The following is a 144,179-nucleotide window of genomic DNA, read 5'->3' on the forward strand; positions in this document are numbered from 1 at the left end:
AGAAGGCTGGCAGGAAGCAGGAAGGCCTGGGCTCCAGGAAGCTGTTTACTATATGAGGTTTGGGAATTAAAATCAGTATTCATAGTTCCTTATGCAAAAATAGCATCATGCATATTTCTTAAAATGCTCCTGTTTTCTGGCTAAAACTAACAAGATGCAGGGAGCCTTCAAATGCTGCCGAACAGAACTAAACATTCAGAGCAACTCTCTAGAGAGAAGCAAAGCTGAAGCTTGTCCGTAGAGGTCATGTAGAAACCTTGATCGTTTATTTTAGGATATTCAGAACCAGAAAGAACTGCCAACCTAAAAGAAAACAAAAACCAAATACCACAACAGGCTTTGTGCCTGAAGCAGGTTGAGTAACAGGGAGAATACACATGGGAAGAAGACAACAGCACAGCTGCTCTGTCTTTGGCAGTCTGCAAGTTTCCCCATCTTCCTGAAGAGAAAGCAGCATGGCACTGGGACAACCACAGCTGCCTGTGGAAACCCAGGGCCACCATGAGCACAGATAAGGATGGTGGAGAATAAATCTCTCCCTTGTCAGCTGTGGCTGCTAGTTTCTGCTTTCTCAGGATCCTGTGGGGAACACTTCGGTCAAAGGTTGAAAAATGACTTCAGTCATTTTTCTTACTTGTGGTTACTTGTTTTATTTTGTGTCTATGCTGGTACTAGGACTTAAGGCCTGGGCATTCTCCTTTAGCTTATTTTGCTCAAGGCTGGTGCTCTAGCACTTGATCATCAGCTCCACTTCTGGCTTTTTGGTGGTTAAATGGAGCCTCACAAATTTTCCTGCCCAGACTGGCTTCAAATTGGGATCCTCTATAGATTTTAGTCTTTTGAGTAGCTAAAATTACAGGCGTGAGCCACTGGCATCCAGTTCAGTCACATAGTTTTGACTTCTGTTCAGCTCCTGGATTCAGACTGTTATGGATATCATAATCATTTTCTTCAACACTGGGGATCTAACATGGTGTGGGAAACAGTAGCAAGTACCCCTGACTCCAGGAAGGGCTCTAATCCTTCCTCTAGAACCTAGTAAAGCACGAGATGGCCTAGCAGGAACTTGGGGTGACAGTGAGAAACAGAATACTAAGATCACCTGAGCCAAAGCAGGCCAAAGAAACCACTAGGATCATGTCTAAATCTCACCCAATGTAGGAATTGTCTCAAGATTTCAAGATTAGCAGACCTCTGCTTGGAATAATCAAAGATATTTCTGGCTGACATATGTACAATACTTAGATCCTTCCCTAAGAATGGACTTAGCAACCCAGCTTCACAAGGAGGTTAACTGATCACCTGTCCTATAGCATGTCACCCAGGAGGGTCTGTCTCAGCTTTGTAGCTGAGATGAGTCTTCTCAGCAAGCCCTACCAAGGCTGAGCAAGGCAGGAGTATAAAGTCTTGGACATTTTTTGCCCAGCCTAAGATTCCTCCCTAGGGCTCCCTACAGGGCTAGCAGAGACTTTGTCAGACCTGTATTTTAACCTGAAAGTTTTCTTGCCCAATCTCTTTCTTTCCTGCTATAGTTTGAACGTAGAATGTTGCCCAAAGATCCATGGTGCTGTGGGAGGTGACAGAATCTTTAAGAAATGGAGCCCATAGTACTCTACCTGACTTAAGTAACTGTAATCCCTCTGTACATCCTCTTTATAATAACAATTAAAAGAGGGGGAGCCTAATTGAAGAAGGTTAGATGGGGGGGGGTCTGCTCTTGAATGACTATATTAAGAACTCAGTCCCTCTTGTTTTCTTTCCTTTCTCTTTATTCTTTTCTTTTTTTTCTGGTGCTGGTACTAGGGCTTGAACTCAGGGCCTGAGTACTGGCACTTAGCTTTTTCACTCAAGGCTGGCAATTTACAACTTGAGCCATACCTCCACTTCTAGTGTTTTGGTGACTAATTGGACATAATCTTCTCCTGCCCAGGCTAGCTTCAAACCTTGATTTTCAGATTTCAGCCTCCTGAGTAGCTAGGATTACAGGTGTGAGCCACTAGCACCTGACTGGAAGTCAAGTCATAGTGATAAAACCTTTCCCACCCTCCCAACCCCAGGACTAGAAAGTAAGGTTAGAATCCATGTTTAAAAACACAAAAGTTGCCTTAGGTCACTAACTGCAAAATTAAATGCGACCTCAAAAAAGTACTGAGTTTATATTCTTTTTTAAATTACCTTATTATTATTATAAAGATGATGTACTGAGGGATTACAATTACACGAGTCAGGTAATGAGTATATTTCCTTTTATATAATGTCTTCTGTTCCCTCTCTCCCAGTCCCTTTCTCCCATCTCCACCCATGAGTTGCATAGTTCATTTTCATTAGTGTCCAATAAGCTACATTGCTGTGCTTTTTCACCCTTTTTCCTTTGAGTAGAATTTATATTCTAAAAACATTTGTGGTAACTGAGTCCAAGATGTTTGAGTTATAGGCAGGTTCTGCCTCACCAATGCCTGAACACAATAGCCTGCATTTAAAAGGTCAATTATTATTATTATTATTATTTTGGTCCGGTCGTGGGGCCTGAACTCTGGGCCTGGGCGCTGTCCCTCAGCTCTTCAGCTCAAGGCTAGCACTCTACCCCTTGAGCCACAGCGCCACTTCCGGCTTTTTTCTTTTTTGCTTATGTGGTGCTGAGGAATCTAACCCAGGGCCTCATGCATGCAAGGCAAGTGCTCTACCACTGAGCCACCTTCCCAGCCCTGATTATTTTTTAAGTAATAAAAAGCACCCAGAGGGCCAGGCACTGATGGCTCACACCTATCATCCTAGCTACTCAGGAGGCTGAGATCTAAGCATCACAGTTTGAAGCCAGCCTGGATAGGAAAGTCTATGAGACTCTTATCTCCAATTAACCACGCAAAAACTGGAAGTGGCATTGTGGCTCAATTGTGGCACTAGCCTTGAGCAAAAGAGCTCAGGGACCCAACCGGCTTGGAGCCAACCAGAATTCTACGCCTGCCAACGTTCTCTCGGGAGCCACCAGGCCTCCAGTCAAGATGAGTGATAAACCAGACATGTCTAAAGTGGAGAAGTTTAACAGATCAAAACTGAAGAAAACTAATACAGAGGGGGGAAAAAAACTCTTCCTTCAAAGGAAACTATCCAGCAGGAGAAAGAATATGATCAAACATCCTAAAATGCAGATTGCCTCTCAAGAGGAAACTTCAACATCACCTGACATTCTTGCTTAATTTAGTCTTATTTCTGTAAAATTATGTGTTTATGGAGACTTGAGGCACCTATAGATGGTTTCTTTTCTATGTTCCCTGGCTAAGAGGTCAACTGTAGCCAATGTCCCCTTAAATTTGTTTTTAAAGTGAAATTTCAGATGGTAGATGGCATGCTGTCAGTAATCTCACGATTGATGACCTTTGTGGGTGTGGTCCTTGTGCCCCCTAGGGAGTGAGTCAGTTTAACTTACAATGAATGAGTGCCTTCTGCTTCATAATCCTTTGTAGTCTCTTAATTTTCATTTATAATAAAGCATTAAAAATATTTTTTAAAAAAAGAGCTCAGGGACAGTGCCCAGGCCCTGAGTTCAAGCCACATGACTGACCAACCCCACCTCTAAAAAAAGAGCACCCAAAGGGCTGAGTGTCAGTGACTTCTACCTGTAATGCTATCTTCTCAGGAGGCTGAGAACCTGGAGGATTGCAGTTCCAAGCCAGCCTCAGCAGAATAGTCTTTGAGACTCCATCTGCAATTAGCTAGAAAACTGCTAGACTGGAAACATGATTCAAATGGTAGAGTGCTATTTATAAGCAAGAAAGCTGAGCAAGAAGCCTCAGTTCAAGCCCTGGACACACACAAATAGACACACAGAGGCCACAGCATCCTTGAACTGTGATCAAAGAATAAAAGTGACAAGAAAATGAAATACAAAACAAAAATCTTTCTTGAGAATAAAGGTTGAACTTGTGTACTTGGGAGTAAGAGACCAGTGGTACAGTCTGCAGCACTAGCTTAATTTTAGCAACTTCTAAGAACTTATAGGTGACAGTTACATCACTTTGAAATGAGAGAACAAAGACTTTTTCTTTGTACCAGAATTTGGTTTTGAAAGCACAAAGTATTAGGGAACAGTTCTACAGAGAGTGGCTAATGGAAAGACAAGATTTCTGAGAATCTGCCTTGGCAAAATGGGCTGGCAAGTTACTCTGAAAACTTACCTTTCAAAGAAATGACTCACCTGACTTCATTCTCTTCCAGTCCCAGGGTGTCCAAAGCCCCCCTCACCACCCCCGTGCCCATGATCACTCTTTACAGTATAGTGAGAACAAATTCAAGGCAAACCACCAAAAGATAATTCCTCCTTGACACAATATAAATGAGTTTTATTGTTGTTGTTTTGGGCCAATACTACGTACGGCTTGAACTCAGGGCCTGGGTACTGCCCCTTAGCATTTTTATTCAATGCTGGTATGCTACCATTTAAGCCACAGCTGTACTTCTTTTGATTTTCCAGTAGTTCATTGGAGATAAGAATCTCATGGTCTTTCCTGCCTGGACTGTCTTAAGTTGTAATCCTCAGATCTCAGCCTTCTGAGTAGCTAGACTTATAGGTGTAAGCCTATAGTAATAGGTGCCTGGCTTTCTTAGCTTTGACTTTTCACTGTGTTTAGTCGGTACCAAAGCAATAAGCGAGACAGAGATAGGATGTGGTCTTTCAAATGTTTCCCAGAGGCTACTGGCAGGCCTCAGGTCTTGCCTCAACTAGCACTTTTATGAAGATGAATCCAGATACATTATGAAGGAACTGGAGGGCTTGCATCAGAAGCACTGATAAAGCCTGGATTTGCATGGCATTCATGGCTGGGATGGATTTATGGACAGTTTTAGCCGGAAAAAGTGGAGGGTTCTGGGGCTGGGAAGGTGGCTCAGTGGTAGAGCCCTTGCCTTGCATGCCGGAGGCCCTGGGTTCGATTCCTCAGCACCACATAAGCAAAAAAGAAAAAAGCCGGAAGTGTCGATGTGGCTCAAGTAGTAGAGGGCTAGACTTGAGCTGAAGATCTGAGGGACAGTGCCCAGGCCCAGAGTTCAGGCCCCATGACTGGACCCCCCCCACCCCACCACCCCCCCCCCCCAAAAAAAAGTGGAGGGTTCAAGCTGGTTTCCTACTGCCATCTAGTGGTACAGTAGGGTACAGTACATGTTGGCAGGGCTGCTGCATACAGTTCAGCATGTAATTCTTCCAGGCCTTGGGGGGTTTTACATCAAGATAACAGAATTTTTTTTTTTCTGCCCAGTTGAATGATGAGCCTATTGAATAGGATTTATTTTGGCTTAAGCTTATAGAAATCAGATAATTTCTTTTTTTTTTTTTTAGGTACCAAATTTCTTTATTTGAAGGAATGGTACAAATTAGAAGCACTTAGGATGTTCTGGTACAACTTATAGAAACATGCATGCACTGCCCTGGTGACCAGAAGTCACGTGTGGCTTTGGGGGAATCAGCCCAAGGCTTAGCTCTCATCACGTTCTCTCAGAGTATGCTTGTCAAAGAGATACTCTGCCATGCCAGATTCAGGGGCTCCCATCTTGTGCAAGTTGGTGACATGGTCACCCAATTCTTTGATGGATTTCACCTGCTCATTCAGGTAATGAGTCTCAATGAAGTCACACAAGTGGGGGTCATTTTTGTCAGTGGCCAGTCTGTGCAGTTCCAGTAGTGACTGATTCACACTTTTTTCCAAGTGCAGTGCACACTCCATCGCATTCAGCCCGCTTTCCCATCATCACGGTCTGGTTTCTTGACATCCTGCAGGAAGATGCGGCCACCTCGCTGGTGCTGCAGCTTCATCAGTTTCTCTGCATGCTCTCTCTCCTCATGAGATTGGCGAAGGAAATACTTAGCAAAGTTCTTCAAAGCCACATCATCTCGGTCAAAGTAGTAAGACATGGACAGGTAGACATAGGAGGCGTAGAGCTCCAGGTTGATCTGGTGGTTGATGGCGGCCTCCGAGTCCTGGTGGTAGTTCTGGCGCACCTGCGAAGGGGATGCAGGTGTCATGGCGGCTGCTAGGAGAGACGGAGTAGCGGAGACCCCGGTCGGTCCGAGGATGCGGTGAAGAGGTGGCGGGAGGTTGGTGGCTCAGAGCGGGCGGCTGGGATGGGAGAGGTGGAGGGGTGGAGCGCCGGGTTCTGTTCAAGCACTGTTTTTTTTTTTTTTTTTAAATTTTATTTTATTTTATTTGAGAACATACTGTACAGAGGGGTTACAACTACATGGGCAGGATAATGCATACATTTCTTACCAAGCATTGCAGCCTCCTCCTTTGTTTACCCTTCACCTCCCTCCCCAGCCTCCCCCCTCCCTCCCACCCAATCGTACCCCCCCCCCCACCGACATTGTAAAGCTGGTTTTGACATGACATTTTGTACTTCTCATTGTTGCAACAGGTCCACCTGAATCCTTAAACGACTTGTTTGTCCCCATCTCCTCCACATGTTATACTGACATCAAATATAGTGAAAGCGGGGGTTACACTGTGGGGGAGGGACATACAAAGCAACAAAGAAATAATCTTATAAATGCGTTAGAAACACATGCATGAAAGAAACAAAAACATTAAAATACATATTTGAGGTTTCGTTTTCCTAACATCACATTATCTGACTTTTTCCGCTTGACTCATACCTATACTAGATATTGCAAATAAGGGAAACCATGGGACCTATGTTTCTTTGGGCCTGGCTTACTTCACTTAATATAATTTTTTCCAAGCCTTTCCATTTCCTAACAAATGGGGAAATGTCATTCTTTCTGATGGAGGCATAGAATTCCATTGTGTATATATACCACATCTTCTTGATCCATTCATCTTCTGAGGGGCATCTGGGTTGGTTCCATGTCTTAGCTATGGTAAATAATGCTGCAATAAACATAGTTGTGCTGGTAGCTTTAGTGTGGCCTTGTTTGTGATCATTTGGGTAAATGGCAAAACCTCCCATGCTCCTGGATTGGAAAGATTAACATCGTGAAAATGGCAATACTTCCCAAGGCTATCTACAAATTCAACGCAATACCTATCAAAATTCCACCCTCATTCTTCAAGGAAATAGAAGAGGCAATCCAAAAATTCATATGGAACAATAAAAGACCCCGAATAGCAAAAACGCTCCTCAACGGAAAGAACACTGCTGGAGGAATATCAATACCAAATTTCAAACTCTACTATAAAGCCATAGTAATCAAAACAGCTTGGTATTGGCATAAGAACAGACCTCAGGACCAATGGAACAGAATTGAAAACCCAGAAATGAACCTACAGACCTATAGCCATCTAATCTTCGATAAGGGAGCTAAAACAATAGAATGGAAGACAGACAGCCTCTTCAGTAAATGGTGCTGGCAAAACTGGTTAACTACATGTAGAAAACTAAAGCTAGATCCTTATATATCACCCTGCACCAGAATCAACTCCAAATGGATCAAAGACCTTGAAGTCAAAGCAGACACTCTGAAAACATTACAGGATGGAATAGGAGAAACCCTGGGTCTCCTTGGCTCAGGCCGAAATTTTCTGAATAGAGACCCGGAAACACAACAAATCAAAGAAAGGCTGGACAAATGGGATTGTATAAGGTTGCAGAGCTTCTGCAGGGCAAATGACATAGCTAGCAAGATCAATAGAAAGCCCACGGACTGGGAGAAGATCTTTACTAGCCATACAACGGACAAGGGTCTCATATCTAAAATATACTTGGAACTCAAAAAATTAAACCACCCAACAACAAATCCTCAAAGAAACAACTGCCCAATAAGTAAGTGGGCGAAAGACTTAAAGAGAAGCTTCTCTGAAGAAGAAAGAAGGATGGCCAATAGACACATGAAGAAATGTTCAACATCCCTAGCCATAAAAGAAATGCAAATCAAAACAACATTGAGATATCACCTCACTCCAGTTAGAACAGCAAAAATCAAGAACTCTAACAACAACAGATGCTGGAGGGGATGTGGACAGAAAGGAACCTTACTTCATTGTTGGTGGGAATGTAAACTTGTTCAACCACTTTGGAAAGCAGTATGGAGGTTCCTCAAAAGACTCCACATAGAGCTCCCCAATGACCCAGCAATCCCACTTTTGGGCATGTTCAAGCACTGTTGAAGCAGGAAACGGCGGCGACTCTCGGCCAGGATCGTCTGAAGAAATCAGATAATTTCTATATACATATTTTCTACATAAATCTATAGTCTCAGAAAATTAAGGAAGTGGAAGATATTTTTTCTTTTTAAAAAATTATGTTTAAGGGCTGAAAAGGTGGCTCAATGGTAGAGCGCTTGCCTTGCATGCATAAGGCTCTGGGTTCTATTCCTCAGCACCACATAAGCAGAAAAAAAAAGCCAGAAGTGGTGCTATGGCTCAAGTGGTAGAGTGTTAGCCTTGAACTGAAGAGCTGAGGGACAGTGCCCAGGCCCAGAGTTCAGGCCCCTCGACCGGACCCCCCCGCAAAAAAGAAAATTATTGGAAATAATGATACCTGGCCAATGTAGGGTAGGTTTAGAGATTCATGGTATCAGGGATTCGGGCTTCTTATTCTTGATACATGGCTTCCACCACTATGAGATTAAACATGGCTCTTTGCATTCAGCTGTCACATCAGCATTCCAGCCAGCAGGGAAAAGTACCTACCCCCCCCCCAAAAAAAATTAAAGACTCACCTCTCCCTTCCTCATTAATGGTACATCCCAGAAACTGAACTTGACACTATAACATTAGCTAATACTTGGTAGCATGGCTACCTATCTGTAATGGAGACCAGAAAACGTACTATTCATAATAGCTATGTTTCTATTTGAAAATAAGGGTTTTGCTTTTTTTTTTTTTTTAACTAATAGAGTACAGTTGTCAGGAGATGTTAATGCCTATGACTGAAACTGGGTGTTTGGACCCCAAGGCTAAAGTCCAGGGGTCCAAACGTAGGTCCACTATATACCAAATATATATATACCACTATATACCAGTACATACACACACGCACACACACACACACACACACACACCACTATATACCAAATAAAAAGACACAATGAAGGGCATAGAGAGGAGATTTATTACATGGACGCCATGGAAGAGGGCACTTTTGTACACCTTCCAGCCATATTCTGGTTAGTATGCTGGCTTCAGGTTCAAGAGAGAATTGGGGGTTGGGGGGTGAGAAGGTATGGACGTTTAAACAGTTCCAAGTCACAGGTGTGGTCTGGTTGACCATTAGCTTAGACTTTGTCCTTGAAGGAGATCCAGAGAATTACTATCAGTCTATCACCTGGACACAAGAGAAACATTACCTGCTGATTGACTTCCTGAATTTTGGGCTCTTTCCTTTAAGATGATAAAAAGACATTGCAGTTTACTTTCTACACACTATGCTTATCAGTGAAGCTTTCCTTTCCTAGAACCCAAGTTGATTGCAAAGTTACAGAAGCAGTAGTAGTTCAGACCAAAGGGACTTTTAGTTAATTCTAAACTTGAGGGACTTTTAGTTAATTAACAAGGCTCCACCAAAGCATCTCTTAGGTTGTATCAAACATGACTGAGAGATTCCAGACTTATTCCAATTATTCAGCATTGCTTTCCATTGCTCAGTTCCTTCAGTTTTGTTGTTCTTTACTGAGAGATGGGCTCTGGAGTTTGAACTCAGGTCTTGTGAATTCTCGGCAAGTGCTATGTTACTGAGAGAGATACCCCCAGTCCTATGGTTTGGGGTTTTATCTCTTAAAATTCTCTTAAGGTTCCATAGCAAGTTATTTTTAGTAGTCTTGTATTTTTGAAAGATATTTCAAGTCATTCAGTTTATGTACGGAACCAGGATGATGGTACAGATATTATTTCATATGAACAGAATAGTTTGGGTTTTGCTTTCCATTTTCCAGACTGTTCTGCCATTCCTCAAGAAGTAACTCTAAGATGGACATAACAATGAATTGATTGCTTCAGACGTGAAGAGGGGCAGGGCTATGCAGTCTTAGCTATTGTTTGGTTCTGTGGTGGAAGTCAGGCAATGCTCCACTCTGTGCTCTCAGTCTATGGCTAAGTATAGACCATAGGATGTTGAGGGTCCTGGGGAATGGAATGATGAAGCCAGGAACCCCAAACATGGAGGAATCTGAAAAGAAATTGTCAAAGAAGAGATGCCCAGAACCAAATCTTAGAGATGGAGTTTCCAACTTCAACAAGAAAATTCTCTGTCTAAAACAATGGAAAAGCTGGGCACCAGTGGCTCACATCTGTACTCCCAGCTACTCAGGAGGCTGAGATCTGAGGATCGCAGTTTAAAGCTAGCCTGGGCAGGAAAGTTCATAAAACTCTTATCTCCAATGAACTACCAGAAAACTGGAAATGGCTCTGTGGCTTAAGTGGTAGAATGCTCGAATTGAGCTGAAGAGCTGAGGGACATCAACCCAGGCCCAGAGTTCAAGCCCTATGACTAACAAAAATAAAATAAAATAAAATAGCACGATGGAAAAGCAAGACTTATCAGCGCAAAATAACACTATTCTAAGTGCTTAGCCACTATCTCTTTCTGTTAGTTAGTATTTATGGTACATAAAACATGAAACAGGCACCAAAGTAGGATACACAGATAGGAAAATGTTTTTTCTGGGTCTGGGCGCTGTCCCTCAGCTCTTCAGCTCAAGGCTAGCACCCTACCACTTGAGCCACAGCGCCACTTTCGGCTTTTTCTGCTTATGTGGTGCTGAGGAATCGAACCCATGGCCTCCAAGCACTCTACCACTGAGCCAACTTCCCAGCCCATTGGTTTTTTTTTTTTTTTTTTTTAACTCATTTTTCTGAGTGCTGGTGGCTCACACCTGTAAATCATAGCTACCCAGAGAGCTGGGAGTGATGTTTTAAGCCAGTCTGGGCAGGAAAGTCTGTGAGCCTCTTATCTCCAATTAAACACCTAAAAGCCAGAAATGGAACTTTGTTTCAAATGGTAGAGCATTAAAAATTCAGGTACAGCCAGGCGCCGGTGGCTCACGCCTGTAATCCTAGCTATTCAGGAGGCTGAGATCTGAGGATCATGGTTTAAAGCCAGCCTGGGCAGGAAAGGCCGTGCGACTCTTATCTCCAATAAACCACTCAAAAACCAGAAGTGGCACTATGGCTCAAGTGGTAGCATGCTCGCTATGAGCTGAAGAGCGCGGGGACAGTGCCCAAGCCCAGAGTTCAAGCCCCATGACCCACCAAAAACAAAATTCAGGTTCAGTGCCTAATCCCTGAGTTCAAGCCCCAGGACCAACACACACACCACCACCACCACCCAAAACAAAATAAGTAACTCATATAATCTGGGTAAGGGTGGCTCACCCTTGTAATCTTAACTACTCAGGAAGTTGAGATCCCAAAGATCTCAGTTCAAAGTGAGCATGGACAGAAAGTCCTAGAGTCGTCTCCAAAAAAAGTTGGGGCTATAGGCATGGCTCCAGTGGTAAAGCACTAGCTGCGCACAAGAAGCCAAATTGCCCAAAGCCCTGAATTCAAGAGCCCATAACGTCAAAAGCAAAGTACCCTCGGTAGTGTTGGTATGTCTGTATTCACAGCTATTTGGGAGGCTGTGGCTTTAAGATCAGCAGTCACAAGTTCGATCGATACCAGCCTGGGAAAAGCTGGGAGACACTCTCTTCAAGGCAGGCAAACAATGACAAAGCAAATTCACTGACTTCATGAAAGAGGCCATCACAAAAGTGAAGAAGACAGGTTGAGAAAGCCGCAATCAGCAGTGTTGTAGACACGAGGTTTGCACGGGGTCTGGAAAGATGAACAGATGTTAGCAGAAAAGAACATTCCAGGCTGCTCCATAAAAAGCCGGGATGAGGACAGATGGCTGGAGTTGGAATGGCAGAGTGGGCACGAAATCCTCCCAGAAGAGCGTTGGTGTGGCTGGGCGGCAGTTGCAATAGGACAGGTTCAATTCTTTTCCTATGACAACTCCTTCCTTCCTAGTCAGAGCTGAAGTACAGATAAGTTGTCCGTCTGGTTGGAGGGTGTGCGTGTGCGTGTGTGTGCGCACGCGCGCGCGGGACAGAACTAGGAATAACCCCACTTTCTCTGTGGCTCAGGCCAGGCTGTGGTCCCTACGGAGCCCTGTGGGTGGGGAGGCCACGCCCCTTCGAGGAGCAGCTGGGGCTCTGACGCCGACTCGCAGCGCCCCCTACCGGCGTCTCCAGAATAACAACACCCCGCCCCCACGACGCCCCCAGCTTCTGAACCGGGGTCCGGAGCTAAGTCTCGGCCCTGGGACCCCGGGTGCGCGCAGCCCTCCCGCCCGCTACACCTGTTGCCCTCCGCTGTCGCGGGGTTCCCTGGTTGGGAGAGAAGGTCCGATCTCCGGAGCCCTGGGTCACCTCGCGCGTCCCCGGTGTGACCCCGGCACTCGGCATCTCGAGGGCGTCCCGCTGCGCGCCGGGGGCGGGGACGGGTGGCGGCAGGGGCGGGTGGCGGCAGGGGCAGCGCCCGGCCGGCCAGCCCGGATCTCGTTCTCCCGGGAAGTGAACTGCAGTCGCATTTGCCGTCTGCTCCACAGCCGAGGGCCAAGACCCTAAGGCCTGGCCCCCAGCCCCACCCGCCTCAGCCCCACCCTTCCTCCGCCACCTCCCGCCGAGGTCCGCCGAGCGGGGCGCACAGCGGAGGGCGTCGGGGCCGAGCGATGGGAGGCGTCCATTCCCAGAGTCCGCGGGGCCAGGCGCCCCCCGAGGACCGGCCCCTGAAAGCCAGGGAGGCCGCGTGAGTTCCCGAGCCCTCCCCGGGCTGCCCTTTGGGATCGCGGGTCAGCGGAATGGGAGCGCGCGCTGTGGGGACCCCGCGCGCGGCGGTGGCGGGGCCAGGAGGGAGCGGGGTTGGGGTCCCCGCGCGCGGCGGTGGCGGGGCCGGGAGGGGGATCCCCGCGCGCTGCGGTCGTGGGGGGGCGCAGGGTTTACCCAGCCGGGACATTGCGCCCCGCGGGACCCCGGGGACGCCCGAACGTCGCGCTGCAAGTGGCCAGATCGCACCCAGGCGGGACAACTGTCCCGCTCTTGTTCTCGGTACGCGGACAAAATAAGGAAACCCCCAGTTTTTCGGGGTCTAGCCAAGCAGGAAAACGCGCGCGTCTCAAAAGGGCGCGGAAACATTTGTTGGACAGCTGTTTGAAGGAAGGTGTGGCTAGTAGAAAGTGTGTGTGTGTGGGGGGGGGGGGACTCCAGACTCAGAGCCGAAACTGGGCTCGGGTTGCCTTCGGGGTTCAGGAATTGTGAGAACTCCCTCTCTTGTTTGCTCCTAGAGCTTTGAGATGATCTCAGAAAAAAGAACTGCATTGTAGCAGCAGCAATCGGGCTTTTGTTCCAGGACAGAAACAATTGGGGACACCAAGTACTGTAATGCAAGCTGTGAGGGAAGTTGGTAGAAAACTGCATTTAGAACAAGCCTCGCGGGTTCCTGCATCTTGACGAAGACACGTGTGTGGATAACTAGCTGAGTCTTCAAATGTTTGATTTTATTTTTTAGAGTGCATGTGTGTCTTGGAAGGGAGGCAGAGCTAAGGAATCCATACTCCTTATTTTAATCAGCAAATGTCAAAGCTTTGAGACAGATAAGCAGCCAAACCTGGGTGCCAGTGCTGGGGCTTGAACGTAGGGCCTGGGCTCTGTCGCTTTGCTTTTTCACTCAAGGCTAGTGTCCTTTTTGCTGCTTAACTGGAGCTAAGAGTCTCGGATTTGTCTGCCAGGGCTATCTTTGAACCACCATCCTCAGATCTCAGTCTCCTGAGTACTAGTTAGGATTACCAGTGCTGACTTAACTTTTAAAAGCGTAAGAGACAATTTTTTTTTTAACATTGAGATGAAATTGAGAGTTCTGGAAGCAAAGAGCTTTAAAACACACACACACACACTCACACACACACATTTGCAGGGAAGTCTTAACCTCTTTTTGTCTCAGTAGTAAAAATGGGAATGTTACAACTACCTATTTCTTGAGCTGTTCTGAGACGATGTAAGAGCGTGTATATTTGGATCACAACAAGTTAGGATTTTATATCTGAGCAGTAAAGTATATGCTTTTAGTCAAGGAGGAAAACGGACCAATTCTTGTAAATGTGTGGCCAGGTTTACTGTGTAATTCAAAAGTAAACAGTTGACTACTCCCTGTGTGCTGTGCTGAGCTAGGTTTGTTTGTTAAGGTGGCATTAATGTTAAGTAACCCAGTAATAGATAAAATAGATAAAACACCTGTCTCTCTCTTATTTGTTTGTCAAAACTTGCCTTGAAATTACATAAATTCCCACCCTAGGTCTTGCCTAGGGAGGAGGCCTTTCTCCCCTTGAATTAAGAAACAGGTCCAGTGGTGTTGTAACTTATTTGGTAGAGCACTTTCCTCATTGTGTGAGGCTCAGAGCTCCAGACCCAGCCTCAAATTTATAAATAAATAATTAGTAAATAAATAAACAAGGAGAGGTAGATTTGTTGATTTCAGCAGAGCCTAGACTGCTGCTTAGTAAGCCAGACATAGGTGACACAAGACATCCCTAGGTAAAAGACCCGTTAGAAAGATGAAGTTCCAGCCTGTAAAAGCAAAAAAAGTTTTTTTTTTTTCTCTCCAAATCCTGCCTTGCCCATGTGCACAAGTCACAAGTCTCTTGAGGACTGAGAAAGTGGGGATCTATTGTTAATATCCCTCTGGTCAGGTTTCCTGTCAGACATGTGGCTGTCCTGGATAACACTGACCTCAGGGAAGTACCCCTACTTACACTGTTTTTCTATTGCTCTTTTAAAAAAAAAAATAGACCAATCCATTCACAGAAACATTGGTATTGTAAGGGAGAAATTATGTTTCAGAATGCTCACGTTTATATTTCAAAGCAACTTAATCAGGTACTAAATAAAAAACTCTCTTAGAAGAGCTCCATTGTGAAATAGAAAAAAGCATAGATGTCCATGAAAAGAAATGCCTGATTTGAAGATAAAATTTATTGTCATCAACAACTGTAGCTGCCATCCAACCCTGCCATAACCTAAGGAAACAAATGGCTGGCTTTGGTGGAAGCTGAGTGGATTTCATTCATTCATTTGGAGGCTGGCCAGCTGGAGGATGTGCAGGCTATGGAATCAGGAAGACCTGGGGAGGAATTTCTGCTGGATCGCCTGCCAGCTTAGTTTAGGATGTATTAGAAATAGTTATTTAAACTTTTGGTGGTTAATTTTCTGCATCTTGAATGTGGCAATAGTAATTGTACCTGTTTCTGCAAGTAGAGCAGATAATGTTGATGTATTCCTGGTCCTTACCAAATTATTAATTCATTTACCCATCTCTACACCAGTGACTCAGTCTGGGACTTGTGTGTGTGTGTGTATGTATGCGCATGCATGCATGCATGCGCACGTGCACACACACGTGCACCTTTTGGTGATTAGTTGGACATAAGAATCTTACGGAATTTAGTGCCCAGACTGGTTTCAAACCTCAGTCCTCATATCTCAGCCTCCTGAGTGGCTAGGATTACAGTCATGAGATGCTGGCACCTGGGCTGGGTGGGCCTCTTTGGGAGATAATTCCACAAATCAGGTGTGGTCTCTTCTAAAGGGAAGATTGGTTTGTATGCTAATTAAGCAAGGCTGCATAGACAAGCTGGGAAGTAACAAAGTTCTTGGAGTTAATTTTTCCTTCAGTTGATTTCCATTTTCTAATTTTTGTAACATTGTACTACCAAGACAATGGAGGTATGTCTGGGGATATGGGAGTTTGGTAGTATTTGATGAAAACATTGATTGATCCCTTAGATGATTAGTTGAGGTAACATGGTCTAGAGTAGTGAATGATTTGTGAACAGATTTGAAGGATGAGAAATGCAGAGCCTGATACACTTGGGAAGTAAGGTATGTGATTCATTATGTAGTTCCTGTGTAGCTTTTCTGCCTGGGATGCAATGCAAGATATGCACCTGTTGTAAATTCTTAGTAGTTAAGTTTCTTGAAAAATCTTTACATTCAGAACTTGACAACATCAAGGGAAATTTGTAAAATCTTAGTGATTTTTGCCCTGTGTCTTTTCCTTCCCTCAACAGATTGAGCTCAGGGCCTTGCATTTGCTAGGCAAGTGCTCAGCCACTTGAGCCACACCTCCAGCCCCCCTCTTTCCCTTAGTTATTTAAAAGATAGGGTCTCAATTTATGCCCAGGCTAGCCTGGGCTATGATCCTCCAATCTATTCTTTCCTGAGTTGCTGGGGATGACAGGCATGAGCCAGTGTGTCCACTGTGCTTTTCATGAAGCTGGGATAATAATTATGTACCACCATGCCCACCCACTGAGTGAGATGAAGTCTTTCAAATTTACATGCCCAATCTAGTCTCAAAACCCAATCCCCAGATCTTTACCTCCCAAGTAGCTAGGATTACAGGCTTGAGCCCTGGTGCCCAGCTGCAGTGTGTTTTTCTGATTATGAAAGAGATGTAGTCAATTTGGTGTTCTAGTAACTGCCTTAACAACAAAGCTAAAGTGCATGGAAATCACGAAGAGGGAGATGATCTGGCTTTGAAATTTTAGACACCAGAAGACATGGCTAGAAAATATGCACACTTGAAAAGCAACTTTCTTAAACCCATTGTTTCCAAATTCAGAATATTCTTCTTTTGCTACCTTCTCACGGCACAATTTTTATTGGTACTAAAACTTGTCAACAACCAGGCCTTGGTGACTTACAGCTGTAATCCTAGCTACTCTGGAGTCTGAGATCTGAGGACGACAGTTCAAAGGCAGCCTGGGCAGACAAATCCCAGACACTTTTGTCTTCTATTATTTAAAAATATTGGTGTAAATTGTTTTCCTGTACAACTAGAGAGAGAGAGATTCAGAGCAAGTTGGTGGAAAAGACCCCGGCGGCGGCGGGGGAAGGGAGGGGGAGGGGGGGGGAAGGGGTGCACGGAGAAAACAGCTATCTGAAGCAAAGTTAAGAGAATTATAGTATTTAGTTTAAAGAAGTGGCCTAAGCTGTGTACAAATATATAATTTTGAAGGGATGTTGGCTGGCTCCTGTCTGGTGAAGCCAGCCTAAAAGGAAATGACTAAGTTTAGTTAATGGATCCATTTTGAGTTTGTTTTACAGAATCATCTCTTCAGTCTTTTATAGGTAGGTTCATTTTTTTTCTATCATATTTGTTGAAAAGGTAGTCCTTTCCCCATTGAATGGTATGGATATCCTTGAAAGTAAATTGAGGCTGAGAATGTGGCTTAGTGGTAGAGTGCTTGCCTAGTATGCATGAAGCCCTGAGTTCAATTCCTCAGTACATAAACAGAATAAGCTGGAAGTGGTGCTGGTGGGGCTCAAGTGGTAGAGCGCTCACTTTGAGCACAGGGATAGCGCCCAGGCCCTGAGTTCAAGCCCCAGGACCGGACCAAAAAAAAAAAAAAAATAGAAGAAAAAGAAAGTAAATTGACTATGCATGTGAATTTATTTCTGGGTTCCTTATTCCATTGTTTTATATGTTATCTTTATATCAGTACCAGAGTCTTTGGCATATTGTATTTTGTGTATGTTTGTGTGTTTGTGCGTGCACGCGTGTGCATGCGTGCCATTACTGGGTTTGGGCTCAGGGCCTCCTGCTCTCTCTCTACCTTTTTTCTCAAGGCTAGTGCTTTACCACTGGAGCTACACCTCCATTTTCAGCTTTTTGCTGGTTAATTAGAGATAAGAGGCTCACAGATTTTTCTATCTGAGTTGCATTGAACTGAGATCTTAAGATCTCAGTCTGCTGAGTAGCTAGGATTACACGAGTACCCCCACCCCCAGCAGCTATGGCTTACTGGAATTTTTCTAGTAGGGTTTGAAATCTGGAGATTGAGGTCCTTCAGTTTGGATTATTTGGCAGTTTGGGATTGTTGGATGATGTGTTTTCTAAATCAGTCTGTCTCTGCTCTTTCTCCCTCACTCTTGCTCACTTTCACTCTTGTTCTCTCTCCTTTTCTCCTTGGCCAGTGACAGCCACCTTTGCATAAGAAAATATTTCAGAGGCTGGGAAGGTGGTTCAGTGGTAGAGCACTTGCCTTGCATCCATGAAGCCCTGGGTTCAATTCCTCAGCACCACATAAGCAAAAAGAAAAAAGCTGGAAGTTGCACTGTAACTCAAGTGGTAGAGCGCTAGCCTTGAGCTGAAGAGCTGAGGGACAGCGCCCAGGCCCAGAGTCCAGGCCCCATGACCAGACCCCCGCCAAGAAAAAGAAAAAGAAAATATTTCACTGTCTTCTGATGATGGTATGCAGCTCCAGTAACATTGTAGCCCTTTCGCCACACCCCCCCCCCCCCCCCCCCCCCCACTTACTCCACCTCCAGCCAGGCTTATCATCCCAACCAACTTGCCAAGAACCTGCTGTGACCCAGACACTTAGACATTTGGTATCCAAAGAGGCTCCGCATGTGGGTAGGAGCTGGTGTGAAGCAGGCAGGAGACTGAAAGTAAGGGTCAGGACAATGGTTGTATGAGATGAGATCAGTAATGCAGTCCTCCAGGTTCATCTTCCCAGCTCTGACCTTTGACAGGTCTTAACTTCTGACGTTCACTCAGCATCACGATGTTTCTCTATATCATTTTACTGAATTTAGAAATGTCATTTTAATTTTTGCTCATGGTTTATTATCTGCATATACCAGTTTTTGCAAATTGTTGATATAAAATGCTGGTGACATTTTTTCTCTTAACTAACTGAATTGATAGACAGTCACAAGTCTGTGTGCATCTCTAGTTGATACCTTAGGATTTGTTCCTAAAAGTTTAATTAGAGAGAGGGTCAAGAATAAAATATTTTAAGGGTGCTGTGTGCTACTAAATATTGTCATAGTTTTTCCCCAAACTGGTACAAAATATCCCCTGCAATAGCATATGACAATGACCATTTGTGTGTGAGGTGTGGGTGTGTAGGTGGGTGTATATGCGTGCTGGTTCTGAGGCTTGGACTCAGGGCCTGAGTGCTTTTTTGCTAATGCTAATGCTCTTAACACTTGAGTCACAGCTCTACTTCAGGCTTTTGGTGGTTAATTGGAGATAGTCTCATAGGCTTTCCTGCCTGAGCTGAGTTTTAACTGTGATTCTCATACCTCAGCTTCTTGGGTAGCTAGAATTATAGGTATAAGCTACCTTCTACAATGACAGTTACAGCATCTCTTCTGATGAGTGGGGCACTAACATTTTAAATCAAGTTAAATCAACAAGAAAAACAACAAACCCAATCTGGTTTTAGTTTTGAATGTGTAAACTTTTTCTCCATATATTTATTAGACATTTTTAATTTAATTTCCTACTTTTCATTTACCCTTCTTGTCAATGTTTATGCTGAAATTATTTAATTTGTCAGTATATTTGGTGAGTGTTCTTTACATGATTAGTCTATTATTTATGAAGCACTTCAGTGTAGAAAACTTTCCCAGTATGGCCTCATAAGCTAGGTGCTCTTCTCGGCTTTATGTATGAGGAAACAGGCACAGGTCACACAGCCAATGAGAGACAAAATTGGGATATGATATTCAATCCAAAACCTGCCCCAAATCTAATAAATCTTGTGTTCTACCATTTTCTTTTGTTACGTTTTGAGAGGAAGGTATTTTTTTTTTGGGGGGGGGGTCCATTTGTGGGGCCTGAACTCTGGGCCTGGGCGCTGTCCCTCAGCTCTTCAGCTCAAGGCTAGTGCTCTACCACTTGAGCCACAGCGCCACTTCCAGCTTTTTTCTTTTTTGCTTATGTGGTGCTGAGGGCCTCAGGCATGCAAGGCAAGCGCTCTACCACTGAGCCACCTTCCCAGCCCGAGGAAGGTATTTTTTAAACTGTACTTTTTCTTATAGACAGATTGAACAGATACTGAGGTCCTCTATGTGCCACATCCAGATTTCACTATTACTGGTATTATATATTAATAAAGTAGGTTTTATTTTACAGTCATTGCATGATACTGATATATATTTTTTTGAGGGGGGGGGTCCAGTCATGGGGCCTGAACCCTGGGCCTGGGCGCTGTCCCTCAGCTCTTCAGCTCAAGGCTAGCGCTCTACCACTTGAGCCATAATGTCTCACTTCTGGCTTTTTTCTTTTTGCTTATGTGGTGCTGAGGAATCGAACCCAGGGCCTCATGCATGCAAGGTAAGCGCTCTACCACTGAGCCACCTTCCCAGCTCATGATACTGATATATTATTGTTAACTAAAGTGAATGCTTAATTCTGATTTCCTTAGTTTTCATCTCAAGTCTTCTTTCTGCTTTAGCATAAATTCAGGAGTCAATTATTTTTAGCATAAATAAACTTATCACGGTTTTCTTTGTTTTCCTTCCTTGGCTCTTAATGTGCTTTTTTATCAAAAGATGGAATGTTTTTCTTCTAGCTGTTTTATAGTTTCCTTTTCATTCTGGTGGTACTGAGGTTTAAACTTAGGGCCTTCTACTTACTAGCAGTTGCTCTACCACTTGAGCCATAACTCCAGCCCTTTTTGCTTTATTTTCAAATAGAGTCTAGGTTTTTGCCTAGACCAGCCTGAACTGCCACTTTCCTTTTTATACTTACCTTATAACTGGAAAGCACATGCCACAGCACCCAGCTTTTTATTGGTTGAGATGGTGTTTGATAAACTTTTTCCTGCACTGGTTTCAAACTTCATCTTTACAATTTTAACCTCCCATTTAGCTAGGATTATAGAAGTAAGCCATAGTGAGCCATTTATACATTAAAAAATTGCTGGTAAGAGCCAGGCATTGGTGGTTCATACCTGTAAATCCTAGCTACTCAGGAGGCTGAGGTCTAAAAATCACAGTTCAGAGCCATCCAGGGTAGGAAGTTCATGAGATTCTTATCTCCAACTAACCAGCACAAAACAGGAATTGGTGCAGTGGCTCAAAGTGGTAGAGCACTAGCCTTGAGTAAGAGCTCAGAGATAGTGCCCAAACCCCAAGTTCAAGCCCCATGACCAACAACAACAATAACAAAAGGTTATTATAACCTTTGGGATAAAAAATTAATCCAATCTTGGGGGGAGGGTGGAGTTGGGGAGGTGGGGAGGGAAAGCATAGTAAGAGAAAAGCAAGGTAGGGTGTAACAATGCTGGATAGGAAATGTACTCATCACCTTACTCGTGTAACTATAACCCCTCTGTACAGTATCTTTACAATAAAAGCATTTTTTAAAAAATTTGAAAAAGGGGGGCTGGGAAGGTGGCTCAGTGGTAGAGCGCTTGCCTTGCATGCATGAGGCCCTAGGTTCGATTCCTCAGCACCGCATAAGCAAAAAAAAAAAAAAAAAAAATTGAAAAAGGAAAATAATCCAATGTTAAATTGTTTTCATTCTCAATAAATATTCAGTTGCCTTATGTTCAAGAACTGTGAACATCCTGCAGCAATTTACATGAGCAGAAGAAAATATTTCTAAGCATTTCTAAAATCTGAAGATTCGCTTACAATATTGAGGATGGACATAGGCCAAAGGAGAGATGACCTTGACAATGAGTGCGGCTTGGAAGATAGGGACATTTGCAAGCAGACTTTTCTTATAGATTCTACACGGTCCAGTCAATTTTCAGTCATCTTGAGCTTGCATTTTAAGTGATTGAGCTCCCTCGGCTGAAGTGGTGACACCTGCAAAAGCTCTCTGCTCAGCTCTGTGCTTTGTCAGCCTTACATTTTTCACAGAGCATATTTTTACTGTTTGTAATACTCTATAAACTATGAGGAGATTTACAAGAGTATTGGAGAATCATAAACCACCATCCTCTAACTATACTCTCTTTTTATTTGTTTCCAGTATTGGGCTTGAACTCAGGGCCTTACAATCTCCCTTAGCTGAAAGCTGGAACCTATCACTTGAGCCACCAGTACCCAGATGATCTTCTGTATCTTCCAGGTCTTTTACTTACATGGAGAGTTTTTAACAAAGGGATTTTTTTTTTTCGGTTGTGGGGCTTGAACTCTAGGCCTAGTCACTGTCCCTCAGCTCTTCAGCTCAAGGCTAGTGTTTAACCACAGCACCACTTCCGGTTTTCTGAGTGGTTTATTGGAGACAAGAGTCCCATGGACTTTCCTGCCCTGGCTGGCTTCGAACCGTGATCCTCGGATCTCAGCCTCCTAAGTAGCTCTAGGATTACAGGCGTGAGCCACCAGTGCCCAGCTTAACAAAGGGAATCTTCTATCTAGACCCTTCTCCATTCTCAGAAGTCTTACTGTTAAGGACATATGAATGGATACTAGTTGCCAGGTGCCAGTGGCTCATGCCTGTAATCCTAGCTACTCAGGAAGCTGAGATCTGAGGATCCTGGTTCAAAGCCAGCCCGGGCAGGAAATTCCATGAGACTCTTATCTCCAATTAATTACCAGAAAACTGGAAGTGGCGCTGAGGCTCAAGTGGTAGAGCGCTAGCCTTGAGCTGAAGAGCACCCAGACCCAGAGTTCAAGACCCACGACCGACAAAAAAAAAAATAATAATTTAAAAACAGTTATTAGTGTACATTAATTGTACAGGGAGAATTTCATTGTGACATTTTCCTACATGTATACAATGTACCCTGACAACCTCACCCCCTCTATCACCCTCCCTTTCCATTTTCTTCTCTTCTTAAAGCAACATCAACAGATTTCATTGCTCTGTTTTCTTATATGCATATAAACTAGTTCACCCAGCCAGGTGCTGTTAGCTCATACCTGAAATCCTTGCTGCTCTGGAGGATGAGATCTGAGGTCCTGGTGTGAAGCCAGCTTGGTCAGAAAAGTCCATGAAACTCTTATCTCCAGTTAACCAACAAAAGGCCAGAAGTGGAGGTATAAGTCCCGTGGTAGAGCACCAGTCATGAGCGAAAAAGATGAGCTAGACCACAAAGCTCTGAGTTTAAGCCAATACTGGTGCACATGGGCATGCACTCACACATGCAAACACACACACATACACACAGCATCAATAAAGCACTTCACCCTTACTCACCCTCTCCATTCACCCTCCCATGTCCTGATGATATCTGACCCCAACAGATCCTGTGTCAGTTTCCTGTCATTCATTCTTTTTTAGTGTGTATTAATTGTACCAAGGGGTTTTATCTTGCTGTTTCACACTTGCATGTGTTCTATTTTAATCAGAATTTTGCTGCTTCTTTCCCCATTCTCACTCTTATTGTTAAACAGCCTTCAGTGAAATTTATTAGGTCATCTTCACATATAGATGTAATGTATTTCAATATTTTTTTAAAAAAACTTTTTAACTTTTTACTTATATGTACAATTTCCTCTTGATCAGTCTTATGGTGTGTTTGTTGCAAATGTTAGCATTCTGCCTCCATTTTTCCTCCCCCTCCTTTTTTTTTGCAGGTTAATTGAAGATACAAGTCTTAAGGGTTTTTTGTGTCCAGACCAGCTTCAAAGCCTCAGATCTCACATCTCAGCCTCCTTAGTGGCTAGAATTACAGACATGAACTATCAGCACCCAGCAGGACTGGGAATTTATAAGGAAAGGATTTGTGTAACTCAGGGTCAGTTGTAAGGGAGGGAAGTGTAGGATTAAGTAGCTGCATCTGGTGAGGTCTTTCTTGATGAGGACTCTGACCCAGCCAGGCATCAAATGGCAAAAGGGACACACAAGAAACAGAGTCAGGGGCTGGGAAGGTGGCTCAGTGGTAGAGTGCTTGCCTTGCATGCATGAAGCCTTTGGTTTGATTCCTCAGTACCACATAAGCAAAAAAAGCCGGAAGTGGGGCTGAGGCTCAAGTGGTAGAGTGCTAGTCTACAGTTGAAGAGCTGAGGACAGTGCACAGGCCCAGAGTTCAGGCCCCACGACCAACAAAAAAAAGAAAAGAAAAGAAAAAAAAGAAACCACAAGAAACAGAGCCAAACCAGCTTTGATAGCAAGGCCTACTCCCCAGAGGAGCTACAACTTATGAACCCATAAGTGGGTCTTCCCTCATTATCCAATCATCCCTTCAGGAAGGCATCTGGTACCACCTTTTAATAATTCCCAGTGGGGACCAAATTTCACTCTAAGTCCTGGAGAGAGTCTATATATGGCAGGAATATTGCATAAAAACTTAAGAGTCATGTCTGTTTTCTGAAGGTCAGCTAACTTTGTTTCTGAGAAACGCCACCTGTCTATCTCATAGTGAACATCTGTCTCCACAATGTCTTGACAGCATGTGTGTTACTGATCTAGATGAGGGCTTCAAGGAATCTTGCAAAGATGCTTTGCTTTACAGTCACTCAGAAAACATCTTTGGGAGCTGGGAATGTGGCTTAGTGGTAGAGTGCTTGCCTAGCATGCATGAAGCCCTGGGTTTGATTCCTCACTATCACATAAACAGAATAAGCCAGAAATGGCACTGTAGCTCAAGTGGTAGAGTGCTAGCCTTGAGCAAAAGAAGCTTAGAGACAGAGCCCAGGCCCTGAGTTCAAGTGCCAGGACTGACAAAAACAAAAAAATTCAAAAAACATCTTTGGGTTTTATATCTCTTGATGATATGATAAATTTTTCAGCCTTTCCCACATGAAAAGATACATACAGTACAATATATGTGACTTATCATAGACCCTGGAACTTATCTAGTACCCCATGAAGTAGATAACATATCCATTGTACAGATGAGGAAATTAAGGCCTAGAAAAGTTCAGAAACTAGGTCACAGAGTTAGTAAATGTGGAGCTAGTATACCAATCTTAAGAATGAAGCAAAGAAGATACAATGATTAGGCCCTTCTAGAGTCATTCTGCCTTTGTATCTCATTAATTGGCATTAGCTTCTGGAAAATGAGTTTTTATGGTTGCTTCCCTACTGATAATATAGTAAATGTTGGGGAAACACTGGTTCAACCCATTCTGTAGATAAATACCATCTACTTTACTGTATTGACACACAGCAGATCCTGTTGCTCATGGGTTTCTTTGCTGAGTTATTTTGGTCTGTGAGTCTTGCTTTCCTAACAACTACAAAATGTTATGTTTCTATGGCCACATCAGAATTGTTCTTAAGTAAGGGTTTGAGAAAACAAGGCACACTTGGACAAGAAAGGATAGTGGAAAGAGGGTGGGCATTTGTGTGTGTGTGTGTGTGTGTGTGCGCGTGCGCGCAAGCGTGCATGTGCGTGCACCATTCCTGGCACTCAGGGTCTGGTTGCTGTCCCTAAGCTTTTTCACTTAGTGCTCTACCACTTGAACCACACCTCCACTTCTGGCTTTTTTTGGTGCCTAATTGGAGATCAAAGTCTCATGGACTCTCCTGCTTGGGCTGGTTTTGAACCATGATCCTCAAATCTCAGCCTCCTGAGTAGCTAGGATTGCAAGCATGAGCCACCAGTGCTTGGCTTAGATTGATATTTCTTTTACCTTTCAAACCTGTAGATCCACTGACCCAAGAAAGCCTTGGAATCCCCTTGTTGATCAGATTTTATTCAAGAATGCTTGCCTAACCAAACACCAGTGGCTCACACCTGTTATCCTAGCTACTCAAGAGGCTGAGATATGAGAATCGTGGTTCAAAGCCAGCCTGGGCAGGAAAGTCCATGAGACTCTTCAACTAACCACCAGAAAACCAGAAGTGGCACTGTGACTCAAGTGGTATAGTGCTTAACCTGAGCTGAGGAGCTGAGGGACAGCACCCAGGCCCAGGAAAAAAAGAATGCTTGCTTAACATGTCCCTGGTTCAATCCCCAGCAAAGAAACAAAACAAAACAAAATTATATTAAGGCCTCCATCCATTTGGACAGCTGTTTGGAGCCATGTGCTAGTCATCCTTCTGTCTCTGTAACAAAATACCTGGGATAATCAACTTATAAGGTGGAAAGGCTTATTTTGGTTCAGTCTAAAGGTTCTAGTTTATGATCAATTGATCATTGGCTTGTAGTATGTCAGCATGTCATGGTGAAAGCATGAGGTGGAACAGAACCACTCATCTTGTTGGCCAGGAAGCAGAGACAGAAGAGAAAGGCCTTTCAGTGCTAGACTACAGTGGCCTAAGAACCTCTCATGATTCCCTACCTCAGAAAGGTTCAACCACCTCCCAATAATGCCACCCTGTGAGCCACGCTTGTAACACATCGGCTCCCTGCACATGGAGGACTTGCTGCCTCCACACTACAATACCATAGTTCCTAATATACAATCAGTGACTCATAGCGACATGGGAATTTCACAAGTTAAAACTTAAATAACACAAGCCACCTTTATAGCTGATACCAGAAATAGAGGTCGGCAGGTTCCCATGAGAAGACTAGACCTAAGAGATAGGTTATATTTTTAGAGTCTCTGGCAGTGATGGGGAGGGGGAGAGAGAGAGTGGGCTGGTCTGTGTATGGTTTATGAGACTGACCCAGAGCAGATACCTTTCAACCCATTTTCTACTGCTTTCTACTTCTTGCCACCAGAAGGCTGTTCTCCAGTCCTGCCACTAGGGGGCACCAGCCACTAGCCTCTTAGTTTTTTTCAACCTAAGTTGGCCTGAAGTGAGCAAAACCATTTTTTCCGCTGGCTTCTTTTCTGGGTGGGAAAGAATGAGGATGCCATCTTGATACTAACTTACAGTGATGTAAGAGAAAATAGGTAATAAATAAGGAAGATGGAATTAAATTTTTGATGCCTCCATTTCCTTCTGCTGGCTAGGATTCCATGTCTCAAGGATGTGTTTTGGGGTGGGTTTTGCTGTTTTGTTTGCCTCCAAATCTCATGGTTAAGAAAAGTTGTTTTTGGGGCTTTTGAGAAGTTAGAAATCTTCATGTAATTCACTGTTTGTCATTGGTGTTCACTGGTTGAACCGCAGGATAAATACATTGTTTTGAATGCAAAGGGTGTTCATTGTAACTTTTTACATTCAAATTTTACATACATTCAAATTTTACATACAAATTTTGAAAAAAATTCTCTTCAAAAAACCTTGTTGAGGGGCTGGGAAGGTGGCTCAGTGGTAGAGCACTTGCCTTGCATGCTCCAGGCCCTGGGTTCGATTCCTCAGCACCACATAAGAAAAAAGCTGGAAGTGGTGCTGTGGCTCAAGTGGTAGAGTGCTAGCCTTGAGCTGAAGAGCTGAGGGACAGCGCCCAGGCCCAGAGTTCAGGCCCCACGACCGGACCCCAAAAAAAAAAAATCCTTGTTGAGTATGACAGAACTTTCTAGTGCCCCTGGTAGCTGTTCTAGCTCCAGGCCAAGAAATGTGTACAGCAAATAAAAGTGGCATTTGCAGAAAGTAGGACGGCTGCTTCTCCAACCCAGCAGGTTGCCTGTACTTAGTAAGAAGTTATTTAGCTGGGCATGGTGGTTCAGGCCTATAGTCCCAGCTACTCAGGAAGCAGAAGCGAGATAACCACTAGAGACCAACATGGGGAGGTAGTAAAACCTGACTCCAAAAAAAGTTAATCCATATCGGGAGAAGTATAATTTGGAGATCAAAATCCAAACAATGCCAGTATTTACCTGTTTTTCGACTCCTTTTTTATTTTATTTTATTTTATTTTTATTTATTTATTGTCGGTCATGGGGTCTGAACTCTGGGCCTGGGTGCTGTCCCTCAGCTCTTCAGCTCAAGGCTAGCGCTCTACCACTTGAGCCTTAACACCACTTCTGGCTTTTTCTGCTTATGTGGTGCTGAGGAATTGAACCCAGGGCCTAATGCATGCAAGGCAAGCACTCTACCACTGAGCCACCTTCCCAGTCCTCCTTTTATATTTTATAACTCAAGTTTTACATTATTTCTCTGACCAATTTAGAGTCTTTTTTAAAACTAAAAGTTGACTTTATGTTCTTGAAACTTGCCTGTCTTGTCCATTCCCTGAGTGACTGGTCTTTGGGGTTGAGAAAGGAGATTTACACTGGAACTGGAGTGTGTGTGTGTGTGTGTGTGTGTGTGTGTGTGTGTGTGTGTGTGTGAGAGAGAGAGAGAGAGAGAGAGAGAGAGAGAGAGAGAGAAAGAGACCAGAGACAGAGACAGAGACAGGCAGGCAGACAGACTGACTCTAGATGTGGAGGGTATGGAATCCAGGTCAAAGAGACTGATTGGACAGGAAGGAAGGATATGTGTATATGGTATATTTGAAATTAAGTTTGTGACCATATGAGATTACATGTGTGACTGAGGAAATATGTATTGTGTGTGATTATGGAAGGCTATGTGAGAGGGAAGTTTAGTGTTATGAATGACTGTACTGTCGGTGACTGTGCATAGTGTGTGTATGTGTAAATAAGACCACATGTGAGTGTAGTCATGCAGTAAAGTTCTGTGTGCATGCATGACACTAGTCAGATTGTGTTTATGACTGTGAAGGGGAGGAGGTGTGTATGTGTGACTTTGTGTGTAAGACTGTAGAAGTAGTGTGGTATATGTGACTGCACTGGGTATGAATGGTGTGTAGGTAAACATGAGACTGAGGGTATGGTTGTAATTTGTGTGATTGAAACTGGGTGTGACTTTATGTTTGGTATAGTTGTATGTGTGGAAGCTGGGGAGTGGATGGTGTATGATGTAGGTACGTGTGTAGTGTGTGTATTATGTACATGAGATTGTGGGGGCTGGGTCGTTTGTAGTGAGTGTGACATGCTTGTGAGGCATGGCGAATATGAGGCAGAGTGTATATGTGGGGCTGTGTGAGACTCCAGGGCAGTTGTATGTCTATGTGACTTTGAGACTTGTAAGGTATAATGTGTATATGTGGCCATGTGGGACTGTGCAGAAGTATGGTGTGTGAGGGTATATGTGATATGTATGTGTGACTCTGTGAGTCTGTGAGAATGGGGAAGTATGTGTGTGTATGTGTGTGTGTGTGTGTGTGTGAGAGAGAGAGAGAGAGAGAGAGAGAGAGAGAGAGAGAGAGATCTCTGTGAGACTTGTGAGGGTGTGTGTGTAATAGTACAGGTGCCCTGTAATAGTACATGTACCCTGTACTCTCAGCCCTGAATGCCCACAAGTCCTTCCTTGGAAGCATGCTAATTTCTCACGTGTCAGGCTGTGGGCCTTCCCTGAGAGCAGAGGACTGAGCTTTGCTGCAGGAACTCTGGCTGACAATTGTCAGATCCTTACACATCCGAGGGATTCTGATGTTTCTGTCAGCATGGCCGAGGCTTACAGGGCACGCAGGCTTCTCAACAATGAGGCTGCCTCACCAGGTTTCCCTCCTCCCTCCCTCTTCCCCAGCTGTTCCCCTTCCCGCCAGCAGGCCCTCTAGGGAAACTGAAGCAGATGCTTCCTTTTTTGGTCATAGTTGAGCATTCTCCACCTTAGTCACCACCAGCCCTGACGTGTGCAGGAGCAGCTCCTAGCATCCTGCTATCTGTCACAAGCCTGCTGCAGCTCCAGAGAGAATGAGACTTGCCCCTGGAAAGCACCCACCCACCCGAAGCCTGAAAGCCACTCGATAGGAGTTTGTGAATAACAGACTGATTGAAGTGTAGGTGCTGAAGATAAAATGATTCTGAAAAGCTTACTAAGGAAATAAACAAATCAAGGAAGTGGGCACTGGTGGCTTACACCTGTGATCCTAGCTACTATAGAGGCTGAGATCTGAGGCTCTTGATTCAGATTGGAGCCAGCCAGGGTAGGAGCTGGAAGGAGAGCTCAAGTGGTAGGGTGTCAGCCTTTAGAGAAAAAGCTGTGAGTTCAAGCCCCAGGATACATTCTCTCTCTCCTCCCTCCCCTCTCTCTCTCTCTCTCACACACACACACACACAAATCAGGGTCTTGAAGAGAACAAAGAAAAACAACTGTTAGGAAAGATGAAGCAGGTGGAAGGAGAGAAAGAAGGCAGAAGAAACCTCAACAACCCAGAGCAGACTTTCATCATTGCTGCGGGGTCAGAGAAACAGGGAGTGGGGAGTGGGAGAGGGTTTAAGGTTTTAGATATTCAAGGGTGAGATCTTCTTTGGAATGTCTTTGTCCTGTCCTGTTTGAGATTTATGGTGCAAACTGTCCTGTTTGAGGTTTTATGGCAGGGGTATCCTTCTGACTCAGAGTCCTGCACTTTCAGATAAGGTCAGGGGTGAAGTTATACTGAGAGTTAGGAGGGGTCCGTGGGGAGGGTGGTAGTAGGCCATGGTAGCAACATGGAGATTCCCATCAACAACAGATGCCACATCCCCTTCAGTATTTCAGAGAATGAGAGAAGTTCTCTAAATTTGGTCCTTCATGGATCTGGCATGGAAGAGTGAATTCTGGCAGTCTCTGAGCCAGCTCCTGACCAAACAACTGTCCTTGGAGCTGTGGCGTGAGGGTGAGCAGTGTTATCACACAACTCTGCATCTGTTCTTGTGCCTGCCAGCCTGGGAAATGTCTGTCCCCAAGTTGTTACTTGAGTCTTAGTACAGTGTGTAAATTACAGGAATCGTGACTAAGAAAATGCCCCTCTCTTGGCTGGCTAGTTCAGGGCAGTCACACTTCTGCATAGTCTCCATTGATGGACTGAGGTAGACTCAGCCCCATTCCCTGTGTTCCTGGCTGGATGTGCTTTGGTCATCTAGTAAAGGCTGTTTGTCATGTGGTAGCTTGGGTCGGCAGCTTTGGGCATGTCCTCCACACTGAAAGAGCTAAGTTTTACTTCGCAATTCTACCTGAGGGCCCCCTGATTTAATCAAACAAATGGGAGAAAGCTTGGTAGAAAGTGCAAAGAGGATAGCAGGAGACAAGGATTGGCTAGGCTTGGATCCTTGTCTTTTTCTGGGCCAAGTACTCTAGGGAAGGGAAGAGATAAGGAAAGATAGGGGTAGAAATACTGCACAGACTGCCATGGAAACTGGGATAACTAAACTACATGCTATTGGTGTTTCAAAGAAAATATGAATTGGGGATGGAAGATGGAGGAGCTGATGGTAGGCAGAGAAAAACTGAAAGTGCCTCTTGCAGCCCTAACCTGGTGTTAAGTATTTGGTGCTGTTGAGTTTTTTTGAGGTGCTAGAATACTATGAATTAAATGAGGTAAGAAGTTTTGTTTAGTTCATCGATACCATGTACCGAAATAAATATTGAACTCATACTTATAATCCTAGCTATTCAGGAGGCTGAGATCTGAGATTGTGGTTTGAATCCAGCTCAGGAAATAAAATCCATGAGACTCTAATTCACCATCAAAAGCTGGAAGTGGAGCTATGCTCAAGTAGTACAGTACCAGTCTTGAGTGAACCCTGAGTTCAAGCTCCAGTACTGACATGTGCGCACGCGCGCGCGCGCACACACACACAGACACACACACACACACACACACACAGAAAGAGGGAGGGGGGAGGGAGGATGGAAAAAAGTGAAAAGTTTTTCTGTCTTTAGTTTGGGTATTGGAGATATGTTTCCTATTTAGAGAGTAAGAGAGAGCCACATGGTTGAAAAACCACTTCTGTTATGCAGTCCCTTCTACCTGGACATAACTTGGGAGGTTTGTTACAACAAATGACCGAGTTATCCTGGATTTGCCATTCAACAAGGGTGAGGCTTAAGCATTTCCATTTCTAATGAGTTCCCAGGACTGCTACCTAAGGACCACACATCAAACAGTACTCGTTGAAAACATATGACTTAACCCATTCCATTAAAACAACAAACCGAACAGAAGGAAGAGACTGGGAGGGGTGGAGTAAGTTGGGAGAGAAGAGGGAAGAGAATGGGAAAAGAAGGAAGGCAGTGGTTCAATAAATATAACAAAAAATGTTCAGACGTCATAAATAATTGACATATTGGAATAAAACTGTCATTATGGTATATCGTTTCATCCATTTGGCAAAGTTTTTAAAGATTGAGCTCAATATTGATTCAAGTTTAGGAGAAAAGACTGTCTCATGTCCTGTTGTTTAGAAATGTGAGAAGTATTGTCACAGGAGTCCTAGGCCATAGAGGCTTGACTTTAGAGAGGCCGGTCACTAGCCACATACATCAAATGGAAAAAGTAATGCTGAAAGGTAGAAAAGGTCTTTAATCACTAGGCTAGATTGGGAAGATAAAGGAATGAAATATTCCTGCAGCCTTGTCTTTAGGGGTACTGATATGAGTTTTTTTCTTCTTTCGTTTATTTTTTGTGCTAGTTTTCAGGCTTAACCTCATGGTTTGGGTACTGTCCATGAGCTTTTGTGCTCAAAGCTAGCACTCTACCACTTGCGCCACAGCTCCACCTCTGGCTCTTTGGTGTTATTGTGGGTAGGAGTCTTAACAACTTTCCTGCCCAAGCTGTCTTGGACATGATCCTCAGCTCTCAACCTCCTGAATAGCTAGGATTACAGATATAAGTCACCAATGCCCAGCACTGACGTGAGCTTTAAGTTTAAATGAAAGAAGAATTGGGACAGGGAATGAGAAGTATGTATAAAGGAGCAGTCCTGATTGGACTGTGATTTGGTTGATCATTATCTCAGTTGGGGAGATACCTAGCTCCTAACCTAGGGTAATTCATCCCACATGGAGGGTATGGTCTCAAGATGGAATGATCTGCCTTTCAGAGCTCTACTGTTCTTGAAGATTTAGAATTGACTGGGGAGAGTCTAGAACAGAATGTTATAAAAAGCTAGCAGTGTGTAGAAAATAGTTCAGGTCTATATCCCAGCTCCGTGGGAGGTATAAATAGGAGGCTCAAAGTCCAGATAAGTTTAGTCAAAAGACACAAGACTTTATCTAAAAAATAGCTACAACCAAAGGGCTGGGGCTCAAATAGTACAGCACATACCCATCAGCATGAGGCCTTGTACTAATCCTGCCCAAAATAAAAATAAAAATAAAAATAAATCTTAGTTACTCTTGTTGCTCTTATCTTGGTAAGCTTCAGCCTTGAAGAGGAATGAGCTAGGTTAGGTATGTGCATTCCTCAGTTGTCTATCTCAGGGCTGAGCAGGCATTTAATCCAAAGTTTAAGATACTAAAGGAAACAGACAAAATGAAACCATGATGGATGCCAGTGGCTGATGCTTATAATCCTAGCTGCTCAGGAGGCTGAGATCTGAAGTTTATGATTCAAAGCCAGCCTGGGCAGGAAAGCTGGTAAGACTCATGCACAGTAACACCAAAAAGCCAGAGATGGAGCTCTGGCTCAAGTGGTAGATCGCTAGCTTTGAGCACAAAAGCTGAGGAACAGCACCCCGGACCTGAGTTCAAGCCCTAGGACTGGCTCAAAACAAAAACAAAAAACTGAGACCTCCAGGTTTGATTCCCAGCACTGAAAAACAACATCAACAACTTTTGAAATGATGCAGAACAGGTTCTTTGATTTATAACTCAGGTTACTTTTTAAAATGAGGTGAATTGGGCTGGGAAGGTGGCTCAGTGGTAGAGTGCTTGCCTTGCATGCCTGAGGCCCTGGGTTCGATTCCCTAGCACCACATAAGCAAAAAGAAAAAAGCCGGAAGTGGCGCTATGGCTCAAGTGGTAGAGCGCTAGCCTTGAGCTGAAGAGCTGAGGGACAGCGCCCAGGCCCAGAGTTCAGGCCCCATGACCGGACCCAAAAAAAAAAAAAAATGAGGTGAATTGAATGCATGTGTGTTTGTATGTATAATTATATTACATATACCAAACCCTTTAGAGTTGAGGAAAAAGTTCAACATTCTTTTATATCTTTCCCAAGAGTATAAAGCTACTTCTGCAAACTTTGGTGACTGAGAAACCTGCAAATTTGTAATGTCTCAGCTTCCTTCACTTGTCTGTCTGTGGGCTATTGGCCACAGTGAGATTTGATGAATATCCTTTCTAAAAGTCCTAGATCCTGTGAGAGTTGAGGTACATGCTTTGGTCAGGGGTCAGTGATCCAGTCTCTTTGGGCTATTTGGACAATTTCATGTGATGCTTGCCATCAACAAAAGGGGTTTCTTGCAGAAGCTAGCAGTCCAAGTTCAAAGGGCTAGCAGATCGGGGTCTGAGGAGTACCCACATTCTACTACCCGATGGAAGGAGGTGTGGCACCCCTACACTGTCTTACATGGAGTAATACCATATAGAGCCTTCATGACCCAGTCTCACAAAGCCCACTCCTAATACCAACACTTCAGAGAGGAAGTTTCAAGGTAATAAGGTTTCAATATTTGAATTTGAGAAGAAATAAATATTCAGCATGTACTAGAGACTAATCATTTTTTAAAGTGACTTATTTTTTATATTTATATTTTTAATTTTTTAAAATATAATTTATTATTAAGGTGTTCTACAGAGGTGTTATCATTTTATAAGTCAGATAATGAATATGTTTCTCTTTTTTTGGACAATGTCACCCCTTCCTCTGCTTTCTTCCGGTTTCCCCCTCCCAGCCAGGTCCACAAGTTGCATAGTTCACATTTGTTTATCCTTCCTCCCTCCCTTTGTCTCCCCCCTCCCTTAAAAAAAAAAAAAGTAAACACAAATACCCTGACTACCTTTTTTTTTTGGTTGGTCATGGGGCCTTAACCCTGGGCCTGGGTCCTGTCTCTCAGCTCTTCAGCTCAAGGGTAGTGCTTTACCACTTGAGCCACAGTGCTACTTCTGGCTTTTTCTGTTTATGTGGTACTGAGGAACCCAGGGCCTCATGCATGCAAGGCAAGCGCTCTACCACTGAGTCACCTTCCTAGCCCTATGACCACCTTTTTTAAAGTAATTTAAAACAGATACATTCCTGACTAGGGAGGCACAGTGAGTGTTTAGCATATTAAAGACTTTGAGTCTAGTCCTCAACACCATAAATAAGTAACAGATAGGTAAGTAAATAAATAAATACATCATGTTGATTAAAGTCTACACTTTAACTGAAGGAAACAGAAAATGTACATGATAGTAATACATTATATAATGAGGAATAAACCGGGCCAGTTAGGATAATCTTGTTTATAGATGTTTTACAAGAAAATAACAACAAAATACTCAACTAATTGTGAATCCATAGGAAAATCATTTCTAAAAATGTATTTTGGAGTTTGGGATGTAGATCAGTGCTTGCTTGGCATGCTGTAAGTCCTGGGTTCTGGTCTCATCAATGCAAAAAATGCTGGAAGTTTTCACTACAACTAATTACTGCTAAGTCCAAACAATACAGCGATCATGGAATATGGGTAGGTTATTTTTACCTGTGGAACTGGGGTGAATGCTCAGTTATTTCATAGTACATCTAGACTTATAGATTCATCTAGTTTTAAGGAAATAAACATCTATTACCCAGTATCCAGTTCGGATCAATGTGGAAGACTTGGACTTTGTTGAGACCTAAATATTAATGTCTACCCCATCAGCTCTGTTTTGCACACTTGGCATCTTTTTTTTTTTTTTTTCCTAGTACTGAATGTAGGGCCTCACTTGCACCTTGCAGGTATTTTGAAGATGGAGTTTCACACACTTTTCTGTCCAGGCTAGTCTCTAACCATGATCTCCAGATCTCACCCTTTTGTGTAGCTAAGATTACAAGCCTGAGCACAGGCATTGGGCTCACACCCTCTCATCTTTAAAGATGTAACTCTTCAATATTCAGATAGGCATCCTTCTGGTAGAGAACTCTTCAATATCAGATAGGCATCCTTCTGGTAGAGGGAAAGGGGTGTCTGACATGCCTTCCCACCCCCTCCCCCCACATAATGCGGACCTCATCTCAATGGTAGGGACTTTTCTATCAGAGGAAAGACACTACAGATATATAGGATGCATTCTTGAAGGGATCTTAATGTGATCCTATTTACAACATTGCTAAATAAAACTTGAGGTAGATTCTTCCCATACCTTCATCTAAGGGAGCTTAGATGGTGAACTGCCCCAGAGGAGGTTGACTTTTTAGCAGGGAGGCAAGGCTGTGGAAACAGATGTAGTGATGCAATAATGAAAGAAAGAGAAAAGCTGGCGCTGATGGCTCACGCCTGTCATCCTAGCTCCTCTGGAGGCTGAGATCTGAGGATCTCAGTTCAAAGCCAGCCCAGGCCGGAAACCCTTATCTCCCCTTAACCACCAAAAAACTGGAAGTGGCACTGTGGCTCAAGTGATAGAATGCGTGCTTTGAGCTGAAGAGCTGAGGGACAGTGCCAAGGCCCATAGTTCAAGACCCACAACCGACAATACTACTACTACTACTACTGAAAAAAAACAGACTTAAACGAAGTGCCTACCTGGTGCCAATGGCTCACACCTGTAATCCTAGCTACTCAAGAGGCTAACAATTGAGAATTGTAGTTTGAGAGACTGCCCTGGCAGTCTGGGAGCCTCTTATCTCCAATTAACCACTAAAAAACTAGAAGTGGCAGGTGCTGGTGGCTCACACGTATAATCCTAGCTACTCAGGAGGCTGAGGTTCAGAGCAGCCCGGGAAGGAAAGTCCTTGAGACGCTTATCTCCAATTTACCACCAGAAGACCAGAAGTAGTGCTGTGGCTCAAGTGGTAGAGTGCTCACTATGAGCTGAAGAGCTGAGGGACAGCACCCAGGCCCAGAGTTCAAGCCCCATGACCGACCAAAAACAAGAACAAAAAGTCAGAAGTGAAGATGTGGCTCATGTGTTAGAATGCTGGCAGGGACATCACCCAGGCCCTGAGTTCAAGCACCAGAACCAGCACCAAAAATAAATAAAATAAACAGACTTCAGTTTCTCTTTTACAGAACAGTGCTCGGGTAGCTGCTGTCCAGGGCTGCCCACTGCTGTGCTTCATGGAGTCAGTCTGAGTAGGGTTCTGCTGGCCTTGATTCTAACCTTGACTCCCAAGTGTGCCTGAGTACCCTCTGAAAACTCAGGGAAGTTATCAATGCAGTTAGACTGTACCACCCTGCCGTAGAGACCTCCAAGTTCAAAGTGCATAAGATATGCAATGCTAAGAGAACATTATAGTTTTTCTTCATCATAATAGTTAAAATGTGTGTGTGTGTGTTCAACTGCTAAAAAGGAAGAGAGCCAGGAGTTCTGTTTCACAATCTGTATGGGAGATGTCTTTTGACAGTTTTATGAAGTATCCAACAGTTAAAATTTTTCATTTCTCCTGAGAAGGTTCAGGAGGGCAATGTGACCTCCTTCAATAAATCAGTATTTTCCTTTACTAAGTTAAAATCATCTGGACCACTCTGGAGCCATGAGAATCTCTTTTGCCCTGTGAGTGGAGTTGAAGCACTAAGTTAAAGCATTTTAAATCCCAGGCTCCATTTGTGCTTGTATGAACCCTTTTTAAGTCCCCAGTGGGGTCCCAGTGCTATGTGGATACAGTTCTTTACATTTCTCATTTATTTTCTTTATTTTTGTATATCTCCTTTCTTTTTTGGGGGGAGGGTTATTATTGGAGCTTGAACTCAGGGCCTTACACTCTTGCTTAGCTTTTTTGGCTCAAGGCTGGCATTTTACCACTTGAGCCACAGCGCCACTTCTGGCTTTTTTTTTTCCTGCTTGTGTGATGCTGAGGAATCGAATCCAGGGCCACATGTGTGCAAGGCAAGCACTCTACCACTGAGCCACCTTCCCAGCCCTTTTTTAATTGGAGATAAGAATCTCACTGACTGTTTTTTTTTTTTGGTGGCTGTGGGGTTTGAACTCTGGGCCTGGGCAATATCCCTAAGCTCTTCAGCTCAAGGCTAGTACTTTGAGCAACAGTGCCACTTCCAATTTTTTGGTGTTTAATTGGAGATTAGAGTCTCATGGTCTTTCCTTGCCCAGGCCGGCTTTGAACCTTGATCCTCAGATCTCGGCCTCCTGAGTAGCTAGGATTATAGGTGTAAGCCACTGGTACCCGGGCTCTCACTGACTTTTCTACCCAGGCTGGCTTCAAATCTCAATGCTGAGATCTCAGCCTCTGAAGTAGCTAGGATTTCAGGAGACAGCCACTAGTGCACTTGGAATTTGAAATTCTTCTGCCTTGGCTTCCTGAGTCCTAGGATTACTGGCATATGCAACCATATTTTTATATTTTTAATTTTGGGAGGAATCCAGGGTCTCATGCATGCTTGTCAAGTGTTCTGCCACTGAGTTACATCCTCAGCCCTGCATTTTCCTTAAAGAGAGTTCCCTACATTCTTAAACTTTCTTCTTTACCAAATTGCACCTTCTTCATCAACCTGATCCAGTCCTTCTTTCCCATGATGTTTTCCATAGTTCCTACTTTTCCTCATGGCAAGAGACCCTTGTAATTCAGTTTACCTAAACATAGTTTCTCAGAAGAAACCACCTCAAATGGAAGCATATGAATAGAAAGAAAGAGCACCCCATTAAGATGTTTTGTCTCCCATATAACATATATCTTTTTGCTCTGATCCAACTTTGTATTTGTAAGGATCCTCATTTGTGCCTAGAGAAGATCGTGTGTGTGTGTGTGTGTGTGTGTGTGTGTGTGTGTGTGTGTGTGTGTGTGTGTGTGTGTACGTACTGGGGCTTGAACTTCAGGCCTGGGTGCTGTTGCTGAACTCTTTTCCTCAAGGCTAGCACTCTACTACTTGAGTCACAGCTCTACTTCCGGCTTTTTGTGATTTATTGGAAATAAAAGTCTCATGGACTTTCCCGCCTGGGCTGGCTTTGAACCGCCATCCTCAGATCTCAGCCTTCTGGGTAGCTAGGATTACCAGAGTGAGCTACTGGTGCCCAGCTGAAGTTTTCCTTCTGTGTGGCATTTTAGCTCAATAGGTGAATGACTCCTTGAAATGAGGGTTTCATACTTTGGTCACCAGACCAGTGCTTGGTGAAACCCACAGTTGTTGGATATCAGCAGCCCCCACTAATCATTAGTGAAGAGGATATGGTGGCTGGCATTGTTAGCAAGCACCATCAGTTCCTATTCTCCTTTCCTGGTGCTCTGCATGTCATCAAACTCTTTTTCATGATCCTGGAGGTGGAGCTCAGGACCTCACCCAAACCAAGCAACTACTTTACCAGTGAGCCTCATCCCCCCATCCCTCACATCTTCTTACTTACTTAGGTCTGAGTTTTCTATGAAAGGGTTTCATTGACTTGAACTTCCTCATCACTAAGCTTCTGTTTATTTCAGTTTTGAAAACTATTCTAAATTATTCTTTAATCAGTGTAAAATATTCTTGGAATGCAGCTTGACTGCATTTGGAGAAGAGGAGGAGAGAGATTGAAGCAACTCCATACTTTCGTATATTGGTATGCTTGGGTTCTTCTGAACCGGGAAATCCTTCTCTGCTAAACCCAGGTGAAAAAGTGGCCAATCTAATATGTTTTCTTTCCCTTTTAAATCATAATAATGTTCAAGGCCCTGTATTCAATCTCTCCTGCCAAAAGGAAAAAATTTAAAAAGTCCACAAAGAAACAAAGAACTGACAAAACAAAAGCCATAAGATCCTGTTTGATCTACAGGAAGTAGTTCACTTCTCTGTTGGAATTTGAATGATCTTACTGGCTTTCACAAATTCATAAAATAATAAAAATAGTAAATTTTGTTTTCCCCAGCCTATTGTTGGCCTTTAATTTGAAAGCACATATTGAAGAGCTTTACTCTTTCAATGTAGCCAGATAAATCTGCACATCCTTATTTTGTGTCTGGTTTCATTAATTACTTTGAAATTGGACTGTCATCCTCCTACAGAGCTTTTGACAGATTCTGTTGCTTCTAGATTGTTTCCTCTCATGCCTTATTTTTATTATTTAGCCATCTAATCCATCTGGAATTTATCTTAGTATATACTCTGATAGGGTTTAACTTGATCTTTCCTGTTGTCATTCAATTATTCTGTCATTTAAAAGAGAATCTTCCTTTTGCTGTTGTAATATCTTTATCATATAATAAATATTTTTTATACTGATGCTGGTACATGAACTCAGGTCTTGGCAGCATCTCTTAGCTCTTTTTGCTCAAGGCTGGCACTCTACCACTTGAGCCACACATTTACTTCTGGCTTTTTGGTGATTAATTGGAGCTAAAAGTCTCATGGACTTTCCTCCCTTGGCTGCCTTTGGATCACAGTCTTTCTGATCTGTTTCCTGAGCAGCTAGGATTACAGGTGTGAGCCACTGGCTCCAGCTTAATGTACATCCAGTAGGGTTCGTTTCTGAGCATTCTGTTCTTTATAGATAGAATATGCCTATAGGGCTATTCCTTTCTTAACTCTAAGTTGTTTTAGGAATCCCCATTACCCCCCACCTCCATACACAAAAGGTAAAAGTGTTCTTAATCCAGGCCCTGGTAATTCATGTGTGTAATCTTAGCTACTCAAGAGGCTGAGATCTGAGGATGGAGTTTTCAAAGCCAACGTGTGTGTGGCAGACAAATTTGAGACTTACTTCCAGTTAACCAGCAGAATGCTGGAAGAGGAGCTATAGTAGAGCCCTAGGCTTGAGGGGCAGGGCTAAGCAAGAATTTAAAGCACCAGTCTGGCATGTGCATGAATGTACACACACAGGAATTGAAAATCTGCTTACTGGCTTATTTTCCAGATAAATTTTATTTTTTGTTATGGTACTCATATTTGAACTTAGACCTCATACTGTCTAAGTGTAGGTACTTTACCACTTGAGCCATGCCTCCAGCCATTTTGGCTTCTGTTGTTTTCTTCAATCGGTTTCATGAGTCTGTTGTTATTGCTGCTGCTGTTGTTGTCTACCAGGGCTGGGCTGGACTGCAGTGCTCCTATCTATACCTTCCAAGTAGCTGTGCATCACTATGTCGAGTTTATTGATGCAGATGGCTGTCTCACTAACTTTGTGCCTGGACCAGACTCAAACCATGACCATTCCATTCTCCATTCTCTACCACCTGAATAGCTGGGATTACAGGGTGAAACACTATGTTTGGCTGCAAGAAAACTTTCAAGAAATATCAATAAATTCTAGGAAAAATCCTGTAGGAATTTTGAATGAAATCAAACTAAGTTAATTGGATACTATTGCTGCCTTAATAATGTTTTGTTTGATCAACTTGAAACTTGTGTTTTTTCATTAATTCAGTTGGCCTTTTAGCTTATATTTATCAGAGAGGAAAATGAGTAACATATAAGTATTTGGATTTTAAAAGCAACACACAAAAAATGAAAGATTTCCAAGAAGTAAAATAACATATTTCTCTTTGAGTCATATGTATGTTGTTTTAAAACTAAAAGTTAGTTCTAGGGGCTGGGAAGGTGGCTCAGTGGTAGAGTGCTTGCTCTGCATGCCTGAGGCCCTGGATTTGATTCCTCAGCACCAAATAAGCAAAAAGAAAAAAGCTGGAAGTGGCGCTGTGGCTCAAGTGGTAGAGCGGCTAGCCTTGAGCTGAAGAGCTGAGGGACAGTGCCCAGGCCCAGAGTTCAGGCCCCACGACCGGACCCCCCCCCCAAAAAAAAACAAACCCTAAAAGTTCTAGTTGAAAGTTTGAAGAATAGCTGGGTGCTAGTGGCTCACACCTTAATCCTAGCTATTTAGGAAGCCAAAAGCTGAGGAACACAGTTCAAAGCTAGCTGAGGCAAGAAAGTCTATGAAACTCTCAATTATCAAAAACAGCTGTGGCTCAAGTGGTAGAGTGCCAGTTCAGGGACAATGCCTGAACCCTGAGTTAAAGCCCCAGGGCCAGCTCCCACCCTCACCCCACCCCCCAAAAAAATAAAAATTTAAAGAATAAAAGCTGGAATTCACAGGAAGCTGCAGATTATGTATTGTGTTTACTTCTTTTTAATCTCATGGAAAAGGAAGACATTCATGAGTTATGTAATCAAATCTATTACGTAATCAAATCTACCAGGGTAATGATTAAGAGGAATGGCTACCACCATGATTTTGGAATGCTTTTTTTGTGGGTTCTCTTTCTTTTCTTTTTTTTTTTTGGCTCTGGTCGTGGGGCCTGAACTCTGGGCTTGGTCGCTGTCCCTCAGCTCTTCAGCTCAAGGCTAGTGCTCTACCACTTGAGCCACGGCACCATTTCCGGCTTTTTTCTTTTTGGTTATGTGGTGCTGAGGAATCGAACCCAGGGCCTCATGCATGCAAGGCAAGCGCTCTACCACTGAGCCACCTTCCCAGCCCCGTGGGTTCTCTTTCATCGGGGTGTGCCCTTCTCCCTACACCCTCCTGCCAGGGACCCTACTGTCCTTTTCAGTCACCTGCTCCTTTATTCCAGTGACATCTCATAAATCAAAAAACGGGGACATATGGTCTCTTTAAGGCTCCCAAGTATATTTATGACAATGGTGAGTAGAATATGATATCAGGCTGATCTCAGGAAACCTGGGCCATATGACCAATGTCCTTCACGTTTTTGAGGCTACATTGTTTGGGAGATTTTTTTTCTTTGGGGGTAGTATAGAGTTCAGTTTCCTAATTTCCTTTATTAGACTTTTCAACTCAAGCCTTACACCCCACTCCTCTATCCAAACTAGGTCACTGAAGTAAAGTAGACATCTTGTATTTGAGTTAAACTAAAATTCATAAATGACTTAGAGGAGATTTACATGGTTTTCTTCTATGAGATATAGATCTTCAGATTTTAGAAATTCATTTTATTAATGTCTAATCTGCTCAAAAGGAATTGGAGTTCAGACTGGTGGTACAGTGCAGTGGTAGAGCACTTACCCGGTGTGCCCCAAGCCCTCGCCTCCATCCCCCAACATAAAAAAATAAAATAAAAAAAGGGAGTCACTAGTTCAATAGAAGGAAACAAAAGGTGGTACCTTCACCAAGAGTAATGTTAAAAGACAGTATTCCTGTTTAACAGGCTTTGAAAATGCAGTCATGTTGTTTAGCAGGAAAGACTAAACTTGTCTATTGGAATATAAGGTATGTCTAAACTTAGCTGTGGTTTACTGCTTTAAGTAGATCTTTGTTTTTGGTTTGCTTGTTTTCAACTTTGGATTTATGGTAGTTGGTAGGAAGACTTAGGGATAACATTGGAGTTATTTTCCTCACTTAGGATGAATAAGCTGACCTAATTTATGCCTTTGGCACTCCACATCCTCCCCTCCCCTTCCATCTCTTCTGTTCTTCCTCTTCTCTCTTCTCTCCTTTCCTGATACTGGGACTTGGACTCAGGGTATTGCACTCTCCCTTGGTTTTTTCTTACACTTTCTTACACACTCTTACACTTGAGCCACAACTCCACTTCTGTTTTGCTGGTTAATCAAGAGTCTCAGGGACTTTTCTGCCCAAGTAGGCTTTGAACCGAGAACCTTTTGAGTAGTTGAGATTATGGTCATGAGCCACCAAGCACATGGCTCAAGCAGGATTTTTTTTTTTTTTTTAAATAAAAGTGGATTCTTGGAAGACCGACCCTGAAGTTCAAGGTGAGGCAAACAGGGCTTAGTGGAGCCTAACTATAGCTAGGTCAAGATGAGTCGGCCCTAATTGTCTGTTTACCCATCATTTATTTTACCTTTACTAAAGAGAACCATTTTACAGACCTCTCTGCAGCTTAGATTAGCTGCAAGGTGTGTGCCTGGTTTGGCTATTATTTGTGAAGTCTTTCAAGGTAGCAAATTATATACATATATATACATATATTATGTATAAAATATGTATATGTGATTTTTTATTGATTTTTTATTTATATTTTTTACTTGGCCTGGGCCTTGAGCTCCCTCTGGGCCTGTGCGCTGTAAGCTCCTTTTGCTCTAGGCTATCTCTCAACCATTTGATCTATACTACTTCCTACTTTTTCTGTGATTAATTGGAGATAAGAGTCTCATGGACTTTCCTGTCCAAGCTGGCCTCAAACTGTGATCCTTGGATCTCAACCTCCTGAGTAGCTAGGATTACAGGTGTGAGCCACCAGCCCCCGGCAGTAGTAAATTATTTATTCATACTTACTTATCTTGGTGCTAGGACATGACCCAGAACTTAAGATCATGTGCTAAAGCTCTTGCTCTAGCACTGTGCTATATACTGCCAGCCCCAGGGAATTGGATTTTAGATTTTCATGGAATATTGATGCAGAAGCTACTGATAAGGGCAAGGAACAGAAGAAGGAAGAGAACAAATGGGACCCTTTTTGTGCTTGTGGAAATTTCCAGAACACATGCATATCATTTGGTTACTTGTATGCATTTGCAGACATTCTGCTCAGTGCAGCTGAGGTTACAGAAGCAAAATTATAGTTTATCTTAGTTAGGATAGCTGTTGTCAAACACTGTTTATTATAGGAATTACAGGAAAATTGATATATCAACCTTTTATTCTATTTCTGGAAAATAAAGTCAATTCAGGCTTTGGAGTAAGTTATTTGCTCCTTTGCTGTTCATAATGTCTAAGAACTTGTAGACTGATTTTTAAAACTTGGCCATTTGCTTCTTTTGGTTTCAAGATGTTGCTGCACGAGTCAGGCTTTATAATATTGGAACTATCACTGGACTTAGTTCTACTCTGTGCTAGTTTGTTCATTTTGCTGGTACTGGAGTTTAAACTCAGGGTTTTGTGCTTGCTTGACTGGTATTCTACCAATTGAGCTATACCTCCACACTGGCTTTTGGCTGGTTATTTTGGAGACAGAGTCTTTTTTTTTTTTTTTTTTGGGTCCGGTCATGGGGCCTGAACTCTGGGCCTGGGTTGCTGTCCCTCAGCTCTTCAGCTCAAGGCTAGCGCTCTACCACTTGAGCCACAGTGCCACTTCCGACTTTTTCTGCTTATGTGGTGCTGAGGAATAGAACCCAGGGCCTCATGCATGCAAGGCAAGCGCTCTACCACTAAGCCACCTTCCCAGCCCCTGGAGACAGAGTCTTGAGGAGGACTATCTGCCCTGACTAGCCTCACGCCTTGATCCTCTTGATTAGGAGTATAAGTGTGAGCCACTAGCACTCACTTCTTTGCTAGTTTAATACCTGTTTTTCCCAGAAGCCAGGCTTTAGGAACTGCTATCACCCAAACTCGAAAGGACTAGAGTAAATTAGAATACTCTTTTTTTTTTTTTGGTCGGTCATGGGGCCTGAACTCTGGGCCTGGGTGCTGGCCCCCAGCTCTTCAGCTTAAGGCTAGTGCTCTACCACTTGAACCACAGCACCACTTCCGACTTTTTCTGCTTATGTGGTGCTTAGGAATCGAACCCAGGGCCTCATGCATGTGAGGCAAGCACTCTTCCACTGAGCCACCTTCCCAGGCCCTAGAATACTCATTTTTTAAAGATATTTATTGCAGGCTTCTTAGAGTATATAATTTTGTTCTCACTGGAAAGGCAAAAAAAATTTATTATAAACATGAGATGTTCCTGAATTTTACAATTCTATGGTCCAGAAGTGGGACATATATATGAACAAAAGTTACATATGTTAAGCTAAGAGGAGTGTGACCTTGTATCCTACTTGGCCTGACAGTACTTCATTACTATTAAGAACACTCACCAGCTTCACTGGCTCACACTTGTAATCCTAGCTTCTCAGGAAGCTAAGATCTGAGGATTGCAGTTTGAAACCAGACCAGGCAGAAAAATCTGTGAGACTCTAGGCTCTAGTTAACTACCAAAAAACCTGGAAGTAGAGGTGTGGCTCTGTGGTAGAGCACCAGCCTTGAGTGGAAATGTTAAGGGAAAACTCCCTGGACCTGAGTTCAAGCTCCACTATCAGCACAAGAGAGAGAAGAGTGGGGGGGGGAGGGAGCAAATGTTGCCTTTCATTTTTGGAACTGTTTTAAAGTCATAGTAAGAGTCTCTCTGAATGAATGTTGGGGAGGTGGGAGTTGGAGTAATAGGATAGAAAGTAGGAGAAACCAGCATGCTTTCCCAGAGTCCACTTGAACTGGATGATGAAGGAAGTTTGAGCATCCAGGGCCTTAGAGCTTGGGGTAGCTGGACATGGGAAGTGGGAAAACAAAAGGAACCCTTCAGGAAAGTGTAAAGTTCTGCTGGCAAAGGAAGACTGCTCTGGAAGCAAGAGCAATTAGTTGGTTCCAGCCAGGCATTGTTTCCCAAATTTACCCTTTAATAACAATTCCTTACCGACTTTTAGGTTCTGCTGGACACCAAGGCCTTATTTGGGTGCTAGACAAGTAAGCACTGAGGCTCACTCCAGAGTGGATTTGTATGGGGTTTTAAAATTGTTATCGTAAAGGTGATGTACAGAAGGATTACAGTTGCATAATGCATTTCTTTTTGAACAGTGTCACCTCTGGATTTGTGTTTTTTTAACGTGTTCCCAAGGAACAGTTAGATAGTGTGGGCATATTTCTTGTGAGCCTAAAACAAAAATGCCTCCTGCCTACTCCACTTCTCTGTAATGCCTAGAATGCACCTGACAGTTGTGTTTATGATCTGTGGGAAGAAGATCAAATCAATACCACCATCTCCAGAACATCCCAACCCTTTTGTTTCTTCAGACAAACACCTGCTCTTCCATTACAGGAGGTTGCTGGCCAAGCCTTACCGTGTATGCTTACCCTGTCTTTGTTATCAAATGTGTTGGATAGTCCTGATACATCAGCTCTGTGCGTGCCAACCGCTTTTCAGTACAAGTGTCAGCCTGAGTTTGCCCCTGAATTTGGGAGCTGTTCTGGGAACTCACTGCAACCACCTCAAAGATCCTCTACATCTCTGGGAAATGATCCTGTACAAGGACCCCTTATCCAGGCTCGGAGATCCTTACGCCTGGTTCCTTCATGAGTGGGTACACCATAGTTTTGCGAGGAGCAGTCCCTACATGGAATAACCCAAGAGAAAAGGAAAAGCTGATGTTTCCTCGTGCCTCCCAACGTGAAGGTATGAACTTGAAGGCTCCTGTCACCAGGCCTGTTGGCTTCCCGGTGAAGCAGCAGACAACACCAGAAATCAATTCCTGGGAAGTTAAGAACAGAAAGAAAACGGCTGTCCTGTAACTGGGTAATCCTCTACCCGTCCTAGCTGCTGCAGAGCGTCCCCGAGGGCGGCCCGGAGCGGGGCGAGGCATCTTAATTCCCTGGCCACGAGCATTGCTGAGTGACTTCTAAGTTCTGGGAGCCGTAGGGACTGGAAGAGGCGGCGGGATCAGGAGGAGGGGGTGGGGACAGTCCACAACGGCCTCCAACATAACCAGGGCTTCCTTAACTTTTGTGCAGTCCAGTGCCAGCCACACCGGGGAGCCCCAGCAGCAAGATGAAATATAAAAGGAAAGGAGGAAAAGGCGCGGCAGGCACGGATTCAAAACACGCATCCTGTCAGTCGGGGCTCCGGGGTCCCAGGCGCCGAGGCGGGAGCCGCAGCCGAGAAGCCCCTTCCCGCGGCCTGGACGCATCCATCGAGGTGCCGCGGGGGGAACCCGGCGAGCGCGCGCAGACTTCAAAGGCCCGGCGCAGCGCGCGCCCCCACCCGCGTGGCGCCAGTGGTACGGCCTGAGGGGGCGGCTCCTGGGGCGCGGCTCCGCGGCAGCTGATGCGCGCCCCGCCACTGGAAGGCGGGAGCGAGACCCCGACACCCGGAGTCGCCGGGCACCGCGGGCGGCCCCGAGAGGCCGGCAGAGGCGTCTTCACCAGCGAGGGAGCCCCGCTCGGGGACAGAACGCCGCAGCGCTAGGAAGGAGGACGCGGAAGAGCGGCGCTGCTGCGGGCTGAGGAAGCCCTCCACCCGGCCCCCCGACGGCGCTCGCTCGTTGAGCCACATCCGCGCCGCGGCCGGCGACGCGTTCCGGACGCCTGTCACCGTCCCCTCCATCTTGAACGGGGGCGGGGGAAGAGGAGGCAGGCTCTTCTTCCCGCACATCCCTGCCCCGAGGAGAGGAGCGGGAGCTGCGGCAGCCGGGCTCATGGCGTTCAGCCCTTGGCAGATCCTGTCCCCCGTGCAGTGGGCGAAGTGGACGTGGTCTGCCGTGCGCGGCGGGGGCGGCGGCGAGGATGAGGCCCCGGGGCCCCTGGGCGACCCTGAGGAGGAGGACTCGCAAGCCGAGACTAAATCCCTGAGCTTCAGGCAAGTACACAGCATCCCTGCCCAGATGCAGACTTGCTGCCACCCACCTATCCGCGGCTCCTCCCGTGTGCTTGCGTGTGACCTCCCGCCTGTCCGTGCCATCGCCGTGCCACGTCCCTGCCCATAACCACCTCCGCGCTGTGTTGGTCCAGAGTTCGGGGTGGTCTGTCCTCCCGTGTGTTTTCGTCCCCCGGTTTCACTGTGAGCTCTCTGGAACCCAGCTTCCGCCTGGTCACGCGCGCGCACACACATAGGGACAGTGTCACTGATCACGCCAGGTAGAACCGAGAGCATCCTGGGGAGCGGGGCGAGGGGTGGGGGTCGCTGCCTGGCCCTCCTGGGCCTCACTGTTCCCCTAAGCTATAGCCCTTGTAAAGAGGATCGCATGATGACAGGCCCCTGGCAGCTGGTGAGAAATGGTGGTGTCTGCTGAGCTGTCATCCCTGTGATTGTGGAAGGCAGGTGACAGGATTCTTGACACTCCAGCAGAATGAGGTCCTGAAAGGTAGAGAGGCCTATCAAAGAAAAAAGACATGGCTGGAATTATGAGGGCAGCGCTAATTTTTAAGCCTCTAGAAAAGGGGTCCTGTGAGAAAAGGAGTCTTGCAAACCTCCTTCCACCCCTCCTCCCCCTGCACGAAAAGGGAAGATGACCTCAAATATAAATGTGCTGGAGAAAATCTCCAGAGAACGGAGATTGCAAGGAGACAGGATGGTACACTGAGAATTCCAAGAGGGCACCGCCAAAAGCCGCAGCAGCCTCCTCACAGGCCAGTTTATGCAGAGGATCAGCTGGTTGTAAATAGACAAAAAAAACACCTTTATTCATATGTATATTGTATCAGGTATAGGAAATACCGTTGAAAGTGGTAATTCCTCATTTTTCCCCCTTGGCAGCTCGGATTCTGAAGGTAATTTCGAGACTCCTGAAGCTGAAACTCCCATCAAATCACCTCTCAAGGAATCCTGTGATTCACAACTGGGACTGGCAGGTTCTGGGTCCATAACCCAAGGTAAAAAAAACTTCATTCTTCTGCCTGTTTTGTATAGTTAAAAAAAAATGTGTATGAAAGGAAGAAAAAAATGTTAATTCAGGACTGTTTCAATGGGTTTGGATTGTCTCCTTGTCCGGAAAGAGCCTTTTTAAAGCTCCTAGTTTAGTTGTAAGGTGTCCCCACCCCACCCCAACATTTTGCACATTTGATTATTAGAAGCCTTGTTTATTCTCTGGTTAGCATTTGGTGCAGTTGGACAGTTCTCAGCTTTTTAAAAAGTAAAAATGTGTAGAGTAATAGATTTGGCTTCACAAATTCCTCAGGCTAAATTGCTTTAGGGTGTGTCTAGACACAAAAATTATAGGTAAGAGTTAATTTTTTTTTTGAGTTAGGAATCCTTAAGAGGCAGTTACAAAATTACTTGACTACTACTATGCAGGCATAAATACCTTCTAGTCTTTCAGAGCCCAACCTTGACCTTGCCCTTCATCAGTAGAGGCTGTCCCACTTAATTAGTAGAAAGCTTTTTTGTTACCCAGACAATTCTGAGTAAAAATTAGAACTGTCCTATTAGAAACGATTTGCTCATTCAATAGATAGAGCAGGAAGTCCTGCTGCTCTCAGGGAGCTAACATTTTAGGGGAAGATGGAGGGGTTAAGGGTTAAGCTAAATGTACACATTAGCTTCTGTTAAATACTACAGGAGAAAGTAAGTGGGGAATGGGGAATATGAAGTGTGGCTAGTAAATGCTGAAAGGTAGTTAGGGGGAGTGTGACTGATAAAGTGACTGGGGCCAAAACCCCAAAAGAGAATTGAGGAAACAAGATTTGGAGAAAAGACTCCTCTCAGAAGGAGTGGCTTTTGCAACATTGTGAGACTTGACCTGGGTGAGGTCCCAGGGTGAAAATATTCATGATGTATGTGAGGACCAGTATGAAAGCCAATGGCTGACTTGGAAGTGACAGGTAGACAATCTTAGGACCTGAATCAAGGAGGTCGGAGAGTCCAAGCATCTAGGCCCGACATAAGAAAATACAAAAACAGAGTGGCACACATTTGTTCCCTCGCAGTTTTGGAGAACTGAAATTAAAACTTGAAGTCTGAAACCAGTAATTGGCAGAGTTGCGCTCCTTTCAAAGGCTGTGGGAAGAATCCTTTCTTACCTGTTCTGGCTCCTGGTGATGGTCAGTGGTTACTAGAGTTAATTGTCTTATCACACCATAGTCTTTCCACGTGTCTGTATGTTCCCAAGGTGCCAGTCATTGAATTTAATCCTTAACTTTATTACATTCTCAAAGATACTGTTTACTAAGGAACACATCAGGTGTGAAGAGATAGGACTTTTTTATTTGTTTTGTACTAGGATTTGGACTTTTTTTTTCAGTACTGGAATTTGGGGTTTGAACTTGGGCCTGGTGATTTTGGGGCAGGTGCTCTATTACTTGAGCCAGATCCTCCCTTTTTTTTTTTTTGCTTTAGTTATTTTTAGATAGCATCTTGAGTTTTCCATCAAGCTGGGGTGACAGTTAAGGGCCATCATGCCTATCTTATTTGTGGAGATGGTCTTTCTTTTTGGCCAGATTGGCCTCTAGCCATGCCAGTCTCTGCCTCCTCAGTAATTGGGGTTATAAGTGTGAGCCACTGTGCCCAGCCTAACATTTCTTTCCTTTTTTCTTTTTTTTTTGGTCATTTGTGGGGCTTGAATTCTGGGCCTTAGCTCTTCAGGTCAAGATGAAGGCTCTTATCAGTTGAGCCATAGTGCCACTTCTGGTTTTCTGGTGGTTAATTGAAGATAAGAGTCTCATGGACTTTCCTGCCTGGGCTGGCTTTGAACCACGATCCTTAGATCTCAGCCTCCTGTGTATAGGATTACAGGTGTGAGCTACCAGTGCTCGGCTAACATTATTTTTTGAGGGACACAATTCAACTCACAACAGGAATTTGAGCAGAGGAATTTTGTTTTGATCTTTGTTCTTGATTTTTTTAGACAGCATCCCACTCTGTAACTCAAATTGGCCTAGAACTCATGATCCTCTGTCTTGGTCTTTCTAGTGCAGGGATTGATTTCTTATTTCAAGGTTCTCTGGCTATTGTACTGGATGAGACTCTAGGGTGTATTGCTTACAATGGCAGATAGAACCAGCTTTCAGCTATATAGCCACCTAATTTTTTAAACTGATTTTGACTATGTCAGACCCACAGTTGAGATGTCTATTTTTAGTAATTTCTTCAGGTTACCTAGAGAAGTCAAGTCACTCTGATAATATATAATTGTTGGTAAAATGACATCAGATTTTTTTTTGTGTGTGTGAATTTTTTTTTTAAACTAGGACTAGGGGATTGAACTGAGGACCTAGCACACCTTCAGGCTCCTTTGCAATTTGTTTTTGTCTGAAATGAGAGCTCCATGCTCTGTCTGCCTGCTGAGCATAAGGCAGTACTGTCAACCTATTTTGTTCAATTCAAGACTGTTTGGGAACAGACAGGTTTATATACTGGAGAACTTGGTTTGTGGCACAAAGCTGTGTATCATTCTCACTTATGAAGATACCACTTGTTTCTCATAGTTCTCTTTTCTTCTTGCAAGATTGGCAGATCAGAAGGGAGATTTAGAAGCTTGAAAGAACTGTTTTGTGACTTTCCCATCAAATTTAAATAAAACCCATAAGACACATGTTAAGTAGCTGTCTGAAAGCCTCTTTGAATTGCCCTCAGCGTGGGCTGCCTGGCCCTTTCTCATCATTCCATCAGCTGCTAAACTGATTCATCCTGCCAATTTCTTGGCCAACTGAATAGAGATCTGGATGGGCCTAGGCCCCCAAAGCCACAGAGACCTAATTGTTTAATCTGTCCAGTACTGATGATGACTTTCACACGCTTTCATTCTATCTAAAAAATATTCTCTAGACTTTTTCCTGTTAGAGAGTATTGCATCAGGAAAGCTCTGTAGGGTTTGTGACTATAGGCTATAATTGTAGGGGCTGGAGATTGGTGGTGTACAATCTAGAAAACAATCCTACACATTATGGAATCTCTTACTTTAAGGTTTTTAAACAGTAGGATGCTTGCTCATCAGCTGGGTAGTGTGTGGAGGTAGTCCAGATTTTTGTGGCTTGATTGCCCTGCCACACATATGCAGTAAATGTGAAAATACCCCAAAGTACAGGTCTGATGAGAGATAATTTCAGAGGGCAAAAATTCCTTAAGGGTCATTTTATGTTGCAATTTAATTTCTGGGACTGAAAATGATATTTTCATTGTTTCTAACATCTTTCATATTTCTGTGGTTCCAAGATATGGTTGAACAGTAAGTATAGACTATTTAAGACTGTATCTTTTGGAGGGTCAGTTTAAGAGTTGTTAGCCCAGAGCTGTTGTTAACATTAAAAAAAAATTTATTGTTATTGTAAAAGTGAGGTACAAAGGGGGTACAGTATATAAGCCAGATAATGAGTTGTTCCTTTTTGGACAATCATCTCTTCCATCCTGTCCCCACTCACAACTTGTATAGTTCATTTTCATCATAATGTCTAGTGAGTATCACTGCTGCATTTGTTCACTCTCTTCCCCTCCATTTCTCAGTCCCCCTGCCCCCTTCCCCCCCCCCCCCCCCCCCCCCCCCCCCCGGTCTTCCCCCCTCCCCCCCCCTTCCTAAGGCAAATGAACAAGACAAAAAGAAAAGGAAAGAAAAACAACAGCAAACTAAAAAAAACCTCTCCATTTCCTGGACTTGGTGTTAACATCTGTAAATGGTCCCAGCTTTCTGGTATACAAAGGCACTCGAATGAAGTGGTTATGTCTCATAACCATACCTATGGTTCCTGTAATGACTTCCATAATTCTTTCAATTCAGGGAAACATATGACTTTCCTTTTATTGAGAGTCTCTTAGGAACTTTTTTTTTTTTTTTTTTTTTGCCGGTCATGGGCCCTGAACTCTGGATCTGGGCGCTGTCCCTCAGCTCTTCAGCTCAAGGCAAGCGCTCTACCACTGGAGCCACAGCGCCACTTCCGGCTTTTTCTGTTTATGTGGTGCTGAGGAATCGAACCCAGGGCCTCATGCTTGCAAGGCATGCATTCTACCGCTGAGCTACCTTCCCAGCCCCCTCTTAGGAACTTAAAATATCTAAATTTGGAAATGACTTTGCCTAAGACAAGTGCCAGGAATTACACAAAGGATAAAGTTCTGTTGTGGATTTTTTTTTTTTTTACACCACCAGTAGAAGCTAGTTCCTGATTTCTTTGTGAAATAAAATTCTAGCCAAAAAAATTTCGCAAAAATACCATATTGGTGGCTGTAAAGTTTGGGCTGTCCTGTATTTGCTGTCAGTCTTCTCCCACAAAGAGAATTTAAGCTGTTGCTATTGTATCGATCATCTCTTTGCCTGGAATTTTATCAGTGAGTAAACATCCCTTAGGAAAGGAGTTCAAGGTGGTTCACTTTCCTTCATCTGTCTCTGTTTCTGTCTCTGTCTCTCCTTCTCCCTCTCTCCCCCTCTGTTTCTCTTTGTCTCTCTCTATCCCTCTCTAAATGGTCATGAAATATTTAGGTGCTATGGTTTTGTTCAGCTATTGTAGCCTACAGTAGATTCACCTTGCCAGTTGAGCTTCTTCCACCCAGTGCTTTCACACCTTTTTTGTACAGATCGCTACCACCCCTTCCCCCCCCCCCCATACTTTTTTATTTTGAGAAAGAGAATCTTTTATCAGTTGTGGGGCTTGAACTCTGGGTCTGGGTGTAGGTTGCCCCTGAGCTATTCAGCTCAAAGCAAGCACTCTACAACTTGAGCCACAGTGCCAATTCTGGTTTTCTAGTGGTTAATTGGAGATGAGAGTTCCATGGAGTTTCTTGCCTGGGCTGGCTTTGAACCACAATCCTCAGATCTCAGCCTCCTGAGTAGGAGGATTACAGGCATTAGCCACCAGAACCCAGTAAGAAAGAGAATCTTAATGCAGAAACTTTTTTACTAACCTGGAAAAATTAGTTAAACCTATCTGGTTTGTATGTTACTAGATGTTTATGTTTTTTGTTTGTTTGCTTGTTTGTTTTTTGTTGGTTGTAGGGCCTGAGCCACCAGTACCCAGTAAGAAAGAGAACCTTAATGCAGAAACTTTTTTACTATCCTGGAAAAATTAGTTAAACCTATCTGGTTTGTATGTTATTAGATGTTTATGTTTTTTGTTTGTTTGCTTGTTTGTTTTTTGTTGGTTGTGGGGCCTGAACTCTGGGCCTGGGCACTGTCCCTCGGCTCTTCAGCTCAAGGTTAGTGCTCTGCCACTTGAGCCACAGCACCACTTCCAGCTTTTTCTGCTTATGTAGTTCTGAGGAATCAAACCCAGGGCCTGATGCATGGGAGGCAAGCACTCTACCACTGAGCCACCTTCCTAGCCCCGCCTATATTATTTTTAAGGCACAATACAACCCTCTAGTTGGTATGGAAGGTAAAGGAGATCAGTTCCCAGATACTTACTGCTGGAAGTCTTGTAGGAAATGCAGAATTGTTAACAGTTTTGGTTCATGAGAACAAGGAAACCATGCTCAGAGGCTAAATCTAGCCAGCCACCTATTTTTTATATGGTCCTCCAGAGGAGAATAGATATTATAATTTTGGTTGAAAAAGCTATTTTGTGAAATGAAAATTTTATAACATTCTTAGTTCAGGGCCCATAAATAAGCTTTATTGGATAGCTACACACATTTGTTTAGGCATTGCCTTTGGCAGTTTTGTGCTATGGTCATTGGGGTTGAATATTTGGAAGAGAGACCAAATGTCTAGCCAAAGCCTAGAATATTTGTTGTCTGCTCAGAATATGTTTGCCAACCTATATCCATACTGTCCCAATTTCTGTAAAACTATATAGTTAAGTAATTTGAGATGATGACTTAAATAAAAGAAAGTGGCAGGGCTATAACTGAGTAGCAAATGAACAGTTTGTGCTGGGTGATGTTATTGTAGGCCTGTGCAATTGTAATCAGAGGTCTAGGGGTGCTAAACAGGTCTACCCTGTTACTCCAAAAGAGCAAATAGAAGTAATCGTGAAATAACGAGAAAGGCTTTTAATCAACATAGCTATATTGGGAAGGCCAAGTAATTTCAGTCTACCTTCAGGGTCCTGACTTGAGCTTTAGGTTTAATTAGAGAAGAATCTTAGGGTAAGAGGTATGTATAACTAGACAATCTTGATCAAATCTGGTTGATAATTATCTTAGTTCTGGTTCTGCAAGGTAGTGGTTCAAAGAATTTCTTAACTGCTTTAGGGAACAAGCCAGTTCCTGTGAGATGATTGCTTCTGCTTGTGGGAAGAGAGTATCCTATCTGCCAGGTTCTGCTGTTCCTAAATCCAAAATGACTACAGATTTCAGACCAGACTGGAGACTTTCAGGCACCTTTTAGAGGTCTCAAACAGGACACTGTAAAATCTGACAGTAAGAAACTTCAGTTAGTCTTTTGTACTGTCAGCCTTGAAGGGAGGGGGGGGGGAATGAGATAAGTATGATCACTTCCATGGATGGGGAACTTTTTTCTGCAAGGGCCATTAGAATATTAATGATCTACAATGTCATTTGAAGGCCATACAAAATTATCAGTAAAGGCAAATGGTCACTGGCAGTCTAGAAGAAGCATACATGTCATATACCAAATGATTTCCAGACTTTATGTGGCCCAAGAGCCAGACATTTCCCTCCCTACAGTCACTCCTGAGTAATTATATTAGTATTTGTATAGTTATGTGGTGTCTTGAAGTTTTAATACAAAGAAGATGGATTTTAAGATGACTAGAGATATATCCAGATTTCATTCTGATTTTAGTTATTTAGTTGTGGGCCCAAGTGAAGTGTCATTTTTGTTTTTTTGAACGAAGTGCGGGTGGCTCATACCAGTAATACTAGCTACTCAGGAGGCTGAGATCTGAGGATTGCGGTTCAAAGCCAGCCAGGCAGGAAAGTCTGTGAGACTCTTATCTCCAATTTACCACCAGAAAACCAGAAGTGGTGCTGTGGCTCAAGCGATAGAGTGCTTGCCTTGAGCTGAAGAGCTGAGGGACAGCTCCCAGGCCCAGAGTTCAAGCCCCACTACTAACCAAAAAAAAAAAAAAGTACAAGGTAACTAATAACAATAAAAAACCTGGTATCTCTGCCTTCATTTTGCATCTGTCTCTTTTGTCTTAAAATTTTGGGTCAGGGGCTGGGAAGGTGGCTCAGTGGTAGAGCGCTTGCCTTGCATGCATGAGGCCCTGGGTTGGATTCCTCAGCATCACATAAGCAAAAAAAAAGAAGAAAAAAGCCGGAAGTGGTACTGTGGTTCAAGTGGTAGAGCGCTAGCCTTGAGCTGAGGGACAGCGCCCAGACCCAGAGTTCAGGCCCCACAACCGTACCCCAAAAAAAAAAATTGGGGGGGGGTCAGTCTCCTGATTATCTCTGTACATAGGCATGTTAATCACTCGGGGATATCAGTTTAGAAACTGGTCATATAGCTCTGTTTCCATCCATCTGTCCATCCATCCATCCATCCATCCATCTATCTATCATCGATCTAACCCATAAAATAAATGTCGTCTAAAGCCATTGAAAGTTTGAGTGGCCTCAGCACTGCAAAAAAGGAGGGAAAGTAGGTAAAGTTAAAAAAACAGTATCTTTTCCTCTGACCAGTTTTACTACCTATAAAGAAGTCTTGACTATTTTGTCATGGTCTCCTAAACTCAGAGTAGTAATGGGAAATCAAGGTTGATCTACCCCAAAGAACCATTTTAGTGGGTTTGATAAATTAGGTTGTTAAATTGTGGGGTGACTGTGAAATCTTCCTAGAAAGACTTTGCTAATTATGAGTTGAAGATTTCATCTTCACCTTTGCACACGTAAGAGCCTAATTTATGAGGTCCCACAATCATAATAGATTTTCAAGGTTTAAACTGATGTAGTAATATGTGGAATCTTCTGTTGATCCATAAATTAAAATATACCTTTGCAATTCTTTTAATCAAATACTCTCCTTGAAGAGTTACACCCCTGCCTTTTTATTTGGTGGTGTTGAGGATTCAAACCAGGGCCACCAAATTCTAGGAAAGCCTCTGCCAGTAAATTATACCCTCAATCCCCGAATAACCTCCTGTCTTCTCTTTCCTTTTTTCTTCTCTTTTCCTTTTCTTTTTTCCTCTCCCCTCCCCTGCATTCCCCTCTCATTCCTTCTTATCTCCTCCCCTGTTCCATTTCTGTCTTTCCTTCTCCCTCCCTCCCTCCCTCCCTCCCTCCCTTCCTTCCTTCCTGTACTAGGGCTTGAACTCAGGGCCTGGGTGTGGCCTTGAGTTCTTTTGCCTGTCTAATTAGTGCTCTTCCACTTGAGCCACAATTGATCTAGTGTGCGTGCGTGTGTGTGTGTGTGTGTGTGTGTGTGTGTGTGTGTGTGTGTGTGTGTGTGTGTGTGTGGTTAATTGGAGATAAGTCTCAGGAACTTTCCTGCCTGGGCTGGCTTTGAAACTCCATCTTCAGATCTCAACCTCTTGAGTAGCTAGTAGCTAAGATTAAAGGCATGAGCCACTGGCTCCTGGCCACAATTGATCTAGTGTGCGTGCGTGCGTGCGTGCGTGCGTGCGTGCGCGTGTGTGTGTGTGTGTGTGTGTGTGTGTGTGTGTGTGTGGTTAATTGGAGATAAGTCTCAGGAACTTTCCTGCCTGGGCTGGCTTTGAAACTCCATCTTCAGATCTCAACCTCTTGAGTAGCTAGTAGCTAAGATTAAAGGCATGAGCCACTGGCTCCTGGCTGTTGTTTCTGAGGCTGAATGTCACTGTGTAGCCTAGGCTGAACTCTTGTAAATCCTTCATCCTCAGCCTCCTTGGTGCTGGAATTAGGAGTATGTGTCACCACACTTGGGTCAAGTAGCCACTTTCTGTTATTGGAATTTTTTTTTTGATGGTCCTGGGGCTTGAACTCAGGGCTTGGGCACTGTCTCTAAGCTTTCTTGCTCAAGGCTACTGCTCTTCCACTTGAACCACAGCTTCCCTTCCAGCTTTTGGCGATTAAGAGAGAAGAATATCACCTACTTTCTTGTTCAGCTTGGCTTTGAACTGATATCACAGATCTCATCTCAGTCTCCTGAATAGCTAGGATTATAAGCTTGTACCACTGGTGCCTGGCTGTAAGTGATTTTTAGGTGAACTCTGACAAATGATTGACTATGAGTTTTCTTTTTCTACTAGGTGTTTTGGAAACAGGTAGTTTTGTTTACAGCATTTTATAAGTATGATGCTATGAGATAGCACATCCATGAGTTCCATTTTACAGGTTGTGAAATCAGAGTTAGAGCCATTATTGCTAGTAGTAGACGTGGGCCTTGAATTCATCTTTAAATGTTGCAGATGCAAGGCTCTTTGGAACATGTTATACATAATTTCTCTCCAGGGATTTAAAATTCTGTCCTCACTATCTGATGAGAAAACTTAGAAGATGTAGAAGTTCTTAAAATGTTACTGGAACAGGATATGTGATGGAGAAAGCTTTCTCCTAGGTGACAGTTTTAACTGTTTTTAAACTCAGCCGGAGATACATCTCCCACATGTGTTAACTTGGCTCATACAATGCCTGACAGATAAAATGCAGTTAGGAATTCTGAACATCAGAAGTTCCATTTCAATATAGGTAGTCAGAAACAAAACCATCACTGAATAAAAAGTTACCTTGCATTGAAAACATTTTGCTCCTTTAATGTTTACCTTCAGCTCATCCATGAAAAATAAAGAAGGAATGGAAATGGACACATGGGGTAGCGTTTGCTTTCCTTCTCTGCCTGAATCATGTTTGGGTGAGAGGAGGTGAGAATCTGCATCTATTTTCAGGTAGAAAGAGGAGGTTCTTTTTCATTTGTTTCAAAATCTGGGGATTATATACTAGGGCCTCGGCCCAGCTAGGCAGTTGCTCTACCACTGAACCATATCCCCAACCCTAAGAGGAGTTTTTAAGAGTTTTGTAAGCTAGGCACCGTTAACTCACACCTGTAATTCTAGCTACTTAGGAAGCTAAGATCTGAGGATTGTGGTTCCAAGCTAACCTGAGCAGGAAAGTCTGTGAGATTCTTGTGTCCAGTTAACCATCAAAAAGCAGGATGTGGAACTGTGTGGTTCAAGTCGTTGAGTACTACTAGCTTTGAGCAAAAACGCTCAGGAACAGCACCTAGTCCCCAAAGTTCAAGCCCCAGAACATGCACAACAACAGCAACAAAAGTCTTGTATTAGTGAACTCTTGGCACATCAAATTACCCCCCAAATTTGGATTAAAATAGTAAGCATCTTCCAGGAAGTGGGAAAAATTAATAAGCATCTATTTAACATGGTTTTTGTCAGTGGAGAATTTAGGAGCAACCTTTCACTTGTGAGAAATCAGTCGAGATTTTGGCTAGACTCCAGTAATTTGAAGACTTGGCTGATATTAGAGAATCTTCTAATATGGCTCATGCATTTGCCTGGCCAGGTGGGAGGAATCTCAGAGACCACTACTGTGTTGCTTACAGTGTAGTGTACCTTGCTTGCAAGAACAAGCAAATTACAAACTGCAATGTCTTTTATGATTTAACCTCTTTTATAATTCACACTGTTACTTATAACCACAGGGTGCTTTTGGTGACACAGGTCAGTCCAAAGGTATGAATACCAGGAAGTAGACTTGTTGGGAGCCATTCTGGACACTGGCTACCACAGATCCTTTCTACTTCTTCCCTTCCTTTCCTTCCCCTTCCCTTTCCTTCTCTCTTCCCCTTCCTTCTTTTGATAGTTGGCCTCAAATTGCATTCCTCCCAAACTCTGCCTCTGAATTAGCTAGGATTATATGCATTAGCCACTATACCCATCTTCCTTTACTACTTTTTAAAAAAACATTTGTACCAAAAGCTATAACTGCTTTCTTCCTTCCAGACCTCTTCATTGCCTTCCTGTGGCTCTTTTCCTGGAGTTCAGGAACAGAAGTGGCAGAAGAAATGATGGGGTCCTCCACCAGGCTTGTCTTAATTAGAGCCAGTATACTGGCTGCTATCTCTTTGTCTGGAGACTTGTCTCTTGCTAAACATTTGTTTCTCTTTTTACTTATCTAGAACTAACTTCCCAGCTGTGTGGGTGGTTGCTACTTTTTGAGAGAGGCAGTTGGTATTTTGAATCCTTCAGTAATTATTTCTGAAGAGATGGTGCGTTATGAGCATTATGGTTGTTTGGCAGCAACAGATTGAAGTTACACAATTTTAGATCTTTGCAAAGGAGTCTCCTCTGTTATGGCACGTGCTTTCTCTCCTTGCTCTTCCTGAGGGATGAGTTTGCCATAAGGAAGTTCTGTGGGGAGGAGCTTTTGATTCTGTGATAGGGAACCTCTCTACACATGAAATGTAGCCTTCAGCAAATCCAGAAGGTTCCAGAACCAATAGATACCTCATACATTAGAGAAGACATACTCATTATGGGACTTGGCTTCTCTGGAGAAGGTTTTGGTTTCCTGGTAGGCAGACAGTTGCTTAACTGATGGGCCCTACCTTCTTACCTTAGAATCTTAGCCTTCAGAGGATAGAGTTTCAGTCTATTTTTATTTTACTTTACTTTTCTTCCATTCTGTTGAATTTTATTTAATTTATTGTTATTTTTAAAAATTTTTATTTATGTAATTTTATGTCGGTCCTGGAACTTGAACTCAGGGCCTGGCCATTGTCTCTGAGCTTTTTTTGCTCAGGGCTAGTAGACTACCACTTTGAGCCACAGTGCCACTTCCAGTTTTCTGGTGGTTAATTGGAGGGCTTCATGGACTTTCCTGCCTGGGCTGGCTTCAAACTTAGTCCTCATATCTCAGCCTCCTAAGTATCTACGTGTGAGCTACTGGTGCCCAGTTTATTTTTTGAAACCAGGGCCTGATGCATGCTGATAAGCGCATTTCCTACACTGAAATACACACCCAACCTCTAGGTTTCTTTCTTTCTTTCTTTTTGTACGTTTTTTAATTGTAAAAATACTGTTCAGAGGGGTTACAGTTACATGAGCAAAGTAATGAGTACATTTCCTAATTTCCTATTGAGCATTGTTGCCTCCTCTGTTTTTCCCCTACCATCCCTTCCTTCCCACCTCCACAACTACTGCCTCTTCCCCCCCTCTGGGTTTCTTTAATGAAATAGAGCGTTGTTTTGGATATTTGAAGTGTTGTCTTCATCCTTAGCAAAAAGTTTTTCAGTTAAAATCAAGTAGATTTCTAAATTAGTTTTTATTTACATAGTCTTAGTTTGTTGTTTCTTTTCTTTTTAAGCTTTTGTTTTGATAGAAATGATGTACAGAGGAGTTTCAGTTACATAAGCCAGGTAGTCAGTATGTTTCTTTTTGGACAGTGTCACCCCTAGTTTGTTGGTATTTATAAGTGGGTAATGTTTTAGACAGGATCTGTATATTTAAGCCCAACTGGCCTTGAATTAAGGACTCTCTTGCTTCAGCCTTCAGTGAACTGGGATTACATGTGTGCCCTACTGTGTCTGGCTGAGTCTTGAATTTTAGAGTGAGCCTTCTCAATAGTTTAAGATTAACTCAGGAGACCAGCTTAGGAGCTGGTATTGTCTTTTGTTTGGTGTTTTTATGGAGGGGATTTGAAATACTTTGTTCTATTGGCTGTGTGTATGTGTGTGTATGTATGTATGTGTGTTGGTGTTTGGTAGACCTTAGAGGATATTCTGCCTTGTATCTGTCTCTCTCCCACCCCCATGTGTTTGGGTGGCCTGAGGCTCACTGATTGTCTGGAAAATGAGCTCTGCAATCTTCCCCAGCCTTCTAGGTTTTTTTTTTTGTTTGTTTTTTGTTTTCCCAGTCCTGGGGCTTGAACTCAGGGCCTGGGCACTTTCCCTGAGCTTCTTTTGCTCAATGCTAGTACTCTACCACTTGAGCGATAGCGCCACTTCTGGCTTTTTCTCTTTATGTGGTACTGAGGAATCAAACCCAGGGCTTCATGCATGCTAGGCAAGCACTCTACACTAAGCCACATTCACAGCCCCTTCCCCAGCTTGTGTTTTACTCAGCATGCCAAGAAAAAGCCTTCACCGATAGTTGGGTGTTCATCCCTGGCCAATATATTGTGTCTCCTTCATCTTAAGGCTTATTATTGTGAGCAGAAAGCTGAGAACATGCATATAAAAAATGTATTGCAACTTTAGGGAAGTCAAATGGACTGGGAACTTGGAGACATGAAACTTGAAAAAGTAATCTCACCCTTGAGTTTTGGACACTTGCCTAAATGCTAATGCATACCCTATTAACAGTCTCCTCAGATCTGACTACTTGAGCAAAAAGGGGTGGTGCCTGCCAGAATCACACTTATTTCCCTCCTAAGCCCTTGATTTAGCATGGGAGAGGAGGGCCGGAAGGGTAGGGCCAGGCTGAATGGGGACTGTGGACGGAGAGGGCCTTAAGATGGAGAACAAATGTTAGTTCTCTCAGCTGTTACTACAGAGGGAGCAGCTTCATCACTTACACTGTAGATATGGTAGGTATTTTCCTGTATAAAAAAGATAAGCAAGTGAGAAGGGAGTTGTTATTATGTCAGATATTGCTCTACAGGCACTGATTGATCATCAGTGCCTTAGGGCCACCCAGTTTCTGCCTGGGAGATACAAAAGGAAAAATGGAGTAGGTCCCCTTGGAGCCCAGAGTCTGGAGGGAGCAGCCTGGTTGTTTCCAGCCTGGTTGTTGTATCAGTAAAAGTCAGTATGAGAAAGGACTTGGAAGAAGACAGATATTAACAATCAGAATTACATGGGAAAAAAGAATCCTTATTCTAGTTGTATATATAGCTCAGTCAGGATAAAAGGGAAACTGTGTCAATACTCTGATACCTAGTTCTCACAATTCCACTTAGGAAAAAGTGTTTTCTCTTAAAAATTACAGTCTATATTGTAAAAAAAATTCTCTCAAGAAGTATAGTTTATCTTACTTAAGATATTACTTTATTTTTCAATTAAAAGTAATTTTCTCTTTAAAAAATTAGTATTAAAAGCGACACCTTCAAACTAGGTTTAGTGGTATATACCTGTAATCCTAGGAGGCTGAGGCAGGGGGATTGAGGCCATCCTAGACTACATAGTAAGACCCTGTCTCAAAAAATGAGACCTTTGGGCCGGGTACTGCTTGCTCATGACTATAATCCTAACTACTCAGAAGGCTGAGATTTGAGGATCATGGTTCAAAGCCAATCTGGACATGAAAGTCCGTGAGACTCTTATCTCCAATAAACTATCAGAAAACCGGAAGTGGCACTGTGGCTCAAGTGGTAGAGTGCTAAGCTTAGCTGAAGAGCTGAGGAACAGTGCCCAGGCCCAGAGATCAAGCCTACAACTAACAAAAAAAAAAAAAAGCCCTTACCCCCAAAATATAATAAAAATTGAAGGCTTTTGGGTGGAACAATGATCATATTTCCAAGGTGTTTTATATGCTTGGTTATAGAAGAGAGGGTGTCATTTTCCACCTCTTTTCTGTAAATAGAGTTTATTTATCTAGTACAATATGGGCTTCCTGAAGAGGAATTTAAAACCCCAAACTGATATGATGGTGAGATCTATCGCTCCTTTCAAGTGTGTCTTCCTACAAGTGGCACAAATGAGACTTCTTAAAGTGTTTTCTGAAATCTTAAGTCTGAGGTCCAATTGAATGTTGTGCTAGGAATCCCAGGGCACTGCTTCTGATCCTTTGTTGTAGGATCTGAGCTTGATTGACTGACTGATTGCTGGTACTAGGGCTTGAACTCAAAGACCTCATGCTTGGCTTTTCCACTCTGAGCCACCTTCCCAGCCCAAAAAGATAGTAGTTTCTAAATAAAAAGAATCATTTTATGTAATGATGTAATAGATATGATTCAAAAAAGAAGCGATTCATTTAAGAAAGGGAAGCTGGTGCTGAAGAAAATGGGTTATTTAGTATCAGAAGTCCACCTATGGTAGTTTTCTATGTAAGAAACGTAGAGTCTGAGGGGCAATCATATAAAAAGGTTATATATTCCCTCACAATTCAGCATTTGACTGTTTCCAAAGGAATTTTGAGTGGGGCCTTTGTCTCCTTAACTGTTTTGTAGCCCTGTGCACTACTTTGTGCATAGTGTATGCTGCAAGTTGTATGGGTCTCTGGTGGCCAGGTTGGATGATTGCTTTGGAAAACATTCTGTGATTTTTCTTTGGGGCTTGAGATTCTGATGAAGCTACCAGTTTAAACTAATTACATGCACTGATGTTGTAAAGTATCACTGTTAGTGACAGACTTTGCAAGTCTGTGGCATTCTCTGCATGTCTTTTATGTGGCTCTCAGTAGCAGAAATCTACACTTAGAGAGTCACCTCAGTAATCTAGGCAAATGCCTTGGTAACTAGGTCCTGTTCTATAGTGATATGATCTATATTATAATCTGAGGAATTGTATGAAGCTGTGGCATCATCTTTCCCAATGAGGGCAGAGCAGAACTATGAAGTAGTAGGAATAGTCACTTGGAGATCCCTGGCCTCCTTAGTCATACAAATTCCTTATCTTCTAAGGGGCCATAAGCATGGCACTTTGAATTTGTTTCTAGAACCTAGCCTTCTGCTTTCATCCTGACAGATACCTACCCTTCGGTGGGTGTGACAACAGAGAGCAATATAGTTAACTTGTCATACCATCTGCATTGAACTTCCATCCTGGGACCCTTCTTTCTTTGCTCTGATCCCGTTGAGTTTTCAGGTTCATCTCATGAATAAAGAGAAATCAGAGTAATGAAAATGACTTTGGGATGATTAGGGTTCTCTAGCATGGTTGACCTTTACCCTAGGCTCTACAAATTCTGCCCATTGACATTGCGTGGAGAAGAGATGTGGTTGATTGGGTTCAGAATGAGTGTCCTGGAAAGAAATGGAAGACAGAATATTAGTAGGAGATAGGTTTGGGGCATGAAAAGGTTTTTATACTTAAAAAGGAAGATTTTATGCCTCAGGATGGGAGAATTGGCTTAATATGAATAACTGTTTAGGTATCTATATGTCTACTATAGTTATGCCCTTACTCCTGGTAACAGCCATCAGGTGTTCACTGGGTAGCAAAATTAGCCCAAATTTCCTTTTCCTCAACAATTTCATGAATAGAAGATTCATTCTTATTGTAAATCTTAGCGATCTCAGCATATACTTTTCTTTCTTCCCTCATAAGTCTTAAGAACTTTCATCTTTTCATTTAAAGCCCTTTCAAGGCCTGTCTCTGGCATATCCAAATTATCAGCATCACTGCTTGTACTTTAGGGCCATTAAATAAGGTTTCTGTACCAGGTTTCTGTACAGATGAACCAGGACAGTACATCTGTAATTGAGATTCCTATGAAAGTATTTTGAGAGAGACAGAGACAGAGACAGAAACAGAGACAGGGAGAAGCAGAGTAATCACAATCTTTTATTAGAGAATAGTAAACCCTTAGTACCATAAGGGATTGATCACAGGACTATGATGCTCATGTCCTTTACATATATATATAGAGAGAGAATATTTGTATATAAACTATACACTTCTTCCTGGGTACCTTAAATTTGACTCTGAACTATAGGATACCTAAGATAATATAAATGCTTTGTCTGTTGTTACATTATACTGTTTAGGGAATGATGACAAGAAAAATTTGTATGTGGAGGTGGGAATGTGACTGTAGTGGTAGAGTTCTTGCTTAGCATGTACAAAGCCCTGGGTTTGATTCCTTGGCACCACATAAGCAGAAAAAGCCAGAAGTGACATTGCGGCTCAAGTGGTAGAGAGCTAGCCTTGAGCAAAAAGAAGCTCAGGAGCAGTGCTCAGGCCCTGAGTTCAAGCCCTAGGACTGGCCAAAAAAAAGAAAAGAAAAGAAAAATCTGTAAGTTTCAGTATAAATGTGTCTTTTTTGGTGAATATTTTTATTTTATCTTTTATTTTTGTGCCATTCCTGGGGCTTGAACTCTGGGCACTATACTTGAGCTTCTTTTGCTCAAGATTAGTGCGTTACCATGTGAGCCACAGCTCCGCTTCTGGCTTTTTTGGTGGTTTAGTAGAGATAAGAATCTCACAGACTTTCCTGCCCAGGCTGGTTTCAAACCATGATCTTCAGATCTCAGCCTCCTGAGTAGCTAGGGTTATAGGCATGAGCCATCAGTCCCTGACTGGTGAATTAAAAAAACAAATTATCTTTAAGTAGTTGCACGAAGGGTTTCAATTTGATATGTCAGTTTATACATACATTGTGTCTTGTTCAAGCCACCCCTTTCATCATTCTCCCCCAATTGCCCAACCCCACTCATCCCTTATTTACCACGTAGGTGAATATTTTGGCTTTGCAAAAAAATGTATAATCCACGGATATGAACATCCAGATGCATATTGTTAAAATTATACTATTTGGTTGCTAGTTATTGTTACTATTATTAACCTTTTAGTGTGTCTAGTTTACAAATTAAATACTATAGGTTTGTAGAGAGAGCATTATACATGCTTACATGCATACATATTTATATTTCATGTTTATGTAAGGTTTATTACATAAAAATCATTTCACAATAAAAGATGTATGAGTATCTTGTTCTAGAAGAAAGCACAAGGTTGTCGTCCCAGTGTCTTAGAGAAATCTTTTCTTCAAATGCATGGGTATCTCTTCATATCAACTACTTCAACATGATTTCTAATATTGTTATACCATAATATCTATATTTCTGTCTCTATTTTTTAGTCCAATAGGCCTGTTTCTTTTTGGTGCTGGTACTGAGGCTTGAACTCAGGGACTCACACTGTCATTCAGCCTTCTGCTCACAGTTGGTACTCTGTAACTTGAACCATATCTCTTATCCAGCGTTTTAAATTTTTGTTGGTCATGGGGCTTGAATTCTGGGCCTGAGCACTGTCTCAGCTCTTCAGCTCAAAGCTAGTACTCTACCACTTGAGCCACAGCACCACTTCCAGTTTTCTGGTGGTTTATTGGAGATGAGAGTCTCACAGAGCCAGGCACTGGTGGTTCATGCTGTAATCCCAGCTACTCCAGAAGCCGAGATCTGAGGATCGCAGTTCAAAGACAGCCTGGTCAAGAAAGTTCATGAGACTCTAATCTCCAATAAACACCAGAAAACTGGAGGTGTTGTAGCTCAAGTGCTAGAGTGCTAGCCTTGAGCTGAAGAGCTCAGGGACAGTGCCCAGGCCCAGAGTTCAAGCCCCATGACCCACCAAAAAAGAAAAAAAAGTCTCATAGACTCTTGCCTGGGCAAGGCTTTGAACCACGATCCTCAGATGTCAGCCTCCTCAGTAGCTAGGATTACAGTTGTGAGCCACTGGTGCTAGTTCAGCTTTTTTGCTGGTTAGTTGAGATAGAATTTTTGGACTTTTTTTTTTTTTTTTTGCCCAGACTGGCTTTGAATTGTGGTCATCAGATCTCAACCTCTTCCCCCCTCCCCCTTTTTTTATTGTGAAAATACTGTACAGAGGGGTACAATTAAATGGGCAAGATAGCGAGTACATTTCTTATCAAGCATTGTAGCCTCCTCCTTTGTTTCCCCTTCCCATCCCTTCCCAGCCTTCCCCCCCCATCTCCCCACCCAATCCTCCCCCCCTCCCCCACCAAAGTTGTAAGATCTCAACCTCTTGAGTAGCTAGGATTACAGGTATGAGACATCAGTACCTGGTTTGCTCTCAAACTTGTGATCCTCCCATCTCAGACTCCCTGGTGCTGGTATTTTACCCCCTTTACCCAGCCAACTCTGTATTGAACTGGATTCTGACCCCTAGTAATAAGGAAGTTAACAGTGGCTGTGGGAATTTCTTTTTTCCTGGAAGGTCTGTGGATACCACGGTTGGAAATTTTGTAGAGTCTGGTGGCATAGGAGTTTGCCTGGTGCCCCTTGTGAAGATCATTTAGTTGGTGATCATGCAGCAAGCTGCTTTTTTTTTTTTTTAATCATGAGGAGGCCAATTCTTGCAAATCAATACGTTTTTCAACTTATCTGGAGTCAATCTTTGGCTTGTAGGGTATGTGTTATCCTTTCTTTTTTTAATTCTTCCATATATATATATGTATATTTTATTGTAAAAATACTGTATAGAGGGGTTACTGTTACCTGAGTAAGGTAATTGAGTACATTTCCTGTCGAGCATTGTTACCTCCTCCTTTGTTTTTCCTCTACTATCCCTTCCCTCCCCACCTCCCCAACTTCTCCCTCCCCCACCCAGTTGTAAAGTTCATTTTCAGCATAGTGTCTTGTACATCTCATTGTTAAAATGGGTCAACCGGTATCCTTATTTCAGCATTTTGTTATTTCCTTTCCCCTCCCCAAATAAGAAAAATGTATATACAAGATGCAGGGCACCATAATCAAATACAATGTAAACAGGGGTTATACCATGGGGGATGAACATACAAAAGAAAACCAAAAAAATCACATGGCACATTATAAATACATTAAAAACAACAGCAAGAAAGATGAAATCACTTTTGTCCCTATCTTGGGGTTCATTTCATTTAGCATCATCTTATATGGTCATATATACATAGCTTTTGACCTTTTCTGCTTGTCCTAGATATATATTAGTTATTGCAAATAACGGAAACCATGGGGTCTGGCTTACTTCACTTAATATAATTTTTTCCAAGTCTTTCCATTTCCTAACAAATGGGATGGTATCATTCTTTCTGATGAAGGCATAGAATTCCATTGTATATACATACCACATTTTTTTATCCATTCATCTACTGAGGGGCATCTGGGTTGGTTCTATATCTTAAACATAGTTGTGCTGGTAGCTTTAGTATGACCTTGTTTGTGATCGTTTGGCTAAATGCTCAAAAGTGGGATTGCTGGGTCATAGGGGAACTCTATGTGGAGTCTTTTGGAAAACCTCCATACTGCTTTCCAAAGTGGTTGAACAAGTTTACACACTCCTACCAACAATGCAGTAGGATTCCTTTTTGGCCACATCCCCTCCAGCATCTGTTGTTACTAGATTTCTTGATTGTAGCCATTCTGTCTGGAGTGAGGTGGAATCTCAATGTTGTCTTGATTATGTGTTATCTTTTCTGCAGCACTTCTCTGATTTTGTAGCATCAGTGAACTGGGTGTCTTGAGAAATCAGTCCTATTCCTATCCCCACACCGTAAGTTAATGTCAGACCAGAGGCTTAAGGGCACAGTCTCATAAAACTATCCTCATTTCAATTGTCAGTCCTAAGACGCCGTCTTTAGGCTAATTATACTGCTATCATAAATTTGGGAGTTCCCATAACAACCTACTTAGACATGTTAACTCACTAGAATGACCTGTGTCATCCTATGGACTCCACTGTTGTCTGTTTCAGGGACGAGGTGAGATGCTGAAATTCCTACCTTCTACTCATGTTTGTGCATGATCTTTTTGGTGGCCAGCCCCTATCCTGAACCTATTTGGATGTGAGATATCATTTATGGATTTTAAGATCAGAAAGACATACATTGTGTATGATGTGAGATACAAGGGGTTGTTCAGTATTTGGCTGGTTTTTTTTTTGGGGGGGGTGGTAGGGAGGTCGGTCATAGGGCTTGAACTCTGGGTCTGGGTGCTGTCTCTGAGCTCTTCAGCTCAAGGCCAGTGCTCTACCATTTAGCCACAGTGCCACTTCTGGTTTCCTGGTAGTTAATTGGAGGTGAGAGTCTCATGGAGTTTCTTTCCCGGGCTGGCTGTAAACCATGATCCTCAGATCTCAGCCTCCTGAGTAGCTAGGATTATAGGCGTGAGCCACTGCTGCCTAGCTTGGCTGCTTTTTTGATTGTCATGCTAGGTATTTAGAAACCCTTAAAGAGGATTGTCTGCAACTAAGGAGTGATGGAATGGACTGATTTGAAGGGAACTGAAAGGTACTATGTTACTACAAAGCTAAAATCTGGGAGGAAAATCTCAAATTTATTCTGTTAGAATAAGTTTGCAAGTGATGGCTTTTTATCTATTCTTTTTTTGGGGGGGTCCGGTTGTGGGGCCTGAATTCTGGGCGCTGTCCCTCAGCTCTTCAGCCCAAGGCTAGCACTCTACTACCACTTGAGCCACAGCGCCACTTCCAGCTTTTTTCTTTTTGCTTATGTGGTGCTGAGGAATTGAACCCAGGGCCTCAGGCATGCAAGGCAAGCGCTCTACCACTGAGCCACCTTCCCAGCCCAGCTTTTTATCTATTCTTAAATGAAATTATACATACAAAAGTAGCCAACATAGATTTTTTTTAAACAAATTTTTAAAATTTTTATTTTTAGTAGAAAATCGTATTTATTATTGTAGCTATACAAAGAGGTGTGGTTCTAGAAGTCGTTATGAGTACATTGTATCCTGATCTTTATCGCCCTTTCTATCGTTCTCTCCCATTTCCCTCTTCTATTCATACCCTCAAGTTATGTAAATTTGTACATAATGTACATAGAGTATACAAAGTAGGTTTTCATGCTTAGCAATTGACTGTATTTTTCTGAATTTCAAAATTATTTTGTGATGACATTTTCTCTTAATGTTTCAAGAAGGCACTAATAGTCATGCCTGTAATCCTAGCTGCTCAGGAGACTGAAATCTGAGGATTTTGGATTGAAGCCAACCTAGGCAGACAAATTCAGGACAAATGAAAATTAATCTGCAATTAACCAGTAAAATGCTAGAAGTGGAGATGTGGCTTAAGTGGTATTGTTCCAACCTTGATCAGAAAGCCAGAAAGATCTTCCTACTACTCTCAATTATGCCATATATTATGGATGTATCAAGTGATCATCCATTGATTAGGTTAGAAACCTAAGGATCCTGTAAGTTCCCAAAAGCCCATCAACTGAAAACCAAGCCTGTAACACATAAGTCTTTGGAGGGAGCTTTTAGCTTCTAACCATACATTAGTATTTAAATGATGGTATCTGTGCTACCTTCTTGTGGAAGCAAACCACTCCCCTATAACAGGCTGAATAATCTTGGAATCCTATGCTTATGGCTGGCCAAGGTATGGGCGTCTGACACAAGGCTAATCAGAATCCTGTCTGTGATGTTCACACCGGAAAACAAGGAGAGCAATTTATTTTTCCATTATGTTTTTAGAGTTGTAGAGCATTTATCTGTAGAAGTAGTAGGAGGTCATATCTCTCACTTCATGAAAAAATTCTGTCATAAGAAAGAATATAGTTAAACTAGATTAAAAGAAACAAAAGCCAGAAAGATTAAATGAGTGACACTGATCAAGAGTGCATTGTACTCATAAACTGACATGTAGAATGGAAACCTCTTTGTACAACTACTTAAAAACAATAAAAAAAAAATTAAAAAGAGCATAGTCTTTGAACTCAAGCCCTAGTACTGAAGGGGGAAAAATCGCTTTTTATAAAGTTGTATTTTTTTTTTTTTTGCCAGTCCTGGGGCTTGAACCTGGGGCCTGGCACTGTCCCTGATCATCTCTATGCTCAAGGCTAGTACTCTTACCACTTGAGCCACAGTGCCACTTCTGGGTTTTTCTGTTTATGTAGTACTGAGGAATTGAACCCAGGGCTTCATGCATGCTAGGCAAGCTCTATCATTAAGCCACATTCCCAGCCGTAAACTTGTATTTTAACCTAGAATATTTTCAACATAGAATCTAGAATGTTAATATGTTTATCTCAATCCTTAAAATTTTTGCATCCATGCCCTTTCTTTTAAAAATATTTTAACATGGAGGGAAGAACTCTATATCACAGTGAGAATAGTTTTTATCTTGAGTAAGTGTCAAAAGCATCTGCTGAAGAGTAGTGGGCAATTCACACCATCTTTTAGATTTAGAGAAGACTGCTTATTGAAAGGAAGAGTTTTATTAATGTGGCAGAAGTGGAAACAGCATTCTATTTTTAGATCTCCTGTGTGAGCTTTAAATTCATCTCCTGCTCTAACTAGCTGTGTTCACTAAGCCCCCCAGCAATGCTGTGCTTGTCAGAATCCGATTCTAGGGAAAGAGACATTCAGTCTTCTGGAAGAAGGGTTTTTGTATAAATGAACTAGCATGTAAAGGTAGGCAAGTTACATAATAGTGCCTTTAGATTCAAAGCAAGAACAGGCAGCTTGGACCTAGATCTCTGAATTGGTGGAGGATGGGAACTGATGTTTTAATGCTTGCCTGAAAGTTACTTGTGGTGTGACAGTACAAGTTGCTGATGTAGACAGAGCTAGGTATGTGGGTCAGCTGGTTCTGGGACATTTGCTGATTGATGGTGCAAATGCAAATAAAATCTTATCCAAACATTCCTTTTTACATTATGTGGCTTATTTTTTTCTTGCTTTATATTCTCACAGTTTCCCAAACTGATTTAATTGAACAAGTAATAATCTTCTATACATTCTTCCACCTGTTAGGACCTTTTATTGGTGACAAGACACTAGACTGAAGTGAGGTCTACAGTAACTAGGCAAGTTTTATTTACCTGCTATTGCCCTGGGTTAGCCATAAAATGACTGGGGAAGGGTGCCTTTTTGGCAGGATTCCTTCAGCGCCTGCTTGAGCTGAGGATTGAAGCCAGAGGAAGGATGTTTGTTTTCCTTTGTCATTTCTCCATGGCAGGCCAACATATTTTATGATGTAGCCAATATGGCTTTGATGACACCCACTCAAACATTGGAGAAATCTCTGCATCCCCCGCCACTTGACTGCTGGATGAGGGAACATAGATAATGGGACTAGCAACATGTAGGAGTGAGACTCCTTTGGTCCACCAGGGTGCGGATTGAAGATGTTTGGCAGTGAGGGGATAGTCTTTCCTTAGTAATCCATTGAGTGTCTCAGGACAGATGCTGGGGCAGGCCTGGGACGAGAACTTCCATCTTACTGAGATAGGTACTTTTTTTAGGTCTTTCTTTACCAGTCTTCCTTCTTCAATCCCTGTCACTTAGAGGTACCCTTTCTTTCTGGAGTGTTAGGCTCTTGGCTTGGCAAAAGCATTTGATGGAGATAGGCAGAGAGAGAGGATCTCAAAGGACTGGGTAGGTGAGCAGGAATACTCTGCCCTGTTTCTCCTGGGGAAGATTAGGGCCGAAGTAAAAGGCTAGGAGAGAAGTAAAAGGTAGATTCCTTTCTTTCAAAGGTATAAGATTGATGGTAAAGGAGTCTGGGGAATAGGGGGAAAAAAAACTCTAGAAAGTAGATGAGAATTGTAGGAAGAAACTTCGCCCTAACAGTGAGTGGTTACACTCTACTACTCTCCCTGTCCTGCCTTGCCTTTACCCTGAAGTTTTCTCAAGCAGAAGACAGGGATAGAGGCCCAAGGGTCCTATGAGGGAGGGATGATGGTAAATATTTAAGAGTCAATGACAAGGAACAGAAAAATGGAAAAGAAATTAGTAACTTTGTTTATTTAGCCAGCCCTGGAGCTTGAACTCAGCACGCACTGTCCCTTAGCTGCTTTTGTTCAAGGCTAGCGCTGAACTACTTGAGCCACAGTGCCACTTCTGGCCTTTTCTGTTTATTTGGTACTGAGGAATAGAACTCAGGGCTCATGCATTCTAGGCAAGCACTCTACTATTAAGTCACATTCCCAGCACCAAAATTAATAACTTAAAAAAAAAAAACTTTTCTTTCTTCCTTCCCTCCCTTGGCAATGCTGGGGCTGTAGAACCCAGAGCCTTGTGCATGCTAAGCAATCAATCTCTTAGCTTATACCACACCCTCCAAACTATAGAAATCATGATCATTTTCCAATATTATGCAGAACTAGAAGTCTGCCAAATAAGGTGGTGATGGACACCTGTAATCCCAGCTACTTTAGAAGCTGAGTCAGAAGGATGACTTCATTTTAAAAAATTTGGATTTAAATTATGTTAAGGTTCAAAGATCAAGATATGGAATGGAGATCACTTGTCATTATGTAGTAGCCATTGTGCCCCCCTCCCCCCCTCTTTCTCTCTCTCTCTCCCTCTTTCCCGATCATGGAGTCTTGAACTCAGGGCCTGGGCACTATCCTTGAACTTTTCTGCTCAGGGCTAGCACTCTACTACTTTGAGCCACAGCTCCACTATTTTTACTGTGGCTTTTGTTGTTGTTGTTTCCTCCCTGCTCTCCCCCTTTGTCACATCTACTGCCCTAGCTTCAGTTAGGCCAAATATTATTCCCAGACCAAATTGCCTCTCAGCATATCCACTTCAGAATCCTCAAAGAACTGTCAGCATGTCCAGGGCCAAACTCATGGTCCTATTCTCTTAGAGCTCCCAAGAACTTTTGTTAATGTTTTGTGAGTGTCATTGAATGGTGCTACCCTGTTCTGATTTCAAAAACTAAAAACGTAACGGTTACCGTCAACACTCCTTCAAATTTAGTCTCATATCCAGCCATCATTAAGCCTTACCAATCTTATCTCTTTATTTACTCTCTCAAATATAAAACTTCCATTTATTAGAACCACCCTCCTTGAAAGCCTGAAGAATAATGCAGTTTTATTTATTCCATTTTGACTCCTTCCAACTCTTTGTCCATGACTTACTGCTTAAAACTCAGTGATTTTTTTTCTATTGCTATAAGGATAAAACCAGATTCTTGACAAGTCTTGCAGTACTCTGCGAGCCTGATGCCTTTCTATTTTCGTAGTTTCTTTCCTCTCACATTCATTAATTATTTAGTCAATGCCTCTCTTCCTCATTAGAAAGAGACCTTCTCTGTTTTGCTTGCTATTTTATCCCTAGGGCCTAGCATAGAGCCCAGTGTATAAACAATGTTCATGTATTTGTTGAATGACCTAGTGAATCTGAAATGAAGTAGGTGGATGCACCATACAGAAAGCATGCCTATAAGGTTAGAATGTAAAGCGACTCACTATTTAATTACTATCTATTTCTTAAATTGGATTCTTGAGGCTATAAAAGTAAAGAACCCTGAAGGACCTTTTTATTTCAGACTTTTTTATCAGTGAGAAAACTGAGGCCCAGAATGCTGAACTGTGACTTGTAAAAAAGTCCTCAGATTTTTAGTTAGTACTGTTGCTCATTTCCTTTGACCACCAGTGCACATATTCTCTGTTAACTGAGGCATGGCTCTTTATGCAAGTAGGAAGGAATTCATTCTAAAAGGCCTCAGGGGCATGAACTGCCCTTGGTATAGAAACCACTGTTTAATTCCTCCCAAGAAGTTGATAACTGGCTTTTCTACAGCTATTGCAGTGTGTGTGTGTGTGTGTGTGTGTGTGTGTGTGTGTGTGTGTGTGTGTGTGTGTGTGTGTGTGTTTTGGGGACTGCCCTTGGTATAGAAACCACTGTTTAATTCCTCCCAAGAAGTTGATAACTGGCTTTTCTACAGCTATTGCAGTGTGTGTGTGTGTGTGTGTGTGTGTGTGTGTGTGTGTGTGTGTGTGTTTTGGGGACTGCCCTTGGTATAGAAACCACTGTTTAATTCCTCCCAAGAAGTTGATAACTGGCTTTTCTACAGCTATTGCAGTGTGTGTGTGTGTGTGTGTGTGTGTGTGTGTGTGTGTGTGTGTGTGTGTGTGTGTGTGTGTGTGTGTGTGTGTGTGTGTTTTGGGGCCTGAACTCTGGGCCTGGGCTCTGTCCCTCAGCTCTTCAGCTCAAGGCTAGCACTCTATCACTTGAGCCACAGCACCATTTCCAGCTTTTTCTGCTTATGTGGTGTTAAGGAATTGATGCATGCAAGGCAAACACTCTACTACTGAGCCACCTTCCCAGCCTCAGCTACTGCAGTCTTTATTGGTTTTGTTAATTTTTTTCTTATAAGTAGGAATCTGCTTTTCCTTTTTATATTATACATATATGTATAGATATACTAATATACACTATTTATTATATATACTTATTATTTATTTATAATATATTTATAATGTATAATATGCGCTATATATTACTTATAACAGATATAGTATAACAGATCATAATTTAACATATAATAATACAATATATTGTATATTACATATAAATATATATATACATATGTACTATAAATGTGTGGATAGATAGATGTACATATATATACATATATATGTATCATATATATATATATATATATTATGTGTGTGTGTGTGTGTGTGTGTGTGTGTGTGTGTGTGTGTGTGTGTGTGCATGTGCTGAGACTGGGCCTTGAACTCTGGGTTTTCTTTCTTCACCTAGCTTTTTCCAGTCATAACTGGAACTTTACCACTTGAGCAATGCCTCCAGTTCTGGCTTTTTGCTGATTAATTGGAGATAAGAGTCTCTTGGATTTGTCTGTCCTGGCTGGCCTTGAGCCATGATCCACAGATCTTGAGTTGCAGTAATCTTTATTTTACCTCATAATGGCTCTAAGGCTTTACTTGAGTAGTTATGCTGGCAATTGAATGTGGCAAAGAGGGCTTAAATTCTTAAGTGATAGGGCAAATGATTTCAGCCTCCTGAGTAGCTAGGATTACAGACTTGAGTCACCAATATCCAGTTCTTCTCTTTTAATATTTGACCATACAATTCTATTTTTTTCTTTTTCTTTTTCCTTTTTTTTTTTTTTTGGTCGGCTGTGGGCTTGAACTCTGGGCCTGAGCACTGTCCCTCAGTCTTCAGCTCAAGGCGAGCGCTCTACCTCATGAGTTACAGCCCCACTTCTGGTTTTCTAGTCATTTATTGGCGATAAGAGTCTCACAGCTTTCCTGCCTGGGCTGGCTTTGAACTGTGATCCTCAGATCTCAGCCTCCTGAGTAGCTAGGATTACAGGTGTGAGCCACTGGTGCCCAGCTATAATTCTAATTTTATCCTTTGATGTGACAGTAATTTTAATCCCTTTATTCCAGTCAGTCCTAAAATATTCAGAGACTCTCTGTTGTTTACTAGTTTTCTAGGCTAAATATCTTTGATTAGTTGTTTACAGACAGAACTGTTTTGAAGTTCCCTTATTTTAGTGCATTCATTTTTTTGTGAAAAAATTTTTTAAGATAAGGAATTCAGTCTTTAGCTGAATTCAGAGCCCTACCCTTTAGTAGTGGTTTTGCTTTCCAGTTTTACTTATCTCTAGTCAATGGTTCAGAAATATTAAATAGAAAATGTTATAAATAAACAGGACTTTAAAGAATGCACCTTTCCCAGTAGTTTAAAGAAATCTCAAACCATCCCAGTCCAAGGTTGTGAATCATCTCTATTAGCTGTCCTAGAGTCACTGAATTATCATCTGGGTTATTAGATCTTCTCAGATGCATCACAGTTCTTGAGTTGCTATAATCTTTATTTTACTTTATAATGGCTCCAAGGCCTAAGAGTAGTGATGCTGGCATTGGATATGGCAAAGAGAGGCTTTAAGTGCTTAAGTGATAGGGCAAATGAGAGAAAAAATACTGACTGAAGTTGCAAACATAACAGTCGCATTAGGTGGTGAATGCTTAGGAAGGAAAAGTAATAGGGCTTGGTACTATCTCCATGGTTGCACTCGTCTACTGGGGTCTTGGGAATTAACCCCGCCATGGTAAAGGGATGACTACTGTATTCTAGCTGTCAGGAAGTGATCTAACATATACAGTTTAGGAACTAAGCTCTGGGGTTGCACAGACTTTGATTTGCTTAGTGGGTAAAGCTATCATCTAGATTAACAAATGATCTAGATGCATTCATAGTAAGTAGCACATTTACCAGCTCATAAAGCCCTTAGTGTATTTTCCTCAACTTTGCTGTCCTCAGTGTTGTTGATCTAAATTTTAAAAAATCAGAGAGATTCTCTAAAGAATAGTATTTACGTTGAGAATAATAGAACATTGCAATGGGAATAGCAAATGCCACTAGTAAGCTAGGAGATTGAAGCAATAGGAAGTTTTAAAGGACAAAATTTTGAGGAAGATTATATATTAGGTTTTTGTTTTTTTGTTTTTGTCAGTCATGGGGCTTGAACTCTGGGCCTCGGTGCTGTCCCTCAGCTCTTCAGCTCAAAGCTAGCGCCCTATCACTTGAGCCACAGCGCCGCCACTTCCGGTTTTCTGGTTTTCTGAGTGATTTATTGGAGATAAGAGTCTCACAGACTTTTGTGTCTGGGCTGACTTTGAACCTTGATCCTTAGATCTCAGCTAGGATTACAGGCATGAGCCACCAGCACCCGGCATATATTAGGTATTTTAAGATAGTAGTCTTTGATCATATAATTAATAATGAGAGTATAAGAATGTCTTCATGTCTAGGGGATGTAAGTCAGTAGAATAATATTTACTTTGTACGAGCAAGGTCCAAGGATTCAGTCCTCATCACTTAAAAAAAAAAAAAGGCAGAACAGGTGCATAGTAAAACCAATCACTAGGTGCTGTCCTTATAGAAGTGAGGGTTTTGTTCAGAGAAAGAGACAGAGACAGAGAATTTTGCCCATCCAGTGGCTTGAACTCAGAGCCTGAGCACTGTCTCTGAGCTGCTTCTTCTTTTTTTTTTTTGTCGGTCATGGGGCTTGAACTCTGGGCCTGGGCACTATCCCTCAGCTCTTAAGCTGTTTGTTTCCCTGAGCTCTTCAGCACTCTACCACTTGAGCCACAGCACCACTTCCAGTGTTCTGGTGATATTGGAGATAAGAGTTTCATGGACTTTCCTGCCAGGGCTGACTTTGAACTTCGATCCTCAGATCTCAGCCTCCTGAATAGCTACGATTACAGATGTGAGCCACAGGTGCCTGGCTGTCTCTGAGCTTCTTTTGCTTAGGGCTAGCTCTTTTCCTCTAGAGCCACAACACAATTTCCAGCTTTTTCTTTTTATGGGGTACTGAGGAATGGAACCCAGGGCTTCATGCATGCTAGGCAAGCACTCTTACCACTAAGCCACATTTGCAGCCCTGATTTTTTTTTTTTTTAAATTATCCTTAAGTAGTTGTACAAAGGAGTTGTCATTTAACAAAGCAGTTTATGAATATAATGCATCTTGATTCATTCACCCCTTTCAACATTTTCACCCATTCTTTTCCCACCCACTCCTTCCCTCAGTCTTTTTAATTTGGGAGGATGTACATTGAATTCTTCACTGCATTTTCCTCCTCTTCTCTTCTTTTTGTATACTCTTTCCCTATTGACTCCATCCCACCCTTTTTTGTTTATTTTTGTTTTATAATTAATGTGGTAGCCTCTGCAAGCTTGTGGTCTGATATTTTTTGTGTGTGATAGTTGCTGCTGCTGTCAGGCAATTATTCATAAAAACCAATCTTCATAGCTTTGCTTACTTATTTTTTTAAGGTTTACACAGAAAACTCTGTCTTGATTCTGATAACTTTTATAATTTTCTTCCCTTTTTAACGTTTGTTTTGTTTTTAAGACAGTGTCTTATTTGTGTTGCCCAAACTGACCTTACAGTCTCCTGGATAAGCTGGGACTACAGAATCATACTAACATGCCCACATTTCTTTCATGGTACTTTTATTTATCTCTAACTACTGTCTAAGACTGTATTTGCTTTGAGCTCAGTTACACCAGCGGGTTATGTTGAATTTATAGACATCTAAAAATCACCTATGTACCTATAATCCTAGCTAGGATTGAGGTTTGAGCCAGATTAGGCAGGAAAGTTGGTGAGACTTACATCCAGTTAACTATCAAAGAGCAGAAGTAGAGCTGTGGCTCAAAGTGGTAGAGCTCTAGCCTTGAGCAAAAGAGTTCAAGCCCCACGACCAAGAAAAAAAATGTACCAAAAATTTAAGTGGAAGCCAGGCACTGATGGCTCACACCTGTAATTCTAGCTACTCTGGAGACTGAGAGTGAGGATCATGATTCAAAGCCAGCCTGGGCAGTTCATGAGACTCTTATTTCCAATTAACCATCAGAAAACCAGAAGTGGTACTGTGGCTCAAAGTGGTAGAGTGCTAACCTTGAGCAAAGAATCTTAGGGATGGGGCTGGGAAGGTGGCTCAGTGGTAGAGCGCTTGCCTTGCATTCCTGAGGTCCTGGGTTCAATTCCTCAGCACCACATAAGCATAAAGAAAAAAGCCGAAGTAGTGCTGTGGCTCAAGCGGTAGAGTGCTAGCCTTGAGCTGAAGAGCTGAGGGACAGAGCCCAGGTCCAGAGTTCAGGCCCCACGACCGGACCCCCCAAAAAAAATAAAATCTTAGGGACAGCGCCTAGGCCCAGGAGGGTCATGGTAGTTCTTGGCATAACACTTAGTCTAGGCTAATAAATTTATGATAATTGCTTTATGATATTTTAATTTAAATATATTAAGTAAATCATATACATAAAAATTAAACTAGTCTTTTATTTTTTTATTGTGAAAATACTGTACAGAGAGGTTACAATTACATGGGCAAGATAATGAGTACATTTCTTATGAAGCATTGTAGCCTCCTCCTTTGTTTCCCCTTCCCATCCCTCCCCAGCCTCCCCCCGCCCCCCCCACCCAATCCTCCCCTCCCCCCCCCCCCCACCAAAGTTGTAAAGTTCCTTTTCGACATAACGACTTGTACATCTCATTGTTGCAATGGGTCCACCTGTATCCCTATTTAATCGATTTGTTTTTCCCCTTCCCCTCCACAAATTATACCGACATCAAATACAGTGAAAGCAGGGTTATACTGTGGGGGAGGGACATACAAAGCAACAAAGAAATCATCTTATAAATGTGTTAGAAACAATCGCATGAAAGAAAAAATACATTTGAATACATAGCTTATGGTTCATTTCCCTAACATCACCTTATCTGACCTTTTCTGCTTGACTCATACATATACTAGATATTGCAAATAAGGGAAACCGTGGTACCTATGTTTCTTTGGGCCTGGCTTACTTAATATAATTTTTTCCAAGTCTTTCCATTTCCTAACAAATGGGGCAATGTCATTCTTTCTAATGGAGGCATAGAATTCCATTTAAACTAGTCTTTTAAATTATTCTTATTTTACAAAATTCACCATTATTTAGGTAAATAGTTCTTTCTGTGTATGGTTTGATTTATAATATAATGATTCAAAAACTTTATTGAGTAGACTGTCAGGATAAGGAACACATGCCTTTATTGAATATGTTCCATAACTTATCTTGTTAACATAAAATCATTATATTTGATTCAAGACGTGGACTCGAACTCAGTAACTTAAGCTTTTGCTCATTGGCTACTAATGAACAAAATGCTCATTCTACCAACTGATCCATGCCTCCAACCCCAAAATAAATTTCTGATTGGGCAGGACCATTTCTTGCTTGTCAGAATATAGAAAGGGGGACTGCTGCTCTCCCATCATCCCATGCCTCTTGCTCTTAGTGGCACAAGGTTAAAAACTTAAAATAACAGCCTTTGGAATAGGTTTGTCAAGATCTGTTGTCTGCAGTGGGCTTGCATATGGTGTAAGAGTGGCTGGAGTTCTTTTTAAAATGCTGCATGTAACGACACCAGTGGCTCATGCTTGTAATCCTAACTACTTGAGGCTGAGATCTGAGGATCACAATTTGAAGCCATCCCAAGCAGGAAAGCCCATGAGACTCTTATCTCCAATTAGCTACCCCCAAAAAGCCAGAAGTGGAGCCATGTCTCAAGTGGTAGAACACTAGCCTTGAGCACAAAATCTCAAGAGACAGTGCCCAGGCCCTGAGTTTAAACCCTAGTACTGGCAGCGGGGAGGGGGGGGGGGGGTGGCGGCGGGGGAAGCTACATGTTAAAGTTTCTAGAATATAGGTCTTAACATTTGTTCCCTATCACCATAACAGATCTGCTTTCTCCTTTAGCTGTCATTTTCCAGTCTTTTTTTTTTTGGCACGTCCTGGGACTTGAAATCTGGGTCTGGGCACTGACCCTGAGTTCCTTTTCCTCAAAGTTAGTACTCTACCACTTGAGCGAGAGTGCCACTTCTAGCTTTTTCTGTGATTAATTGGAGATAAGAGTCTCATGGACTTTCCTGCCCAGAATGACTTCAAACCATGATCCTCAGATCTCAGTCTCCTGAGTAGCTAAGATTACAGGCGTGAGCCACTGGCACCCAGCATTTTCCAATCTTTTAATAGTGGAACATTTCTCTTAGACAAAAAATTGTACAGACGCTAAAGTACCTTTATATATGCAGATCAGTAGTCACATGATAAATTTTTGAACAGTTCAGCTTAGTAGCTGAGATAATGCTTTAATCAAACTGTTCCAGAAGTCTAAAAGGAGCACAGGGAAATTCACGTTGCAAAATTGAATTGCTGGGGCTGGGAAGGTGGCTCAGTGGTAGAGCCTTGCCTTGCATGCATGAGGCCCGGGGTTCGATTGTTCAGCACCACATAAGCAAAAAGAAAAAAAGCCGGAAGTGGCGCTGTGGCTCAAGTGGTAGAGTGCTAGCCTTGAGCTGAAGAGCTGAGGGACAGTGCCCAGGCCCAGAGTTCAGGCCCCAAGACCGGATCCCCCCACCTCCCACCCCCAAAAATTGAATTGCCAACAACTGCTAAAAACTGATCTAATTTCTTAATTTTATTATTTAAAATTTAGGAAAGTACATGAAGTAAATCCTCATGAGTGTAAATCTGTTTGATGGAAAATGTAACACTGAAATGCTTAAAGTATCATTTAAAAAAATCTTAGCTATTATAGCTTTTTTAAAATTAAGGGCATGTACTACTACACACTACACAGTATACCTAGCCCAAAATAACTCTTGCTACTTTAATTTTAACAAAATAATGGGTTTCATTATGACATCTTTATATGTTCCCAGTACCTTCTTTTGTGCCTAGGTGCTGTCTTTGAGCTTTGCTCAAGGCTAGCCATAGCTCCACCTCTGGCTTTTTGTGGTTAATTGGAGATCAGAGTCTCATAGAGTTTCCTACTTAGGCTGGCTTTGAACCACAATCTTCAGATTTCAGCCTCCTGAGTAGCTAGGATTACAATCATGAGCCACTGGCACCTAGAACCTCTATGTTTTTTAATGGTTTGTTTTCTTGTTTGTTTTCTCTTTCCCTTATTAGCACAAATAATAGTATGCAAGTATTCTTTTACAACATTTCAAACATATGGTTATCAGCATACCTAAGTGAAATTGTGTATGTTTAAAAATATTCTTCTTAAAATTTTGTATGTAGCCATGCACTGGTGGCTCATACCTGTAATCCTAGCTTCTCAGGAGGCTGAGATCTGAGAGTGGTGGTTTGAGACCAGCCTGGGCATAAAAGTCCATGAGATTCTTATCTCTAGTTAATGAGCAAAAAAGCTGGAAGTGGTGGTGTGGCCCAAATGTTTGGACACTAGTCTTAAGTGAATAAGCTAAAGGAATAGTGCCAGGCAGGCCCTGAGTTCAAGCCCCAGTAACAGCATGCATGGGCACACACACACACACACAGTTTGTATGTAATCAAGTTTATATATATTTTTTATGAAGACTTTCAAAGCAGTACAATGAAAACTAACATATACCTAAATCTGTGTGAAAATGATCAGATTTTTGCTATGTAATCTAGGCTAAAGTAAGATAATCCTCTTGTGTCTATCTGAATGCTGGGGTTATAGATATATGCTACTGTGTACAGCTTTTAAAGGCATTTCTTTACCTATTTTCCAAATTTGGTTCTTTTAGTTCTAAGATACACTGTGAGGTGATACCGAGCTGGTCTTGGTGGTTTTCATTTATTTTTGTAACAATTGACTTACTTAATTCTCATTTGTTTATTGTGTAAAATTCGAACCCTGGAACTGACAGGCTGGGTCTGGGAACTGTCTCGGTGCTCATTGCATCCCTACAACTAAGCTGATGGTGTCTGAAGATTCCTCAGCCTAGTTTAGCCTAAGGAATGTTAATGCATTGCAATTAAGCTTCAATTTACTTAGCCTTTTTCAGAACAGCTGTGCTATTGGCATAATTGTTACAATGTACATACACAGTTTGGAATAGTAAAATTCATTTTGGGATATAATGCCCTTTTAGGCTCTACTGTCATCCTTGCTGAGCTTTAAAGCGGCTTAATTCAAAAAGAGTTTGCTGTTTATCTAGGTGAATTTAGATAGTATGAAGTATGATGATCCTTTGATAGATGGCTTTTTATTTTTCTGTTTTAGAATCACAAGAAGCTGAGGAACAGCTGGTAGCAGAAGTGATTGAAAAATGTTCATCTGAAACTTGTTCTAAACCTCCGGAAAATGAGGTACCACAGCTGGCCACTGATACTCATCCAGTCCAGGATGGCAAAGAAGAACCTGAACACGATACTAGCAAAATCTCAGTAGTGAGGCCATATTCGATAGGAACCAAGAATTCCAAAGATATCCCAGCATCTCTTGGAACAAAAGCAGCCTATGGCTGTGTAACTGAAGTCTCAGGGGAGGTTTTGCCTTCCATCCCACCAGAAGTCATCCAAGACAAGGCAATGACAGAAGGCAACATGGGGGTTACACTTGAAGCTTCTACAGAAATGGATCTAAAGGTCAGCAGCTCCTGTCTAGAGCCTGTAACCAGTAGAAGCAAACTAAGAAAGCCTAAGCCTGTCTCCCTGCGGAAGAAAGCAACTGGAGGAGAGTTTTCAGAAACAGAAACTTCCAGGGAAGGCATACCTATTCCCAAGTCATCCTCCCAGTTCCAATCAGATGAATCTGATGAGAACACACCTGTGCTGGGTGGTACCAAGAACCAGAAATCTCCTCCTGACTGGAAAGAAGCTTCTGGCACTCTGAGTAGTGACACCAATGACTCAGGAGTTGACCTGCAGGAAGAGTCAAAGAGTTCACCTCTCAAACTCCAGTTTGATTTCATAGAAGTAGAAAATGGAGAGGCCAGGAAAGCCCTTCCAAAGAAACCTGGCAAGAAACCAGGAAACAAACTGATGCCCAAGATACAAAAAGATGGCATCAGTAAGCTAGTAGGGGTAGAACAGACTGTAGAGCCAACAACCAGAGACACACCCTTTTCCCAAGCATCCCCGAAGAGAGAACCAACTCAATGGGATCACCCCAACTTTAATCCCTTTGGGAGCCACTCCATTCTGCAGAAATCCCCACCTCTGTCCTCTAAGGGCTCCTACCACTTTGACCCAGATAACTTTGATGAATCCATGGATCCCTTTAAGCCAACCACAACTTTAACAAGCAGCGACTTTTGTTCTTCCACTGGTAATCATGTTAATGAAATATTAGAATCACCTAAGAAGGCAAAGTCTCGTTTAATAACGTGAGTGACGTTGGGTGCTGGGTGCTATGTCTGTGTATTCTCTTTGAGTTCAGCAGTAGCTACTTTTGGTTTTAGTGAGCTACATTTATCTTGGAGGTGCACTGGGACTATACAAAGCTTATGACTTTATTCTGTACTCTAAGAGTTTTCCTTTCTAGGTTTTTGACTAATTTTTGAATCCTTGACTTATTTAACTAAACTTTTATAGGTATTCCTTACTCTGCATAGTTTTATGTTTATTTTTTTGTCAGTTGTGGGGCTTGAACTCAGGGCCAGGGTCCTGTCCCTGAGTTTCTTTGTGCTCAAAGTTAGTGCTCTACCACTTTGAACCACAGCTCCTCTTCTGGTTTTCTGGTGGTAAATTGGAGATAAGAGTGTCACAGACTTACCTGCCTGGGCTGGCTTTGAACTGTGATCCTTTGATCTCAGCCTCAGGGGTAGCTAGGATTATAGGCGTGAGCCATTAGCACTCAGCTCTGCATAGTTGTTTTTTTTTTTTGCTAAAAAAAAAAATCAGGTAGAGATTTGATGGGTTCATAAACCTCAGTCAAAATTACTTTGGATACAGAATTCAAATGTAAGTGTTGTACATGTATGTGTACACATGCATAGGCACGTGCGCTGGTGGGGCATGAACTCAGGGCCTGGATGGTGTCCTTGAGTTTTTTTGCTCGAAACTAGTGCTCTACTACTTGAGCCACAAATCCACTTCTGGCTTTTTGGTGGTTAATTAGAAAAATCTCATGGATTTTCCAGTCTCAGCTGGCTTTGAACCATAACCCTCAGAACTGTAATTCTCACCTTCCTAAGAAGCTAGGATTATAAATGTGAGCCACCAGTGCCCAGTGGGGAGGGGAGAAGAGAGAGAGAGAGAGAGAGAGTATGTAAACCTACTACAAAAATAGGTGGTGAGGATTCTTGTCTTCTTTAGCAAGAAAGTGAATTTCTGATAAACCAAGGATGGTTTAAAGGATCAATTAAGTCTGAATAAATTAATCAATTAGTCTTCTGTCTTATCCTCCCTCCAACTCCCATTTCTCCCAAGAAACCTGGATGAACTTTGGGAAGCTTTTTGGAGTTCTCAGGCCATGTCAAAGCTTCTGTTTAACTTCATTGCAAGATTACCTTAATTGAGTACATGACAGTGTATCTCTTTTTAACTCTGATATTTTCCTAAAAGACATAAAAAGGACCAAATGACACCAATAATAAAATGTGAAATGGGAAGATGAAGAGACCATACTTGTAACTGTCACTTCATCAGTTGAGGAAGTGCTTCTCAACATTACTGTTACTTCAGTAAAAATACCAGATGGTGAATCGTACTAGAAAGGAAAATATCTGGAATAATGGAAAGTACAGATTTCAAGACAAGCAGACTGTGCAACATAGGAATCAGTCAGTTCTCCAGAATATCCCCTAGCATATCTGTGGGGTGAATGTAGTTCTTGGTTTGATTGTATATGAGCAGTTGAATGCTTATTGAAAAACAGTATCCATTGGATGTTGGTACAGTTTTCTTTTGTGGGTTTTAAGGTTAGCTAGGTAGTCTAGACAGCACTGGGCATATCACTGCCTTGGTACTTTGTCCTCTAAGGGTGGTGCTTCTTACCAAAGTTGTTAGGAGTCATTTGGAAGCTATGTGTTCAAAGCATGAAGCAAGTTCATTTGTGTTAGATGAGATTAAATCTGTATCAAAAAGGAAATGTACTTAGTACCAAGAAGCTTCTTGCCTTGAGTCGGCCATCCTCACCTGATAGTGTTTTCCTTTTGCTTTTTTGTGGAATGCACTTCTTGATCTAATATGTCTTCCACATTAAAAAATAGTACACAAAATTCTTTTCTTTCTATAAAAAGCACTGCTAGACCTCTTATGTAATATTAGGATTTTGGTGACCAGAGCTCTTCATTTGTAGAAAGGACTGAAAGCAATATTTGATAGTAACATCTAGTGGGTAGTTAGGAGTTTTATGAAACATTCAAAAAGATGTATATGAGCTGGGTGCCGGTTGCTCTTGCCTGTAATCCTAACTACTTAGGAGGCTGAGAACTAAGGATGACAGTTCAAAGCCAGCCTGGGAAGGAAAACACGTGAGACTCTTTTTTCCAGTTAACTACCCAAAATGCTGGAAGTGGGGCTGTGGCTCAAGTGATAGAGGGCTAGCCTTGAGAACAAAAGCTCAGGGACAGCACTCAGGTCCGGAGTTCAAGTCCCAAGACTGACATACACATGAAGAGATGTATGTGATTCATGTCGAGATTCTTCTATGAAATGGACACAGCATAATATGATTGGTATTTTTCAGACCAAATAAGGTAGATGGTGTGAAATCATTTTAAGCTGTTTTCATGGTTTTTTTTGTTTTTCTTCTGAGACAGGATCTCAGTATTAATCCTAGGCTGGCCTAGGTCCTATGGCTCTCTCGCCTCAGCTTCCCAAGCACTGGGATTCCAGGTGACATCACTCATTTAAACCTGGCTGAAAATTTGGTGGTACACACCTACTATAGAGATACTCAGATTTCTTCTCAATTACATTTTTGTTCATTTTTTTACCTTTGATCTGGATGATTACACAGTAAAAAATATAGACATTCTCAGTAGTGAAATATTGTCTTTACATATACATTTTTATATATATTTGAAGGTTTACTTTTCATCTGTTGATTTGCATCTATGGCATTTCTGAGTGTTTATACCATTCTATTAGTCCATTAGAGTTGAGGACTTACTAGTCATTTCCTCACCAGTGCTAACATTCAGGAATACATTTTAAATTTGTATCTCATCTCATAGAGAAAACCATTTTTACATCTACCAGAATCAAGATATTCTAGTCTTTACATGATTTTTTTCTCCATCTGTCTGTCTCTCTTGTCTCTAATTTTGTTGGTGCATCAGGACTACTGAGCAAGTGAAATTTCTCTGTTTTCTGTTGTAAGTACTCTTGCTATTGATGCTTTTTGTCCCTGGGACTGCTAGAAGTCCCCTCTCCTAGCCCTGCTCCACTCTCTTTCCATAGCATGTTGGCTTTTCTTTTTCAGTTTCCCTTTTTGGTGATTTGTTTTTCTTTTGCATTTCATTTTTCCCCCTCATAAGTTGGCTTAAGCCTTGCAAGTCTGTACCTAAAGGAGTGGAAATGACCCTTTCCACCTTAGGTGCTAGAGCTTGTGTTCCCTGGCTTGGCACGCTTTGAATACCAAAAGCTGGCTTGGCCCCAAGAAGTGCTGTGGCTTGGCTACAGCACTGGTTCGAGGGACTCTTCTGCTAGATATTTTTGATAACTTATAGCCACTAGAACAGGTAATATATCTTACTAGTAAATTTCACTGAGTCATCCTGAGTTAGATGACAGAGGGTGGCATTCAGAGCATAAGGGAAAGACGATGGACTAGTGATAGTATGCATTCTGGTAACTTGGTACTTATCTTTGTGTTTTTTGCAACATACAAAAGCAAGTTGCAAATAGTTTTTTTTTTCTTTTTTTGGTTGTTTGTTCTTTTCTTTAATTGTTATTATTAAGTAGTTGTACAAAAGAGTTAACAATTTTTTTTTAAACTGAAAACTTTAAGCTTATTAAAACAGCAGAATCTGAGTTAACCTTGTGATCACAAATTATAAACTAGCCTAAAAATAATGGTGGAGTGGGGTGGGGGGGAGCGGAAGGTATCTAAGTTTTCCCTAGTTGTGGCCTTATTTTACATTTCATGGTGCTCATCTTCCGTCTTGGTACATAAAAATAATTGCTTAAATATTTTAACTTATATACTTTCATTGACTACAGTTCTTTTCTGTAAGTACCCAGAAGCTCTGGAGTAGAGCTGTCTTAGGAAATATCTGTGGCTTTTAGGACAATAAAGACTTTTTAAAGACTTTTGTGCAGCGTGATGATTTTCCTGATGAACGTCAAAGTCAAGGGAGTAACAATCAGACTAGAACATCTGTAGGCTTACGACTGTACTGTTTAAAAGGCTTTAGAGATGTGTAATTAAGCAGTGTAGGAGTCAGAGTACTGGTATTGACAACACATAGAAGCACACAAAGTAGTCTTTCAGAGAATGAGCCCAGCTGTCATTCTTTGCATACCCTGACAGCCAAGGTGTCTCTGTCTCTACCATGCACATGTGTGACTTGTGTGGTGCTGTTTGCTTTGGCTTCTCTTTGCAACACTGCCCTCTGCTCCACCTCATACCTTCCGAGTTGTCATTGTGATTCCAAACTGGCTCTTGCCTGTTTTCCTCTTTTTCTAGGAGTGGCTGTAAGGTGAAGAAATATGAAACTCAGTCTCTGGCTGTGGATACTAGCTCTCAGGTAAGTCTGTGCCTGTTACCGGAATGATTCTTAGACCAGTTGGCCCCCAGTTAGAGTTTGTAACCCCTATATGTGGCTCAAGAAAAATCTCCAGTGGCTGCCTGAGTACTCAGCTTTAAGAAAAACATTGTTGTGATCATGTCCTAAAATCCAGGAAGGGCTTAGAAGAGAAGTAACTGTTTTCACAATGAAGAGTAAAGTTTCACCTTTAAAAAAATAAAATTCCTAATCTGAGTCTTACAAAGTCATATCACCACATATTGTGAAACCTTTTAAGACATCAAACAGAGGAAGGATTGGAAATATTGGTTGGTGTAGGAACTGACTCTGTTCCTTTCTTAGAAAGTACATTGTAATCTTTTTTTTTTTTTTTTTTTGTCGGTCATAGGGCTTGAACTCTGAGCCTGGGCGCTGTCCCTCAGCACTTCAGCTCAAGGCAAGTGCTCTACCACTTGAGCCACAGCACCACTTCTGGTTTTCTGATGGTTTATTGGAGATAAGAGTCTCATGGACTTTTCCTGCCCATGCTGGCTTTGAACCATGATCCTCAGATCTAGCCTCCTGAGTAGCTAGGAGTACAGGCATGAGCCACCAGTGCCTGGTAATTTCCAATTTATTGCTCTAACAGCACCTGAGTTGCCACCTGATAAATCATTAAAAATAAGTTTTGATGACAGGATGTTTTGGCTACAACTTGGAAAAGAATTGGATGGCATTTCTATTAGAACACTTTTCTTCTGTTAAATCCCTTTTTTTCTATAAATAAGGGTTTGTATTATAATTACAAAACTGGAAACCACTAATGAAATTGATGCTTTTTAAAATTCCAGTAATAAGTATATCTAACAGTAAATTTGTAGCCCATGACTGTATAAAGTGTGAGGAAACAAAAAAACCCAAACCAACAACCTCACCCCTCCAAAAAATACAAACCTCAGGTTTACCTGATTGCAGTGAGCCACTTTAAAAAATGTATTTCAATATAATTACAAGAATATATTCATAACAGTTAAGGGACACAATTTAACATCATTCTGTACAACTTGTACAGAAATTTATACATAGTTTAAGATTTTTTTTTAAAGCCAGGGAGGTATTTGAACTCTTGGCCTGGGCGCTGTCCCTCAGCTCTTCAACTCAAGGCTAGCACTCTACCACTTGGTTTTCTGAGTGGTTTATTGGAAATAAGAGTCTCATGGACTTTCCTGCCTGGGCTGGCTTTGAACTGCAATCCTCAGATCTCCTGAGTAGTTATTTTTTGAGTGTTACAAATGTATGAAAGCAAATCAGGTAACAGGAACTTTGAGAAACTTACTTTTGATTTGCTAAAAACAAAGATCCCTAACTTATCGGCAGAAGTTTTAAAACTTGGTGCAATAGTTCTGGGGTTTGATAACTCTTATAAAAACTTGCACTCCTTCCTTGCTTCCTTCCTTCCTTGCTTCCTTCCTTCCTTCCTTCCTTGCTTGCTTGCTTGCTTCCTTCCTTCCTTCCTTGCTTCCTTCCTTCCTCCCTTCCTTCCTTCCTTTTGTTTTTTGTCGGTCGTGGGGCTTGAACTCTGGGCCTGGGCGCTGTCCCTCAGCTCTTAAGCTCAAGGCTAGTGCTCTACCACTTGAGCCACAGCGCCACTTCCAGTTTTCCAGTGGTTTTATTGGAGATAAGAGTCTTTCCTGGAAGTGGCACTGTGGCTCAAGTTGTAGAGCGCTCACCTTGAGCTGAAGAGCACAGGGACAGCGCCCAAGCCCAGAGTTCAAGGCCCACGACCGACTACCACCCCCCCCCACCCCCCCCCCCCACAAAAAAAAAAACACCTTAAAAAAAAGTCTTTCCTGCACTGGATAGCCTTGAACCGCAATCCTCAGATCTCAGCCTCCCGAATAGCTAGAATTATAGGTGTGAGCCACTGGCACCTGGCTAACTTGCACTATTTTCAAGATAAGTTGTATATTAGTAGGTGTGTTTGTCATTCTCCAGAAAAAAAAGATTAACAATTTACACTTCGGAGCAAGGAAAAAAATGTCTAAAAATGTTTTTAGAGAGAAATCTAGGATAGAGAGACCTGAACAGACTTTTAATGATACAAGCAGGAAGTGATGTAGAGTTCCAAATGAAGTAGAAGTGAAGTAGAATTACAAATTCAGAAATAGGAATAATGTCTATTTCTGACTATTGAGCAGCTGTTTAGCTGGGCATCAATAACTTATATCTGTAATCTGATCTTGGTTCAAGGCCAGCCAAGATAGAGAAGTTCCAGAGACCCCTTCTTAATCCTATAGCTTGGTGCTGTGGCCCACACCAGTCATCCTAAACTATGTGGGAGGTTGAGATTGGGAGGCCCATGGTTTCAGGTAAGCCCAAGAAGAAAAGTCTGAGAGACTCTTATCTTCACCAAGGGAAGCTGGACATGTAGTATGCCTGTGATCCCAGCAACTATGCAAAATCTAAAATAGATCTTGGTCCAAGTAGAATCCTGGCAGGAAACAAGACTGTATCTCATAAAGTAACCAGCAAAAAAACAGCTGAAGGCATGACTTAGCAGAACATTGTCTGGCAAACATGAGGCCCTGAATTCAAACCTCAGTGCTGTCCTCCCCACCAAAAAAGAAGACATATTTGTATACTTGAGAGGGAAAAAGAAATTGTGCATGCACACATGCGCTCCTCTGTCCTGGGGCTTAAACTTAGGACCTGGACACTGAGGTTTTTTTTATTCAAGGTTAGCTAGAAGCTCTCCACTTTGGCTTTTTGGTGGTTAAGTGGAGATAAGAGTCTTTTGGAGGGCTGGGAAGGTGGCTCAGTGGTAGAGTGCTTGCCTTGCATGCCTGAGGCCCTGGGTTCGATTCCTCAGCACCACATAAGAAAAAAGCCGGAAGTGAAGCTGTGGCTCAAGTGGTAGAGCGCTAGCCTTGAGCTGAAGAGCTGAAGGACAGCGCCCAGGCCCAGAGTTCAGACCCCACAACCGGACCCAAAAAAAAAAAAAAGAAAAGTCTTTTGGACTTCCCTGCATGGGCTGGCTTTGAACTGTGATCCTCAGATCCTAGCTTCTACTGAGGAGCTAGGATTACAGGCATGAGCTACTAATACCCAGCTGGTTGATGTACTTAAAAAAATAAGTCACCGGCTATCAAATTGCTGGAGTAACTTAAGTTTCATTAAGCAAGTATATTTAGAATATTCAACATATTATACCTTAGAGATTTAAAGGTAATTTATTCTCTTAAAGATGTTTAATTATTATAATTTAAAATGTTCTTATTCCAAAAAATTTTAGAAGTAACTTGAAAATTACATGGACTTTCAAAAATAATTAGGAGGTATATGTGCAAGAAAACTTGAAAACTATCGTTTTCAGTTGCTTAATTAAGCTTATAAATTTAAATTTGGACTAGAAAACACTATAACCCTAGCATTGTTGAAGGTAAGATGTGAGGATCAGAGTGCAAAGCCACCATGACCAAGCAACTCTGTGAGACTGTTATCTCCAATTAACCATCAAAGTGACGTGAAGCTGTGGCTGAACAGGTAGAGCACCAGCTGTGAATATAAAAAGCTAAAGTATAGCACCCAAGCCCTGAGTTCAAGCCCTAGTACTGACCCCCAAAAATTAATGAAAGGGTTAGACACCAGTGGCTCATGTCTGTAATCCTAGCTATTCAGGAAGTTGAAACCTAAAGATCAAGTTTTGAAGCCAGTCCAGGCTAGAGGCACAGCTCAAGTGATTAGAGTGCCAGTTATGAGCAAGGAAGCTGAAAGGATGCAAGGCCACTGAAATCAAACTCTAGTACTAGGAGAAAAAAAGCAAGAAAAGCTTGTGTTTTCAAACCACAGACCCAAGTTACAGAAGCAAGGTTCTAGGAAGCACCACAGTTCATAATTGGGACACCAGCTTTCTTCCCACTTTAGACCTGTATCTCATTAATTCTGTATCTGTATGGAATTGTGACTGCTTGCTCCATTGCTGATGTGTTCCATTATTTGCCTCCTAACTGGTAGTGTCTGTTCTTAAATTTGCCAGGATGAAGGAGCAGTGATCTCCCAGATTCCAGACATTTCTAACAGAGATGGTCATGCGACTGATGAGGAAAAACTGGCATCCACATCATGTGGTCAGAAATCATCTGGGGCCGAGGTGAAAGGTGAGCCAGAGGAAGACCTGGAGTACTTTGAATGTTCCAATGTTCCTGTGTCTACCATAAATCATACGTTTTCATCCTCAGAAGCAGGTATGGAAACATATCTTCGTCTTTCTAATATACATAAGCCTAGAAATGCCTGAAAGCTTAAAGCAGGAGGTACCCTAGAGAGATTAGAGAATTGGGTCACTTGAGGGATAGATTAGGATGCTGATCTATGCTTTGCAGTGGCAAAGCTTTTGTAGACAAAGCATGTCTACAGAAGATATGCAGCAAAGTATTATCCAAGGACTAGAGACATAGTTAAGTGTGGGAAGATGTTCAGGAGACACTGATTGAATTTCCCTGTAATTTTGCACTAAAATAGCCATATCAAGTATAGTGTCTTATAAATATGCTGTGCATTTGGCTTTTTTGCATTTAAGCTCATTTAACTCACAGAACTTGTAACAACTACCACTGTAGCACTACATATGAACATTGCTCTGAGTGCTTCATGTGATCCTCACTGGTTATGCTTTTCACCATTCTTCAAAGAGATAGAGTATGGCACAGAACTTAAGAAACTTGACCAATATTGCTTGGCTGGCATTGAAGAGGAAATGAGTATCTTTTTATGCCCATTGTAAAGTTCATTTCTGAGACCTCTATCATAAAAACAAGACTAATGGGAAAAAATGTACAAGCTAATATAAGGGCTTTTTTTTTTGAATTAGCATCTAATAACCTATTTCCAGGGGAAACATGCATCAAGGGAGATGGACAGAGAGACCTTCCTGCTTCTACTGCTTCCTCAAATGTTGAGGTGTTATATTTGGGGTAGTATGTTCTGAACACTGCTACTACTACCACAAGCTAAGCAGTATGCTTCCATGGCCTTTAACACCAATGCTTAAGTGTGAAGTGATTCTTTTCTCTTTTTTTTGTCGGTCATGGGGCTTGAACTCTGGGCCTGGGAGCTGTCCCTCAGCTCTTCAGCTCAAGGCAAGCACTTTACCACTTGAGCCACAACACCACTTCTGGTTTTCTGGTGGTTTATTGGAGATCTCTCAGACTTTCCTGCCCAGGCTGGCTTTGAACCTCAATCCTCAGATCTCAGCCTCTTGAATAGCTAGGATTACAGACATGAGCCACCAGCGCCTGGCAAAGTGATTATTTTCATCATATTAAGCTACTGTAAATTTACCTGTCACCAAATAGTAGGTTGACTTAATTGGTGTACATAAAATTCTTAACATTCTAATGAAATCTAGCCTTATTATATATAGCACTCCTGGCTTTTATACTTAGAATTTTTAAAGTCATAATCTGCCATCCAACAAGGGAAACATGGGAAGTTATTTCCTTGACCTCCCTATCCCCCAGGTATCAGTTTCCTATCTGTTAATGAGCTTTCTGTTGCTACAATTAATACCTGAGACAACCTACTTGTGAGCAATAAGGCTGATTTGGTTCATTGTTCTAGAATGAACATGATCAAGTGGACTTCTTGCTTTTAAGCCTCTGGTGAGGAAAGATCCTGTGGTTGAGCGGGACTGCTTACTTCATGGCCAGGAAGTAAAAGAAAGGGAAAGGGGCCTGGAGTCCCAAAATCTTCAAGGACAGGTACCTAGTGACCCAAAGACCTCTCCTGGTTCCCTCTTAAGAGTCCCATCACTTCCCAATAGGGCCACCCTTGTGACCAACCTTTTAACACATTGGACTTGGAGAAACATTCCAGATCCAAACAATAGAGCCACTCATAATAAAATAACTGTATCAGACACTGCCTAAATTTTTTTTCCCCAAAGCCTTGCTCACTACTGTCCTAAATACCTACTTTCTCAAGGTTAATCTTTAGTACTTTTGTGCGGCTTTTGTTTTTCCACATATCTGAAACATCTTTCTTTGCCATTTCTTACAAAAATTCTGCTATTTTTTTTTCAGGTGTGTCATGAATGTTCCTTGGATCCCACTGTACTCTCTGCTCTCACTACAATTTCTTCTATTCCCCTTGTAGAAAGGGGACTTAGAAATTCTCAAAGTCAGGGATGACTATGAGAGGCCTGCTTTTGTATTTCTTCTGGTACAAGTATATGGCAAAAAATATGGCAAATTTTTGAAGAAATTTCATGCATAGGAGTTATTAGAAACAGCTCTAATAGCTACAGTGCTATCCTCAATGTTGGTAAATTGGCTAGTTGTCTTTGGAACAGTGGTAACAGATTTAAACAAAGATGTTTGACTGTGACTACCTCTGTCCAAGGAGCAGGCAAAGGCTGTGGGTGATGGGTAGAGGGTTACCATTGGCTCTACTGTATGACTGTTTCCTGGAGAGATTCCAGGGAGAAGTGGGTCCTGATGGATAGGGACATAGTTTTCCAGGAAATGAGGAAGCACACAGCCTGGGAATGCCACGTTGGTAAAATGCTCACTGGCTTTCTTCATGTATAGGACAAGTAGGAATGGAGAGTGTAGTGAGGAATTTAGGGATGCTTTGAGAGATGTGAGTATTGAAATAATGGTCATATTTGTGTTTTAAACAATCATTGACTAAAACAATACCTATGTGAAGGATTGTGGCTTTAAATTTTGGTGTCATCTTTTTTTTGTTGTTGTTTTTGTTTTGGTCTGTCGGTTGTGGTACATTGTCCCTCTGCTCTTCAGCTGAAGGCAGGTGCTCTACCACAGCACCACTTCCAGTTTTCTGGTAGTTATTCGGAGATAAGAGTCTCGGGGAGTTTCCTGCCCTGGCTTTGAACCTTGATCCTCAGATCTCAGCCTCCTGAGTAGCTAGGATTACAGGTGTGAGTTACCAGCACCCAGCATTGGTATAGTTTTTTTTTTAATATCTTTATATTTTATTCAATGAGAACATAACCTGTTATTTTCTTTTTTTCTTATTTAATGTCACTTATTGTGATAAAGTAAAAAAAAAAAAAACAACTGATAAAACCAGTTAGGGGCTGGGAAGGTAGCTCAGTGATAGAGTGCTTGCCTTGCATGCATGAGGCCCTGGGTTCAATTCCTCAGCACCACATAAGCAGAAAAAGCCAGAAGTGAGGCTGTGGCTCAAGTGGTAGAGTGCTAGCCTTGAGCTGAAGAGCTCAGGGACAGCACCCATGCTCAGAGTTCAGGCCCCATGACTGACCAAAAAAAAAAAGAAAGAAAGAAAGAAAACCAGTTAGAAGAGTATTGATAGGATAATCAACACACTTTTTTAAGCTTGAAATTTAAAGCTTGTCATTTTTTGCTCCAGTAATTATATTGAGGGTGTCCTTCCAGGTTAGAATTTAAATTCATTCAGACTTGGAAACAAAATAGTGTCCAGTGAATTAGAATTTCCTTTTTCTGAAACAATTCCATGGTAATTACAACTCATGTGCTAAACTTTCAGTGGACACAAGGGGGCAGCCTAGTGCTTCTTTTTGCCAGAAGATTGACTGCATGCATTCTTCTGAAGTGTAAGTCTTTTAACATGGAACAAATAGGGCTCACTAGAATGCCAGTGCTCCTTTAAAATCTTGAAATGCTCTTGATGTGTTCATAGTAATTTTTGGCCTGCATGGAGTTCCTGAGCCTTTCATTAGGAAGGAAAGGAATCGATTTCTTGAGAAAATTAAAAGAATAACTTTCTGTGTTTTAGGCATAGAGAAAGAGACTTGCCAGAAGATGGAAAAAGATGGCTCCACTGTGCTTGTAAGTTCCTAAACTTGGAGGCATGGGGTGGAACTCAGATTTCTTTCAGTAATGGTTTTGAAGCCCATGTTAATTTGTTAAATTCTAATATATGTGCATATGTGTGTGTGTATATATATATATGTATATATATTATATAATGCAGCAGGTGTCTGATGACATGGCAGGGTGAGAAAGGCTGAATCTGAGATAAGTTAAAAACAAAATCTTTATTTTCTACTAAGCTTAGACTTGTAAAAGTAATACATAAAATCTATAAGCTACACACTGGTGATTCTTACCTGTAATACTAGATACTCAGGAGGCTAAGATCTAAGTATTGTGTTCAAAGCTAGTCTGGGCAGAAAAAAATCCATGATACTCTTCTCCAATTAACTATCAAAAATCCAAAAGTAAAGTGGAGGTATGGCTCAAGTGGTAGAGTGCTAGCCTTGGGCATTAAGGCTCAAGAACAGTGTCCAGACCCTGAATTCAAGTCCTAGGTTCGGCACATAAAAAAAAAAAAATCTTGTATATCTTTCACCCATTGTCTTAAATATTAGTTTTACACATGGCTATACATACACATATATAATATTACTTAGTTTCTTCACCTAAGGAATTTACAATTTATGCAAAATGTTTTATACAATAGCCATTAGTCATGTGGTGTTTTGTTTTAATGTCACTGGGGTGAAGAATCTAGGGTAAAATAACCTTTTCTTGAGCACAGGGCTAGTACCAGTCTTTTGAAAGATGATGGCAACTTTTAAAACAGTTTTACTGTTTCTAGGCTTGGTCTCTTACCTTTTGGCATAAGCTAGTTCCTTTTAAAGTTTGCCAAAAGTAACACTTCCTGGTATCTTCAGTATGTAAAAACAATGAAGGAATGATTAGAAAAGCTATACTGAGCAGACAAAACATTGTCTATGTGGTTACAAAATCAGGTGGTTTGCCAAGTACTTGAAACCAGCTCTTTTAAATATCCTGATTTATGATTTATGCATCTGTAAAGTGAACAACAGTACCTGTCTGCTTCATCAGGATAGCTGGGAGGAAAAGAGTAAAGGGTAATTGAAAGACTTAAGACTATAGTAAAGTAATGGTTTTTAGAAAGAATAGAAAGGAATACTAGAGTATACGCATCTCTAGAGCCAGATATTATATGTTGTGACTTCTTAGAAGCAATCTCATATGAACTTCCTGCCATAAATCAGTTTGTACTTCCTTAAAACTTTGAATAGACACTGTGTTAAGAAATTTCCATCTACGTGCAGGAGGTATAGCTTGCCTAGCATGCACAAAGGCTTAGGTTTGATCACCAGCACTGAAAACAAGAAATTTTAATCTTAAAAATGTTGAAGAAAGAGTTTGACAAAACGCTGAAACAAGGACACAGGATGACCCATTGCAACAATGATACCCACAAGACAGTATATTGGAAATGAACTTTACAGCTTGGGGGTAGGGAGGAGTGAGGAGGGTGGGGGAAGGAAGGGATAGTGGGAAAACAACATGGGAGGGGTAACAATGCTTGACCAGAAAGGTACTCATTACCTTACTCATGTAACTATAACTCCTCTGTACAGCATCTTTACAATAAAATAAGATTAAAAGAAAATCTGAGTTTGGCATGGGTGGTGCATCTGTAATCTTAGCCACTCAGGAGGCCTGAGAAGTCAGCTTGAGCAGAAAACCCTTGAGACTGCATCTCCAAAATAACCAGGAAAAAAACCTGGCTAAGTGCAATTAGTAGAGTACTGGCCCTGCAAGCAAACCAAGTGATCATGAGGCCCCTGAATTCAAACCTTGATACAGAGACACAGCGAGACACAGAAAAGAAATCTATGTTAATAACTACGTCTTTAAATGGTGAGCATTGAATCTCATCATTTCTTTCTTTCTTTTTTTTTTTTTTTTTCTGGTCATGGGGCCTCAACTCTAGGCCTGGGCGCTGTCGCAGCTCTTCAGCTCAAGGCTAGCACGCTACCACGTGAGCCACAGCCTCACTTCTGGCTTTTTCTGCTTATGTGGTGCTGAGGAATCAAACGCAGGGCCTCATGCATGCGAGGCAAGCACTCTACCACTGAGCTGCCTTCCCAGCCCTCATCTTTGCATTTTTTAGTGGCAGCATTTTTCACTTAGGAGTCTGCTTTTATTTATTTATTTTTTTAGAAGTCATAAACTTGAGTTTAGTTTTCTTGGTTCTCCAGCCATGTCTCAGTTAGACTAGCATATAGTACTGCTGTTCCAGTGACTCAAAGACAAAGGCTGAGATGAGCATGGCCAGCAAAGCACAGATTACTGATGCTAATGCTTCTACCCACTGCAAGGACATCAGAGTTAGTTTCTTGTCTTATTTTTGTTCACAGTAAGTTTGTAGCCAGGATACTACTGAATAGCCATCAAGACATATCTGTCTTAGTCCTTAAATCATAAGGGACCAGGAGAAAGAATAGGAAATAAGAAACTAGATCTTTTCAGAATATAATTGACTGATTCAGGCAGCTTCATTAAACATACGCTAGCTTCTGATGCAGTCCTAGAGATGACATGGCCAATTTTTGTGCTAGTAGATTCTAGGTACTTTTCACATTGTTTTTAAGCAGTAAGTCCTGGGAAACTGAAGAGTGGCTAAAATAGGTCACAGTATAAATCCTACCTCAACCACCTTATGACATCATTCTTCATAGAAATAGAAAATTAAAATCCTAAAATTAATATGGAAATATAAAAGACCAGATAGCCAAAAAAACAATCCTAAGCAATGCTTGGAGGTATCACGATATCTAACTTTTACTTATATGACAGAACTATAGTTAAAAAAAAAAAGCATTATACTGGTACATGGTCTTTTCCATGTAGATGAATGGAATAGAATATTAGACCCAGAAATAAGTCAATAAATAAACTCAGGGCCTGGACACTGTCCTTGAACTTTTTTGCTTAAGGCTAGGATTGTACCACTTGAGCCACAGCTCCACTTCCAGCTTTTTTGGTAGTTAGTTGGAAATAAGACTCTCATGGACTTTTCTGCCCAGACTGGCTTCAAAGCATGATCCTTAGGCAGACATTGGTGGTTCATGCCTGTAATCTTAGCTACTCAGGAGGCTGAGATCTCAGGATTGCAGTTCAAAGCTGGCCCAGGCAGGAAAGTCCGTGAGACTCTTATCTCCAAGTAGCCACCAGAAAACCGGAAATGACACTGTGGCTCAAGTAGTAGAGCGCTTGCCCTGAGCTGAAGAGCTGAGGTACAGCGCCCAGGCCCAGAGTTCAAACCCTCCAATCGACCAAAAAAAAACACAGTCCTCAGATCTCACCCTCCTGGGTAGCTAGGGTTACAAACATGAGCTAACAGCTACAGGCCTGGACATTTGTTGGTATTGTTTTCTTGGAGATAGCCATCCTTAATAAGTGATTTTGGTATAGCTTTGATTGGTGTTTCCTTTATGGCAAAGTATGTTGAACATTTTTTCATGTATTTGTTCAATTCATTTGCCCATTTATTTATTGGATTATGTGTTCCAGTGTCATTGGAATTTTGATGAGAATTACTTTGAGTCTGTATTTTGCCCATCAATGGACATTGGATGTCCTTCCATCTTCAAGAAGAGGGTTTTCTTAATTTTCTTTTTTCGGTATTTCTTGTGGAAGTCTTTCATCTCCTTGGTTAGATTTTTGTTTGTTTTTGTTTGTTTTTGCCGGTCATGGGGCCTGAACTCTGGGCCTGGACGCTGTCCCTCAGCTCTTCAGCTCAAGGCTAGCACCCTACCACTTTAGCCAGAGCACCACTTCCAGCTTTTTCTGATTATGTGGTGCTGAGGAATCGGACCCAGGGCCTCATGCATGCAAGGCAAGCACTCTACCACTGAGCCACCTTCCCAGCCCCTCCTTGGTTAGATTTAGTCCTAGGATTTTTATTTTAGTGTTTTGAGTTTTTGTTGTTGTTTTCTTCATTTTTGCTATTGTGAATGGGATTGTTTTCCTGGTTTCTTTTCCTCAGGGTAATTGTTATTGGTATAGGTAAGCTTTTTTTTTTTTATCTTTTCTTTTTTTTTTCTTTTTTTTGCCAGTCCTGGGGCTTGAACTGTAGGCCTACGTCCCTGAGCTTTTATGCTCAAGGCCAATGCTCTACCACTTGAGACACAGCTCCACTTTCAGTTTTTTTTTTTGTAGTTTAGTGGTGATAAGAGTCTTATGGACTTTACTGCCCGGGCTGGCCTCAAACCACGATCTTCAGATCTCAGCCTCCTGAGTAGCAAGTATTACAGGTATAAGCCACTGGCACCCAGCAAAAAACTGTTGATTTCTATATATATATATTTGTATTCTCTACTTTGCTGAAAGTGTTTATCAGATCTCAGAGTTTTCTGGTAGAACAATAGGAAAGTTTCTTGATAGGAAGCCAAGCACAAGCTGACTCCCATGTCCAGAGCTATGTTGGCTATCTATAAATTACTTCAAAACTTAGTGGCTTAAAACAACAAACATTTATTATTTCATTGTTCCTACAGGTTAGGAACCTTGGGATAGTGTTGCTGGGTCCTCTCACCAAGGACCTCCCACAATCAAGCTGTTGACAAAGCTGTAGTTGACTCTAAACTTGACGTAGGGTAGATTCACTTTCAGGCTCACTCAAATCATTCTTGGTCACATGGGCCTTTCCATAGAGCCTCTCAATACATAGAAGCCACAGTCATTATGCAACCTATTTTCAAAAATGATATCTCTAGGGGCTAGGAAGGTGGCTCAGTGGTAGAGTGCTTGCCTTGCATGGATGAGGCCCTGTGTTCGATTCCTCAGTATCACATAAGCAGAAAAAGCTGGAAGTGGCGCTTTGGCTCAAGTGGTAGAGCACTAGCCTTGAGCTGAATTGCTCATGGACAATGCCCAAGCCCAGAGTTCAGGCTCCACAACTGACAAAAAAAAATAGTATCATTAGGATATGGCTAAAGTCATGTGAATCCAGATTCATAAAGATTCATAAAGTCACTGAATCCAGATTCCACCCAAAAGGGAGAGATTACACAAGACAATTAGTGCTAGTGACAGAGGCTTTCACCACAAATACCTTCTGGTTCTTGTAGTAGAACTATGCCAACATAGAAAAAGAGGTTCTGGGGTATTCTTGGACAGCTTGAGCTGTCCTCCCACAAATGTTGCAGGAAAATGGGCCCTTTCAGCTGGTAGCTCCTGTCTTTATTCTGTGAACTGAGTTTCTATGGCTGAGATCTGTGAAGATGTATGCTAAAATTGTATGTGTGTGTGTGTATGTAGCATTTAGAGAGTAGATGAAGCTATAACAATTTTGGATTTGGACTTGGTTCAAATAAGATAGTAGACAATGAACTGATTATAAATTAGCAACTAACCTATCAGTATACTTCCATTTTAGAGTATTAAGATTATCCCCAGTCATTTTGGCATTTGGATATTCTCCAACTAATCATACATGTATATAAAACTTCTCAGCTTTTTCACTCATGGCAGTACTCTACTACCTGAGCCACACTTCCACTTCCAGCTTTTTGCTTGTTACTTGGAGATGAGTCTTGGATTTGTCTACTGGGCTAACTTTGAACTGAGATTTTTCAGATCTCAGCTAGCGTAGCTAGGTTATTGGCTTGATTCACTGGTGCCAGACTAGAACCATATTTCTTTATATGATACTGTAGCTAGATTATTTTAGAGCTATCCTCCTATTCCTTCTGCAAGCACATTTTTAAGAGGTGTTGTGAATTTTGTAATAAGGAAGTTTTTGAAAGATACTTAAGTGTTAAATAAGCAAAAGCTGAAACTATCAACTATTATCTTTCCCCACAGGGAATGTTTGAGTCTTCTGCAGACAAGGCCCCAGTATCCGTAGAGTGTGGAGGTGAGAGTCCCCTGGATGGGATCTGCCTAAGCGAATCTGATAAGACAGCCGTGCTCACCTTGATCAGAGAAGAGGTAAAGATGTACTTGTTTTGTCTGCTTGTCACTCTGGTTCTTTACAAAGCCCAAATTCCATCTGCTGGCTCAAGTTGCTTCAGCCTGCAAGTTATTACCCCTGCAGCAGATGAGCTCACATAAAAGGCTCCCTATAAAAATCAGTGCTGTGCACGAGTCCTGACATGCTGGAATTCAGTAAAAGCTGATCTCTGAATCACACCTAAGACTTCTGTATACTTTATCTGTTATTCTGAATTGCTAAACTTTATTAACTGATCCATTGTGAAGAGGATACATGCTCATGGCTAAGAATGATTTAAATTCTAGGCTTGTAACAATGTTAAAATGTTCCCTGATCCATCTCTTCTTTAAATAATTCAGTTCCTGTTTAGGATATAGATGATTGCTATGCTTCCAGGTCACCGAAAATTAGTAAAGGCACTGTTATGTATCGGTTACCACTTCCAGTCTATTATATTTCTATGCTATATTTTACTTGTTTGGTTTATGTGTTTCTTAAAGATTCTCCCCCACCTTTTAAAGAAGTCCTAGCAATTTTATTTTTACAGCTTTGACAAAAGTAGTTAAGTATCTCTCCTCTAGATCTTTCAAAGCTTTCTATGGAGCTGACTCAGATGGTAGAGCACTTGCCTAGAAAGCACAAGTCCCGGGCTGGGAAGGTGGCTAGTGGTAGAGCACTTGCCTTGCATGCATGAGGCTGGGTTCAATTCCTCAGCGCCACATAAACAAAAAGAAAAAAGCCGGAAGTGGCGCTGTGGCTCAAGTGGTAGAGAGCTAGCCTTGAGCTGAAGAGCTGAGGGACAGCGCCCAGGCCCAGAGTTCAGGCCCCACGACCGGACCCAAAGAAAAAAAAAAAGAAAGCACAAGTCCCTGAATCCACTATGTATAATAGCATTATGCTGGCAATAGGGGATTACTTCTGATCCTATGATCAAAACTTGGAAATACTAGTCAAAAGGCTCCCCTCCCCACTCATTCCATCTTACAAATGAGGGAAATGACTTCATCTTCTTCAGGAGAGTTAGGCTATGAGATGAACACAATGGATCAAAGTAAAGATGTGCTTGGTCACCTAAAGCACACAGATGGCTTCTTGATTCTTGAGATCCTTACTGAAAGCTGTAAAAGGGAGAATACAGGAAGAACAAAGCATGATAAGGAAGTGTAGTGAAAGGTAGGAATGGTCCTGTAAAAACAGAATTGAGGTTCTTTCCATTTAGCAAGAACATCCCAAGTATGAACAAGGTCCTACCTGAACTGATGGAGCTCATGGTGGTATGCATCCTGAACCCGCATCTGACTCCATTCTTTCAAAAATCTCTCTCTCTGTATTCCCCCTCCCCTATTTCTCTTCTTTTATTCTGGTACTGGGGCTTGAACTCAGCCTGAGTGCTGTCCCTTAGCATCTTCATTCAAGGATGGCACTCTACCATTTGAGCTCCACTTTGAGCTTTTGCTGGTTAATTGGAAATAAGAGTATCACAGATTTTCCTGCTGGGGCTAGATTTGAACCACTGTCCTCAGATCTCAGTCTTCTGAGTAGCTAGGATTACAGGCTACCAGCACCCAGATGTGTCTTTATTAGTATATGTTTTAGAAGAGAGCTTTCATTGTGATATGTATACAATGTATCCCAGACAACTCCCCCCACTTTTTTACTCTACCCATTTCCTCCTCCCCCTTTTAAAAACAATTTTAACAGGTTTTATTGTTCTACTTTTCAAATATGCAAATAAACTATATCCTCTTACTGCATTTCAAGCAATTAGAAATCTCTATCTGCTGCTGGGGCATTGTACATTGCTGTAATCCTAGTATTTTGAAGGCTGAGACAGGATGATCAAGAGTTTATACTTAGTGAGACTTTGTCTCAAAACAGATTCAAAATGAAACAAAAGCAAATTTACATAGGTTGTAAATATTACATTAGTTTTTGGGAACTATTCCACAACTTTCCATGGTGGCTCTGTTCCAGTGTCCTGAGACTACTTTTCCAACTGTTTATGAACATTATAGATAGATACCCCTAATGTCAGTGGAACATATTGTATCTTATTTTTAGTCTCTAATCTCAGATTCAAAGTGTGATAGATTGTTCAGGTAATACCAGACTCTATTATAATCTAGATAATCACTAAAGAGATTGAAGCAAATGAATGGAAGAAAAAATACGAAGAAACCCGACAAGAAGTCTTGGAGATGAGGTTAGTCTGGAGGTGGGGGGTGGGGGTTGGTGCCTTTGTGCTTTGTTAGATGTGATACAGAAGTGTTTGCATAAAAGCCAACTGCTGACAACTTGCTTTATTGTCTGCCCCTTGAGAATGTCCTTGTGTAGGTTGTTACCTGACTAGTCACATATTCAAATGTAGCTTATTTGAGTTACCAGACAACTATATGTAAGCAGAATCACATAATTCTTGTCTTTTTAAAAGAATCAATATAAATATATACAAAAATAGCCAATTAGAATACAGGGTAATAAGATTTATTTATCTATTGATATATTGATTATATGATACATTTAATTTTGGAAACAATAATTTGTAAAGGTTAGTTATACAGGGTAGCTTCAAATTACATGATCAAACTTTAAAACGCTGGTTAACAGGAAATAAAATTAACTTTTAAGTTGAAATCTTTCTGTTTTTTTGAGCCATTAAATAATTAAAGATAGCATCAAGGAAGCTCTCTTCTTATTCTACACAGCCAGCACTTTTGTCAATAAAATGTTTATTACTTTTAACCTGTGGTTCTTGTACTACTTGGTTTGGGAGTATTTCCTGGGTATTAGGCCTTTTATGATGCCCAACATGGTAGACACACAGTAAGGACCAAGCAAAGAGTAGTCATTCTCATTGAGGCGGCCACAGAAAGAGCACTACACTGGGCAGGATGAGAGTACAGTGTTGCACTTTACTATTGAAAGATAAACCTGAGTGAGTGATCTTTATTAAAGTTTTTGAATAAGACTTAGAATGAGAACACAAAACTAGAAACTAAATCAGAGAGCACAGGGTAGATTAGGGCCAGGAAAGCCTGAACTCAGATGTCTGAGTCTCCTAGGAAAAGCCATGAAGAATATCTTTAATTTATAAAAGATTCATTTGTTGTAGGACACACACACACACAGATTGATTAGTATAAGTAGAATTAAGCTGCTGTCTTGGGGTATTTAGATAATAGATTGAAAAAGGGAATGTTCTGGTTTCTACAAATAGAGTAAAAGACTTATGAAAAGCAAAATCTTAAGAAAAGCCTTTTATGACTAGGGTGTAGCTGATAGTGGACCACCGATTTAGCCTATTTGAGGCTGCTTCTGGCAGAGAACATATTTGAAGTTTAGTAAATGTTATGTAAGGAAAACAAAAGAAGGGTACAAAACAAGTGGGTTATGTAAATTGTCCGTATATGTTAATGAGTTAGTTTGGGACAGTATTCCTCTTCCATTGTTTGAAAATTCTCTTCTGATACTGTTTTTTTTTCCCTTAGGAAAATTGTGGCTGAATATGAAAAGACCATTGCCCAAATGATTGGTAAGGGGAAAGACTTTTTCCTAGGACATGAGCTGTGGAGCCTGCCTTAGCCACAACTCTGTACCACAGACATTTGTTCTTAGTTTGGGAGGTGAGGGGTGGGACAAGATCAGGACTCTTGTAGGTTCTTGTGTCTGGCAAGGGACTATTCCTCTTAGTCCCTTCTCACTTCATCCTCACATGGTGTCCAGGAGAGCTAGCTTGCTCTGTTGAGTCTCTTTTTAAATTGATATATAAAAATGATTATGGGGGTCTGGAAAGGTGGCTTAGTGGTAGAGTGCTTGCCATGAAGCCCTCATTACCACATAAGCAAAAAATAAATAAAAGAAATAATATTGAAAGAGAAAAATTATTTTTTAAAATGAGTATAGGACATAGTGTGATAAGTTGATTCATAAATACTATATGTATAATCAAATCATGGTAATTTACCTTTTCTTCTTCTTGAATATTTAGCATTTTTTTGTATTGGTAGGCAATTGCTCTGCTCTTGTCTAGTTCTTTATAAAACATAAATTCTTAAAAGCGATAGCCATCTTGCAATAGTATAAAACACTGGCTTATTCCTCCTACATTTTGGAGGCTTGTTACCCACCTTCCTCTGTCTCTCACCCTCACAACCTTTTCCAACCTCCACTAACTAGTACTCTTGCATCTACCTTTATGAGATCAGCTCATTTAACCTCCACAGATCACTGAAAATGTTCATTGCCTGTCTGTGCCTGGCTTATTTCACTTAACATAATTTTCTTTGATCTAGGGTTTGAGGGACAGGAATGGACCAAGATAAGACCACCAGAGACCTACTTCCTTCCCTCAGGCCCTATCTCCCAAAATTTCCACCACTTCCCAAAATAGTGCTACCAGCTGGAAAACAAGTATTCACTTTAGAAGCCAATGGGTGAAAGTTCTTATTCACACTATAACAACTCCTTACATACCACAAATACTCTGTCACTTTGGGGATTTATTTTCAACATACAGATAGAAATAGAGGGTAGGGAGCATAAACATTTAGGGGAAACCATAATAGGTATTTTCTATACAGTTATAGCAAACACTGAATCAATGAAAACAAACACATGGCTTCTAGGGACATGGCTTCTAGGGAAGATATAAGGCTAGTTTCCTGCAAGTTCTGCAATTCATCAATTGATTAATACATAGCTTTATCTTATTTGTGTTTCTATTTACAGAGGCCTCACTTTAATATAGATTTTTTTAATTGTAAAAATACTGTACAGAGGGGTTACAATTACATGGGCAAGATAATGAGTACATTTCTTATCAAGCATTGTAGCCTCCTCCTTTGTTTCCCCTTCCCATCCCATCCTCCCCCTAATATAGATTGTTGACTCATTAACATTGAACTTCTAGCTAGCCAGCAGTGCTTTAACTTGTGTGAAGGAAGTTTACATATCCCAAGGCACGTCCTAGCCTTCTCATGCTTAGGAAACACCAGACAACATTTCAGAATCACTTTTGAGGCCACTTTAAACAGCATCACCAACAGAAATGCAGATCTGTGGCATCAAAGAGACTACAGCAAGGATATTTGTTTATAGTGTGAACCAACAAGGCAGAGCATAGTCTTCATCCTCGCATTTGAAAGTGTCCATTAAGTGAATACAGATTTTAATTACAGGTCCACAAATAATTACAGAAGTCTGAGTGTTGATTTGGCGATTACAAGTAAATTTTAGTAAGTAAGCAAAGTTTCAGGAATAGACTGTTAGTAATCAGAATCTGCTGTACTTTGGTTCTTTGGAGTTTTCTGTTGTTGGAGTTTTTTTCCTTTGTTTTTGTCTCTGTAGAAAAGCCCTCCATAGCAGGCACTAACCTGTGTGTGGAGTGAGTCCTTTGTTTTGCAAGTTCAGATTTCCCCCATCAGACTCAGTAGTACCTCTCTTGTGTTGCATTTGGAGCCTCTTCTAGTGGCTGTTGTAAAGACTGGCTTCCTAAATTAAATCAGGTCTGATCGTCCGCACTAAAGAACTGAAATGACACTTTCTATTATCCACATCACCAGCTGCTTCACAGCTCAGCTTTGGCTATGGCTATCTAATCTCTAGAATATTCTCCAAGTAGCTGCATGCTTATTTGCCCTCAGTTACTTAAGGTCTCTATCCAAATCTCCTCTTGAGAGAGATTACTGTATAGATGATCACTTCTCCCTCCTATTCCTCTTGCCTTACTTTGCTTTTCCCATCACTGATCACTTCATATTTCCCTCTTAGAATATAAGTCTTTGGGAGGGGGGATTTTGTTACACCCATGGCTATGTCCCCACCACTGAGGCAGAAGGCAGACTCTGACCAAGATGCTTGACTATTGACTAAAGAAGCTGTCACTTTAAATTGTGATTCCCAGAAGATGAACAGAGGACAAGCATGACCTCTCAGAAGAGCTTTCAGCAGCTGACAATGGAGAAGGAGCAGGCCCTGGCTGACCTGAACTCTGTGGAAAGGTCCCTTTCTGATCTCTTCAGAAGATACGAGAACCTGAAAGGTGTGCTGGAAGGCTTCAAGAAGGTAGGCTGTTCTTTTCCACCTGTCTATTGGCCAGTGGTATGGTTTCTTGGTAATGGGTCAGCATATATGTCAAGGACTGGTAGCCTTCCACAGGAAGCTCAGTGCATGTTGGCCTTAAATTTTCTAATTACAGTAAAGCTCCATTTTTTTTTTCTTTCTCTCTCTCTGATGTCTGGCTGATAGGTTGGAATGTCTTTCTCATTCTACTGGGTAAAGCCAGTGATCCCCACATATAACCAGAGTATGTACAGTGAACAAAAACTGGAGTCCTCAGATCTTAGGATCCTAGACATGTTCTTTTTCATTATTCATCCTTCCAATATTAGAAAAAGTAGAAGGGATTATACTTAGATTTGAAAAAAATTAATGTTGCATATTAGAGAAGAAATTCAGTAATCATTTAGTTGCATGTTTTTGATGACAATTTACAAGCAGTGAAAAAAATTTTTTTTTCTGATGGCAGCTATTGTTCCCAGGCTTTACAATTCTTTATTTTCATATTAAAGTAAAACCTCTGTGTAACTACTTAAAGACAACTAAAAAATGTTAAAGAACAGCTCATACTTGTAACAGCACTCATGACACTGAGGCTGGGGAATCGAGGACAGCTGGGGCTACTTAGTAAGATTCCATCTTAGAAAACCAAAAATATGGGGCTGGGAAGGTGGCTCAGTGGTAGAGTGCTTGCCTTGCATGCATGAGGCCCTGGGTTCAATTCCTCAGCACCACATAAGCAGAAAAACCTGGAAGTGGCACTGTGGGCTCAAGTGGTAGAGTGCTGGCTTTGAGCTGAAGAGTTCAGGGACAGCATTCAGGCCCCATGACCGACAAAAAAAAAACAAAACCAAAAATATTTTTTGAATAAAAATGAGACTAGCCACATTATATAATATGGGGATCAAGCTACTGTTCAATATTAGTAAATGAACTATATTGAAAATTCAGACATTAGGAAAGTAAATTAGTGATGTTTTACCATTGAAAAAACAGATACATGGTACATTGGTTGTATAAGAAAAAGATATGTTTGTTTTAATTTTTACCTTGAAACAGAATGAAGAAGCCTTGAAAAAATGTGCTCAGGATTACTTAGCCAGAGTAAAACAAGAGGAACAGCGATACCAGGCCCTGAAAATCCATGCAGAAGAAAAACTAGACAAGTAAGCATGTGTGAATTTGAGTTTCACTTTTCATAATATTGTGGAAAAACTGGTAGAGGCAGAAACTTTATTTTTCATCTGAAAAATAATATATGCTTGTACATTTTACTATTTGGATTACTATTTGTAAAACTATAATTCAAAACACTAAAATTGTTTTACATCTTTACGTTTGTGTGTATGTGTGTGTAATGTTTCATTTGAACATTACAAAGTGTAAAAAGGCATACAACTCAGCTTTTTATCCTGATTGGCTTCTACTAGAGTGTCATAGCTTTTGCTCCTTAGAGATGGGAACATCTGGTCAGAGGGCTGTGTAGGCCTAAGAAATTATTTGGTACATAATGGGACAGACAAGTATGCTCTTGCATCTACCTGTATTGATAATTTAGTATGCCCTGTGAATGTTACAAATATCCAAATGGCTCTTGGCAGAAAGAAGTTCCCTACTTCTGCTGATTGCTGATACCCCTTGGTAATCAGTGTTAATTTCTGTTTTTCCTTCTAAATACACATTTCTTCCTCTTTTAAATTGTGTGTGTATGTGCAGGGGTGTGTGTGTGTGTGTGTGTGTGTGTGTGTGTGTGTGTGTGTGTGTGTGTGCAGGGGTGTGTGTGTGTGTGTGTTTGTGTGTGGTGGTAAGGATTGAATACAGGATTTTGTACATATTAGACAAGTTCTATCACTGAACTATTCTAGCCCTTCTCTTCCAAGGGATAACGGCATCCCTTGCTTTTTCTTTGCATAGTAATATAATTTTGAAAATATTGTAGTATCAATCCATGAGGAACTTCCATATAGCATTCTGTTACTGAAATGTATCATTTATTTAACAAATCCCTCTTGATGAACATTAAAAATTTGTCTACTACAATGATGCAGGAAAATGCTGTAGATTACTCTTTTGCATGCAAAAGTTCCTTATGGATTGGTACAGAAATATTAACATTGTTAACTTGAGCCACATGTCCTTTTTGTAAGTAGCAAATTATCAGTCTTTTCTTTTGTCAGTTTCTGAATTCCATGTCATAGTAACAAAGAGCTTCCCTGTGAAAAATGCCTTTTTTTTTTTTGATGTTCAATCTTCAAACGATTGAGTATTCTATTTGTCTCCCATTCATTTTCTATTCATCTACCCCTCTTTACCCCACCCTCCAAGGTATACTTTAGCTTCATGATTAATTTTTTTTAAATTTTTTATGCAAGTCCTGGGGCTTGAACTCAAGACCTAGCCACTCTTCCTGAGCTTTTGTGCTCAAGGCTAGCACTGTACCACTTGAGCCTCCACTCCACTTCTGGCTTTTTTGGTGCTTAATTGGAGATAAGAGTGCCATAGACTTTCCTGACCAGGTAGGCTTGGAATCTTGATCCTTAGATCTCAGCTTTCTGAATAGCTAGGATCACAGGTGTGAGCCACTAGCACCTGGCCTGGCTCAATTTTTTTATTCCTTAAGTTCAATAAATTTAAAAAAGTTTATCCCAGGAAGTAAGAGCTTTATTTTTTTCTAAAAAGGAACACGTATTTGTTCATTTTTCTATAAATAGTCCTTTTATAAAAAACTTTTTTCTACTTCCATAGGTTCCATCATTGTATATGTTTATTGTATTTATTGTGTATTCTGTTCTTTTATGTCTTTACAAATAGTACTCAAAATGATTTAGAATCCTTTGTCTACTTGTACTTAAAATATATATATGTGTATATATATATATATATATATATATATATGTAAAATACTGGAGTTACTATACAGATTTTTTTATTTATCATAAGTCAAAGCCATTTTACCATTTTACTTAACCAAGTGCAAGAGTTTCATGGCTGTAATCCTAGCTACTCAGGAGGCTGAGGTCTGAGGATCACAGTTCGATGTTAGCCCAGACAGAAAGGTCTGTGAGACTGTTACTTTCAATAACCACCAAAAAGTTAGAAGTTAAGCTGTGGCTCAGGCAGTAGAGTGCCAGTCTTCAACAACAAAGCTAAGGGAGAATGTACTGGCCCTGAGTTAAGCTTCAGTACCAGCACATGTGTGCGCATGCACGCGTGCGCACGGACACACACACACACACACACACACACACACACACACACATACATGAACATTTAGTTTAATTCTTTTTATTAAGTGGTAAGACTATAATAATATTTTTTTAAATTGTTGGGCATGTAGATAGTTTCACTTTTTTTTTTTTTGCCAGTCCTGGGCTTGAACTCTGGGCCTGGGCACTGCCCCTGAGCTCTTCAGCTCAAAGCAAGCACTCTACCACTTGAGCCACAGTGCCACTTCTGGCTTTTTCTGCTTATGTGGTGCTGAGGAATTGAACCCAGGGCCTCATGCATGCAAGGCAAGCGCTCTATCACTGAGCCACCTTCCCAGCCCAGTTTCACATTATTGTTATAAACAGTGGTACAGTAAGTAAGCCAAGAGTATTTCTGTGAATAAATAACTGAAAGTGTAGAATTTGCTGGGACAGAAGGTGTGTACTTTATACTAAGGGCCTCACATTTAGCAGGCAAGTACTCTACCACTAGAGCCACTTTCCTGGGTCTAAATGTTTTAAGTTGTCTTGGTTCTCACCTTTCAGCCCCCCACAAAAGACAGTTTTTATCCTTCTCATGAGCACATGACTCTGTTTCTTTGTATCTCCATCAATACAGGGCAAGATCATTCTTGTTCATTTTTACTAGTCCAATGAACTTTTCAAATTCATCATCTGGAAACAGTGTGTAGTTCAGTGGTAGAGTTGATAGCATTAGGGAGACCCAAGATTCAACCCCTAATACCAAAAATGTAAGAGAGAGATTTTTGTCTTTAATTTGAATGTCTCTGATTACTAGCAACGTTTTTGCTATCCTTTAATCGGTTAACAGGCTTTTTATCAACTGACATTTATGGTTTTTAAGATTTCCTTTTGTATCTCACTAACAAAATCACTTCTTAGAGGTCTGTGTTTCATAGACATTATTGTTTAGTATCCTGACTCTTTAGCTATGATAATTTTCAAAATGATTTAACCTACTATTGTACTAGATTAAAAAATTTAAAGTTGCTATGAGACATATATTGCATTTCTTATAAAATACAAATTTTGAAAAACATTGGTCATTGAGATTGGTCCTGCCAGAAGTATGTGCCATGGAAATTTTCTAATGAGTTGTAAAGAAACTGAACTATTCCCTGATCTTGCAGTCAATTCTTTTGAGTATATGTTTTTAGGAATTCAGTTCAATATCCTGAATCTAGCTGTGTCAGTGGCTAACCATGTGTTTTTTTTTATCTCTCTTATTCTAAACAACAACAAAACCCACCATAAACAGAGCCAATGAAGAAATTGCTCAGGTTCGCACCAAGGCAAAGGCTGAGAGTGCAGCTCTCCACGCTGGACTCCGGAAGGAGCAAATGAAGGTGGAGTCCCTGGAGAGGGCTCTTCAACAGAAGGTATAGCAGAGATTTGGTGTAGACAATATCTGAAATGCTCGCGTGTTCTCCACAGAGGCTCAGATGAGACCTGGGTGTTTAGCTCACCATGGACTTGGATGAAATTGGCCTTGCCATTCTCAGACTCTCCCAGTGATTCAGGGTAGACTTATGATATTCTCAATCTTTCTTTCTTTTTTTTTTTTTGGGGGGGGGCCCTCCGGTCGTGGGGCCTGAACTCTGGGCCTGGGCGCTGTCCCTCAGCTCTTCAGCTCAAGGCTAGCGCTCTACCACTTGAGCCACAGTGCCACTTCCAGCTTTTTTCTTTTTGCTTATGTGGTGCTGAAGAATCAAACCCAGAGCCTCATGCATGCAAGGCAAGGCTCTACCACTGCGCCACCTTCCCAGCCCCTATTCTTAGTCTTTCATGCATGTCTTATAGAAGTCTTTTGCTGAAGGTATAGACAGGAAGTTGGGTTTTAACTGACATGCAGAGGACCAAACACTTCTTAGTAGGGCCACAAGACTTCATTCCTTCTGATTTGTTTTTTTTTATACAATACATGGAGACATCTTCCCCTTTCATTGCTTTAGATTATTGGCTCTCAATTAGGGGCAGTTTTCCCCTCTAGGAGACATTAGGTAATGTCTGGAGATTAATTGGTTGTCATGACAGGGAAAAGCTCCTGGTGTCTTGCATCTTATGATGCACAGAGTAGCCCCACATTAACTACATACCTAGCTGTAGACAAATTAAAGTCAGTGTCAGTGTTGGCAAACCAAAATCTGACGGCTCATTGCCTGACAGGCCAATTTACAAGTGTGGAGGCAAGGAAAATGACTTTATTCAAAGGCTAGCAATGAGAAGACCCACTGTCAAATGGTTTAGATAGGTAGGTAATAGGTGTTCCCAAAATGATAGGCACCTTCTCATAGTAGGTAAGCCAGACTTTGTATCAAATTGTAGTCACAGGATGCAGTTCCTTTCTGTACATCTCAAGAACAGATAATTTCCTCAGGCTTTTCTTGCCACTGATTAGTTTTTTCCTGTGTAGTTCCTTGTTACAAGTATGCCAGCTGGAGAGGGTAACTGCCTCAAAGCCAAATGGAATGGAAGAAACCTTCCTTAATACTGGTTCTGGTAGCAGTGTCCTATTTCCCACTAATAAGCAGTTTTTAGCTCATTGTTTTTATGTCTCCCATGTTTTTCTTACTCTGTCTCCCAAGAAGCATGTAAGCTGGTGACAGCCACTGAGCTAGAGCATGGTAGACAGTAGCCCCTCCATGTCCTTGAGACTTGCAGACTCCAGAATCCCTTGGCTACTGATGGCTGAGTAAGACCCTGATACTTGTGTTTTTAGCAAGTGCTCTGCATAGTTCTTGTGATAAGAAGAAAAGTAGGAATGGAAAGGTACATGGACAGGCTTCAGGGGGCCATAGCTACTCTCACCCTTGACTCAAGATAGGCACAATACCATGAGTACCTGCACGTTTCCTGGGCTGAAAGTACATGGTCTTCCTTTCCTTAGAGATGCAGAAAGTAAAGTTTCACTAAGTTAAGATGTCTAGGTAGGTCTGTCCAGCTGTGATTGCCTTCGTTTCAGAACACAAAGGGGCCTGTGTAATTGTATTATCTATCTTTCAGAACCAAGAAATTGAAGAACTGACAAAAATTTGTGATGAGCTGATCGCAAAACTGGGGAAGACTGACTGAAATTCCTCCCATTTGCTCAGCAGAGCTGCCATGATTACCTTGCCTTACCCAGGAAGAATTTGTCCCTTTTCAGAGAAAAAAAAAAAAAAAGCACATCCTCCTGCTGCCTGTCCTGCTTTGCTGCTGCCAGTGCAACAGCCCTGGAAGACCCTGGAGGCCAGCCCTTCAGAAGGAGCATCACCTGCTGTGCCAGTCTCCAGGCTCCCAGGTGTGGGTTCCATCACACAGGCTGCTGAGTCTGTTTGTGATTTCTCTATCTTTAGTTCATCTTCACATCATTTTCTTTTCCCATGCTTAATTTCTGATTTTGTGGCTGTTGTTTGGGCTCCTATCCTCCACTGTTCAACATTTTCACGACCTACTTAATCTTTTGATTTTTAGGATCAGTGGATTTATTGCAGGGGATAATTTCACCTATTGTTACTTCTAGTTATAAATAAGGAGCTCTGAGTACTTTTATGTACATACTCCTATCTGTACATGTATATCTATATATGCTGCTACTTTTCCTGAAAGCATAATTAAATGAGAACTTTTCTATAGAAGAACATAATTCCATATTTAAAACCCTACTTTAAAACAGAGCCCTGACTCCAAATGCCAACTTAGCAATTTTAGGGTCTGAACACAGTGTTATGTGTCTAGTCCCAGCTACTCAGGAGGCTGAGGCAGGCAGATTGTTTGAACCCAGGAGGCAAAAGCCAGCCTGGGCAACATAGCGAGATCCTGTCTCATAAATAAATAAATGTGTGTATGTGTGTATGTATGGTTAGTTATGGTAACACATACAAGAAGTTCCAAGCCAGCCCAGTCAAAACAAGCAAGGACTATATAAAAACTACAATACAAAAATGCCGCGAGTGTGAATCAGGTGTTAGAGCACTTGCCTATGCCCAGTCCTGGGTTTAGTCCCCAATACCCCTTTATTCCCCAAATGAGGCTGAAGACTTGGGTTTCAAGCTTGGAGTACTATTTTGTTACCGTGGTATTTGGGCAGCCCTCTGCTTTAATGGGCGTAGTTCATAGTCCTCAGACTCAGTAAATGTCTGCTTTCTTCATAAATAGCAGTGTGTGCCTCACTCAGAGCTGGGCTTTGATGAATCCATCCTGGAATCACTCTTACTGCTTTAGTTTTTTGATACAAAATCGACATCCCACTTTTGTTACCTATTTGAAATATGCAAAAGAAAGTCAACCCATGAAGTGATTTAGATGATCTCACTTAAATCAAAGGTAACTCTAGTCCCATCACTAATTACTAGGTTGAAGGAACCAGTGGTTGGTTGTCTTTATTACATGGTACATCGTTCTTTCAATATTTTTTAAAAAGACAACAAATGATTTCATACTTAAACGATAGAATTTTTAGCAAAACAGGCAGAAAAATAAATCATGTGTGCCACTCTGAAAATCAGCTTACTGGGAAACATTGCAAAAGATAGTTTGAATACTGAGGAGGGAATCAGGGAGGATGTCCACACAGACAAAACCAGACTCCTCAGACTCATACTGAATCCATTCAGAGTGATAGAATGTTAACCCCAGGATGGAACCTTGTCACATTATGCTAGTAAGTTATTGGACAGGCAAAATGAAATGTATTCTAGTGCTAAAGCACTCTTTTGTCTTAATGTACACCTCCAAATCTTAATAGTGATGTACACTATATTCAGTACCTGTTTTCCTACTTCTCCTGTAAAACTGTTGCATGAGCCAACTTCAGCAATGAATTGTGCCTCCCAGAGAATCTCTAGATCTTGCAAATAAGTATTTCTTTTGCAGTATATTATTCATGTGGGTGTAATCATTAACCCAAGGGAGGTTAGTAATATTTTTTCAAGGCAGAATCCATGTTTTACCAATATGCATTTATCACAGTTGGTGCTTAGGCTGTATTTTAAAGCCTATTGTCTTAACATTCTGTACAAAAAAAAAACAAAACAGCAATTTTTTTGTGGTTGGAGAACTGGCTTGACAATCATTTGGGCTTTGAAAGTAGTCACTGTGGCTTAATGTAAATGCTGTGCCAGCATCCTAGTGTCCAGTGTGTATTCTGGTAGTATAACCAGTTTCTTCTTAATCCTCTGCTACAAGGGAAATGAGCTTTGCAGTTTGCAGAAATAGTACAGAATTATTTGCTGCTGCGTTTTGGTGACTTATCTATGTTTACTTGCTTAAATATTGACTTATTTTAATACAAAATGTCTATAGTGGTCTCCATTATACATCCATAATCATCTTTTTTTTTCTTGTAATGCCAGGCAAGTGTTGTGCTGCTGACCTATATTCCCAGCCTTATAGTCATCTCTTTGAGCTTATTGTGTGTTTTGATATATGTCATGTGAGAAAATGGGTAACAACAGTTTTTCCCTAGCACATTGGTAGAAGAAACTTAAAAACTTGACCCCAGTGAATGAAGTTGCTGCTCAAGGGAGCTAGCAAGGGCCCTTGGTAAGTAGGATTTGCTACCAGCCTCTCAATTGTTAACTATTATGAGGAAATGTTTACCATTTTGGTTTGACAGATGGCTCCTCTCCAACAAGAATAAAAATGTAGCTTTTACAACTGGCAAATCAAAAGAATATACTAAGAATGAAATATATTTATTTTTCTTTAAAAAATAAGCCTCCTCCCATCCAAAAAAAAAAAGCTTTTAGAACTCTGGAGAGAGTAAGAATATAGTCAGGTTTACTTCATCACATGTGGAAGCCAAGTTACTTATTTGTTAGGCAATAAAAAAGAAAAAAAACAAGCTCAGGGTGTGGTGGTCCATGCCTGTAATCCCAGCACTCCAAAATTGGAGGCAAGATGATTGAGAATTTGTGGTTAGCCTGGGCTGCAAAAAGATTTCATGTCTCACAAAACCAAGCGCTGCAAGGGCTAGGAATCAGTGGTAGAGCAACTGCCTACCATGTACAAGGCCCCCAGGGTTCCTGAGTTTTATCCTCAATACCTGCATGCACGCACGCACACACGTGCGCACGCACACATACACATTCTCTCTCTCTCTCTCTCTCTCTCTCTCTCTCTCTCTCTCTCGCTCTCTCTCTCTCTCTCCCTCTCTCAGAAAAAGGAAGGAAAATAGAATAGAAAGAAGCTACTAGCTTAGACAGTGGTTCAGGAATTTTAGATGATCTTGCCAATCATCTAAATCCATAGCTACTTCTTCAGTATTTGACTTTGCCAAAGTATAACTAGCTTTTACCCACCAGTATTTTGATAGAAGTCAGTTTACCATGGTCTGGTCAGACTTCTTTATTTACTTTATTTGGGGACGCTCCTTGAAGCCCATATTTACCCAAAGCTTTTGCTCTGTTAATTGGCTCTGGAAATGCTGAGAAGCCCAGTGTTCTCCCGTGGTTTCTCTCTTCTTCAAACCCAGGCCAAATTAGGAAGTGCAGAAGTCCATGGTGGTGAAAAGCTCTAAGGCACTGACCGCCGTCCAAATGGTATGGAATCTATGCTCTCCTGTCATTTGGGCGCATAACTCAAACTGAGTTTTCTTTGTAGCCAGTGTTCCTTTCTCCTTGTTCACACACGGCACCACCACTACCAGAGTGGCTTATTTATTTATTAGACAGCCTGAGTGAGTTCTGTCTAATACGAAGAGCATAAACTGCTCCAAGCATTCTGGACTAAGCCTCCAGTTTAAGCACTCATTTGCAGAGAAGATAACAAAGGGCTAGGAGCGGGTATGGTCACCATGGTCCTGGGAAGTCTATGTGCTCATGCTGGGAATGACTGCCCTTTCACAGTGGAGAAAACATTCTGAAATCCCTTTCTTTTCCTGTGCTTTTTGTTCCAGTCATCTGCCATCTCATTGTTCTTGGCCATTGTACCTTGTGTGAGTGATTGTGAATGTGCTCTCAGAGAAGTTATTACTTCATCTTTTAGGCAAGAGAGACAAGTGGTGAAAAATTAAATGATTCAGGCAAGGGTTTTTTTAAGTAAAGATATATATATATATATATATATATATATATATATATATATATATATATATGAATTTTAAGAAGGGAAATTAATATTTGCTTAATAAGAAACAAATATAGGTTGGGAATCCCAGAATGCCAAGCCAAAGGTCTAAGAAGTCACCTCTTTTCAAAGATTTTAATAAGCTATTCTGAGGAGCCTTTTGTCCAGAAAGGTTTGACTGGCCTTGATTCCAGTTAGTTTTCAAAAGCATTTACTGGGGCTGAGGATATAGCTCAGTAGTAGCACATTTTCCCAGCGTGCACCAAGCTCTGTTTGATTCCCAGAACTGCAAAAAGGAAACAAAACAGCGGCAATTTACTACTCAGTCTTTGAGTCTCTCATACAGTAAAGGTGAAGGAAGTAAAAGAACCCACCCGGGTCTCCTCTGGAGAACACACACACAGCACTGTCCAGTGAAGACCCTCCCTAGTAAGCCAGAGCTTACTTTCTGGAAACTAAAGATTGCACTTTTCGTAGTTTTTTTGTCCAAATGCAATCCCATTCCTGTGCCTCTTAGCATGCCATTAGATTTGGACAAACAAGATTCCTAAGGAATGACTTTATTAACTGTAATATGGTTACAGCTATTATATAATGATATAGACTCTGGTTATAGTTCTAATGTGGAGATGTTGTGTGCAATGCTGGCCTGTGACGGTCTGTATAATGCTTTTAAGTTTTCAGAGGAGGCCAAACTGGGAACTGAGGTGTGGCCTAGACCTTCTCTGTGTGGGCTTCCCACTTGCTGTCAGGACGCCACTCTCTCCCCCTCTGCCTTTAGGGGCATCTGGGATAGACATCACACTATTAACCAGTATCCTATATGTATGAGTAATTTTCAAATGCACATGATAAAAATCTGAACTCTGAAACCACGTCCAGTCCAGACACAGGGCAGTGTGTAGGTCACACCACAGCCTTGGCCTCCCTCTCGGCCTCGGTCCTTCCCTGCTTTGGGAATAGGATCCAGGCAGTTTTTGAACTCTCAGAGATAGCAGTAAACTTTTCAGTATTGCTGTTAGCAAGTGTGTGTTTGCCAATAGATTCCCATTGTACACCGTGCCAACAAGTAAATGCCTATTGCACACCGGCTCCCACCCACTGCCCCCACCTGGCACACGATGCGCATCCCTGCTGGGCGGGTGCAAGTGGACTCCTCATCTGCATAGATTTTATATTCATAGTATTTTCCCTTTTTATATGTCAAGTAAATATTTGTAAAAGTTATACTCACACAAATGAAATTATTATAATGATTAATATATTTTTTCCATGTTTCATTGCCTGAATAAAAACTGTTTACCACTGTTAGGTCTGGGTGTGTGTGGTGGTGTTTTTCCTGGTTGTAAATCATTTTCCTCTGTGAGTGAAAATTTATGGCAACCTCACTTTTATGAGTTCCATATTTCAGTATAAAAATAGAAAAGCTGACATTTTCTCCACACTCATTTTGTGGTTTTATGCGTTTGGTTGGTTGTGTAATTAAAAACAAAACTTGAGAACTCAGACCTTGCCTTATAATTGACCATTACTTTACATCTGTGCAAACAGTCGCTAGCTGGATGCTTGGTTTTGCCTACAGGCTGGTTGTTCGCTCATCTGAGAAGCCAAGTTTCCCCATGCTTTCTGACTTGGTGAAGGACACAGGATAAGCCAGGGCTGGGTGAACATCACAGGCTTCAAAAAATAGTTGACATTCTATGTTTCTTCTCCATTACTATTAGGAAAAAAAATTTCCTCTTAAAGGGGTAGCAGGAAATTTTGTGAATTATGTTCCTGGAAAAGGTAAGCAAGAGGATTCCAAGGCTACATTTTTCAGCTTAGGTGAGGAGCCCCTGAGGAAACCACAGTTTCCCTGCACGAAGACACTGCAGCCTATAAAATTCCTAAAAGAAAAATGTCTCACCCAGGTGTTCCTGAACTGCAAAGAGAATCCAGAAAACTCACTGAAGGGGAGGGGACATGAGAATTACTGGGGGAAATACGATGGAAGTTTGCTCTCTACTGTCTTAGTTTTATTACGTTTGTATTCTCTTAAGTTTTATTCTTCTATAATTTAAGACCACCAATGTTTGCTTCTTCCAGTTCTAAAAATAGGAGATCACGGCCAATCACTCATGGCTCATGCTTATAATCCTAGCTACTCAGGAGGCTGAGACCTGGAGAATCTCAATTCAGCACCAACCAAGGCAAAAAAATGTCTGCAAGATTCCCATCTCCAGTTAACAGCAAAAAAGCAGGCTGGAAGCCTGACCCAAGACTGGAGCACCAACTTTGAGCATGCAAATTGAGTGAATACAAGGCCTTGATTTTAAGCCCCAGTAGAAGACCATGAAATCAGTGAGAGGTAGTCAGTGTTTAAAAATTTTAGATGGAGAGCCGGGCGCTGGTGGCTCACGCCTGTAATCCTAGCTACTCAGGAGGCTGAGATCTGAGGATTGCGATTCCAAGCCAGCCCGGGCAGGAAAGACCGTGAGACTCCTATCTCCAATAAACCACCAGAAAACCGGAAGTGGCGCTGTAGCTCAAATGGTAGAGCACTCGCCTTGAGCTGAAGAGCTGAGGGACAGCACCCAGGCCCAGAGTTCAAGCCCCACAACCGACAAAAAAAAAAAATTTAGATGGATTCTGTGAATAAATGGACATTAAATTGAAACTTCACTGTACAACTACTTGAAGATAATAATTTTAAAAAAGAGGTAAAGAAAAAATTTTTACAGCAGGGGATCTAATCTAGAGCTTTACAAACACTAGATCAGTGCTCTTCTACTGAGCTCTACCCCACTTCCAGGGAACAATCAATATTTTAAGGAAAGAAAGAAATTATGGCAACTATCAGAAGCTGTTACAAAAGTTACAGATAGGTACTGGTTCATGAAATTTGTTTCAGATACAAATTCATGTGCACTGGATCATGACAAAAAGTTTTTTGCCATGGTTAGAAGAAAGTATGGGAAAAACTATATAGGCAGCTTACATCATTTTCCCATTGGAATGAAGAGGAAGGTTGTCTGTTAGAAGATGCTATTGTTAATCAAATAGGTAAAATTAAATAGCCACCTAATTTATAAGCCAGTTACTAAGTTTAACTTAAAATCAGAGTCCTCCCAGTTTTGGTTATTGTTTGTATCACTTCGTAAGTAGGCATTTAGATAGTAGACCAAAGTAGCTTTTTGCTATATTGATTTACTTACTCAAGATAAGTACCTTCACAGTTTAAGACATGAAAGATTTGGAGAGGTGAGTTGGTCAGAAAAATTTCCACTTTTCTTGGGAAGTAGCATAGTAATTGGGACCACCATAAATTTGCTAACTGCTGGCATTCTACCACTTGAACCACAGTGCCAGCCTGGCTTTTTTGCTGATTACATTGAGGCAGATTCTCCAGGTCTCAGCTTCCTGAGTAAGTAGGGTTACAGTCTTTGACTAAAGATGAAACTGTAAATGTACATGATAGGCTAGGTAAAACTTCTTGCTGGGCACTGGTGGTTGAAGCCTGTACTACTCAAGAGGCTGAGATCAAAGGATTGAGGTTCAGAGCCAGCCCAGACTTGAAAGTCCATGAGATTTTTTTATCTTGAACTAACCACCAAAAAGCCAGAAGTGGAACTATGGCTCAAGTGATCAGAGTACTAGTCATTAGTGAAAAAGCTCAGGGATACCACCCAGGCTCTGAGTTCAAACCTGGGAATCAACATAAATAACAAAAACCCTGTATTCTTTCCCAGAAGAACACCATTGTCTACAATTCTAAGCTTTGTGGTGAAATGCAGTTTATTTTTATATCAGTAAGCTTTATTTACTTAGATATGGGGGTAGAGTAGTCTGTGAGATAAGTCTTAAACCCTAAAGCAGGACATGATGGCTTAATTAGGTTGTATGTTCAGACTGACGAACAATCCAGGAAAAAGAAAAACTGAACAGAAAGTTCCCTCAGAATAAGCACTATAATATAGTGGTGCTAAGTAACAAGTTTCCCATTAGCTTCTCAATCATTCCACATACCTGCACTTCATTTTCTGAAATTCTAGCCTGTAGTGTTCCTACTAGAGAAAGTGCTGATTCAGAAATGTTTTCAGAGTAAATAAGCCCTTACCTAAAAATCAAAAGTTTTAAGAAATTTTCTAGGCTGAATGTGGTGGGGCATACCTGTAATTCCAGCTACGCATGAGGCAGAAGTAGGAGGATCAAAGTCTGAAGCTGGCTTCAGACAAAGTCATGAAACTACACAATAATAACTAAGCAGGGCTTAGTTATTTTCCTCCCAGATTTTCCTGCCCCAGCTGGTTTGAAACTGATCTTCAGATCTACAGGCCTCCTGCCAATAATCCCAGCTACTTAGGAAGTTGAGGCCTGGAGGATTGAGGTTTGAAGACACTCTAGACAGAGAAGTCCAAAGAGATTCTCCAATTAGCCAGCAAAAAAGCTGAGGAGGAGCTGGTGAGGAGCACCAGCTTTGAGGAGAAAAAGCTGAGCTAGAATGAGACCCTGAATGCATTGGGCAAGGGAGAGTGGGGGGAAGCTATGGTGTGGCTTGGTGAAGTACCTGAATTCACAACTTATTACAAACATTCACATGTTGACTCCTCTTTAGAGCCAAATAAATTATTTCATTAGTTTTATTAGAAAGCTGAAAAATAAGAAAGCTTTGGGAACTAAGTCACCTAATTTTGTTCTTTTGAAATTGGTAGAAAATGAAGGAATTGAGAATTAGCTTAACAGAACAGATTCCAAATTTAGGGTGATTGAGGTATAAAATGAATAGGAATCCCTCTTTGTGAATTACTGGCCAGCCAAGATTGCTCAGGCCTACACTAGCTATAAAATAGGAAGTTTCTAGGGTCTATTTTTCCTTTGTTAACTAAAATTCCTTTAAAAGTTTGGTTCTCATATATTCAAAAACAGACTGAAGGTGTACCTCAGTTCACAAATAATATTTTAAATACAGCAACGTTTGCATTTCCCACATGCCACTCTTCTTTAAAAATATTCTGTACAGGGCTGGGAAGGTGGCTCAGTGGTAGAGTGCTTGACCTTCATGCATGAGGCCCTGGGTTCAATTCCTCAGCACCACATAAGCAGAAAAAGCCGGAAGTGGTGCTATGGCACAAATGGTAGAGCATTAGCCTTGAGCTGAAGAGCTGAGGGACAGTGTCCAGGCCAGAGTTCAGCCCCCATGACTGACAAAAAAAAAAAAATCTGTACTGACTCTTCCTTGTAAGTACATTATTCTGGAAAGTAACAGGAAAATAAGACAAAAATACATGTAATAACAATTAGCTGGGAAGCTGAGCTGGTGTTTGATCTCAAATGCTATTCTCTTTAGGACTACCCACTTGGGGGGATACTTTGGGCAGCATTTTCATCAGCATACAGGAAAACTTTATTCACTGTGAATTTGCTTTCTCTTTCCTCATCCCACATGGGATTCAGTGTAGTGCACAGAAAAAAACAACAACAAAAACTGCATAATCATATCACCCAAATTCAGACTTGTGGGCTCCAGAAGCCTAATCAGAGATGGCTAGTTACCATATTGCAGAGGCACCATTCTGGGAAAACAGAACTCCACCTCTTCCTTCAAGGTGCCCTTGTCTTGTGGAAAGGGCTCCAGTGTGGAAAGCTAGAACATGGGTTCTGGTCAGCTACAATGGGCAGGTCCTCATCTAGACTAAAAACGCTACAAGGAACTTTCCTGATTTTATCATTCACAAGTTCTATGACAATGCTAACTATGAGACAGAAAGTCCCTGCATTCCCTTTTAAAGTGACTGAAATACTTGTTGGAGATGCAGACAATAGTGGGCTTGCCATAGGCTGATGTGTCCAGAACTTTCCTCATGTTCACTTTAGCTACAAAATTCTGGAAAGTGAAGTGATCAAATACACTTTACACAATAAGGGGAAAGGCCTGCCCTCAAGTCCCCAACCCACACCCAAGTCCAGATTTTCATTTTTGTCTCTAGAGGTTAGCCTTGACATGGCCTCCTACCCTACCTCCACCCCCACCATGAAGAAGATGGCCTGTCCAGAGAGAGTCTTTGTAGCCACTCTACTCAACATGGCTATGACTCAAGCAACACTTAAACTTCTCCCTGAGATGCTCACAGCTCCAGGAGACCCAACCTAGATTTTCCACCTCATTGCGAATTAATGGACCAAATTCCCGTGTGTGTGTGTGTGTGTGTGTGTGTGTGTGTGTGTGTGTGTGTGTGTGTGTGTGTGTGTGTGTGTGTGACATGCACACACTCTAGTCCTTGGGCTTGAACTCAGGGCATGGACACTGTCCCTTAGCATTTTCACTTAAGGCTGCTGGCTAGCCCTCTACCACTTCAACCTCAGCTCTACTTTCAGCTTTTTGTTGATTAATTGGAGTCTCAGGGACTTTCCTGCCCTGGCTGGCTTTGAACCAGAACCTTTGGGTCTCAGCCACCTGAGTAGCTTGGACTACAGATATGAGTCACTGACGCCGGGCTAGACATGCAAACTCATAAATACCCAACTAAAAATTTGGGCATTTTGTTCTAGACAAAAATGACATAACTTTCAGGCACAACTAGCTAATTTGGTACATTCAGGCAATTGCTAAAATTAGTCCTTTCATGGTTATGTACAACAATGAATAGGCTTTCTATTTCATGGCAAGGCTGGCCTTGACAGTGATTTGTCTCTCAAGAAGCCTTAGATTTTTCAGACACTTGTTTTTCTTCTGTTTAGCAGATTATTATGTCACCAATTTTCAGCCCAAAGAAGGTGTGTAAAATAGGTTTGACATCCAGCAGCAGTTGCTGTATAGATGTGTGAAATGGCCACTAGGAGGCGCCATTCACAAAGGCTTTAGAGTTCTGTTTTTCAAACCTTGGGTCATAAACCCATTTTGGAGGCTACAATAAGAAGAGAACAGAAAAGTAAATGCTTGTTGTATAAAATAACAAGGTAAGTACTGTTTCATAAGATTTTATTACACTTTTTTGTGTGTGTATGTGTGTGTGGTGTATGTGGTAGTTGCTTTTTTTTTTTTGGTCGGTAATGGGGCTTGAACTCGGGCTGGGCATTGTCCCTCAGCTCTTCAGCTCAAGGCAAGTGCTCTACCACAGTGCCACTTCCAGTTTTCTGGTGATTTATTGGAGATAAGAGTTTCACTGCCTTTCCTGCTCAGACTGGCTTTGAACTGGATCCTCAGATCTCAGCCTTCTGAGTAGCTAGGATTACAGACCACCCACGCCCGGCTGGTAGTTGCAATTTTTAAATGTCTTAGGGGCTTGAAAAGCTTAAAAACATTTTTAAAAATGAAAAATCCGGCTGGGCACTGGTGGCTCACACCTATAATCCTAGCTACTCAGGAGGCTGAGATCTGAGGATTGCAGTTAGAAGTCAGCCTGGGGAAGAGGAGTCCCAATGAGACTCTTATCTTCAGTTAACCACCAAAAAGCCAGAAGTGGAGCTGTGGCTCAAAGTGGTAGAATTCTAGCCTTGAGCAAAAGAGCTCTGGGACAGCACCCAAGCCCTGAGTTTAAGTCCCATGACCGACAAAAATAAAAGTGTGGTTGAATATATATTGTTGTTTTAAAGGCAGTACTAGAGATTGAACTCAGACGTTCACACATGCTACGTATATACTTTACCACTGAGCTGGTTGTACCTCACCTGTATCCTTTTAAAAGTAAGCATTAGAGCATCAGAGAACAGTTGTGATAATGAGGAAACCAACATTTCAGGAAGATGAAGCCACATTCAGAAAATGACTTGAAAACTCCTTTCAAGCCTCAAAACAGAAGAAAGGAGGATGTTAGGATGACATATAAAGAATAAAAGCCTAGGATATGTGACTGTGTGTATAGAAATTAATAGCAGTTGTAGTAACTGCACATATTTGTGCAAAAGTGCACACTTTTGAGGAGTCATCTTAGGTGCAGAAAATGAGGTTTCTATGAGAGGCTTGTGGAGATATTTTTTCATTGTTTACTTCTTCCTCTATTCTACTTCCTTAATAGATTTGAGGACGGCAGTGTACTCATTTCAAATAACATTAGTAAGCTAGGTGTGGTTGGGAAAGCTTATGATTTAAACTTGAGGAAAAGCCAGGAAGTTCACTAGTTTGAGAGCAACTCAGGACACATAGTAAGGCCCTGCCTCAAAAATGTGTATCTATCTGTCTATATCTATCTATATATGTGTTTGTGTATTTGAGTGTGTATGTACATATATGGATGTGTGTATATATAGATGTGTATATATATATATATCCACATATATAAACATGAGTGCATACATATAGACATTAATAGAATATAGTCTGTTATTGTATGGAATGTTCATAGCCATGGTTAGGCAGGGAACACGTTTCGTTTCCTATTCTCTATCTCTCTATACATATAGGTCCAAATAGAAATAGATATACTTTTGTAAAATTGAGCATTTGAAAATTCATCTTATTTTGTACTACAATAGATATAAAAGGAAATAAACACATAGGTACTGGTGCCTTTGCCTCTAGGTCTAAGATACTCAAGTGGCTGAGATCTGAGGATGAAAGAATAGAGCCAGCCCAGGCAGAAAACACAAGGTTTTAGCTCCAATTAACCAGCAAAAAGCTGAGAATAATTACAAAACCCGAGTTCAAACTCAGGTACTGGGAAAAAGAAAAAAGAAACTAGTTAGAACCAATTAAATATAAAAATCAGATATCTGGAGAACAAAGTGTGAATAGATTGTAATATCATGGAAATTCTCCAGGATTATGTATTAAGCAACAGTGTAAGGCCTTTAATTATTTGATCTGAATGATGTGACAACAGGTTCTACAAATTGTAAAATTAAAATATGGCCTAATAGACTCCAGCATGGGAACATATCTTTGTCCACTCTACACCTGAAAACAGACTAATAATCAAGGCACAGACAGAGCTCAAGTATCTAAACTCCCAAGGAACAATAATTCAATGAATAAATAGGCAAATGAACTGAAGAGACAAAAGAGTTAGCTGAGCTCTGAAAGATGGGCAAATGAGAACCTCTGTAGATGAAGTCCGTGCCCTTGGCCGTAAAGGAAATGGAAATAGAAATGACATTAAGATTTCATCTCACCCCAGTCAGAGTGGACATAAGCAAGAACACAAACAAGAACTTCTAGTGAGGATGTCAGGAAAATGAAACTTATACCTGTTGCAAGTATAAATTGGCATAGAAGTACTTCAAAATGCTCATAGTAGAAGTACCATAGGATCCAGCCATACTACTCATAGACATACATCTGAAGGAATTTCTGTCAGGATAGAATCGAGACATTTTCATACCCATCTTCATTGTGGCACTATTCCCAATGGGCAAGCTAGGTAGCAATCTAGAAGCACTATAGTTGATGAATAGATAAAGGAAATGTGGCTTAGCTATGCCACATTCTAGGCAGTTTATATCTGGTATCTTATACCCTTTGGCTTACAATACTATTATATCATAACTACCAATATACAGATTATGGAAGCATGCAATTATTTCTCCCATTGTATAGAAGGGAAACCAAGGCCCAAAGGATTTTGAAGTATGTCCGAACCTCGGTGTTAGTGAGTTACAAAACAAGTCACATTGCTTCAATGAACTGTAATCTACTAGTCAGCTAATGACAGTGAAGGCGGCAGAAATTTTAAAGAAATTGGAAATAAATGAGAACTTTAGGATATTTCAGAAAATTCCAAGCAATGTTTGTTTGTCCCATGACTGAATGAGTAGATTCTTGTTTCTAAATTCAGGAATATATGCTGGAGCGTTGCACACTGACTGATGAGGCTAGCTCTGCTTGTGTCAGTCACTTGAATGCAGCCAACCACAGCTCTGCTTCCATTGTATTAGCAGGCAATGATACTTCTCATCCTGTTAGGCAGAAGGATTAAATAAAATAAAATAAAAAGAACACAGCCTAATGCCTTTACAGGGGGTTGAAAATTTCACCAGGAATGGGTACTTGAAAGGGGTAAAGTGGGGTCAAGAGAAAAGTGGTGGACAAATGAAGAGAAGAGGGGGAGAATGCAGTTAGAATCCAATGTCTATCTTACAATGTGAAGAAGAGGGAGGGAAGGATTGGGTAGGGGAAGGATATGGGAGAATACTGAAATGCGTGACATTAATCAAGATATATTGTATTTGTTAACTGATTTGTCAAATAGCAACTCTTTCCTACAACTATTTAATGATAATGAAAGAGAGGAAAAGGCTGGGAATGTGGCTTAGTGGCTTCATGCTTGCCTTGCATGCATGAAGCGCTGGTTTTGATTCCTCAGTAGTACATACACAGAAAAGGCCAGAAGTGGTCCTGTGGCTCAAGTGTTAGCAATGCTAGCGTTGAGCAAAAGGAGCTTAGAGGCAGTGCCCAAGACCAGAGTTCAATGCCCAAGACTGGCAAAAACAAAAACAAAAACAACTTAGGAACCTACTCTTAAACATAAAAACTCGGGGCTGGGAAGGTGGCTCAGTGGTAGAGCGCTTGCCTTGCATGCCTGAGGCCCTGGGTTCGATTCCTCAGCACCACATAAGAAAAAAGAAAAAAGCTGGAAGTGTCACTGTGGCTCAAGTGGTAGAGTGCTAGCCTTGAGCTGAAATGCTCAAGGCCCAGAGTTCAGGCCCCATGACCAGAACCCCTCCCCCCACCAAAAAAAACATAAAAACTCTTAGGGAAGAAAACAAAAAGTCTCCTTCTTCATCACCAGCACACCAGACTCTCCCTCCAGTTTCAGCAGAAGGTAAGTAGCCTCCTTTGGGTTTTGTTCCCATTGACAAAACTACTCTTTACTTTCTCACTGGCAAGGGCAACCTGTGGGCGGGGGCTGTAGCTCAGAGCCAGAACCAGGGATTAAAAAGCCTGAGGCCCTGGATTTATTCCCAGTACTGCAAAAAAAAAAAGAAAAAAAGGAGTAAGAAACAAAAATGAAAACCAATTTCCTTTCTCATTTCTTCCCTTTATCCCTCCCTCCCTCCTTTCCTTCTTTCCTTCCTTCTCTTGTCTTTCCTCCTTTCCAAGGGTTAAACCAAGGCCTTCTGCATGTAAGGCTAGCACTCTACTCCTGAACTTCCCCCGAAGTTCTCTCCCTTTTTCTTCAGACATTGCCTTAATATGGAAGACACTTAATAAGGAAGTGATGAGCTCTCCATCTCCACTTCACCAGATGAATTACCATTTTGCTTATAGCAAAATGGTGGCATCATGGGACAATGTTTCCCAATGAGGTTATGTTTAATAACTTTTTACACAGCTAGGAAAAGATACATTAATATGTGTTAATTTGCCCTAGATGAAAGAAAGGCCCCATTCAGTTTCTTCACTGACTATTCCATGCAGAATCTGACATTCAGAGGAGAACTGGCTGGGGCCAATGACTGGCCTGTGTGCTGAGCCCTTGGATGGTCACATTAATCTTGTTGATTTGCTCCTTTCCTCAGCACCTGTGAAGTAGCAGGACTTTGGACTAGCTCTAAGAACGCAGTACTCTTTCTAAAACTATGTTAAATGTTTAGGAGTGCTAGTATTTGAACTTTATCTTAAAACATGCGTTCTTTTCCAATTTCTTAGATTAACCTTTAATTCCAGGCAGATTCACCCATCACAGCTGTTTCAGTCATTTGGTCTTAGTTCTACACTGCGAAATACTTTTTATAGGACTCCTATTTGAAAGTCTGCCATTTAAATGAACATTTTCAGCTGGATTCTAGTGGCTTATAACTGTAATCCTAGCTACTCAAGAGACTAAGACCTGGAGGATTGTGGTTTGAAGCCAGTCCAGGGAGAAAAGTCCCTACAATTCCAGCTCCAATTAACCAATATAAAGCCAGACTGGAGGGGTGGCTCAAGTGGTAGAGCACCATCTATGAGTGGAAAAAAATCATTTAAGCCCCAGAATGAGAAGAAAAAACAACAACAATGGTTTCTAACACTATAGACACTAAGTAATTGGGAGATAGATATACAGGTAGATAGCTGATTGATAGATAGATAGATAGATAGATAGATAGATAGATAGATAGATAGATAGATAGATAGATAGATGATAGATAGATAGATAGATAGATAGATAGATAGATAGATAGATAGGCAAGCAAAAATAGAGTAGTACCAATGTATGGAACTTTGTAAGTCAGTGTTCAGGGAGCAGAGGGCTGGTGGCAGTGACAGGCAGATGCTTTGGCCCCATCTGGGAGGCTGTGGGGGAGGTGGGGCAACTTTTGTCAGCAGCATCTGCAGATCCCAGTTGGGTGCATTTCAATTCTGTGGATGGATCAGATTCTAGGCCTATCTGTGCCTTTGGGCATTCATCTTCCTTTTTATCCCCCCTCCTCCCCCACCCCCAAGGCTGGGAAATACCTAGTTCTGGTCTATAAAACTGACCAATGCTACTAAGCTGATATACCCTGACCATTTGTTTTCCCAGCTTGTCTAGGTACCTTGTCAGTCTGGCCTCCTTTTATTATTTATAATTCTGTTATGTTCTAAAAAAGATTTATGCAGGGTATAACATCTTCAACTTCACTTACGATTTCAGATAGAAGTGACATGACACGGGTATGCTGTGGTGACCAGAGACGGCCGCTCTACCCACACGGCAGGCACGGTCCAGCCGTGTTCACCATGAACAAAAGCTTTCTGGAATCACTCAGCAAGTCATTGTCCTGAAATCTCTCCCACTGGCCTTCAGGCATCTGTTACTTCATTTAAAGGAGTGTTATTATCAGAGAAAGTTCTATGGTTCAATGAATGCAGTGTCATTTTTTCCCTTGTCATGCCTGGTATCTAATTCATGGATCAGCTCAGAGCCAAAGTCAGCCCTATATTTTCTTTCTTTCTTTCTTTATTTCTTCCTTCCTTCCTTCCTTCCCTTTCCTTTCTTTTTCTTGGCTAGCGCTCTACCGCTTGAGCCACAGCACCACTTCCAGTTTTCTAGTGGTTTATTGAACATAAGTGTTTCATGGTCTTTCCTGCCCAGACTGATTTTGAACAGGATCCTTAGATCTCAGCCTTCCCAGTAGCTAGGATTACAGGTGTGAGCCACCAAGCACCCAGCTCAGCCCTATGTTTTCATTTGCTCTTAAGTGAAGAAGAATTCTTACACTTTTAAATGCTTCCCCTCAATCAAATACTTTATACTATGTAAAAATTATGTTAAATTCAAATTTAGTGGCTATAACCTTTAATTAAAGAGCCATGATCATTTGTCTAGTAATGTCTACATCTGCTTTTTTTATACTGCAGAAGCTGGGTTGAGAGTTTAGACCATGTAGCCCACTCTGCCTATGGTATTAGCTACTTTATATTATTATAGAGCTTGATAATAATAGAGCTTGAACTCAGGGCCTGGGCACTGTCCCTTAGCTTTTCCCCTCCAAGCTAGTATCTACCACTTAATCTACATTTGGGCTTTTGTTGGTTAATTGGAAGTAAGAGTCTCATGTACTTTCCTGCCCAGGCTGACTTTGAACCGTGATTCTCAGATCTTTAGTTCCTGAGTAGCCAGGATTACAGGCATAAGCCACCAGTGCCCAGAAGCATTTACTCTCTTAACTTACACACACACACACACACACACACACACACACACACACACGCGCGCGCGCATGCACACTTCTATTAAGTATGAAACCACTGGCTATATCTGGAAGGTAGATAAGGTCTCCAGGGATCCAGGAGGCATGGCATGCTGGGAGAAGGTCTGGGAGGATAAAGGGCCCTGACCAAAAGCTAAAGGACTAAAAGTGGAAAGATATGCTTGTAGGAAAAATAACCTCACAAACAATGGCTGGAGTTCACTTAGGCTAGGCATTAGCTCCATCTCTGAGCTTCACTCCAGCTTTTCTTTTCATTTCCTTCTTTTCCTTTCTTTCTTCCTCCTTCCCTCCCTCTTTTCTTTCCTTCCTTGCTTCTTTCCTTCCTTCCCTCCCTCCCTCCCTCCTTCCTTCCTTCCTTCCTTCCCTCTTTCCCTCCCTCCCTCCCTCCTTCCTTCCTTCCTTCCTTCCTTCCTTTCTTCCTTCCTTCCTTCCTTCTTTCCTTTCTCTTGTCTTTATGAACCCAGGCTAGCCTCAAACTCTTGATCCTCCTGCCTCAGCCTTCTGAGTGCTGAGATTACAGGCACCTCTGGTTATTTATCCTTACTTGATGGTAATATCCTCCACAGTGTTGCTAGAAGATGACTCTAAGCCTGTCTTGTTCCTCCTGAGCCCTGGAAGGGCTATGATGGCACCTGGGCAGAGGGATTACCCTTCAGGATAGGTCCTCACTCCCTGATTTCTCTGACCTTGGGCATCTTAGTAGGCCTAGCTCTGGCTGCAGCCACAGAAAGACAAACTTTAAAAAGGAAATTTTAAGCCTTGTGCTGATGACTCACACCTGTAATCTCATCTAAGGATCACAATTCTAAGCCAGCTGGGCTGAAATATCTAGTAGACTCCATTTCCAAAATAGCCAACAAAAAGCTAGGCTGTCAGTATGATTCAAGTGGTAGAACACCAGCAGAACACACCAGCTGAGCAAACTCAAGGTTCTTAGTTCAAAGCCCAGTACTGGGAGGAAAAAAGGAAGGAGGGGATTTCAGAAAGTGGGGTAAATATTTTAACTAACAGCTGGAGGACTTGAGGGGGAGCTCAGTGGTAGCGTGCTTGCCTAGAATGTTCAAGGCCTTGGATTCCACCCCCAGCATCATAAAATCAAAAAAAGAAAGGAAGAAGGAAGGAAGGAAGGAAGGAAGGAAAAGGGAAAGGGAAAGAGAAAAAGGTATTAAACAGCAGACTTCATCTAAATTTGAGTTTCTGAGAAAGAGGAAGTTGGGGAGGGAGACGAGTCGAGTTGGGAGTTTTGGTGAAGGAACACAAGAATCAGTCTGACTGGACCTTTAAAAGAAGTCTCCTTAAAATGTGAAAATAATTTTGCTGAGGAATGTTTACACAAAAACTAAAGAAAAAAACAGCTTACACCCAGGAATGGAAATGAGCTCACCAAGAAGGCGAAGGGATGGCTCTCCAACTAGCAATTGCATTTCAAAGATCCCTTGGGTTTACATTTGTTCCAGGAAGCAGGCAGGCCCTAACCCTAGGAGAGGCGTCTTTGCTGAAGCTCTGTTTAGCATAGGTTGCAGAGGGAGAGGCCCACAGAACAGTTTGGAATTGATCTTACAGTGGTGAATTCAGCAAGAAATCCAGCCAGATTTTGAGATCAAACATTAGGAACTTGAGAAACTCCCCCTGGGTGGCCTTTGTTTTTCATCTGCTTTTCCAACCTCGGCCATGCCAAGTTCACACTGAATGATGTCACTGAAAGGACTCAGAAAGAAGCTCCAAGTTTTCTAATGTGCTTCAGAAGGAAAAGCAGTTGGGTAGGTGGGTTGGGGAGGATGGAAGTAGACACACCATGCTTACGGTGTGGTCACAGCGGTGGTGGGAGTGGCAATCTCGGGTCAGGGAAGAGGAACTAGTTTCAAGTCCACCTAGCAAATATAAAAATAGCTTCAAAAATGATCTTGGGTGTGGTATGGTGGTACATGCCTGGAATCCCCAACACTTGGACAGCTGAGCTCTAAGGATCGTGGTTCAAAGACAGCCAGGGCAGACAAGTCTGTGACACTTGTCTCCAGTCAACCACCCAGAAGCTGGAAGTGGAGCTGTGGCTGAAGTGGTAAAGTGCCAGCCTTGAGCAGAAAAGCTAAGGAGCAGCACTCAGGCCCTGTACTCAAACCTGAGGACTAGCAAAACAACAACAAGAAGTTGAGAGCATTAAGTATAGCTCAGTAACAACTGTGATGCCTGAGATTAGGCAGCTGAGATTAGGAGCTGCCAGGGAGCCATGTCTTTAACAATACTACAACTAAGCCAGGTGCCAGTGGCTCACACTTGTAATCCTAGCCTACTACTCAGGAGGCTAAGATATGAGGATCATAGTTTGAAGCCAACCTGGTCAGGAAAGTCCATGAGACTCTTACCTCCAATAAACTGCTCAGAAAAAGCTGGAAGTGATGCTATGGCTCAAGTGTAGAATGCTAGCCTTGAGCAAAAGAAGCTCAGGGACAGCACCCAGGACCAGCAAAAAGATGGAGGGGAGAGCGAGAGTAAGAGCGAGCGAGCGAGAGAGAGAGCAAGAGAGAGAATACTACACTGCAGGAGACTCTTTCTGTAAAAGTGCAGCTTCATCCCAAAGATGCAGGGTTGGTTTAACATACATAAATCAATAAATGTAATCCATCACATCAACAGATCAAGGTCAAGAACCACATGATTATCTTGACACAAAAAAGGCTTTTGATAAGATACAACACCTATTCATGTTAAAAGCTCTGGAGAAAATATGAATAGAAGGAACATTCCTTAAAACAATAAAAGCCATATACGACAGACCAATAGCCAATATTATACTTAATGGGGAAAAACTACAACCAATTCTCCTAAAATCAGGAACAAGGCAAGGATGCCCACTCTCTCCACTCCTCTTCAATATAGTTCTGGAATCCTTAGCCAGAGCAATAAGGCAAGGAAAAAGCATTAAATGGATCCACATAGGGAAGGAAGAAGTTAAACTATCCCTGTTTGCAGATGACATGATATTATACTTCAATGATCCCAAAAAGTCCACCCCCAAACTCTTAGAACATATAAACCACTTTGGCAAAGTAGCAGGATACAAAATTAACCCACGAAAATTAGTTGCCTTTCTGTAACACCAACAATGTACAAGCAGAAAGGGAAATCAAGGAAACAACCCCATTCACAATAACCTCAAAAAATTAAAATATTTAGGAATTAACCCAACCAAAGATGTAAAGGAACTACTTTTGGCCATATTGCCAAAAATGATATACAAATTCAATGCAATTTCCATTAAAATCCAATGATGTACATTACTGAAATAGAGTAAACAGTCCAAAATTTCATATGAAACAACAGAAGACCTAGAATAGCCAAAACAATTGTAGGCAAACAACAACAGCAACAACATGGGAGGGATCACAATGCTGGACTTCAAACTCTACTATAGAGCCATAATAATAAATAAAGACAGCTTGGTACTGGCACAAAAACAGACTGGAAGACCAATGGAATAGATTAGAAGATCCAGAAATAAAACCACATGCCTACAGCCAGCTGATATTTGACAAAGGAGCCAAAAACATACAGTGAAAGAAGCACAGCCTCTTCAACTACTGGTGCTGGGAAAACTGAGTGGCCACATGCAGAAAACTAAAAGTGGACCCCAGCCTATCACCATGCACCAACATCAACTCAAAATGGATTAAAGACCTTAACATCAAACCTGAAACTCTGAAACTACTGCAGGACAGAGTAGGAGAGACACAGAACTTATAGGCACAGGCAGGAACTTCTTGAACAGAGTCCTAGGGTCACAAAAATTGGAGAGAGATTTGACAAATGGGACAACCTTAAAGTTAAAAGTTTCTGCACAGCTAAACAGAAACCAAACTAGTAAGACAGCCAACTAATTGGGAAAAAAATATTTACCAGCAATATATCAGACAAAGGCCTAATATCCAAGGAACTCAAGAAATGAATCCCTCCCAAATTTAAACCAGTTACTAAATGGGCAAGGGAACTAAAGAGAGACTTCTCAGAAGAAGAGATAAAAATGGCAAGGAAACACATGAGGAAATGTTTATCATCCCTGGCTGTAAAGGAAATGTAAAAACACCTTACCCCAGTCGGAATGGCCCGCATCCTAAATTCAGCCAACGCCAAATGCTGAAGGGGATACAGAGAAAGAGGAACCTTATTGCACTGCTAGTGGGAATGTACAACAACTTTGGAAAGCAGTCTGGAGGTACCTCAGAAAGATAAATATAGATCTCCCCTATGACCCAGCAATACCACTCCTAAGCATCTACCCTGAGGAACCAGGATATAAGGACACGTGCACCTCCATGTTCATAGCAGCACTGTTCACAATAGTCAAGATATGGAAACAACCCAGATGCCCCACTAAAGATGAATGGATCCAAAAATTGTGCTACCTATATACAATGGAATATTACACAACCATTAGAAAGAACAAAATAATGGCATTCTCAGGGAAATGGATAGAACTAGAACAAATCATTTTGAGTGAGGTAAGCCAAGAGCAAAGACACAAATGGCACATGGTCTCCCTGTTATGTGAATATTAAATATAAAATGTAAGGAGATACAACAAAGTAAACAGGACTCAAAAAACAAAGGACCTCCACTCACCTTGTCATATCGTTATTAAATGACCCCATGCTGCTGACCACATATATGGTATATATGTGCACATGTGAGAGGAACTAGGAGGAGGACATAGAAATAGAGGGAAACAGGGGGAAACCTACAACAGTGGGACCCATCAGCTGCACTGGACATTGATGAAAACAAACTAAGCAACTCAAGGGCAGCGATGGGAGGGAGGGGATGAGAGGAATAGAGGGAACAGCTGACACTAAGCAAAAGGAAAGAAAGGTACAGATCACCTGCTGTGGAAGAAATAGCTGCATTTTCAAAGCTCATAGAATTCACAAACTTTATAGACCATGATAATGACCATTTGCCTCATGAAGGTTAGAATGTGTTTGTGACTTTAACTAAGTATCACTATCTTACAATACTATGAAATTTGTAAAATTTATGTACTCAACCACAACAATTTTTTTTGAAGTGCTGACTTTGAGTGGCCAATGCTGAGAGCTTCATTTGTTGGCTATGGACACAGTGTTTTAGGAAAATAGCAGTTGCAGGGCAAAGGAGATAACTTTCTTTCTGGGGACTTAAAGGGTACACTGGCAATTCCGCTCACTTCTCTTCATCCCCTCCTTTCATCTATATTCCAACTCATCTCTCCATATTTTTCCCTATTATCATTATTTTAATCAAAATCTCCAGGGATGGGAGTATGGTGCTTAGCATACAGGAAGCCATAGGTTTAACTCCAAGCTTCCAAATTAAAAAACAAAATTCTCTGAGGCAGTTACTGATTAAGTGAATGGTCAGCTAGAGGCTGAGTTTTCAGTGGTTTCCACTCTGTAAGTCTTTTTTGGGGGGGGGGGGGAACCGGTCGTGGGGCCTGAACTCTGGGCCTGGGCGCTGTCCTTCAGCTCTTCAGCTCAAGGTTAGCGCTCTACCACTTGAGCCACAGCACCACTTCTGGCCTTTTTTCTTTTTGCTTATGTGGTGCTGAGGAATGGAACTCAGGGCCTCAGGCATGCAAGGCAAGCGCTCTACCACTGAGCCACCTTCCCAGCCCCTCCACTCTGTAAGTCTTTATGCTTCTTCTCTGTCACTTCCCAGGTGGCAAGCCTGAGTCCTGCTGGGGGAGGGGGGGTGGGCAGAAGTATATACTCAGCACCTCAGCACTATGTAACTCTGATAACCAACTGGGACTTCATAGGAGGTTCAGAGGGTCCAGGATGTCCAGAGTGGGGAGCAGGAATATACTTTGTGTAGAGGTTTTGCAAGGGGACTCCTTGTGAGAAGATGCAGGTGAGAGATGGAAGACCACTCTAAAGCCCAAGAGAGACACATGTGCCAAGGAACAAGGTGAGGGAGTCCTGCCTGGGGGGTCAGGGAGGAGCAGCAGGTCAAGGCTGAACAGGCTGGCAGAGGCGGAATCTTGGCAGCAAGAATGAGTCACTGAAGGCCAGGTGGCTCACACCTGTAATCCTCGCTATTTATTTAGGAGGCTGAGATCTGAAGATTGTGGTTCAAAGCTAGCCCAGTCAGGAAAGTCTGAGAAATGTGTATCTTCAACTACCTACCACAAAAGCTGGAAGTGGCTCTGTGGCTCAAGTCATAGAGAGCTAACCTTGAAGAAGTTCAGGGACAGCTCCCAGGCCCCAGTATCAAAACACACACACACACACACACACACACACCACACACACACACACACCACACACACACACACACACACACACACACACACACACACACACACACACACACACACACACACACAAGAGCCACTGAAGGAAGGCAGGCCTGGAAGTGGATATGAGATGATCAGATTTCTGATTTGATGAACTGGAGAGCCTAGAGACAATTTTGATTGGGATCCCCAAGTAATGCTTCAGCAAGCTCTGTCCTAATTTCACAATATCCACATTTAGGAGCGAGTGGGTCCTGCTGAGAGGAAGAGCATCCTACGCTTCTCCTCCTGGTGCTCTAGAGTCCACTTGCCAGCGCATGTCTTCAACTCCCTTGTGAGATCCCAGGTAAAGAGATCTGCAACATTTTCCTTCCCTTCTCCTTACTTCCTTTGCTTTGTTGTTGTTGTTTGTTTGTTTCCATTTCACAGAGTTCATTTTGATAGATATTATTTTATATGATCAAATGCACATAAGCATTGGGCCTTTGTGTTCCTTTCCTAAGAGTGTCCTCCTTTGGTCTTCCTTTGCTTTTTAAAAATTATATTTTCATTTAAGTAATGGTACAAAGGGGTTGTAGTTCAACATGTCAGGTTATGGATACAGCTTGCTTTCAGTATTTGCCAAAGTTTTAAATATAATCACACAAAATCAAAACACTTGTTGGATGACAATGGCTTATGCCTATAATCCTAGCCACTCAGGAAGCTGAGATTGGTAGATCACAGTTTGAAGCTATTCTAAGAAAAGTCCAGGAGACGCATATCTCCAATTAACCACCAAGAAGCCAGAGTGGAGGTGTGGCTCAAGTGATAGACCATCAGCCTTGAGGGAGAAAGCTAAGGGACAGTGTCCAGGCCCTGATTTCAAGCCCTAGGAGGGGCACAAAAAATTAAAAGAGCAAAATATTAGAAGCTAATCATTAGTGCTATCAGCCATGTGCCTGTGACTCATGCCTGTAATCATAGCTACTCAGAAGGCTGAGATCTGAGGATAGTGGTTCAAAGCCAGCCGCAGGCAGAAAAGTCTGTGAGACTCTTATCTCCAATTAACCGCCAGCAAAGCAGAAGTGGCACTATGGCTTCAAAGTGGTAGAGTACTAGCCTTAAGTGAAGAAAAGCCCAGGGACAGCATCTAGGCCCTGTATTTAAGCAGCATGACCAATATTTTTTTTTTTTAAAAATAGTGCTATCAATCTTTTCATGCAAAGAATTGCTTGTGCTGAGACAAGCAACACTAATTCTGGGGAGCCTCCGACATTTCTAACACGCATTGTGCCACTGGCTATCAATATGTGGTTCCACAGTGGCAGCAGCATTGCATGAAACCTTCAGAAGTACTGATTATTTTATTAAATTCATATTATATTACAGCTGGACGCCAGTGGCTTATGCCTGTAATCCTAGCTGAGGTGGCTGAGATCTAAGGATCATAGTTCAAGGCCAGCCCAGGTAGAAAAGTCCCTAATGAGACTCCTATCTCCAATCTACTACTCAAAAACAGAAGTGGCGCTGTGACTCAAAGTGGTAGAGCATTATCCTTGAGCAAAAAATCTCAAGGACAGTGCCCAGGCCCTGAGTTCAAGCCCCATGACACCCTCTCTGTCTCTGTCTCTGTCTCTCTCTGTCTCTCTCTTTCTCTCTACACACACACACACACACACACACACACACTCATGATAGGAAGATTTTGGCTTGAGGCCAGCCAGCCAGGGCAGAAAAGTTCACAAGACCCCTTCTCAAGACCTTGAAAATGTTATTAAATACTTATTACATGCTCTCTGTGTACACTAAGGAGAGGGAGGAGAGGAAAAAAAAAATCACAGGTTCCTATCTATGGTAGGATGTCACCATCAACATCATCTTTAAAAAGCATTCTCAATGTATTTCCATTGTTATGATTAAGGTGTGCAGAGGGGTTACCATTTCAGAAAGCATTTTTCATACTAATGATAATTACTAATAAAAATGTATGACCTACTGGGCACCAGTGGTTCACGCCCATAATCGGTTACTTAGGGCTCTGAGATCTGAGGATTGACATTTAAACATCAAAAAGGACCTGCAAGTAGAATTGTGGCTCAAGTGGTTGAGTGCCAGCTTTGAGTATAAAAGCTCAGTGACCGTGTGCAGGCCCTGAGTTCAGGCTCAAAGACCAGCACACGCGCGTGCACGCACACACACACACACACACACACACACACACACACACACAAATTCATGACCCAGTATTGTCGATGTACTTTGTCAGCATATATGAAAATACCGCAATGAAACCTGTTGAAATTGTTTCAAGGAGAAAGAGTGGGACAAGGATAGATAGATGAAGCGGTGGATCAAAGTACATTGTACACATACATGGAAATGTCACAGTGAAAACCTTTACAACGAATGTATGCTAGTAAAAACATTCAGCTGGGCACCAGTGGCTCATGCCTGTAATCCTAGCTACACAGGAGGCTGAGATCTGAAGATTGTGGCTCAAAGCCAGCCTGGGCAGGAAAGTTTGTGAGACTCTTATCTCCAATAAACCACCAGAAAACTGGAAGTGGTGCTGTGGCTCAAGTGGTAGAGCACTGGCCTTGAGCTGAAAAGCTGAGGGACAGCGCCCAGGCCCAGAGTTCAGGCCCCATGACCGACCAAAAAAAAAAAAAAAATTCATGGCTGCATACACATTCCTAAGTACTACATGTTCATTTTTTTTAAAAAAAGAAAAAGGTCAGTACCAGTAAGTTACACCTGTAATCTTAGCTACTTAGGAGGTTGAAATAAGAAGATATTGGTTTGAGGCCAGAAAAGTTCACAAGACCCCTCTCAACCCATGTCTGGGTACAGCAGTTGGATCCTAGACTCAGAGGCAGAAGATTCGATAAGATTTTATTTCAGTAGAAGAAGCTGGAAGTGGTGGCCCATGCCACCACTTTTTGAAGTGCCCCCAAGTTTGAAGGGGGACCAAAAATAGGCAGATCGTGGTCCAAGAAGCAAAACTTTACCAGTACAAAAAAGAGATGGAAGCAGGTTCAGTGGTGGAGCACTTGCCTAGCTAGTGTGAGGCCCTGCATGCAAATCCTAGTACCACTAAAAAGAAAAGAGTGCACCACAGTTCCCACCCTCAGGAGCAGAAGCAGGAGCAGGAGCAGGAGCAGGATCACAAATTCAAGCCTAGGCCACATACTGAGGCCTTTTCTCAAACACAAAAGAAAAGAAAGCATGTACAAATCCATAAAGGCTCACTGAGGACTAATTCTGTACACCACATGGTTCCTGAGCACAAGTGACTTCCTGTTGGAGTCAAAACTTGAGTGCAAGAAGAATCAAACTGTGGGTTACATCCTGACATGTGCAGGCTAAGTCAGCCTTAATGAGTCAAGAATTGCCCCCACCCCCCACCCCCGCTGCCCAAGGGTCCAGGAGTATGGCTCAGGAGGAGAACATATGTTTGCCAAGCAAGAAGCCTAGGGTTCAATCTACTACATCAAATAAATAAATAATCCTCCTCCAGCTTTATCAAAGAGCTTTTGCTTGTTTTCACTCCTAATCAAAGCCCTAGCTGTTTTGGGTTTGTTGTTGTTGGTGGTGGTTTTATTTTTTTATTTCTTATTTTTTTTGTCGGTCGTGGAGCTTGAACTCTTAGTCTGGTAACTGTTCAACTCAAGGAGAGTGCTCTACCACTTGAGCCACAACGCCACTTCTGGTTTTCTGGTGGTTTATTGGAGATAAAAGTCCCATGGACTTTCCTGCCCAGGTTGGCTTTGAACCTTGATCCTCAGATCTCAGCCTCCTGAGTAGCTAGGATTACAGGCATGAGCCAGTGGTGCCTGGCTATAGCCCTGGCTGTTTTGAGTGTTGTTGTTGTTGTTTGTTTCACTTTAGAAAGTGGTGATCACAGGATGTAAGACATGCAGAGCCAAGCTCTCTTTCATTTTTCTTCCCTCTTTACCTAATAGCAATTGCCCAACCTGCTTTTCAGAGACCCCCCAAAGGGGGGGTCTACCAGACCCCAAATACTACCAAGTGAAGCCCATTTCCAAGGAATGGATTCACACTCCCCCTACTTTGCTAGTAAGTCATGTGGCCCCAGGCACCAGTACCTGGTTGGCTCTCTGGGAAAACTGAGAACATCCAAAGGCACTGTGGTCAAGCCCTCCTAGGAATTGGAGCCTTGTGGGTTTGTCCCATGCAGCTAGTCAGAGGAGAGCTTTGATGCTCCATCTCCAAGAACTCTGACCTTTAATTCTGGAACCCTGGGTCCCTGTCATATGCCCCAAAACGCAATGTGACTATGGCACCTGCTGCATGAACAGATGACTCTGGAAAGGACAAGCAAAGGCCTGTGCTATAAATAAGCACAGCAGTTACTCCTGGATGACTTACTCCTGGATGAGACACAGGTCTCCTCCTGACTCCAACCCCAGCCACCCTGTGGCTGCCCCCCAAGGCAGTCTGAGCCAAGGAATTAGCACAATCACAAGGCCTACAATAGATACTCTCCTATCCATAAATACTCTTGGAGCCTCTTAGTCACAAGTTCTGCCCAGGATGGGGAAAAATGTAGAAGATGGAGGCTAGCTTCAAACATCTACTGTGGGGCTGTTTTTATTTTATTTTTAAAGCTTGACTCTCCTCCTGAATGGGAACATCTAGAGAGGGAGTAAAGAAGGGAGAGAAAAAAGACCATTTCTATTCCCACTATATATGTGTGTGTGTGTGTGTGTGTGTGTGTGTGTGTGTGTGTGTGTGTGTGTATGTATGTATATATATATAGAGAGAGAGTGTGTGTGTGTGCTTACTTTGATCCTCAGAACACAGCTCTGTAGCTTCCAGTTTTTTTTATTAAAAGAAATTCAAGAACTGGTACCACCTGCAATGTCAGAATCTGTTGTTATACTCAGAATATTACATTCCCTATCTCAGGTAGACAGGAGGAGAGCAGGACTAGGGAAGGGTTTAGTTTCTAATTTTGGATATGTGGACCAGGAAAACTGAGAGCTGATTTGTCACAGGTCCATTCAGGAAGTTTCTGAGACCACTTGGCAAAGATGGGTACTCAGGGTGTTGCAATCAGATTTGAACACTGGGGTGGGTGCTGTAATCAAGACACGAAGAGCTCCGTGTAGGAGCAAGTTGCCTAACAGCACTGTACCTAAATAAAGGCGGCCACAATGTGCTGGTAAGGGTGCCACACACTGATATTCTGCACTTCTGCCAGGCAGAGGCGAGGACAGGGGGCGGACGGGTTTACTGTCACCAGCAGAGCAGCTTGCATGAATCATCCTTGAGCATGTGCACACTCAAAAATGGTAAATAGGGATGATGAGGGTGGAGA

The 144,179-nt window shown here is 41.9% G+C and overlaps 1 protein-coding gene and 2 pseudogenes across 4 annotated transcripts; 2 read left to right on the top strand and 1 right to left on the bottom strand.

Annotated features, from left to right (window-relative positions):
* The first annotated feature begins 3,002 nt into the window (after positions 1–3,002).
* On the top strand, positions 3,003–3,142 carry LOC122107680 (annotated as a pseudogene).
* A 2,311-nt stretch (positions 3,143–5,453) lies between these two features.
* On the bottom strand, positions 5,454–6,031 carry LOC122107679 (annotated as a pseudogene).
* Positions 6,032–47,116: 41,085 nt separating this feature from the next.
* Tacc1 (transforming acidic coiled-coil containing protein 1) lies at positions 47,117–120,312 on the top strand. 4 transcript variants are annotated; one of them, XM_042679489.1, is made up of 13 exons: positions 47,117–47,619; positions 48,517–48,632; positions 83,512–84,616; positions 88,867–88,927; positions 92,943–93,150; positions 96,686–96,738; positions 102,541–102,666; positions 104,797–104,873; positions 106,159–106,202; positions 108,573–108,733; positions 109,787–109,893; positions 113,213–113,333; positions 114,958–120,312. In XM_042679489.1, the coding sequence occupies exons 1-13, from the start codon at positions 47,459–47,461 to the stop codon at positions 115,024–115,026; spliced, it is 2,409 nt and encodes an 802-aa protein (XP_042535423.1). In that variant the 5' UTR covers positions 47,117–47,458; the 3' UTR covers positions 115,027–120,312. The 4 variants fall into 4 exon arrangements, with proteins under 4 accessions (XP_042535423.1, XP_042535424.1, XP_042535425.1 ...); XM_042679490.1 differs by having other exon boundaries at positions 92,943–93,063; XM_042679491.1 differs by lacking the exons at positions 48,517–48,632; positions 83,512–84,616 and having other exon boundaries at positions 47,400–47,619.
* Positions 120,313–144,179: the final 23,867 nt, after the last annotated feature.

This window comes from Dipodomys spectabilis, unplaced genomic scaffold, assembly GCF_019054845.1.
Source record: "Dipodomys spectabilis isolate Male_0828 unplaced genomic scaffold, ASM1905484v1 ptg000052l, whole genome shotgun sequence".
Taxonomy (NCBI): domain Eukaryota; kingdom Metazoa; phylum Chordata; class Mammalia; order Rodentia; family Heteromyidae; genus Dipodomys; species Dipodomys spectabilis.

What these genes read in the sequence shown, in the direction of transcription:
- Tacc1 (XM_042679489.1), top strand. Translation starts at nt 47,459, where the DNA reads ATGGCGTTCAGCCCTTGGCAGATCCTGTCCCCCGTGCAGTGGGCGAAG. An exon ending in GCAAAGTCTCGTTTAATAAC is followed by an intron (nt 84,617 to 88,866) that starts GTGAGTGACGTT and finishes CTCTTTTTCTAG; the next exon opens with GAGTGGCTGTAAGGTGAAGA. An exon ending in GTTTTCATCCTCAGAAGCAG is followed by an intron (nt 93,151 to 96,685) that starts GTATGGAAACAT and finishes TCTGTGTTTTAG; the next exon opens with GCATAGAGAAAGAGACTTGC.